The sequence below is a fragment of the Sphaerodactylus townsendi genome, linkage group LG01 (genome assembly GCF_021028975.2).
Source record: "Sphaerodactylus townsendi isolate TG3544 linkage group LG01, MPM_Stown_v2.3, whole genome shotgun sequence".
Lineage (NCBI taxonomy): Eukaryota > Metazoa > Chordata > Lepidosauria > Squamata > Sphaerodactylidae > Sphaerodactylus > Sphaerodactylus townsendi.
The window spans coordinates 155,620,098-155,764,276 of record NC_059425.1 but is presented as its reverse complement, the minus strand read 5'-3'; the positions used below and the strand labels follow the sequence as shown (position 1 = coordinate 155,764,276).

The following is a 144,179-nucleotide window of genomic DNA, read 5'->3' as shown; positions in this document are numbered from 1 at the left end:
AATAAGTGGGGTTTGGTTTGCAATTTGGGCACTCGGTCTCAAAAAGGTTCGCCACCACTGCCATAAATGAATGGTAGGCCTGCCAGCTCCAGGTGGGAAAGTTCCTGGAGATTTCCGGTGGGGCCTGGGGAGGGTGTGGTTTATGGAGGGAAGGACCCTAGCAGGATATAGTATCGTCAAATTGTTCACTGGGGATGCTCTCTGTGCATTCATTCAATACAAGGATGGTTTTTGTGTACAGTAAGGTGACCAGATGGTCACCTTTGTAAACCGGGACAGGGGGTAGGCAGCCTCCCGCGCGCGCGGCCGCAGGAGCGCACTGCCTTCTGGGGCTTGCCGTTTCCCGCCCTGTCACAGGGTGGGAAACGGCAAGCCCCAGAAGACCGTGCTCCTGCAGCCGCGCGCGCGGGAGGCTGCTGCTCTGCCTTGCGCCCCAGAAGGCAGTGCGGCAGCCTCCCAAAAATCAGGACAATTGAGATAACCTGCGGGATGCGGGACAAATTGTTTGAAGGCAGGACTGTCCCGCCAAAAGCGGGACATCTGGTCAGCCTGGTGTACAGGTCTTCTGTCCACTACATTATGCTGCCCCTGCCACATAGAAAAGGAAAACTAGACCTCTGTGTGTGTGTGTGTGTGTGTGTGTGTGTGTGTGTGTGTGTGTGTGTGTGTGTGAAATGCTCATATTGCACAACTGCTCCCACAATTAGTGATCTGATTTTTCACTATTTCATGTTAGACTGAGCAGTTCTTCCTTCATAATAAGTTACAAAATGGAATATAAAGTCCAATTTTAGTTTGACTGTATGAGAATGTTATTGATGTTTTTCATTTCCCAAAAGATGGTTGTTTGAGTTCATTGCTTTAAAACAGTGCCCCCAAGGACACAGTTTGGATGAAGGGAATAAACAGTGATGTAAAAAGTAAGGGAGTCCAAAAATACAGTGTATTATTCCCACCATTTGATGTGTGATCTTTAATCACAACAGTCTGCTGGCTCAGAGTTTTCTTTGACCTTTTCTGCTTTGCTGTGGAACACTGCTCCTGTACTGCTATGATAATTGGGTAGAATTGCCAGATGGTTTGTATATTAACTGACTTCCTGTTTGGGCAATTCTTGTGTCTGTGAGGAGAATGTCCTTTATGTTACCAATAGATTGCTGTGTTTACTAAGAGATGAGACTACTGGAAAGTCTAGTTGTTGCGACATGGAATGGTGTCAGGTTCTGTGGATTTTGTCAGATGGTTAGAAGGTAGGAGCTGAATGAACAAAATGAAGTGGATATGTATGCCAGCAGACATTGGCTAGCTCATATTTCATGCCCTTCAAAGGGAAAGTCCTTGCTTTGCTCATCTGTATATTGAGTATAAGATTAGTTACATGGAGATACAACAAAGCATGATTCAGATGTCACTTTAAGTTAACATTAAGCCAATTCATGCATGAACTTCGGTTGTTGTTATATCTCGGTTGTTGTTATATCTATGCACAAGCCTCCCTTCTCTCACACTTCCTGTGTAGAGAATCCCACTTAGACACTAACAGCTGAACTACATGTTATTTTTTTAATGAGTTGGGTCTTCATTTTCCCACAATCACACAGTCCTCAGGAGCTAGGTTGCCAACCTCCAGGCCTAGAAATTTCCCAGAATTACAAATTATGTCTGTATGACTGAGATCAGTTTCCCTGGAGAGACTTGCTGCTTTGGAGGGTAGAGGCTATGGCATTACACTTGGCTGAAATTTCTCCCCTTCCCAAACCCCGCTCTCCCAAGACTCCTCCCACAAATCTTGACCCTTAGTTGGCTACCGTAGGAGTCCAAATGGGTTTAGGATGATGGTGTAGGGTCTAGTGTAGGCTCCTGCCACCCCCTGTTTTCCAAGCCAAAGTAACAAGAGGAAGTAACTTGCCTACCCCCTGGCCATTTTGGCTTAGGGGTGGGGTAGGGAGGCAGGAGTCACTTGTTCCCTATGTTATTGTCCCAAGGATCTTGTCTTGGGATTTTTAGAATTGCCTTTCCTGATAGCTGCAGTGTGACTGCTGTGCTGCTGCTGTGTGATGATGGGGAAAGTAAGTTTGGCTCAGGATATCCTGGACCCAACTAGTCAAAACCTTTTGGGTAATTTGGGGCTAACGCTGGGAGATGTGGTTTTCTGAGAAGGGAAGAGCAAGTGAGACACAATGGGTGACACTTTGCACTGCAAGGCTTGCATAACAATGCATAACAACCCTCCTGGGAGAGCAAAGTTTACAGTCCCTGTGTTGCCGAGTCCTTCCTCTGAATGTACTTTGTAGGCTGTGTTACCCAGCAGCTGGGACAGGTGAGACACCACCCCTATGGGCAAGCTCTCTTTCCACCCTCGCCTAGCTCCATCTGGTATTCAGCCAAAATGGTGCGGGTACAGCAGGAGAAGCAAGTGGTTGTCCCCATACATCAACAAGACTGACAAGGGCCCAGGAGGGGAGGGGACCGAGGGGGCTGGGTTGTGTGTGAGGGAGGCAAAGGAGGTTTGTCCAGCCAGCCTGTATGGGAAGGGCATGAAGCCGGAGGCTCAGGACATGCTTGGGCCACCCATGTCAGGGCTTGGTATCATCCTTGCTTGGAGGACCTACTCTCAGGAGATGGGGCCTGGGACCAGTACAGTTGACATCTGATCAGTTGTGGAAATCTTGGTACCATCCCAAATGGCAAAATTTGCAATTGGTGCATTGGGCTGGTACCCCATGACCTATACAATGATGACCCAGAATACTCTTGTAGGAAGCAGGAGTTTGAAACTCAGAAAGCGCTGCTGACCCCTCCCCTTTATTGGGGAACCCCTTCATATCACTCTGTGCTGCCCTGGCATGGACACCCCCACACCAACTTGGAGGCAGGGTGGGCAGAAGAAGCCAGTCAGCAATGCAGGTGATGAGGGGGGCTGCCTATGGGCAACTGGCAGGCCCTTTCCCTGGGACCTTGTTCCCCTTTCTGGGTCCATTGATTGGTGGTGTAGTGCTTAGGAGTGGTGGACTGTAATCTGAAGGATTCCCTACTCGACCACATGAGTAGCAGGTTCTTATCTGGTGAACTGAATTTCTCTCCCTGCTCCTGTACATGAAACCTGCTGGGTGACCTTGGGCTAGTCACAGTTCTCGTAGCCCCATCTACCTCACAAGGTATCTTTTTAGGGAGAGGAAGGGAAGGAGTTTGTAAGTCACCTTGAGTCTCCTTATAGGAAAGGTGGGATATAAATCAAAACTCTTCTACTCTTCTTCAAGTCCCCCTCTGGGGAAGGTTAGCCCATGTCTGGCATATACTTTCCCCTTTTGAGGTGTGGACTGTCCCCTGGTCTTCTCATCCGTTTCAGGGAATGTGGTTCACACATTGGCTGGGAGCTAATCTGCCTTCTCCTGCCCCTGGACCAGTTTCGTCAGCTCTCTCCTTCCAAGTTCCTTAGCTCCCCTAATAGATGGCAGCCATCCTGTCCATCAGGGCCCCTGTCCCAACCCCTTCACACTGGTGCAGCTGTGTTTCAGTACTGCTGTTCCAGATTTGTGGACTGGCTTTGTGCTCTGTTGTCCATGAACTGGCCACAGTACACCAGACCGCTTAGATTCTAGGTGCTATGCCATCCCCAGCCACTAAGCAACTGCCCCTTTCTGGATTGGGCTGCCCATATCTTGACTTGTATTACCCACTATTTCCATATCACTCCTGCAGAATTGAAATTACTTCCCAGATGTAAAATAAAAATGCCTAGACAGCACAATGCAGAAAACTGATTTTTTTAGGACTTTGGTAAAAATTTTCTGTGTATCAGGGGTGTAACGTTTTCTAAAGTAGACTTTAGGGGCACATTAAAAAAATGCTTAATGGTTTCTCCTGACTTGGAACAAATAGTTCAGATCTCTTCTTTGCATAACCAGTGAATGATCTGAAGATTTTCTCTCCAAACTCTGTTGTGAGTTTGAAGTAAGGTAAAGGGTGTGTACTAGTAGAACATCTTCTGTACACTACAAAGGGCTATGGAGAGGCAAAAGTACTTGTCTAACATTTCACTGAGCCACTGGTGAGCTTCCTTCTACTTAATATGTCACAAGTCAGGCTTATTCTAGAAAAAAAAACCCAGCCTCCAGGTATAGATAACCAAGAGGAATTTTGCTGCCTGAAATCTCTGCACAATACAAGAAAGGGGGAAGATATAGTGAGAACTTTTATGAGCTCATTTAAAGAACGAGAAGTTAACATCAAAATATTTTTTGCTATTGGTTGAAAAATTCTGTAAAGTTTCTTGAAGACAGAATTGACTGTCTAAGGCTGTTTCCGCACGGCCAAAAACCAGCACCTTAGGGACGGAAAAAACACCGTTCCCTGGGGTGCTGTTCGCACAGGAGGTGCTGCTGCATTGTAGCTGCGCCGTCCTCAGCCCCCCCAAGCGGCACAAAGACGGCGCTTTTAAACCTCGCTCGCTGCGAACGGCAGTGGGTGGAAACTGGCGTATTCCCTGTGCCGCTCCCAAACAGCTTTTTCCCTTCTCCTGGCTTCCGTCACTCTGAGGAGGCCAGGGGACACATCTCCTGGCCTCCGTCACTGCAGTCATTGCTCTGGCTGTGGGGCTGTTCATGCGAACGGCCCCAGGGCTTGCATCAGAATGAATCATGCCAATGCAGCCCCGCAAATCTGGCTGTGCGGAAACAGCCTCTCAGACAAATCCTACTTCACAATCTATCACTAAAATTCCTAATTCAGAGCTCAGCAAGGTGATGCAGTGGTGCAAACTGTGAATTTCCTTGTTGCTTGATCTACTTACAAACAGCTTCAGGCTTTCAATAATGTCTATAATGGCATTCTTCTTTCATAGCAACGTGTGGTAGTAAAGTCATGGGAATGTTTTGGTGCACTTTGTGAATTGTTTTATTGTTATCAAAGCCTTTCTATTGTTAAGAAGAACAAAAACTACCCTGAACTGAACTATGATTAATGGATGAACAAACTCATCTTTCTAAGTGACACCATCTCTCCCCTGAACCAACTGAACCTCCATTTCCAGGGAGCAGGTTTTGGGATCTTAATGAAGCCTGAAGAGTGAGATTTTTTCTTGGGATATATGAAACTCAACTTTCTGCTACTTCCGACGTAATAAATAACTATAATCATATTCCACTGTTAGTGTTGATGAGCCTGGAATATACATTTAATAACTGGAACCAGAATTCTCTGATAGATTTTGAAAACTTCCAGTGTTACCCAGAGTAAGCTGTCTCCACTTGTAGTTGGGGAAATTAGCTTTGGAGTCAGGTCTGTGAAAGGAGGTAACCGAGATCTATAACCTGTGTTTATGGGAATGGTCCTGGTAGAATCTGTTAAATAAGGAGCCCATGGTAAAAAGGAAGAAGTTCATCAACGAAAAAATGAAAAACAAGCTATGAACAAAACACAAGGCATAGAAGAGCTAACTAAGAGAGAGAAAAGGAGAAAGTGGGATAGGTTTTCAGATATGGGTGATATTCACCAGTTCAGCAGAGGAGGGGTCAACAAAAGCATAAGCATAAGCATTTTATTGTCATTGTGCACGCACAACGAAATTTACAGCAGCATTCCTCGATGCACACAATTTCAGACTCATACCCCATCCTCACTTTCCCCTTCCTTCACCCATCCCTACACAGCCCCAAACCCATCAACATAAAGCTGCAGAGTTTAGCATAGCCACAGCTCTAGAGTAGAAGCTGTCTCTAAGCCTCTTTGTCCTAGTTTTGATAGAGCTGTATCGTCTGCCGGATGGTAACAGTTCAAAAAGAGAGTGTGCTGGATGAGACGGGTCTCTCAGAATATTTTAGGCTTTCTTTAGGCTTCGGCAATTATAGAGTTCTTCCAAGGAGGGGAGAGGGCAGCCGATAGTCCTCTGTGCAGTAGTGATCACCCTTTGGAGCGCCTTCCTATCTGCCACTGTGCAACTGGAGAATCATACACAGTAGCTAAAAGAGAAAAGGATCCCCCTCCAAATGTGTGTGTGTGTGCATGGATCCTACACACATGCCTATGAACAGCCACAGGGCTAATATTTATAGTCAGAAATGGGTCCTGAGGAACTATGAGGCAAATGGGCAGAATGGCCAAAAAACTGATTGCTTTTCCAGGGTTCCAACAATAAATAGGAGAGGTTTGATGAGCCATCAGGACCCAAGAGCATGCCTGAACTGTTCTCCTGAATACTGAATAATGGCTGTTATGGGTCAGGATGAGTGCTGCAATGGGTGCAACTTTTTTACCTAAATAGTGAGTAATCTCTGTAATAGAATAAATAATGGTTGGCTTGGAGGGCTGATTAACTCACCTTCAGACTGGTGTATCTTGGGCCGTGGGAATAGTACAGCTTCCAACCTCTACCTTCCTCCCCCATCCTTTGACACATAAGACGGAGACCCCAAATCTCTGGGAAAACTGTATTTTGTGTGGAGCAATGTTTTGTTCCCTATGCTACTTATGGCACCCTATAGCAGGGGTGGGGTCTGGGAACTTACACCAGCAGTTTGGCTCAATGTTTTCAGTGATGATTACATCTCAAAATTCCAACAATTGTGACTGGAATTTGTTGGCATTTTGGTGGATGGCTCTTATTTTTGAAGATCACTGAGTTTAAAAGTTCTGGGTTGAGCTACGTTTGCAGTAATCACCAACCAAAAAAGCTACATCCCTGGTGCTGTATCTGTATCTCAGAGAAGTCTTCTGCTTACCCATTACTCTGGCAGTGGTTGTTTTAAGGTGGGAACCAAGGGAAGCAACTGCCAACCTTAAGCCCTAGTGGAGGGTTAGAGCCTTGCCCACTTTCCTGAAATGCAAGGCAGATGCCACATTGAGGAATGAGGGTCAGAAAAGCCACAGCTTTCATGTTCCGAAGCCACTGAGCATCACTGCCCTGGAAGATAATGTGTGCCTGACAGCCATGGAGTTGACTGGACTAAGAATATAGTCATATACTTTCAGGAATCTTAATCTCATGATCTTAAAACTCTGGAAAGATTTTGCCTGGGAAATTTTTGTGGAATTTCTCGTGGTTTTGTGTGTCACATGCTTGTATGTAGGAAGGAAGCAATGTGTGCATGCAGTGAGTCACTCCTCATCCCCTACCCTGGTGTACAAGCAGTGTCAGCTTGATTCCTTAGACTCCTCAAAGGAGATACAGGTATTTTAGGCTAACAGCGAAAGGTTTTAGTTATGGTATGAAACCCTAGGCATAACATAGTGGAGCTAATAGTTTCTGAGCTCTCTCTCTCTCTCTCTCTCTCTCTGTGTGTGTGTGTGTGTGTGTGTGTGTGTGTGTGTACCTTTAAGAGAGCCTTCAATGACTCTTCAAAACCTCTGTGGGAGGGGCCTCACCATTGCATGTGGAGAACATGGTATCTTCCAATGTAGCAGAAGTAGCACCAAGGCTCCCTCCACACATGCAGAATAATGCACTTTCAATCCACTTTCAATGCACTTTGAAGCTGGATTTTACTGTGTAGAATAGCAAAATCCACTTTCAAATAATTGTGAAAGTGGATTGAATGTGCATTATTCTGCATGTGCGGAAGGAGTCTATGTTACTCTTGCCAGGAAGCCATGACATCCCATCCAAAACATTTTGGTTGGTAAAAAAAATCATGGGTGCAACTGTTGTTACATAAATGTTGCAAATTATTTAATCATAATTTATTCCTTAGCAGAGAAAATATATAACTGGAAAGAGGGCGCATGAAGATTCTTGAGGGAAAAATGAGGAATTTTAAATAAGTTTTTGGTTTTCCTTAAAACTTTCCGAGTACTTGTGTGCTGTGTTCATTTCAAATGCTATGTCATGTTCTAAAACATTTGATTACAGTTGTAGATTCCACATGACTTGAGCGTGATGTGGTAATGTCTTTTTGAACCTGTTTTTAGATTTATAGTTGCTAGCCACTTTTCTAATGAAGAAAAATCCTTTTGTTCCAAACAAATGAGTCTCCTAGAAGGAATTGCTTTCTCATTTCTCTGCTCCATGTATTTCCTTCTGTGAAGAAAAAAAGGATGAACTTGCTGTAGGAAGGGCAGTCTGTCTATTAATAACAAACGGCTGCCATTTTAGCCACAAAGGTGGCAGATAATGGTATATTGAGTACAAACTATATTGGCCCATACAGGTAAACCAAATGTTTGTACATGTAGTTTCTGCTTGCATGTTAAAAAATCATGTTTGGAAAGGTGTAAGAAGGCCTTTTGGCAGTCCCTCAGAAGATGGTTAGAAAATGTGACTTATGCAGTTAATAATGTCATGTGTTAAACCTTCTTCACTTCTCTCTCTCTGAAAAAAAATAGACCAGTGTTTAATTTCTGTGCTCAAGACAAATTTCCTGACAAGCAATGCTTTTCTTTGCTAATGTGTTAATAAATTTTCCCTCCCACTTGCTGGCTTTGGCAGCCAGCTAAAATATGAATTTCTCCTGGAGAGTTGCTTCCACATTCCTGCAAATAGCTTGGGAAATATGTACTTCGTTGAGTCCTATGATTTGAAAAGTCAACAACATTTACTTATTCTCTATCCCCCCCCCCCATCATTCCCATTTTCTCCTCAACCCCTCACTTTCTCACAGTGGGGAATAGGGACTACACACTGGTTGCAATGTATCATGAACTATTTCATTGTCTGTGGATAAAGGCAATGCCTATCAAACCAAGTGAAATGCATAAATTCTCAAGAATCTCACCCATATGACTTTTAAAACCTCTTAGGAACGTTTTTATTTTGCATCCAGGGATAAAGAAGCAAAGACTTTTTCATTCTTTGGCCTGAAAGCAGAAAAATTCATGTGTGCTTTTTCCCCCCAAGAAGAATCAAATGGCCTATTTATATGAGGGAGATTAAAAGGGGAGTACAAGCTTGCCCCACTGCTAGCAACTAAGACAACGAGAGCCAAGGAAGTTAAGCCAAGGAAAACACAGTTTACAAAGAGATTTGGCAAATAAGTTGTTCAAGCAGAATTTGTTTCTTGAAGAGCTTCATGGAATCCCTAGGTCAAAACCAGATAAAACTGGGCTGGGCTCTGAGCCCCATTCAAATATATCCATAGCACTATAGAAACCATTGTTTTAAAGCAGAGTGACTCCATGTTGCTGAAGTTATGCTTGTAAATTATGGTAATCTGATGGTTAAATTGCTGGTTTACATATGATCTTGCTGCAACTGGTGATGAAATAAATGGCTGAAAATGAATAAAGTACCTGAGGGTTTGTTTGTAAAGACATTTAAAGACATTCATAAGATTTTGAGCATCACTTTACTCACGTGATAACATTGTTATCTGTATGAATAATTGATTTCTTTTTTTCAGCTCGTACAATAAAACTGTATTCCAGTTGTTTAGGACACAATGCTTTCTTGATAGTTTTTTTAAAAGACAAAGCAAAACATAAACAGACAAAAAAAAAGAGAGTAACATTACCTCCTTGTGGCCAGGATTATATATTATGCGGAGGAAGGCAAGGGCAAATCACCTGTTAGCCACATGCCTTGAAAGGGCAAATCACCTGTTAGCCACTTTGCCCACTTACACAAACACAAACAATTTTTTTTCACAAAAACTTCAGTTTTTTTCTCCAATAAAATTGACAATGATCATAAAGACTCAAAGCATTAAATAATGTTATTAATTATGATGAAGGTGGGAAGAGGCGATGATACAACATGATGGGTTTGATGGTATGAATAATGAGATCAAAGGAATATGTAACAAGAACACTACAAATCCTGTAACAGTGTCTTACGCTGCCAGTATCTATGATACATCAACTGAACTGAACAATATAAAGATGGGAACAATTCACTGAAGAACTATACAGAACAGATGAAAGGATGACAGGTATTGTCAAAGAATCATATGAAGATTCCTTCAAACAGTCTTATGAAGAAGAACTGGCAGTTTTAGAAAGTGAAGTGAAAATTGTACTGAGAGTAGTTGGAGGAAACAAATCATCAAGAGTAGATGGGATATCAATAGAACTATTTCAAGCCACAGAAACTGTCTGGGTTGCTATGAGGGGCAGGTAGTGGCAAACCACCTTTCTTTGTCTTTTGCCTTGAAAACCCTTCTGAGTTGTCATAGGATGGCTGTGACCTGATGGCACTTTCCACCATGAAAGGAGCAATGGGGATCCAGACTTCCAAAGACCTTGACTCCATCTATGACGGTTGCCAACCTCTAGGTGGAGCCTGGAGATCTGGAATCCCTAGGCAACTCATCTCCAGATAAAAATGGCCAGTTTGAATGGAGGCACCTGAGGGCCCTCTCTTTTAGAAACCTTGTCATTCCCAGGTTCCACTCCTGAATATCCAGGATCAACTTCCCGGATCAGACAACAAAACCACTTGATAGTTTTCAAGGATTTTATAGACAGATAAGAGGGAACAAGGGAAAGACGGTTCTGGCAAAAAGGCAACAAGCAGTTGATAATATAGTTTGCACCCTCCCCACCCCCACATGAGAACAGAGAAACAGAAAGATTCAAACTTGAGGCCCATCCCAGCAGTAGATTCCCAAAGCCAGACAGTTAGATAGCACAGCCACTGCTAAAGTGAAAGCAACTCACTACTAATGCCCTGCTCCCCCCCAGCAAAGCAGGCCTGACACAACCATAATCTTTGTTATAGATATGAATGTCTCTGGGCAGGAAAGAAAACCCTGCTTTGACAACATGATAGTAGGAGGGAGCAGCAGTTACTGAAGACCCAAAACCCGACTGCTTGAACAATGTTTACTATGTAATTGACATCACGTCTATTTATATGGAGGCAGGAGTAGTTCTAACTTCTAATTTCAGACTTCTTATGGGCTTTATCTAAGTCTAAAAAGATGTATTTTGAAACCGCAAATGTTAATTGTAGTCCCAATCAAACTAGAATATTGTTTGTTTTGCTATAAACTGGAACTAAGGCATTCATTATTCCACATTTATAACCATGAAAGCATATTAATACATATCACAATGCATGTAAATTATGTGTGGGGTGGGTGGGAGGGATCAGCCTTTCACTACTTTCATTGATTCTTTGGAAACACTAACTTGACATCTCCCTCCCCTTTCTGTTCCTAACATGAGCAGAGGTTTTCTGTTCAACTTTTTAGCATGTTTTAACTCCCCAACCGGGATAAGTATAATGAGACTGCAAAATGGGAGGCGGGGTGGTGGTGGAAGAATTGGCAGGTGAATGCGGTAAAGGATGAAAGCATGCCAGCTTTGTTGAAGGACTTGGCAACATCCTGTGTTTGCCTCAGCCTCCCTGTACTTTGCAGCCATGGAGAGCTTTCCTGGAAAATCACTGCTGGAATGGTAGCAAACAGCAAAACCAAGTCAGTGTCTTCTATTTGCTCTGTTCTGCCTTGTCTGTCCCCCTAGTGGGTACAGTGCTGATGGGCACCAAAAGTAAAATGAACTGAAATGCGTTATCTGAGTATAGGATGATTCTGGTTTCATGGAGCCTCAAACTGACATGTACCCTGGGAACTTTGTACCCCCAGTCCCCCTCTGCCAGCAACTCTGGGGCTGTAGCAACAAACCTCAAAACTGTGGGTTACAAGGGGTCCTTTAATGCTTGATAATTGCTGCCTTTTGTGCCAGTGGCAGGAACAAAGTTTTCTCAGTACTTGAGTTATTTTGAGGGAAATGTTAATCAGGCAGGAGATCGAGTTGGCCTGTTGATTAAGAACATAATTGATTACCAGGCTAGTCTGTTTTGTAAAGGTCACTTGCTGAGTAGATAAAGAATGCCGAGTTATTGTGCTACAACATCTGGTTGTTCATTTGGGCCTGACTATGGGGAAAGCCCCCAAAATCTTTCTTGATTAGGGATGAGGGACAGATTTCTCATGTCGACTAGCTTGTCTCATCATGAGATATTTATAGCATTTAATTCTTGTCATGGTTCTGTGGTTTGATCTAAAATGGAGTCTTTGTATATCTCTGGCTACGTGGTTTCTAGGAGTGCAGCTGGCTCTGGGGCTTAAAACGTTGTGTTTGTGATCAGCACTGTAAAATCAGCGTAGAAATATGAAGACTGTGCACATTGGCTGACACTAAGATGCTCAGGTGAAACGAGGTTTCAGTAAACATGATCCCGCTTTCCCCGTAAAGCATGTTGGCTGTACTCACTTAGATCATGTATGTACTGAACTTATGTGTATTTTTCTTGTTTGGTAATTCAACATATTGACATTATGCCTGTGAACTGAATGGGTGTCAGATGCTGTGATTGCCAGTATTATCATAAATGACCTGGAAGTAGGGGTGGGTAGTGTGGTGGCCAAGTTTGCAGATGATACCAAATTATGTAGGGTGGTAAGAACCACAAAGGATTGCGAAGAGCTCCAAGCGGACTTTGATAAATTAGGTGAGTGGGCTAAGAAATGGCAAATGCAGTTCAATGTAGCTAAATGTAAAGTGATGCACATAGGGGCAAAAAATCCAAACTTCACATACACGCTACAGGGGTCAGTGCTACCAGTCACAGACCAGGAAAGGGATTTGGGCGTCTTAGTTGATAGTTCCATGGGAATGTCAACTCAATGCATGGCAGCTGTGAAAAAGGCAAACTCTATGCTGGGGATAATTAGGAAAGGAGTTGATAATAAAACTGCAAGGATTGTCATGCCCTTATATAAAGCAGTGGTGCGACCGCACTTGGAGTACTGTGTTCAGTTCTGGTCGCCACATCTCAAAAAGGATATCGAAGAGATAGAAAAAGTGCAGAGAAGGGCAACAAGGATGATTGAAGGATTGGAGCACCTTCCTTATGAGGAGAGGCTGCAGCGTTTGGGACTCTTTAGTTTGGAGAGGAGACGTCTGAGGGGGGATATGATTGAAGTCTATAAAATTATGCATGGGGTAGAAAATGTTGACAGAGAGAACTTTTTCTCTCTTTCTCACAATACTAGAACCAGGGGGCATTCATTGAAAATGCTGGGGGGAAGAATGAGGACTAATAAAAGGAAACACTTCTTCACGCAACGTGTGATTGGTGTTTGGAATATGCTGCCACAGGAGGTGGTGATGGCCACTAACCTGGATAGCTTTAAAAGGGCTTGGACAGATTTATGGAGGAGAAGTCAATCTATGGCTACCAATCTTGATCCTCCTTGATCTCAGATAGCAAATGCCTTAGCAGACCAGGTGCTCAGGAGCAGCAGCAGCAGCAGAAGGCCATTGCTTTCACATCCTGCATGTGAGCTCCCAAAGGCACCTGGTGGGCCACTGCGAGTAGCAGAATGCTGGACTAGATGGACTATGGTCTGATCCAGCAGGCTAGTCTTATGTTCTTATGTTCTTATGAGGGAAATAGCATATCTGAAAGAACTTTGTACATTAACTGTTAAAGGTAAAGTTTCCCTTTCAGTCGTAGCCGACCCTGGGGTACCACTGCAAGCAGTGATTTTATAGGCAAGCCGTTTTGGTGGGGTAGTTTGCCATTGCTTTTCCCGGCTATTCTTTACCCCCTAGTTATGAGCTAGGTACTCATTTACCGACCAGGAAATGGATGGATGGCTGAGTTGACCATGAGCCAGCTGCCAGGAGAACATTAGCTGTTAATCTCTGATAAATAGTTACTTGAGAGTGAGTAATAAATGACATGATTAAGGAAAATCTGATTGTTAAACAATAGATCCACCAACTATGTATAGATTCTAAAAATTCTTGAAGGGGTTGGAATCAACCCTTAAAAGATGGACAGATAAGTGAGAAAAATTATTTTGAACAAACCCATCAAGTTTTGTGATAACCGACAGCTAGAAGGAATGAAAAATATTTATAAATAGTGTTGACGTATTTTTTGTGCAATGTTTTTATTTTTTCCTCGGTAACAGAAAGAAAAGAGAGAAACTATAAGAACAGTAGGAAAGAAAATAGATCTTTTCTTAAGTGTATAATTATACAAATAATATGCTATAAAATCAAATATAATCAACAGATTTTACAACCTTTTTTAAATAAGTAGATTCTAATAAGCAGAATATATTTATATTATGCTTTCTTAAGTATGCTTTCTTAAGTATTGCACAAGTATGAGCTCAGAAGTGCTGCTGATTCCCATTGAAGGAAGTTAAATACATTACAACATAATTTTGTGTTTCATTCTGAATGGGGCCATTAACATGATCTGATTTTAAGTGCTAAGATGAAATGGTTCAAACTTCATACCTAAATGCCGTAATTGACTTCTGGGAGCATTCTTGTATTTCTCAGTTTCCACAGAAGGTGGTACTGTCTGATAAAGAATACCTCTGAGCTACATATGATACAAAATTCTGTCTTGCCTGTTAAGATTAATATATCACAGTGAAAAACTATGTGACAATAAGGGTGCAAAAAGACACATATATTATTTCAAAATTCATTTTTGCTATGTCCCATGGAGTGCTGCGTAGTTTGCGCAGATGGTTTGACATGCCATAAACCTGGTTTTATATTGATTCAACTTGGGGTTGCCCAAAGGCAACTCCAAGGCATGCAAATTCAGTATATGTAGCAAGATGAACAATTCATTTCCCAGAAGTCGGAGTGAGTGTAGCAGATGGCTGTCAGTCATCAATTGCTCTGTTTTGAACTAAACAGTCACAAAATTAACTCCTCAAGAATCATTCTGTGAGGAGATTTGGACACCCAATTTCTGTTCTGCAACAGCACTGTGGCAGGGAGAAGGGTTCCCACTGTGTTTCCCCCCATTTTTATTTTGTGTTGCAATTTTATATTTTTTATTTATTTATTTATTTATTAAACTTTTATACCGCCCCATCCTCTATATCATATACACTTCACAACCATATCCCATGGGGAGTCCATGACCCAATGGTAGATCACCTGTCTTTCAGGATAAAGTCTCAGATTAAATCCCAAGCACCTCCAGTTAAAAGTATCAGGTCTTAGGTGTTGTGAAAAGCCTCTGACTGAGACCCTGGATAACTACTACCCGGATAATGCTGGCCTTGACATACCAATAGTCTGACTCAGGCCCAAACTATTGATTATGAGTTTTAATATGCAGGATCAGAATTTCCATCTAAGACTGACATCCTGATAGGAATGCAGGAACTTGTTTTTCAAGTATCTGAAACCCTGATTAGAATAGAATACTTTATTTACGGTCAATGACCAAATATATTACAAATCTCCAATTTAGCAAAACTATCTACAACACAACAAGACATGCAGGTCTCTCTCCAGTACTCCAGCACTACCCATCTATATATCATTAAACACTGTAAACATACCAAACAGCACAAAAATATTAAACAAAACAAAAGTAGCTAAGGGGGATGCCATATTCAGATCATTTTTCTTTTTCATAATGTATAAACATAATTTTGCTACCCGTTTAGTAATGTTCTCCTCCTTATCTTGTAAGTTTTTCACAACAAACTTTTTCAGAACAATATGTCATGTAACAGATGTGACAGGCATTTTCCCCTTGCCTCCTCATAAATGGGACATTTTAATAACATATGTTCTATAGTTTCTATAGAATTCAGAGAGCAAGAACATAACCTTGCAGCATAAGGTATCTTTTGATATTTCCCTTCTAAGACAGCAGAAGGTAAATGTGCACTTCTTGCAAGAGTAAAAGCTCTCCTTAGATCTTTGTTATCCAGGTAAGTTAAGTAAGGAACAGGGGCAGTGATATATTTCTGTGTAAAGTAGAACGGAAAATCTGAATATCTTGCCAGATCAGACTGTCATGATACATTTTTGATTCTTTGGGTAAGTTCACTTTTGAAATGATCCCAGTTTGTGATCATATGGATGTTATATGGAAGGCTGTATTTATTAAGACATCTCTTCATATCTTGAGCCCACCTAGATTTATAAGAATCTTTCGCTAGAAAAGGCCAGAGACAATTTGAATCAGTGTGTAACTTTATCCATTTATATGCCGTTGTTATTATTATCTTATCTTTCAGTCTCATTACTCCTGTTTCAAGCCTAATAAAAGCATTTGGAACTCCTGGAGGAAGTTGAAGGATTGCTCTTAAAAATTTGGACTGTAGCCTTTCTAGCTGTATCATACTCGATTGTGCAATCCCCAAGTGGACACCGTATAGAAGTTGTGTCAATATTTTGGCTTGATATAATTTTAGTGCTGCTGGTACATAGAAACCCCCTTTAGTACAGAAGAACTTCAGCACTGCATATATTGTCTTTTCTACACATTCAGTTATCATGTTACAATGAGTAACATGGCTCTCTGAAGCTTGAACCATGACACCTAGATACTTAAATTTGTCAACTTGTTCTAGTCTGTTTCCGTTTATTGACCATGATCTTTTGGGAGGGTACTTTCCACATGCCATTACTTTTGTTTTGTGTATGTTAATGGTCAGATCTTCTTTTTCACAGTAAGTTGAGAATGCAGCTAATGCCATCTGCATCCCAACCGGCTGATTCGGATGGGGACTTCTATCTGTCCTTCCTGTCTGCATCCTTTTTTTAAATCTAGGTTGTCCTTAGGGTGTTATTTGCCCTATTGGAAGCTGTACATGCAGTCCATTGATAGAATACAACTCCTGAAGGTGTTTTGAGTCAGAAGAATAATATGGGGAAGGATGAAGCCTTATTGGCCCATTCCATGGTCTTAATTTGAACTGGGACTCTGGCAGTTTGAAAAACAAGTTCCCCAGACCCTGATGTCTAACTGCCATAATCAAAACCAACTCTAAAGTATCATGTGTTCATGTGCCAGTCCAATATTCCATGATGTCTAGGTCCAGATACAGTGGAGGACACTATCTTTCCAGCTTGCAACTGCCAATAATGGGACCATCTGTAGGAAAATAAGCTTCCAGGTGAGATTTCCTTTGCAGAGTAATATTTTAATTGGTTTTGTTTGTCATTTACTGCTCTTAGTAGCCCATACTATGCTTAAAACTGTGATACCAACATAATGAACACACACACACACACACACACACACACACACACACACACACACACACATAGAGAGAGGGGGGCATTGACTATACAAAGACCACTTAAATAAAAATATCTGGAAAACAGCAGTTATATCTTGGGAGCCTTCGACAATACAGCAGTTATATCCTTTGGGGAAAATAATTAGAGACATGTTAGATTCTTTTTCTCTAAAATAATTAGAGACATGTTAGATTCTTTTTCTCTAAAATTAAATTATACCTCTGAGACTAGCATTTGCTGATAGCCAAATTCTGAAGTTATTTGTGGAAGTAATCGGGGGCAGAATACATAGGTGTCATTAGGGGGCCCTTGGGGGGGGGGGGAACCAAGCCCAGTGGTGGGATTCAGCAAGTTTGCACCACTTCGGCAGAACTGGATGTTAAAATGGTGCTTGTATACAACCAGTTGTTAAATTATTTGAATCCCACCACTGATCAAGCCCCAAGTGCAACTTGAAAAGATCACATGGGGGCACATTTGACTGCCTCTCCCTCCCTTCCCCAGGAGCAAGTGAGGAGCTGGAGCTGAAAATTCCACCTCCCACTTTCTCGAGCTGCTGCTTCTTTTATTGTGGCCACCAGCTGGCAGGCTTTGCTGCTGCCTGTCGCCCATGCCCTTGCCTCCCATGGTCTTCAGTCCCTCCTGCCAGGGGGTATCTGCCATGGGGACCTAGGGAGTCAAACATTTTGTCCCCGGGCACCACTTCCCCCCATATGCCTCTGCCTCCTGCACTGCCTTAAAGGGTAAACACCACCTCTGCTCGAACTTTCCAAGTAGCCCTGGGGTGCTTTTCATGCATTGGCGGTTGTGGCCTTCCTGATCTGTCTGTGTGGTGTTTCTCCTGCCACTGCCCTAGTGATGTGGAGGACCAGCACATCACTGGGGGGGGGTGGACAGTGCCACTTCAGGTGGTCTTGGCCATGGGGGCATGGAGTGGGTCATACTGGCAGGTAGCCACCATTGACTGCAAGGTGGGCCATGAGGGTGTTGGTGTGATTGCTGTCAGCGGCTCCCAATAAGAACATTTATATTCCTCATGGATCAAAGTGGCTTCCAATAATAGTTGAAAATATTCTTTGTGAAGGCCCAAACTAAAATAGACAAACCCTCATCTCTCCCCAGATTCCTGCCATTCAATCCATTTACTGCCATATTGTCCAGTGTTATAGACAAATCCGCTTTAGAATGCACAAGTGAATAAAAGAAATCCATTCATTTAATAATGAGATGATCACTATAAAACATATCATCCCAGTTCTTGTTACTGTAACTTGTTATAAAACCCAAAAGTTGTTTTGATAGCTGTAATCCAAGTAGCAAGCAAAAAAATCCAAATGTTTTTAAAAAACCCAAGCAGGCTTCATGCACAACTGGTAGATATCCTGAAAAATGTACCGTATATACTCATGTATAAGTCGAATTTTTCAGCACATTTTTAATGCTGAAAAAACTCCCCTCGACTTATATGCGGGTCATTAAATTTTTTGTGTGTTTTTTTACTTTGCCGGCCATCAAGGGGCGCAGTTTTTATGCTAGCGGCACCACAATTTCAGGGTACCCTCAGAAGACACTCCTGATGATACCAGCCAAGTTTGGTAAAGTTTGGTTCAGGGGGTCCAAAGTTATGGACCCCCAAATGAGGTGCCCCCATTCCCCATTGTTTTCAATGGGAGCTATTAGTAGATGGGGCTACCCTTTTGAGGGTCCATAACGTTGGACCCTCTGAACCAAACTTCACCAAACCTGGGTGGTCTCATCAGGAGAGTCTCTTTATGATACCAGCCAGGTTTGGTGAAGTTTGGGTCAGGGGATCCAAAGTTATTGACCCCCAAAGGGGATGTCCCATCCCCCATTGTTTACAATGGAAGCTAATAGATTTTCCATTTCTGATAATATCCCTCTTAAAATCTAAGTTGGGTTACATTTGGACATACAGATGATGATGAGCAATCCAGTTTTGGAGGATTTTAACTCTTGTGTTTTAGCTTGGTTGCTGGTTGAGCTAAGGTTTTTGTACTTTTAAAGTTATTGTTGATACCATATTGTTCTTGTTGACCCTCTTTTCCACTTACAGAGCCAGTTTACTGTTTTTCTTTGAAATAAATATTCAAAAACATTTAACCTACTGATGCCTCAATTGATGTAATTTTATTGCCATCTATTTTTATTTTTGAAATGTACCAGCAGCTGTTGCATTTCCCACCCTCGACTTATACGCGAGTCAATAAGTTTTCCCAGTTTTTTGTGGTAAAATTAGGTGCCTCGACTTATATGCGGGTCGACTTATATGAGAGTATATACGGTATATAGTTATTTTAACCTCTTTTAATTTAAATTGTTATTTCCCTCAGTATGTTTTGCAACTATGCAGCATTATACTTAGATTCACAAACGTGAGCATCATAGATATGCTGCATTATATCTGAAGATCAAAACAAAATTTTGCTGAGCTGACAGGGGTAATAAGTGTCGAATACCTTTGAAGTCTCAGACTTTCCACTATGAGAGCTGATGTTGCAATTCTGTGTACAGTTCCTAGGAAGCATATTCATTAAATGATACTGGACTTACTCCTGAGTAAACATACACAGGACCAGGGCGCACAACAAATCTATTTTCAGACGAGAAGCAATTTTGCTCTTTTTTGAGTGCGCAATAAATATTTTTAAGAGTAGATTTCCTTGTTTGTTCAAAGAGTCAAGAATAAATGTGGAGGTATTTCAGGAAAAGGGGGGGCATTGCTTTTATACAGTTATCTAAAAATGGGAATCTGAAGTTAGCAGTTAGATTATTGGGAGGGGGGTTTTTTTGGCAAGAACTTGGGAGAGGAGGCCTGCCAAATGCTTCTCAATGAGCAGTAGAATAGTCCTCCAAGTGGCTAAGGCCCCTTCCGCACATGCAAAATAATGCATTTTCAAACCACTTTCACAACTGTTTGCAAGTGGATTTTGCCATTCCGCACAGCTTCAAAGAGCACTGAAAGCAGTTTGAAAGTGCATTATTCTGCATGTGCGGAATGAGCCTCTGATTCTCATACGCGTGTCGGCATAGTTACGAATACAGCTCTTTATCATAAAAAAAGAGAAAAATTATATATTGCCAGACTCGGCAGGAAGAACTGAGTACAGTTATGTACTTTTTGGGAGCAGCAGTGGCATAGTGGCTAAGAGCAGGTGCACGCTGATCTGGAGGAACCGGGTTTGATTCTCCGCTCTGCCACTTAAGATGTGGAGGCTTATCTGGGGAATTCAGATTAGCCTGCGCACTTCCACACATGCCAACTGGGTGACCTTGGGCTAGTCACAGCTTCTCGGAGCTCTCTCAGCCCCACCCACCTCACAGGGTGTTTGTTGTGAGGGGGGAAGGGCAAGGAGATTGTCAGCCCCTTTGAGTCTCCTACAGGAGAGAAAGGGGGGATATCAATCCAAACTCTTCTTCTTCTTCTTCTTGAAAAGGTGCCCAGGACCGGAGCCTGCAGAGCATGCGTCCTGGGGCAACCTTCAGCAAATGGAGGCAGGGAGAATCCTTTCAGCAGCACACAAAATGTCAGGCACAAGTGGAGGGTGAAACTGCCCTGAGAGGTAAACTGTCAGATGGGGAAAGCCTCTTTCCTCCTCTGACGCCTGTGCTGACTGGACCACAAATGAGAGGTGGCTTTTTAAAAGATGTCTCCAGGATGTCTAATTTGGGGTGTGCAGAGTGAAATTAAGGTCACCTCTTTTTAAGATGTCACTCAGACAACTTTTTTGTGCTGTCCAAAATGGACCTCATTTTCTTGGAACTGAGCTGTATAGTTTGAAACGATCCCTTATAAAGCATAATTGCTAGAATAATGTTTGTTTGGAGCTTTGAATATGAAACATGCACACCTGTCAAAAATGCAGTATTAGGCACCTGTTCTAGTCGAGTGCTGGCACGTGCATCATCATCGCCATTATCCAGCCTTTCCATATGCCCATTTGTTTGCAAGACAAAAAGGAATATTTGGAAATGAATATTCAGGTTGTTAGAAAATTACATCTATTCTCCAATCAGATTGAAATTGGGATAGGCTTGTTCTGGCGATGATCGGCCATGCAAAACTTGGGCTGAGTTAAAGAAACTTCCATGTTGTCAGCAGACTGATACAAGGAGATAATTGGAGAATATCAAAATCAACAATAAGTTTGCCACATTTGTCATTCCTTTCTGGACTGCTAAAACACTCACACACAGAGGCATACTGCAGTAATTCCATATAAGCGGGAAAGTCATGGGCAATTTGAAGGGGCACAGTAGTTCTTGCCGCTGCTTCTTCAAGCTCACTTTGGCTCATTCCGCACATGCAGAATAATGCACTTTCAAACTGCTTTCAGTGCTCTTTGAAGCTGTGCGGAATAGCAAAATCCACTTGCAAACAGTTGTGAAAGTGGTTTGAAAACGCATTATTTTGTGTGTGCGGAAGGGGCCTTTGACTTGAGCAGTCACTGCAGCCTGTTCCTTCCCACTCCAAGAATAGGCTGGCTCTTTTGCTCATGATTGTGGCCAAGCTATTTTCAGAGTTTGCTGAGTATTTGGAGTTGCATTTGATCTATTTGGAATTGCATTTGATAGTCTTTTGTGCATCTGACTCCAGTTAATGGGACCTTGGGTTGATAGTCTGCTTACTTCCCTACCTGGCTAACCTACCTTAACCCATTTCTCTGTTAGACAGGCCAATTTCTTCCACATGCTCCTTAGCCTCAGCTGTTGAAAAAACCCCATAGCCAAGCATAGCCTGTAAATATAGATACAAATAGTAGAAACTGTGATATTACTAAAAGAGGCCAGTTGGCTGTTTAATCAAAATACTCAAACTGAAAAAGACCAAGCATCAAGAAACTTGGAAAGGAGAGGGAAAAGGGATACAAGTTGACTCCAATGGTAGAGGCCATGGATTGTTGTGCACCAGGAAGCAAGTGTAGATTTTGCATTAGTATCTAAATTTGAGGCAAAAATGAAATGAATACTTTCCCCCATCATCACTATTTATGAGGAAGAGAGAGAAGGCAGAAAGGCAACCCAAATGTAGCATCAAACTAGCAATAATATGCCTTCACATATGTGCACGGGGGGGGGGGGAAGTTACTCCGTGAAATAGGTAATGCATCAAAAGATGCTGAATGTTCCAGCATCACATCTAAAATGTACTCTGTTCCAGTGCTTTCAGACGTGATACCTTCATAAAATGGGCAACTTAAATTTATCTGAGATTAGCTCTGAGCTCTGCAAATTCATAAACCACCACCTCTGGGGGAATATGCTGTTAATTCCCTTCCTGTTGAAGGTGGTGGTTTATAAGATTGCTTGTCGTACATTCTTACATATATATTTTTGGGTAGGCTGTGATGGAAGAACGGTTCCATTTTTCTTCCTTACCCAAGGAGGCACATTTGATATTTCAAAGTGATTAACTGTGAGCACCAGAAGCGTTCATAAATTTGTACTGCCATGCAGTATGTTACCATTTTTATCTTGGAATCATAGAATAGAATCATAGAATCATAAAGCTGGAAGAGACCACAAGGATCATCAAGTTCATCTCCTGTGTCTGACAGTTGCCATCCTCCTCCTCAGAGAACTCCCCAGTGTTTTCTCCTCCCAGTACTCCTGCTCCACTCTTCCTAGGAAAAACCTCATTCTTCTTAATGGGCTGAAGAGTGGATACTTATGCCTCAAGCTGTTGGACCTTTTCTTACGAGAGCAGCCAACTTGCATTTATTGCAGGTATAGCTACCCACATCCTCTGGCAAAAAAACAGCAACATTCCACAGCTATTGCTGGTGACTGCAGCAACACCCTGACCATCCATACTAAGTAGTCTTAAATAGATATCTCTTTCAAAATATCTCCCACTAAACTCCTCCCACTAAGCTCCTGTTAGCCAAGTTCCATCTCACTGAAGTCCAGGGACTGAGACCTAGTGACTGAAGCCTCTATTCCCAAAAGTAACCAATTCACCTTCTACTCTATCCTGAAAGATTGGTCATAAATTATTTAAAGACACCTCCCCCCAAAAAACCCCTCCTCTTTTGCTCTCTCTTCTTCTGCTGCCTCTCAGAGATTATGGCGTGAATTATGGCCTCTCAGAAATTGCTCAAAGGAGCTGGATGGCAGTTAGAGCTGGTCTCTCACCAGAAGCCCTGCCTCTCAGAAGCCTGAGGCAAGCACATGGCCAAAAAAACCCACCTCCACACAAACAAAAGTTCTCCCAAGCCCTCAAACTCTCTCTCTCTCTCTCTCTCTCTCTCTCTCTCTCTCTCTCTCTCTCTCACACACACACACACACACACACACACACACACACACACACACACACACGAGTTAAAGACTTATATTTAAAGATTTGAGAACCCCCATAAGCAGAGCTCATCTTTTGCTCGCTGTTCAGCTGTCCTTTGCTCTCTTTTGCTGCCTCTCAGAGAATGTTCTGAAGATCCAGATGGCAGTTAAATACAGCTGGTGACTCACAAGAAGCCCCACCTCTCAGAAGCCCGAGGCAAACCCATGGCCAAAAACAAAGATTCCCCTCCACAAACAAAAGGCCTCCTGAGCTCTCAAAAAACAAACAAACAAACATATAGACCCTCAAAGGTACACACAATTAAAGATTTAGTTTTAGGGAACCCCCCCCCCCATAACAGAGCTCACCTTTTGCTCTCTGTTAAGCTGCCTTCTTACTACAGATAATAGCTGTGCCATTCTTCTTGAAAATAGATTGTGTTTGTGAACCAACAAGAGCAACTAAGATCACAAGTATTTATGTAGGGAAGAAAACCCCATTTTCCACCCCCCAGGCACACACCCGGTGCAACACCCCCCTGTCCCCTGGTTGCTCCGCCTCTGCAACAGCTTGTGTTACAAAAGCTATGCAATGTAGGTTTTGTTTTGCTTTGTTATAAATTTGTAATAATAACAGAAAGCAGGTTATCAAGTTTGAGTACAGCTAATTTACTCAAGCCACATGTAGAGTCTGGGAGTACTTCTGCCTTTCATTATCATTACAATTTAATCCAACCCAGTTTAGTTGTTAAAAAGAAACTAGGAATAGAGCTAGAGCTCTTTTAAAACAATATTCAATAAAGCAATATCTCCGCTTGTTACCAGTCAAAAATGCAAGAAGTGCATTTTCAAATGCTGGAGTTCTGTTTAGCTAATTGTAATGTTCAAAGACTTTGATGTGTGATTATTTGAAAAGTTTTTGATAAACCTCCCTGGTTTAACACTTCTAGGGCAAATAGATGGCTGATGTTCAGGGGAGGCTTCTGTAGAAGAAACAATGAAGGAGAGGAGTTAAAATATGTTTCTTTTAACTAGAAAGGGTTGTGCAGAGCTATTCCGAGGTGTAAAAATGCAAAACATTCCAGTAGAGTGAATGTCTTTCAACTGGGAATAGATTCTGATGTTCTAAGAAGATTTGGAACAACATGGTTCTATAGCCCTTGCTTCAGTAGTAGTATGCAGAGTGGAGAATTTCACCACTCTTAAGAATTGAATACTGAAACGTGATACTGAAACATGATTCTAATGTGAAAAATGCATAAAAACTAAGTGGAAGCCAGTCAGACAAATTTCTGTTTCCATAGTTGTTACTATACTATAGTAACTATATATAGTTACTATACCTGAAGCAGTTAAGTTTCCTAGTTCAAGTCTGCAGTCCATAAATTTAGTACATTCCTAGTGGTTTCATAAGCCTGATACAATCCCCCCTCCCTTAATGGTGCTAAATACTGCACTACTGAAATGCAGGAGAACAAAGACAAACAGCTCCATCCAAAGGGCTGAGGCAGCCAAGGATGGTGCTGCTGCCATGCCACTGCACCACCTCCAGAAGGCTTGCAGGCGGCTCAGGGAGGCAGCAAATGTCAAAAACTCCTTGGCCACCTGCAAACCCTCCATAGCTCAAAATGAACTTATGCCACCCAACAGGGTAAGTCCAAGAGCTAGGCTGGGACATTCCTGGCTCCAAAGGCTGGTGGAGTAATGCTCCCAGCTGTGCTAGCATTAACCTGCTCTGGGGGCCAGGCTGACTTCCAGGTTGGGTGTCCCTTATCTGCCTCTCAGTTTGCCCGCTCCAACAACTCATTCAAACCCCCCCCCCCATTGGATTGGGCTGTAAGACTTGGATTCTAAAATGTTTCTGCAGGGACAACTAAGTATAACTATCTGTTCAAATCACACTTTAAAATAGTATAATATGTGACTGATTTTTAAAATTAAAATACTCTGCACTTTAGGTCTCATTTGAATTGTTTCCAAGGATCTAGATTAATTATATTCACTCGTTATGAGACATTTACAAGAGCATAAGACTGAAATAGTAGTGTTCTAGTCTCACTGGTGGGAAGCAATGACAAATCACCTGTGCTCCTCAATTTCCAGGAGAGCCCTTTGCTGGCGTTACCAGAAATCAGTTGCGACTTGACAGCACTTATGTATATAGTCTCATTGGTACCAACACTTAATTCTAGGATTTAAAAGATACACTTATAGTTTTAAAATATTTTTTTTTCATATCCCAAATTATGGACATTTTGAATTATGCTATTTGTGCCCATAAACATTCAAGATTTCCAAGAACAAGATGCGGAAATGGAAATTACTAACAATTACCCTGCATTATTTGTGACCTGTCAAGTTGCCTGCAACCCATATGTTGATACCTACTACAGGTTTGATAAACATTATGATTTTGCTTTTTGCTTGGAATTTTAAAAATTACCAAGTCACAATATATACAACTATTCTCAGCTTGATGCATCACAAAATGTGCAGACCATGTTGTAGCAACCTACAGTCTTCCTGTTATGTATGTTTTGTGTATGTTAGCTCAGTCAGAACAGAGTGTGGGCCACCAAAAATATGTCTGCCTAATAAAGGAGAAATTGTTTAAAAATGTGTTATCAGGAACCTCAGATACAACATTTTCTAATGAAAAGGAGAGCAGGAAATTCGAATTTATGGTTATATAGTTGAGGGTTACAACATCACCACAACCACTCTGAAACTGAGGAAGCAGATAGCATAGTAATATTATCACTTGTTCCAACAATGGGAGTTAAATTGGATCTTTACAGTTACTACTTATAGACATCACACTCTATTAGACATCAACTCTATTAGATCTTATTTTAACAATCCACTAACCTTCAAAACCACTAATCATCAATTTATTTTTTCCCTTTTATCCGAATAATCTATCCAGGGTTTTCAATTGTCCAAAAATGTAACTACCATATATACTCGCATATAAGTCGAATTTTTCGACTTATACACGAATTTTTCGACTTATATGCGAGTCAGGTGCATTAAAAAAAAATATTTTAGGGTTTTTACTTTGTCTGTTGCCAGGGGGCGCAATTTTTAGGCTAGCGGCACCAAAATTTCAGGGATTTGTCAAGAGACTCTCCTGATAATACCACCCAAGTTTGGTAAAGTTTGGTTTGCGGGTCCAAAGTTATGGACCCCCAAAGGGACCCCCATCCCCCATTGTTTCCAATGGAAGCTAATAGTAGATGGGGCTACATTTTGAGGGTCCATAACTTTGGATCCCTTGAACCAAACTTTACCAAACCTGGCTGGTATTATCAGGATAATCTCTTGCTGATACCAGCCAGGTTTGGTGATGTTTGGTTTAGGGGGTCAAAAGTTATGGATCCCCAAAGGGGGTGCCCCCATCCCCCATTGTTTCCAATGGGAGCCAATAGTAGATGGGGCTACATTTTGAGGGTCCATAACTTTGGGACCCCTTTGAACCAAACTCTCACTAAACCTGGGTGGTATCATCAGGAGGGTCTCCTAAAGGTACTCTGAAATGTTGGTATTGTTAACATAAACATTCCTCCCCTGACCAAAAATCCAGTTTTGAAGGATTTTAACTCTTGTGTCTTAGCTTGGTTGCTGGTTGAGCTAAGGTTTTGGTACTTTTAAAGTTATTAAGTTGAGACCTTATATTGTTTTGTTGACCCTCTTTTCCACCTACAGAGCTAGTTTACTGTTTTTCTTTGAAATAAATATTCAAAAACATTTAACCTACTGATGCCTCAATTAATGTAATTTTATTGGTATCTATTTTTATTGTTGAAATTTACCAGTAGCTGCTGCATTTCCCACCCTCGACTTAAATGCGAGTCAATAAGTTTTCCCAGTTTTTTGTGGTGAAATTAGGTGCCTCGACTTATATGCGGGTCGACTTATACCCGAGTATATACGGGTAAATTATTTTCTTTAAGTAACAACATGAGTTTGGCCATCTCTGCCAAGTCTAATACCTTCAACCACCATTCTTCAATTGTAGCTGTAGCTGGAGTTTTGCAATTTTTTACATATAGTATTTTTGCTGCTGCTTTCATATATTAAAACAAAGTTCTGTGTTTTCTGTAATGGGCCCCAGTTTTGATGTGAGTGCATTCAGTAAGTTGGAAACCAAACTTCATTTCACCAAAAATTGTCAAAACAGTTCAGAATCCCATAAAATGATGGGTGATCTTTATGGAGAATCTGTTTGTGTGATTTTTAGCTTGAGTTCTGTAGTCTACAGAACATTCTTGGGTTGGAAGCAATACCTCCCAACCCCACTCCTTAATTTTTTTTTTTACAGTATGTTTGTAAGCAAATAAACTCAGAATCCTATTCAGGTTTACCCAATGGGACTTATTCTCAGGAATGAATTGCTATGATTATACTTGTTAGTGTCTGAAAAGGGCTCTGGTATCATAAATGACAACTTAAAAGAAATTTCTATACATTTGCTCTCAGGGGAACCCAAGTTACAGAGGGAAAAGGAATGAGAAAGAGAGATAAACACCTGTTACTAGAGTTATACTGATTAATTTGCTAATTGGAAAGGATTTATTCCCAAACTTTGAATTCATATTTTTTAAAAATTACTTAAGGCTACAGCTTATTGTACTGTTTATCTACTACTCTTTGGGGGGGTGGGGAAGAATCCACATAAGAACTTGCTAAAATTAGCTCTTAGGAATCTAGAGCATATCTTTGCTATAGACATAAACTGGTTTAGTATCATGTCATTTTCCTAAGGAACATTGGGAATTGTAGTTCTTCAAGAAACTAGGGAGCTCTAGTAACATCTCCAGTACACAGTTCTTATTGACTGACAGTGATTGGTCTCTGTGTCCCAGAAACACAGGAGCAAATTAGAGCAGTACTCTAAGACTGATTTTTCACAGCAAAATGCCCTGTGGCATATCCAGGGAGTGTACCTCCTGCAGGACTTCTCACCCTGCTTGTAGCTCCCCATGGCTGCCTGGCTCTCAAGTTAGGGCTGGTGCGGGAATCCACATCTGGTTCCCCACGAGCCCAGGGCTTTCCCATAAGCACCATGAGCTCTTCCGCAGCCTCTTCCACACATGTGCAGGCAGTCTCCATTTCTTGCACTCTGATTGGCTGAATCTCAACCCATTCCCCCCACTCAATTTCAGTATTTTATTTTAAGTTAAAATCAGAATGCAGGCAGGTGCCGAGAATCAGTGATCTCACCACCACCACCCCCTGGGTCTAAAATCCTCACGTGTAAGAGAGAATCACCGACTCTCCCCCTGCAAACTCCTTTCACGTGGGAGGTGGGATTCTTTTGTTTGGTAGGGTGGGCCAGAGCAGCAATGCGAGAAAAACGGCCTCAGTGGTGCTGCCGTGGAGTTCTGCATGGCAGAGAAGCCCCCAGAGCAACAGAGGGGCATTCCAAAAGAACCTCCATTTTGGTGGTTCTGGAAAGCTGCGGAGCAAAGCCAATACTCTGGGGCAGCACTGGGGCAACAGCGTGGCAGACACGCTGCAGCAATGGGGGCAGTGCAGAACTCCCGATTGCACTGGGGCATTCCCTGTGCCAACAGAGGGGCAATTTTGCCATGAAAAATCAGCCTAAATCAGCCAACAGGTGTTGTTTACTGGAGAAGTGAAGATCACGAGAAGGACACAAGGTCCCCTCCACACATGCAAAATAATTTGTTTTCAAACCACTTTCACAACTGTTTGCAAGTGGATTTTGCCATTCCGCACAGCTTCAAAGAGCACTGAAAGCAGTTTGAAAGTGCATTATTCTGCATGTGCGGAATGAGCCTTATAGATGCCAACCCGCTTGAGATTTCCTGGAATTACATCACAGCTCCAAACTGCAAAGTCCAGCTTTTGTGGAGAGAACAACTGCTTTGACGGGTGGAGTCTGTAGCACCAGATCTCACTGAGGATCTCCCCAGGTTCTGCCTCCAAATCTCCAGGAGTTGCCCCAATCCAGAGTTTGCAGCCTCGACTGTTATTCACAAGTTAGGTATTGAAGGCAGAACATTAGAGAAGAGTAAGTAATGATCTGAAGTGACAACACATAGTTGCTTAACTTTTCTTGTTTGGAGGACTTACAGCCCCAACTAAAGAAAGCTGGTGGATTGGGATGGCACTGCCCTGCGCACTCCGAAGGGAAGCCTGGAAAAGTTTTTTAAAAACCCATAGCAGAGACTCCCCCATAAGGGAGAATAGAGATACGCCATGAAAATTGTGGTATATCTCTGCCAGTGTCTGCACGAGCACATGGGGACTGGCTGGGCACTGGAGACTGACTAAGGTTGACCGCACTCTGCAGAATGCTCCTGGCCATGATGACACAGTGTTTTGTGCCGGTAAGCTTGGGTGACAGAGGGAGCTTCTGTTTGGGGTGCCATGGAGTCATGTGTACTCCAGGGTAAATACCCTCCATTTGCCCTTTGCACCAGTGGGATGGGCGCCCACACTGGTGCCAGGGCTGCCCGGATCCAGAGGGTTTGCCCAACCCCTCTGGATTGGGCTGCCCAGGATACAGAGGTATTTTAGTAGCCCAGCAGGGCTTCGCTTTGTCTGGTGTGTAACTTAGTTGCAGCAGGATGCTGTGCTTATATGTTGTAAAACTGCCTGAGAAAGTGTTTTTCTGACAAATGTGCTGTGTAAAATCTAACATCTCACAATTGCTTCTTAAGTATTAATGTTTACCTCAGTTGTGTATTTCTTCTGAATTAAACTTGGATCTTGTTCAATTTAAAAAGAATCATCTTGCACCAGTCAGTTTTACCCTTGAACCAGTAAGAGACTGGTTTGTGGGGGGGGGCAGGAGGCAGGGACATGGAGAAGGTGTCCATTGGTGACAGCATGACATAACTTCTGGGAAAAACCTGGAAGTGGTATCACATCTCTCTAGAATTTGCAGGAATCTTCATGGTTTATGAAGTCACATCTGGGGTTTTTCCAGAAGTGATATGCTGTCAACCCAACAGCCATTTTTTTCTCTTGCTGTAATGTCAGGAAAGAGGAATTGGGACATGCAACTCCCTCACAAGGGGACTGGCAGTTATCACTCCAGACTGGGTGTATCAGAGAATGCTCAGGATTAGATCCTGTGCCCTCAAAACTTTCCTTTTTGATTTGCTGCTGGGAACCCCATAGCAGTGAATTAGGTGGAAAAAGACAGTGGGGAAAAATCTTGTGGAGTACTATGAGCAAATTCATCATAATGAGAATCACAGGAATTTAGAGCATATCTACTCTATAGATTTACACTAATGTAACAGACCAGTCTCTTTCAAAAGTAATTTTGAGAACTGCAGTTCTACAAGAAAATAGAGATCTCTTCATAGAAATTTAATCAAACTATTTTATTATTATTTAAAATTATCTCTCCTGGATTTCTATTAAGATAAAAATTTGTACACTGCTTATACTTATTAACAGGAAAAGGATAAAGATAAACCTCTATAAAGATAAACAAAATGAAGTACAGAAGTACTGGAGGCCATAACAGTGAAAATAAGTGTATTGTTACAGCCTCTAATATTTTTATATTTTGCTTTGTCTCCTGTAAGGAGACTCAAAGGGGCTGACAAACTCCTTTCCCTTCCCCCCTCACAACAAACATCCTGTGAGGTAGGTGGGGCTGAGAGACCTCAGAAGAACTGTGACTAGTTCAAGGTCACCCAGCTGGCATGTGTTGGAGCGCACAGGCTAATCTGGATGTTCCCCAGATAAGCATCCACAGCTCAAGCGGCAGAGCAGGAAATCAAACCCGGTTCCTCCAGATTAGAGTACACCTGCTCTTAACCATTACGCCACTGCTGCGCCAAAAAACTGCAAAATAATATTTAAAACAGTAACACCAATAAAACAGCATACAGTGAAAAACGCTCTCCAATGTTAATCAACCAATAGCATATGATAATGAAAGATCTTGGAAGGTAACATTTGCCTAACATCTGAATTTTAGGGCAAACAGACAGATTATATGAGAGAAAGTGGTATTCTGTTACTGTTATTCTGTTACTGACCCATTTAAGCTTTTTGAGTCAAAAACACGTTTTATTAGTCTTGGAAACAAAGTAGCAGCTAGGAAAGATGCTTTGTTGGTGGCAGTATATGACTAGATCGGCAAGTCTCAGTTAGCAGTAGCATGTTGCTTTCACATCCTGCATGTGAGCTCCCAAAGGCACCTGGTGGGCCACTGCGAGTAGCAGAGTGCTGGACTAGATGGACTCTGGTCTGATCCAGCAGGCTCATTCTTACTTTCTTATTCTTAAATGACTGACGTTTCAAAATTGTTTTATAAGAAAGATGTGGCATCTCTTTGCATTAATGGCAAAATAATGACATTTTCAATCCATCTCTTCTAATGCACCTTCTTTGGCGGCTGTACGACTTTTACTGTGCAAAATAGCAAAATCCACTTGCAAACAATTGTGAAAGTGCATTATTCTGCATGTGCAAAAGTGCCCTCTAAGCAGCTATGCTAGAGTGATCTAACCTGGATGATACCAAGCATGGATAACTGTGGCAAGGTTTTCTTTTTCAGGGAACCAAAGGTGACGAGAGGTGCTACTCTCATAGGAACTACCGGGACATCTAAAATAAAGGCAGAACCAGTAGCAACCAAAAATCGCAAAACTGATCCACATGAAGGAATGCAACTAGTAACAAACAGACATGTTGAGAATTCTTATATATATTCTTATATTCTTTATATTGTATTATTATTTTTTTAAAATCTGAAGTAGATTATTCCCTAGTAAATTTGTGCACAGAAGAATGGCAAAAGGATTATAACTACTTTGCAAAGAGCTCTGCCGTGCTTTTTCTTCTTCATTCTCCTAGATCAGTGATGGCAAACCTTTTTGAGACCGAGTGCCCAAATTGCAACCCAAAACCCACTTATTTATTGCGAAGTGCCAACACGGCAATTTAACCTGAATACTGAGGTTTTAGTTTAGAAAAAATGGTTGGCTCCGAGGCATGTGTTACTCAGGAGTAAACTTTGTGTGTAGTAGTTGGTGGCTTTGCTTTGAAGCAACCGTGCAACTCTCTTCCAACGGGTGAATCACAACCCTAGGAGCGTTTACTCAGAACAAACCCCATTGCCAGCAACCAAGCTTACTCCCAAGTAAAGGATCACACTTTAGTTCTTCGCATGAAAATCAGTGGGGTTTAACAGCACTTAACAAGGTTACCTACACTGCTTCCCCAAAACTAGGTCTTAGGTTTAATGCTAATAATTGAGCCCAGCAGCCCAGACCAGCCTAGATGTGTGTGTGTGGGGGGGGACTCTGTTTGCGCGTGCCCACAGAGAGGGCTCTGAGTGCCACCTCTGGCACCCGTGCCATAGGTTCGCCACCACTGTCCTAGATTCTTCTAGGAAGGAAGACCTTCTGGCATTTTGGAGGTTGAAGATGAGATTTCTCAATCGAGGATGTACATGCAGATTGGCTTTATGACACTGACAGATTAAACCATAACATTATTGAACACAACTGGGCAGTTCTAAGCAAATGAATGATGATAGATTACGTAGTTAAGGATGCACTTCAATTAAGGGCAGATTAATCTGGCATAGATATATCATTGGATAATTTGTTCTCATTTAAATTCCCTCTGATTCTTAGTCCAAAGTGTTTACTGATGTTATCTTCTAAAATGTTTTGTCATAATTCACATTCAAAGTAGAACGCAGGGACTGTGATAATCCTGAAAGGAAGAAGAAAATAAAGAATTGCATTAATTTCTCATTTAAATTTGGCCCCTGCAAACAAAACCACCGAAAAGCATTTTGTTACTGTGCTAAGACCTTAATGACAATGTTGTTGCTTTTTGCAAACAAAGTGGCTGACTAATCACTCATTTTGCGCAGCCACAAACCAGCCTTTTCACTTTAGTTATTGGCCTGTGATAGTGGCATCTACTCATCCAAATTAGTTTGGGACTGAACATTAGCACAAATAAAATATTTTCCAAGCTGTAGTCTGTCTCATTTTTGAACTTTGTGATAGATCTTGTCTTATGGCCCAATCCAGAGGCTGTGGCAGCCAGGGGCAGCTCTGTTGCCATGCCACCGTGCTGCCTTCAAAGGACTTTTCAGGCTGTGTAAGGTGGCCATAAAAAGGAAAGAAAAACCTTGACTGTCTTTTGAGTGGCATAAATCCAAGGGCTAGGCTCAGGCAGTTCCTGGCCTGAAAGTCCAGTGGAAGCCAATTAATGTTGGTGCCACCCCCAGCTGCACTGGCAGCCAGGTGTAGGACGGCACAGGTCTTCAGTTGGGCAGGCATTCCCAGGTTGAGCGCTGGGAAGCTGTGTGGCACCCTCCTGCCTCCCAATTTGCCCATCCGACCTGCATATGTGCCACATATTCAGGGTGGACAAACATGCTGTTGTGGCCCTGTGCTAGCTACATATACCAGTTCACACCCCTCTTTTGGATTGGGCTGTATATTGTTCTTCCTTCCAAATAATGGCACAAATGCATCCTACAATTGTTTCAGTTAGGTACAGTTATTCACTTAGTATGGTTTTTGTTTGCACAGATACTTAAAAAAAATAATGTCAGGCCTGGTCTATATGATGCAGTTCACCCTGGGCTATTTTCTGTTTTCATGTAACAGTTCATGCATAGTGTTTACTGTGTGTTTTTATCATATTGAGGTGTTAGCTTGCCACCGTGTGAATCTTCCTGATTCATGGTTTTTTGATGTAAATGGGTTATTGTTCGATTGCATTGGGTTTTGAATTCTGTACATTTGCATCACTCTCATGGGAACAAGAATTTCAGTATCTGGTGGTCACTGAGTTCCAAACCATCTGAAGGAATGGAAACAATCAAGCTGCTTTAGGAGTCTGTGGGATATGGTACCTCCAGAGTCTAGTGTGGGGAATACTCTGCAATGGAATTTTTTTTAAATCCTACATGACACACTGTATATTATTGTTTGCATTATTTAGCACATGTGCTAAATACTCACACCAGACACCATATCACCAACCAGGAATGTGGCAAGTGGTGTCATTTAGATCAAGATATAGTCAGTTCACTTGAAAAGTTTTGTCCTGAATTGAACTAACAGTTTTGAATTATTATTATTATTTTATTATTATTTATTGGGTTTATAGACCGCCCTCCCCCGGAGGGCTCAGCGCGGTGAACAACACATAATAGAGCACAATAATAGATTAAAATCCAATAAATATGAGTTAAATATGGCTCTAATAAATAAACCCTATCTTATTAAAATACAACATTATTAAAATTAACATTAAACTAACATTAAAACAAGATGGCACCAGCTTCAATTCACCCAGAGCCCCAAAAGGGGGACAGGGCGGTGGATCCACTTGCTGTTATAGAATAAGGAGAGAGAGGGAAACGGAAAGTTTGTCCATGAAGAGTTCGAGCCTTTTTTCTCGTCAGTGTTCATGAATATGTCTAAGATGGTGTAAGGAAATGCCTGATCCCAGGATATTGGGGGCTGATCGGGATAACATCTCTGAAGATGAGAGGTATTAAGGCATCGGGACCTGCATAAAACACTGGTGTCATTCTCCAGTATTTGCTTTGGGTACTGACCTCAACCATGGGCAAGGGCAGGCACCTGGGCACTGACATTGGGGACACGGAGGCATAAGCAATCAGAGGACCAACAGATTTCCAACAGAGGTGGTCAGCTGGAACCATCAAAGCAAGCCTTCTTTTTAAAAATCCTTGAGCTGCTGAGCTTAAATACTTGTTCAGTTGATTCAGGGTGATTCCACACAGGCCAAATATAACATGTTTGGGAGGTGAAAAAAGTGTTATGGAGGAGAAGTTCCCTACGAACTCGCCCCAAAATGCCTCTAATCTGTTATATTTGCCTGAATCCGGGTTAAATTAAAGTAGCTAAATTAGTGACTTTCCCCCTTTAAACCCAGGTTTCAGATGCATCCTGCTTGTCTGTGCAAACTATGGCAAGCAGAAAATGTTCTATTCCCCACCCCCTTCTGTCCACCGTTATGGTGGATTCTCCAGGCGGCCACTTTTAGAGTGGATTCTCCAGGCGGCTGCCATTTTGTGCTGGTAAGTGTGTGTGTGGGATTCACTGGTGGGGGGGGGTATTCTCGGGTGGGAGGATTCTTAGATGCAAGGTTTGCAGGGAAACACAGTGTTTCCTGTGTGAACCATGCCACATCCTGATGCTGGGATCCCAGCAATCCCAGATAGCCCCTACACCCGTTGTGAAATCGGCGATACAGGCAACACAGTTTAGCCTGTTTATGTTGCCCATGCAAAACAGGCCTATGTGTTCCTCAGGATCAGTTTTGAAGATTTTAGGTGTGTGTATTTGTATTCCTAATTGTGAGTTTAAACTTTGACTTCTTGTGCTTTACTCTGATCATCCGCTAATGGGCTCAGAAGAGTTTTTATTTTTCATGAACATCAGTTAGCCTTTGAACTCTTGAGTATATTTTCACTTTCTAGATTACAACTGTTTTGTAACATGAAATATAAAACTGGTGGCATTCATTGCAGACAGTCTATACCTGCTAGGGGAAGAAAAAAAAGAATACATTGAGAATGAAACTTTCTTTATGGTCCTTTACGCTGAATTTTAATTGGATACATCAAAAGTTAATTAGATGTTTTGCTTTTCAAGATTTTTTAAAATAAACTCATGGAATAGTTTTAGCCCCATAAGTATGTCTGATTACACAGTTGTGTTATTCATCAGAAGTCTTTAAACATGTTCTGTGATATTTGAAAAACCAGTTCCCATTTGATCCCTCATTTTTCTAAAATTGTTCTAACATTAATCTTATCCATCCTTTCTTAGTTAGCTTGTCATTATATCTGACTGAACAATTTTCCATTTTTTTAAATTTTACTAAATTGTATTGAGTTACCAAGTTCTGCTATTATTACGGTATACTCCCTACTTTTTCCAGTGATCAGAAGTTGCTGGAGCAACATTACTGTAGAGATTAATGAAGCCACTGTAATATTTAATTAATATAGATGCAAATAGAATATAAGTGGAGGCAAAGTAGTTATCCAAAGAAGAATTCCAGAGAGAAAGAAACCTTCAAGGTACTTCATCTTTCAGCCAACTCACAGCTTACTTGCTTTCTTGCTTTTCCCACACATGCTCACATACCTGCCCCATTTCCTGTGTTGTGATGTCTTCAAACAAGTGCACTCTCTCTTCATAATTAGCTCCCATAAGGAACAATCCATGACAGAATAATACAATTATTTTGTCATGCACCTTAACCACCATTAACCAAAGTTTTAGCCCCAAACACCCATTTATACTAATCAGGCAATAAATTAGTAACATTATTATGTATATGTTCATTCCTATATTCTGAATGCATATTTTGCAGTTGCCTATAGGAAATGAAAAGGTTTGTGCTCATTTAGATGATATTCTACAACATTTTGAGACATGTCATACCTTATCAGCTGGTTTAACAGTTATGCTTGATTGTGATGCATTTGTTTCATGGCAGTTTTTCCAGTGTCCTTCAACAGATAGGTTTCTTCCATCTGGTATTATGCATAAATTAGTTGAACTCCTAGTGCAGTTTGTCCTACTAAAAACACAAATGGCCCTTATGTAAAGTCAAATTAATGGTCTCTCCAGCCCAGTATATCCTTCCTTGGGAGGTAGGGCGCTCCAGAGTCTCAGGCAGAAAACACTCTTTCCCAGCATGTGTTATGAAAACAGTGGACAAGCTGTGGACTGAATTGCATACAAAACTCAATAAACTATGAGTTCAAAAAATAGCAAAAAATGTAAAACAAATTCAAGTTGGAAGGTGTTTTTTTAAATTATATATTGCTCCTCTTCAGGTAAATATTTTAAAAATATTTGATATGAAGTCTTAGAACAGTAAGAAATTATGTGTTGTCTTTAAGGTATAAGATGTTGAAAAAGGAGGCTAGGATTTGGTACAATAAATAGTATGAAGGCTAACAAAGCATTGCCAATGCATTACCTATCTAGTCTTGCTGCGACAACTGTTCTATTGATCATGCTGCTCAGATAAGGAGGCTAAACATTTAAATTAGTTCAACATAGGTGTTACATTGTTTTTTTTCCTCTGAACCTGCGAGATGAAATAAGTTTTAGGCGATCCACAGGGCAATGAAAAGATTGAATCCCTGGAAAGGCTCACTTATCTTCATTACATATTATTTGACAGGTGGAATAATGTAATGAGCCTCAATCAGGCAGAGCGTGCTTAGCGGAAGACATTAAAGAGACACATTGAGTAGTGTGCCATGCAAAGTATTCAAATTAGATGGGATTGGAGCAGATGCAAGGTTAAAAATGCTCCCTCCTCTAGCCACACATTCACACAAAAAGTGCATCACAGTGTCCCAGAGACAGACTTTGAGCATGACAGCTGCTTTCACCTTTATGTATTAGCCATCTCAAGTGACTCAAGACATCAAAATCAATTTAGTACAACTGTATTTTCCAAATGCCCTTTTTCTCCTCCAAAGAATGTGCTGCTATATAAGCACAATTTGAGCAGATTTCCTCTTTTCAGTTTAGTTTTACTGAGCATCAGATTGAGGATTAACTGTAGAGCTGAAAGTCCTCTCCCTTTTTTAAAATTAATTAACAGCCCAGTCCTATGCATATTTACTTGGAAATTACCCAAGTCGGTGTGATTCTAATCTAAACCTTATAGTTATGAAAGTTTTATTTTCAAAATATTATCCCATCTTCCTCTAGAAATTTTGCAGTTTACAGAAAGCTCCGAGGTGGTTTCCCATCTGGGCAATACTTACACCTGGGCTCATTACACATGGAATGCTTACCTTGGGGTTCTTCAGTTCACACAGGGCTTGCAGAGGGGTCTCCTCACATTTTTCAGAGCTAACACCCTACAGCAGTTAGAGTCCCCTCCCCCTCTCTCTGCTGCTGCTGCAGCCACCAGAAAAATTGTTTTAAAGTACAGTCTTGATTGAAATAAAGGTCTAAAAAGCACTCCCAATGATCAGGGAGGGCAGAAGCAGAGCAGGGGAGGTGGGGTGGAGACAAAAAGAGACCCAGCTTCTGTTTTTCCTATCAATGTATTGATACAAGCATTTAGAGAGGCAGAGGGGGAAGGTATGCAAAGCACTGGGGCTAGAGTAAGGGGGTGAGACTAGGTCAGCTGGCTGTGGGTGGAGGGAAGAAGTCCAGAGCAAAGCTGGACCCACTGGCAACTCTGCCTGCAAAGTAAAATTAAATTCATGCTAGAAGTGGTCTCGCCACGGGAAGACTAGAAAGTGAAAGTGGGGCTTGAGGAAATATGTCCGTACAAGAAATCTTGTGGCAACGCACATCTGACTCCATGGCACAGCAGATGCCTTGTGCATAAATTGGTCCCAGGCTACTTTATGGTTGATAGTTCGTGTTCCTTCAGACCATTGTTTAATGTTTAGACTTTATGGTTGATCTCCAAAAGTACAGAAGTCAGTCCTAAGACCACAGGATCAGTTTGTGTGTGACAAAAGGGAGGCATGACTTTTTTTAAAAAGAAAGAGGGCATCAAAACCAATATTTTTTTATGCTTCCGAAATAGCAGACATTCTGGATCTTTATAGAACAAAAGTTGGTGCACTTGTGATTAGATAAAGATTTTAGCTGCCTTAAGTGACAGCTTTTACTGCAACATTTTCCCAAAGAAAGAATCTTCCCTAAAGGGATCAGAAGTGCCCTTTTTTCAGCTTTCCAGTTTCATATTGACATCAAAGCAGTTTGATCTCCTTGCCAGGCTCTTGTCATATCCGGATCACCTATCAAGACTTTCCCTTTCTCTTTTTCTGAACTTTTGCTATCTTATCACCTCCATGAAAAACACAGTGTTCTTTGCATGTGATTTAACCATGCCCCAATTTATGCATTGTTAATACCTTGAACACTTAACTTTGTGCTACTGGGCCTGCTAAAATGACATTAAAATATGTTCTCCCCTCTCAATACTTCTAGTACTGCTATTAGAATGTTTTGCTATGGATAAAAATGCTATCAGCCCCTCTCCCCCAGTAAATTTGAGGGATTTTTTTCCCACCTTGCAGTAGTGATCAGCAATACTTGAAATGCAGCCATAGGCACAAAGGACGACATCAGTAGGAAAGTTTACCAAGAATCACACTTTATTCAGCCCCAGTTGCCCACATGCAATTTAAGCCTCAAGATTTTATTTATTTATTTATAATAAGAACATAAGAACTAGCCTGCTGGATCAGACCAGAGTCCATCTAGTCCAGCACTCTTCTACTCACAGTGGCCCACCAAGTGCCTTTGGGAGCTCACGTGCAGGATGTGAAAGCAATGGCCTTCTGCTGCTGCTGCTCCTGAGCACCTGGTCTGCTAAGGCATTTGCAATCTGAGATCAAGGAGGATCAAGATTGGTAGCCATAGATCGACTTTTCCTCCATAAATCTGTCCAAGCCCCTTTTAAAGTTATCCAGGTTAGTGGCCATCACCACCTCCTGTGGCAGCATATTCCAAACACCAATCACACGTTGTGTGAAGAAGTGTTTCCTTTTATTAGTCCTAATTCTCCCCCCCCAGCATTTTCAATGAATGGCCCCTGGTTCAAGACTTATATACCGCCCTTCCCCTGAAGGGCTCTGGGAAGTCCACAACACAACACACACAAAAACAGATGGAGTATCAGACTAATACAGATCATAAAACAATATAAACTCCCAAAACATAAGTGCTAAAACCCCCATTAAAAGCAGCGTTCAGTGCAATACAATAAACAGTATAAAAAACAGCATTCTGCAAATAACCCATTTTTTAAAAACCCTGCTCGACAAAGAAAAAAGGGAGGAGTAAGGCGATGGGTCCCAGTGGTGGTAAAGGGACCCTAGATGTAAACACAGTTGGGAAGGAAAGATCCATTTTCAAGACAAATTTTTTGGTGTTTTGATGACATTTTCAGCGACTATATGAAGATTCTTTATACAATATTTGGAGGAGAATGAGGTCAGAAAGGTGATTACAAGCAGAAACAGGAGATGTTGATTTGGTTTTTGAAAAGGTAAACTTGTGGACCTGGCAGTTTTTGCTTATTACTCTGGCACTCTCTCTGCTGTAGGGTGTTAGCTCTGTGGTCCTGACCTTGGTCTTCCCTCATTATTAGAGAAACCTCATAAAACAGCTTCCTTATCATTGTGCAATTCTCAGTTCATCAAGTTAATGGCTACTCTGTGCTATAAGTTGTACTAAGAAAACACAGGTACTAGGCAAGTTTATTTTAGAGTAAGGCACACCTCCTTAGCTGCACTTTTATTTGGCGTAGATAGTTTTAAGTATGTAGAGGAATGAAAAGCTGACATCTTATGATGCTTCTCACTGTGTGGCTTGATGTTAGAAGCAAAATGGAGTGTTAGAAGCAAAATGCATGCCACCATCCTGTTTTCCTGTTTTTGATAGATCTGTGAGAGGAGGCAAATGCATATTACAGCTTTCTAAGAGACCTTATCAGAAGAAACAGGAGAAAGTTATTAAGATGTGAATACCCCAATCCTCTTTACTTGAGTGGAAGTCCCTACTCAGTTCAATGGGATCTCCTCCTTCAAAGATGGAGGATTTTCTGCAATATAGTCATAGCAAAAACAATCATACACACAAAGCCGTGCTCCTTAATGTCATGGTTGTCATCATCATTGTTGTTAATTCCATGCCCATTCTGGTAAATGAAAATGTTTGGATTGTATTACTCCCTTTCACAAAGTTTTCTTCCAACAGAGAAAGACTTCCTTCAACAAAGAAAGAATTTTCTTCATCAAATTCAGTATCAGAATAAGATTTTTTTTTTGGTGGTGTTTGAACCAAATGCTAGATTGTGTTGTGTTGGAACCAATGCGATCATGCTGGGGATGCTCATCACACCACCCATTTTGTTTAAGCATTTCCTTCCACACCCAGATCAGTGACAGTATGCAACAGGCGATGGGAATGGGATATCTCCTACTTCCAGAAAGAAGGTGATAATCCTATATAAGAATTGGACATGTTTTGAATACTGCTGTGGAAAATGTCCTTGTGTAGATTTAAGAGACCCTGACCTGCGTGGCCCAGGTTAGCCTGATCTCATCAGATCCCATACGCTAAACAGGGGCAGCCCTGGTGAATACTTGGAAGAGAGACCACCAAGGAAGTCCAGGGTTGCTATGCTCAGTCAGGCAATGGAAAATGGCCTGTGAGTGTAACCCCCATGCTCAGAATGGGTTGACCCAGTAAGGGGTGGAGACTCAAAGCAGCAAGAGGCTGCAGACCTCATGTAGTTTGGAGGAGACAAGGCTATCAGACTCGGACCTTGGGTTTCTTTTTGTGGTTGTAATGGGTGAGAGTCCTCCTGGAAACCTTCATCATGTTGAATCCTGTTCATCAAGCCCTTGGAGTCTTCAGGAGCCAACCCACTTGCAAAGAAGAATTGGACTTGGCAGTATCAGTAGACTGTAAATATAAGGACTTGAAAATGCAACCTGAACAGGACCTTGAAGTGCGATGTTAAATGTTGATGTTATATGTTAAGAAAGTAAACCATTTTGTTTTTAAAATTTGTTGTTGCAAACTCATTCCAAGTTCTGCCCCACAGAACCCACAGATAGAGGTTACATGAGCATCTCTTGCCTAGGAAACCCTCTGGAGACACCATAGCCCTTCTGTGATTTGACAGCACTTTCCATCACCACCAGATTTAAGAGAAATGGCAAAGGCATAAGGACAGCTTGATACAATCCAAGATTCGATAAGGGACATAAACTGTGAACAGTTCAGCGAATAAACAAAAATACATCAGCTTGCTATGACCACTCTTTTCCCGAGGGAATATTCAGAACATATTTTTCAAAACAGGAATCATGCCTGTGCATAACAGTGCAATCCTAAATCAAAGTTACATCCTTCTAAATCCCTTGACTTCAGTTGACTTGATAGTCTAATTCTGCTTAGAAGTACACTGTTCTGGAACATATAATTCAGCCCACACTGGTGACCCATGATAATTTTTGAAAAGTCTGATAAACTCAGTCAACCATTTATCCAATGCAGAAGCTTTCAGTAGCTGTGCACCAGCATGCATGCTTTTGGTCACAAAGAGCAATGTTCATCTTGTTTCCAGATTTTTCAAACTTTACGTAGCTCTTCTAAAAATTTGGTTTAAACTCCATTAAAATTTCCCAGGCTTCAATTCTACTTTGCCCAAAATGTACCTCTTATACATTTAATTAATCATATATATGAATTGATATAGTTTATTGAACTTCCGTTTCCCCTCGTATTTTATATTCCTAATAACCTAAAGCACATTAATAGTTCTACCAGCTATTCTCCATCATCCAGTGCAAAATACACAGTCACACAAATAACCTATATTGTTAGTTATGACTTCTTCAAATATATTGATTTTGTTCTTCAAAGTGACCCTCCAACAGCAAGCTCCTCCTTACCCAAAGGTGTTATTTTTTCCTATTGTTCTTGAAGAAGCTTAACAGATCTTGAAAAGCTACTTATTTTTGTAAGTGATTCTGAAAGGGGTTGATCTGTTGGTTGTTATGGATTTGTTATGGATTTGTACTGAAAAACTCATGGAAAGGTTTAGGCAAGTGTGGAAAGAAGACCCGAGAAAAGACTGTTCACTGTTCTTTATGCCAAGGGTAATTTCAAGAATGGATTGTTTATCTGTTTGGGATGGGAGCTGCAATGAATGCTTTGCAGGTATGTGTGAGAGATATCGTAACTTGGAAAAGAGTTGAGAGTTTTGCTGGAGTTAGCTAGATGTAGTTGCCACCTTATGTCAGCTTCAATGGTTGCTGTCTGGGGATCTTATGCAGCATCAATAGATCTCCCATCTGCTGAACAGGTGCCTCCTTGTTTCTGTTATGCTCTGTTTGCATATTTGCATATTTGTAAATAAAGAAAATAAAAGTCTTTGGTGCTCTGTAATGCAGGGGAAATGAAATCTTCTACTGCTACTTCCATGGTACCAAACTGCAGACTATGTAATACTTTTACTTTTTAAAATTGCTATTTTAAAAAAAATAATTATATAGGCCAATCCTTTTGATTACTTTCCTAGAGCAGGTTACTAAGGCCAGCTCACCTGTACAAATACCTGCAGTAGTGAAAGGGGGATACTCATGGGAAATGATTGTCAAAGAACTAAGTCCCTTAATGCAGTTTCTTGTTCTCTCATACATTGTTTGATGTTTTAGGCCTACAACAGAAAGTGGAAAGTGGAAAAAAATAACTGTGCTGTTGCTTGAGACCCAGAAAAGCTGTGACCTTTTGCAACTGAGATAAGAATCCAGGTGTTGGAAGGAAGTAGTTGCTGTCCTGCCTCCCTTCTAAGTCTCCAAGGTTGAGTCGAGCAAAGCCCCATTTAATTCAATTAGCTGATGAAATTGTGAGCTTGTCATCTGTGAGAAATGAGAGGGTTTAGCCTACAGATAAATCCTACCAATTTATCTCACTTTGACCCTCTGGGTCATCTGGATAGTAACAGGGTTATGTGATTAATTGACATTACCAGCCACAGATCCGACTGGTCAATGGGCCCTAGCCAACTCAGACTTCTAGTTTTGCATGCTCTTGGTGTCTTTGGTGCTCCTTGATCTGTCTTTGGATCTTGTGAATTCTTCTTTGCTGATGGGATAGAAATTCCGACTGCTGGAGGATTTCTGCTGGGAACTTGAACCAATACTATTATTGGTTGTGGTGGGTTTTCCAGGCTGTGTGGCCGTAGTCTGGTAGATCAATGGGCCCGGGCCAACTCAGAATTCTAGTTCTTAGATCTACCAGACCATGGCCACACAGCCCAGAAAACCTACCACTACAACCACCACAACCAGTTGAATCTGGCTGCGAAAGCTACTATTGTGTAATTAGACCTTTTGATATAGATTTTGTTATTTTAATCCTGACTGCCAACTGTTTTCTTAGAAATATTTTTGCACAATTTTAATAAATCACTTTAATTATATTTTGTGCTGTTTCGCTATAAATGGCTTCAATCTAATTCTAGTACCTAGGACTATGTGTGTCTACATCTACCAGGTTAATGGTTTTGTGAAACTCACTCTGCAAACGGCCTACTTTGCAGGAGTGACTTTCTTGACATTAATCCCAGGAAGGTTAGAAGCTTGCTCCTTGGCTTCTGGTGATTTTGGATAGTTAAAAGGGGCTGGTGGCAGCTATCATGGCTCTTGACTCAGACCTGATGGAAGCAGAACCTGACAAAAAGGTTGCTAATGCAACAAGGGCCTTTGGGTTGGATCCACTGGTGCTAAATCCTTCTGTCTGCAGAGTATGAATAATTGCCTACCCCTCTTGTTGCAGCCCCAAATGCTGGAGATGGCGGCTATAGAAGGAGGGGGAGGTTGTAATGTAATAGTTGCTTGATGTAATAAATGTAATAGTTGCTTAAAGCATCTGCGTCAAGATGCTTTTTGACTAATTGCTGAGAGTTCTAATAAAAACATTGGTTCAAGGAAGATCCATTTCTCTCTGGGTGTCATGCGCTGGCCACAAAGGAGGCACGAGGCAAAGTGTAGGGAACACTCACAGCTTTAGGGTTCAGGCAAGTTAGGCTTAGGGTTCAGGCAAGGGCAAGGGTTAAGGCAAAACCCCAAAACCTAAAACTAAAACTGACCACACAGCTATTCTCAGACTGCCCCCTAGAACACAACGTAACACTCAGGGAAGCCCGAGTCCCTGTTCTTGCCTTAACCCTAACTGACTATTTTTATTTAATTTTTTCAGTCATAAATTGTTCCCAAAAATGTAAGAAAAAATAAATCAAATGAAAATAAAAAGTTAGGGTTAGGGTTAAGGAAAAGGAAAAGGCAGGGGGTCAGGCTTGCCTTAGTGTTACGTAGAGTTCTAGGGCACAGTGCGAAAATAGGGCTATGGTCAGTTTTAGGTTTCGGGTTTTTGTTACAATTTTGGGAACAATGTATAACTGAATAAATTAAATAAAAATGACAGGTTAGGGTTAGGGTTAAGGAAATGGCAGGGGCTCAGGCTTGCCTTAGTATTACGTTGAGTTCCAGGGCTCAGTCCGAGCAAAGGGCTATCGTCAGTTTTAGGTTTCGGGTTTTTGTTAGAATTTTGGGAACAATTTATGACTGAATAAATCAATAAAAAATAAAAAGTTAGGGTTAGGGTTCAGGCAAGGACAAGGGTTAAGGCAAAACCCCAAAACCTAAAACTGACCATAGAGCTATTCTCGGACTGCCCCCAAGAACACAACGTAACACTCAGGGAAGCCCGAGTCCTTGCTCTTGCCTCAACCCTAACCCTAACTTATTATTTTTATTTAATTTTTTCAGTTGTAAATTTTCCCCAAAATTGTAAGAAAAAATAAATGAAATAAAAATGACAGGTTAGGGTCAAGGAAAGGGCAGGGGCTCAGGCTTGCCTTAGTGTTATGTTGAGTTCTAGGGCGCAGTGCGAGAATAGGGCTATGGTCAGTATTAGGTTTCGGGGTTTTGTTAGAATTTTGGGAACAATTTATGACTGAATAAAATAAATATAAATTTAAAAAGTTAGGGTTAGGGTTCAGGCTTGGGCTTGCCTTACTGTTATGTTGAGTTCTAGGGAGAAGTCCGAGAATAGCTGTATGGTCAGTTTTAGGTTTCGGGGTTTTCCCTTAACCCTTGCATTTGCCTGAACCCTAACCCTAACTTTTTATTCTTATTTAATTTATTCAGTCATAAATTGTTCCCAAAATTCTAACAAAAACCCAAAACCTAAAACTGACCATATCCCTATGCTCAGACTGAACCTTGGAACTCAACGTAATACTGTCACTAAAGAATCCACTGATCTCAATAGATTAAGCTTTTTTTGATTCTGAACAGCCAAAATTTTGGCCAAAAAGGTAGCCTGTATGAAGTTTTTCAGTGCTTCCAGAAGATGCTTAAAGATGAGAGAAATATCAGGAAACATGGATAAATAATTCCTTCTTTCTGTTTTACAAAATTCAGCAGTGATTTTCATTATCCACAAGCAATGACTTAATATATTGATTATTTTAAATTTAAAAATAGCACTCATGTATTAATATTTGCACTTAGGGAAAATATTAGGATGTACATATAATACTATACAATTAAAAAAAAACTTAATCTGATCCTTGTCAGAGAAGTCAAGCTTTTTTTTCAAGCTATAAACACTATATAACTTTTGGATCATAGCTTAACTTGAAGGCAGAGTATCAATCTGATTTTACATGTAAGAAATTATTCATGCCCATCAGACCTACAGCTGCTTTATGTCCCCTTGATTTCATCTGTAAAGTATTATCTGCCCTTCACCAAAACAAGAAGCTACTTTCAATAATGAAATCAGTTTCCAAATTAAAAATGTATCAAAATACTATAATTATCAGTGGCTAACCAAACCTAAGGAACCCTTAGATTAGAATTGTTTTATCCCAAAATGCTTTGAGAGGCTTGTATTTGCTTGGCCAAACCACAGCAGTGTCAGCTACAATTATTTTTCTCATCTTTGATCCTGATTGTTCATTAAGTTTATAAAAACAAATCGTAATGCACAATTAGATATCTTGCACTAAAAATCATGTTCCCTGTGCTCAGAATATAATTTTCAGTGACTCAATATGAAGGTCAGCATTGCAGTTCCTAATTTTCTCTGGCTCACATAGTCCATCTGAGCCAGAGAAGGACCTCCCTCTTATACTCACCCTCTTCTCTCAAAACTAAGGCTGTTTCTGCATGGGCCAAAAACGGTGCCCTAGGGACGATAAAAACACCGTCCTGGGGTGCTGTTTGCACAGCTGCCGCTGCCACAGCACAGCAGCGCTGTGCTCACCCTCCCAAATGGCGGGAAAATGCTGCTTTCAAAACTCGCTCAATGAGTCTTCCCACCACGCCATGCGAAGGAATATATCAGCCAGTTAACTGAACCACAAAATGTCCTGTCACAGAATCCTCACCAAGAGCAGGCTATATTGCTGTTTATTGCTACCCCAGATTTGCAGAACATCAATATACTTTATGGGATACTATAAGCTGAAGATCAACAAGTAACAGGAATAATATTTGTACTTAATATACGTATAGAAGGAAGAGAAACCTGCAGTGCCGAAAAGGTTAATCCAGACCTCCAAATTGTTGTGATAATTCAGAGTGACACTATATCCTATCCCCCACCCCCACCCCAAATGTTTGAAAAGGTGCCTTAATCACCTCGAAGAGTGGAAGAATTACACAATATATATCCACTAGGATAGGGGTACCCAATCTGCCTCCTTTTGACTTGCAAGTATACAATTTAAAATATTTTTCATATTTAAAGACCACTTCTTTTCTGCTACTTTCAACTAGACAGATAGAACTGAAGAAGGAATAGATAAGCCCTGCCTGTTTATATTTTAAAGAGAGAAAATCCATTTTTATTACAGCCATTTAAACCTAAGAAGAAGAATACAGCCATAGCTACCAATTATTGATGAGAAGTAGCTCAAAGGAAGCCATTTCCTCTTGCTTTCCACTCTGCCAATTTCAGCTGTGACTTCTTAGCACTAAGGGAAGGTATTAACAGGCCTGATTCAACTGTATAAATAAGGAAGAAAACTGCACATTTTGCCTTTCATCTCCAGATTAAGAAGGCCTACAGACTTGCTTGCAAGTTGGGAATTTGAGCCGGCTAATGGGATGAATGGCCTCAAATGACATGCCCACAAATTCCCAATAAAATCTGGCCAAGAAGGCAATATGGCAACCGCATGACTGGCACTAGCCAAAAGGGAAATGAATTTTGCTGCCTCGCTTTTCCACTGCCATCTCACTCCTGCAGCTTAGACACTGTTGGCAGTATGTAAAATGTGGCCTCTCAAATGTCAGGTATTTACTGTCAGTCACACGGGAGATTATGTTTCCAAGGGTGTACAATCTATGCTTCAGGTGTTGCTATATGAAATTTGGGGTGGGGAGATAAGAAGGCAGGGATGTTCTGCTCTCCTTCTGCCTTCTGCCTGGTTTGCTGCATTCACCATCACCTTCTACCAGGGCCAGAGTGAGGGGGAACTGCGCCCAGGGCACACGTATGCCCTGCGCCCCTGAACTGGCACATGCCTGATGCATCGCGCCCCCCCATTCCCTTGGTGCTACGCCACTGCCTTCTACCATCTTCACAGTAGTAGCAGTTAAACCGGATTGGGGAAATACATGGTAGAAGGATGAATTTTAGGAATCCCGACAACTCCCAGTAATCTTGTAGGAAGTGCTTTGGAATTCTGAGTAGCCATTTGAGTGCTAGGGACTAGGTGAGGAAAACCAAGTTGCTCAGCTTATCTGAGACCAATTCTCTAGGTGCAGTTCTTGTTATAAAAGATGGTAAAATGGAACTTTATCTAATTGTATTACTTGAATTGTATTACTTGAAAGGAACGAGAGGCATTTCAGATTATGTTCTCGAGGAGTTCCTGCAAGATTTGTATGAGTTGAGCCCCTCTTTAAAATTTGACTCTTCCAGCATTGCCAAGCTGTGTTTGTTTTGCCCATTTTCTAGATAATCTGTCTGACATACTGTTATCAAATCAAAAATTTGAACTGTCAGGAACAGTTCTTAAAAAATGAAGAAAAGAAATATGCATTACTAGCAAGTGCAGCAATACAAAGAAAAGATTGTGAATCTAGTGCTGACCAGTTATTTTAACAGTTGCTTAAATATTGAGATCTATAGCTCAGGTTTTATGTGCAATGGCTCCAGAATAGGAAACAGTCTTCTCCTCCACTTTTTTGCTCTATTTAACACATCTGGAAATCCATGAAAGGGAATAATCAGCAGCACAAATCTTGGGTTGATAGAAGCTTTGCTAAAGTTCAAGCATACTGATTGTAGAAATATATCTTACCTTGACATGCCTCTGAAGATGCCAACAATAGATGTGAGCAAAACATTAGGAGCTAAAACTTCTAGGCCATTGCCATACAGCCCAGATAGTCCACAACAGCCAGTATTTTTAAAGCCTCTGAATAGCAACAGCTGCCGTAAGTATACAAGCCATCCACAGACCCATCTGCATTTGTATATGCTTCTCCAGATGTTAACAGATTTCTCCAAAGCCCCTAACATGGCTTTTTTCTTTGTCGCTACTATTTATCACTGGGGGAACCACATAACAACGTACCGGTTACTTGCCACAGCCTTCTACAGTGGTATTACATAAGGAGCAAATTCCAGCTGCCTTCCATATCTTCAGGAAACTGGTAGACTACCTTTTCAAAAACACTTGCTCATATGCAACTTGCTAACTTTTTTATCCGGTGCACATCAAGGGCAGGATATCATGGTTGGAAATTTTAAAGGAAAGGCTTGGATCAAAAAGTCTTTACTCTCAACTGTTAATTAATGAGTACTATGCTGTATAGCCAGGGCTAAAGACAAGCGTCTGGGACAATTTCACTACATTAATGAAATGGAATAAAGAACATTATGATGAGAGAAGAAGTTGTGATTTTCTTTAGAAAATATGGTTGGAGGTGAAATTGAAAGATAGGAATTGTGCACCTGTTGTTGTATAGTTTCTAATGCTTTGTTGTGAGCCTGCAGTCCAATTGCTATGAATAGGCTTTCATTATAGTTTTGCCCAAACTGATGCAGTCCTAGTGGGAATTTGGGATTTGGCACAAAAGGGACGTGAAGTTTTTTAATTGATGTGGATGTTTCTGAAAGGCGAGCTCACGTCTGGGGGTAGCTTGGAGGCAAAACTCTTGGCACCTTATCTGTGAGAAATGGTAGTTTTTGAAGCTGGAACAAGCATAGAATGGAACAGTGAGTTGGCTGATGGTGAAGCACCTTCGGGATGCACGGATTCTCCTTACTCTCTGAGGATCTGAGCACAGCAAAGGATCTTCTATCTTGTTGGAGTGTTTGTTTGCCTTTACTTATCCTCGTATTCTTGTAATTAAAGCAAGTATTTCAAATCGACTCAAACCTCCAGTGTACTCTTTCGCTCTCTAGCACTGCCTCTGGACTTCTCACTCCTTGGTGAGTGAGGAATGCGTAAGCTCTGATATATAAAGCTTGGTTTCTTTTAGAATGGCTAATTGCCAGGATTAAAAGAGAGAGGGCTTGAACCTCACCTCCACTTTTAATATTCTTTTAAATCTTAGAAGGCAAGGGTCAGGTGACAGTCTTCTTCTGTATAGAACTGGGCATACCAAAACCCTTCAAAACCAATGGCTTGGATTCCTGCAACTTGGATTCCAGCAGACAAGGAAGCTGGTTTGACCACTGAAGGTGCTGGTCAAACCATTTGTTATGGTAAAACAGAAACTACAGTGCAGAGGGAAACTGGGGTGAGATTGAAAAGGTGGTAGGACCGAATCCAGTGGATTTAGGTTACCTACCACTGTATCGAGCTGAAGCTAATTATACAGTTCTGCTGTCTGTTATTGCAGATGAATTTTATTTCATGGACACAAATTTTCCTCCCTTCAGGGGAGAGCAGTAAATGCTATTGAGGCTACAGTGACTTGAGTTTTAGTTGTAGTGGAATACTGTTGCCAAGTTGCCAACTCAGTGGTGGGATTCAGAAGATTTGCACCATTTCGGCAGAACCGGTTGTTAAAATGGTGCTTGTAAACAATCAGTTGTTAAATTATTTGAATTCCCACCACCGGAACCGGTTGTTAAATTATTTGAATCCTACCACTGTGCCAACTGTTGTTGTAATGCAGTCCAAGGCACGCTCTCGTTCTTTAGATGGTAGGTGCTACAATTAAAGGATTGTTTTTGAGGGTCGCCATGAAAGCATTTAAAAAGTCAGAAGCCTGAAAGTGCTTCATGCTGCTTCCGCGCCCCCTGCAGCAAGACCACTCACTCAAAGCTGCACACTTGCCATTTCCTTGATAGCTGTGCCAGAAGTCAGGCTGTGTGGCCACTCCAGTTAACTGGGTCTCCAGCCTTGACGGGTCATTCAGTCAACACTTCATAATGGTGGCTGAGCACCTTGCAGCCTGCTGCGATATGTCAGTACTGTAGGTTATGCACTCCTCGCTGTGATCCCCTTGCTGTTCTCAGAGGGAATTTTTTTTCACCTAACAGCAACTTTTAAAGAAATGTATGATCAGCCTTTTAAGACCCTTTGACATAACATTAAAAACAACAGGGAGCAGTGATAATAGCATTTCCCCCCAGCCTGAGATATTGACGTGAACTGAAAAAAGTCCTGCTGAGCTAAAGGGAAGTATTTTCAGGTCTTTGAATAACATACGGGAAGTACGATAAAGCTGGATTGTCAAATAAGCACGCCACATGTTCTGAAGCAAGCCTTAAATTACTTCTATACTAAGCTTCAGTGCAACTTGTTGGTGGACTCTTCCAAAGGGAAGTGGTCTAGATTTAAAGCGGAATTTAAACCTGACTCCAAATTTACTGAAAACAATAGAACTAAAATGATTTTAATCCTAGCATTTTTGATACTTGCTAGATCAGACTGAGAGTTTGTAGTTAATCCATTCTGTTTGTACAATAAAGGGCTGACCCTTCACTTTGAAGTGCAAACAGTGTTGCCAAAGGCAGCGAGTAGTTTAAAGTCACTCCTGCAAATTGGAGAATTTATTGCTTTGTTCTGCTTTGCTCTGGACACTACAACATGGATGTGTTTTTCCCAAAGCACCCTTTCCAATCTATACAGATTGACAGAAGGTCAGCCTGTGCCTGAATTGTAATATCTTTTTCTCATATATAGTTGTTTGAGTTTCCATCATTCCAAATTCTGTTTTTGAACTTGCTTATAACAATTGTGGAGTCCAGTCACTGCTCTCCATAGTTGGATACATCTACCCAAAGAAAGCCTAATGCTTAATTTTATTACATTTTATCCCGTTTACTTAATCATGTATCACATTTTTATTCCTTCGAGCAATACGCATTTCTCTTTCATCTCCTTCTTACAATACAGAATACTGAGCAATACAGATACAACTACCCAGTGAGTAGGGGTTTAGCTTAATAAAATGGTATCTAGGACTTACCCTGGGCACCGTACTCACCCAGCTGTGCCCCAGCCCCTGGTGAGTTCAGGATAGGGTACAGTTGAGTGCCAGTAAGCAGGGCTCACCCCACCCCATTTCCACATGGAGATCAGAAGGGGGGCCAGCCAGCTTGCTGTGCCCCCCCTCTGAATGTGGAGGTCGGGAATGGGTCAAGCCAACTGACTCCACTCCTGACCTCACATGGAGATGGGGGGCAGGGCAATCGCCACATAGAGATTGTGGGTGAGGTGAGTGTACGGAACTGCTTGTTTGTTCATCCTCTTCTCATACATTCCCACCACTCCAAGAAACTCTGTCAGGGGGCACAGCAGTTCAGTTGCTGAAGATGAGCTGAAAAGTCTCTCCTACTCTAATCTTCTTCATTAAAGGGTTTGTCAACAGGGACTTTTGCAAACACAATAACAGCTCCACACGCTGTTGTCCAAACAAAGTTCAAAGATTTATTGGCAAACATTCCCACATTAAATCATCAGCTCCCCATGTAATATATCGAATCTTAAACGAGATAGCTAATACAAAATTAACGCTCCAAGTCACGGAAGCGTAGGGAGCAGAAAACAAACAACTCAACCAACTCTCAGTTAAAACACAGCCTCCCCGTCCTTACTTCCCAGCTGTCTTCAAAAACCAATTTCTCCGCTCAAGGACGAGCCGCCCCTTCCATCATTGAAGCCTGATAACCATTTTCAGGTGTGATTAGGCAAAGAGCAAGATTGAAGGAGACAGTTCATTGGGTAAAGTCAACCCTCATACAGTGAGCCCCACTCGCTGGTGTTCAACAGTGCCCCACCCTGAACTCCCTGGAGTTTCAGATGGGTGCAGTTGCAAGGGGGTGCTGCCCTGCTGTGAGGCCCTGGAAAGTGTCCCCCAAGGCTCCAGCCCCCCATGTCCCCTAGCTACACCACTGCCAGTGAGCTCCCTTCCTCTGCTTTATTTCCTCAAAAATAGAGCAGGAACAATCATTGGATAGGAATTTGGAACCATTGCCTCTTTAGCCTTACCAACACTGTCTACCAGCTCTACCTCCATAGCTGTAAACATTTTTTGCTTGTTTTACAGAGGCTGTGGGCCTTTTGTTTGTCAACATTGGATCAAGCAGCTTCTATTCTACTGAAATGAAGAAAAATGTGGTCATTTCTGGCACACATATTCAAAGGCTTAAATTGGGTTACTTGTCATTTGTTGCTTTAAAGCTGCTTTATCCTGCAATTTTCTCTCAGAAAACAGGTACTAAAGTAGTATTTGTGAAACCAGGAGATCTGAAAGTGACCTTGAGGCTAAATTCAACCCTTCCAAGTGTATGCCATCAAAGTGGATAACATAGCAGCTAGTATACAGAATCTGTTTTTGAAAGCTATTAATATTCACGTACACATTTGCCTTCTTTCTTTTAAGTCTTTTCTTCACTGACGATTTCTGTTTTCCTAAGATAGCAAGTATCCTACATTAATTTAAAATAACAAAGCCTAAGATAGGAGCCAATCTCCATCAATATTATTTAATGTACTTAAATGTAGGTTGCAACATAAATAAACACCACCCAGAGCCCTTCGGGGTGGGGGGTGGGGCAGCATATCAAATGTGATAAATAATAAAAAAACACAGGGTAGATGGTATTGGTGCTGCTGTCCAGTGGAAAAAAAATAAGGCCACAGATAAAGACCACAGATAAAAATGGCATCTGAAATATAGTCATGACACAGAAAGCAAAAGGCTTAAAGAAATCTTCCTTCCTGTGAAAGAATTAAATCTGCCATAGAATTTACATAAGGGCAAGGAACCACTGATACTTACCACTGGCAAATGATGAACCAGCTTGCCGCTGCCAAACAACAACACAAAATAATGCCTAAAATGATGGCAACTACAGAGCTTTTGGGAAGCCTTCCCGAATCTGAAACAGTGAAATGTTAGGATTTATTTAAGTAGCAAAAAAAATATCATCAGAATCCTTTTTGGTACTATTACATTCAGGATGAGACTTTGTAAACCAGCAGAGTCACCACAAAATCAGCCTTAAAAGTATTTCCTATGATCAGGATCACATTAGTATTCAGACAGTGCAAGAGCTAACTCTTTTGTATGGAGATTGTTCTGTCTGAAATGGTCTCTTTGCAGCCCGTACCTCTCCCAACTTGTATAGATCATATATAGAGGGTATTTTCAGCTTTGCACACCTCATTTCCCTTATTCTCATTCTCTAGTTGCCTCCCACTACCAACTCTAAATAAAAGAAGTGTTCTTATTCCACTTTCTGGAACACTTTATATATTGTGTCGAATCCAATCAGCTTTTCTGCTGATGAAAAAAGAGAATTGGTTCCATTTGATCACCCCGCAAAAAGCTCTGTTGAAGATTATGGAACTTGCATGTACTGAAGCCATGTGGGTTGAAGGACACAGTTAGAAGGGGCATTAGACAAGATTGAGTGAAAAAGATGATTGGATTCAACCCACTGTTACCATAGCAAGCCCTGCAACATTTTCCATCTTTTTTGGGGGGGCGGGGGGCCATCTCTTTTTTTGTAATGTTATCAAGGATGAGTCTATCGATGACATGTTCACAATCACAATAAAACCTAGATTATCCAGATGGCTTGAATGAGAGATTTAAACACAAGGTATTTATGACATTCCGCCCCCCGCCCCCCCCCACTCTTCTTACATGGAATTCAATATGGTGTACACAGATTCCTGGCCGTTCTTCCATCCAGGTACTGACTAATCCTAGACCTGCTTGGATTCAGCAAGGTTAACCTATCTTATGTCTCCCAACCATTCCCAGTGTGGGATGTAGGTTGAGTTTCATTTATTATAGATCTCTTACTGGAGACTCAAAGCCTGTTTCCACACATTCTAGGATATTGCCTTATCATTTTGTTACATCAGTCACTGGTTATTAAATATTTCTCTATGTGGACAGTCTAGCTGTGAATGATTACTATAGCACTGTAAGAGTGAAATATCTTAAATTGTATGAACACAGCAAAAATTCCCTCCAAAAGCTAAGGAAAGTTGATAATAGATTTGTAGATAACACAGATGCTGTTTCTATTTGCACAGCAGTTGTGAATAACCATTTGGACACAATGTATTAAATATGGGTGCCTTTAATATTCTAAGGGCAAAACAAGATTGCCTAGCACAGGGGTAGGGAACCTGCGGCTCTCCAGATGTTCAGAAACTACAATTCCCATCAGCCCCTACCAGCATGGCCAATTGGCCCTATAGGCCCTAGCATGTTAATGCCTCTGTTGGGAATGGTTAACATTTGACTCAGTCTCGTTCTTTATCCCCTCTAAGAGAGAACTAAATCAATGAATCTCTAGTGTACTGATACAAGAGCTATGAAAATTAGCAGGTTTTGAGTGCATCTCTTATACTCTCTTGTTTGGCATGGAATGAAAAAAGCATCAAAAATGGATAAGGAAATTATAAAGTCTTTATTCAGGCTAAATTGCCATAAATGCTTCCTTAAGGTGTCTTAAATATACTTGAAGGCATTCCCATCTTCTCTTATCTGGCATTAGTGTGAAGTGTGTTTCCATGTGTTTGGAACAGTTATTTCCTGGTTATTTCCTGGTCACAGTTATTTCCTGGGTCTTACACAGATACATAGGCCATCTTGGTCATGCAGGTGACGTCAAGGAATGACTTATGCACCTGCAACAGTAATGTATTAATTGATCTGTCCACATATTTTTAAAATACTCATTGAAATGAATAAGTAGTTGTAGAACAAATTCTGCATAAACGCATTCTTGTCAAAATATCTGTATACCTAGTTAATTTATGGGAGGTGGGTGGATCCCAAAATATAATTTGTTTTTAAAGAGGAGGGTTAATGCCAAGGCAGAGAGTCTGAGGAACAAAATTAACTTGCCATTATGGGTTGATTAATTTGTTAGGCACATTAGACAACTTCAAACGAAATGAGGAATAATTAAAAACAAGCCATCTTTAATGGAAAAGTCACTATGTTGCCTTAAATGAAGGGCAAAGGAAACAAAACATAAGGAATAGGTAACAACTGCATGCTATGCCTTGCTGAAAGAAATCCACATAATTCTTTTTGTGAGCAGACGTCTCTGTCCTGCTAATGTCTTCAAAAAGCTTTGCAAATTTGACTTCACTTTCAGTTTTTGGCTGTCAGACCTCTCATTTTGTTTGAATTGGGAAATAGAGTCCACAGAAAGGAGTATGGATTAAAGAATTCTCCCTAGACTGACAGGACCCAAACAAAATTAAACTGTATTCTTCAATCAGAAAGTTCAGGTAAAGTTTCTGAATGGTCAAAAAGTGTTTCTTAAGAGTAGGAGCCCCATACAAAGGGGGTGGGGGAAAGGGCTAGTGGCAGCGCTTCCTCACACTAGCACATTTGCCCTCCATGGAGCACTTTCCCCAACGGAGGGCCAGACATGCCAGCAGTCGGCTGCTCCACAGTACTGCCACCACAGCACCTGGAAGTTCAAGGGGGATAGGCCAGGACATTCCTTGGGCAGAGCAACTTTATTCGGCTCCCTACCGGGATTGAGGGCTGGTAGTGTGGCACAATGGCCCTCAGACTTATGCCTGCCTTTTGGCAGGGTACATCCATTTGACCCTATGAGGCTTTTCGGTGTTGGGGATGTCCAGAGCTTTTGGATGGGGCTGTTAGAAATGTAAGCACTGGGCTCTAACTGAGAAGACCTGGGCTCAAAACCTCCCTCAGCTTGCTATGCGGCCTTAGCCAAATCTTGTATCTTGTTTCTCTGTATCCTGTGCCTCCGTATCCTCTGTCTCTTGTATCCTGTGTCTCTGTGCAGCTAAGTCTGAAGCCTTCGTACAGCTTGAGAAGAATTCCTCCTATGAAGAGGGTTTTCCTCTGATGGAAAAACTTTTTGCAGTTGACAAAGGTGTCAAACTTGCTTGAGGAAAGTTTTTTAGGAAACAATCCAGTCTGGGGATATTTTTGTGAGAATATTATGGAAGGATCTCCTGTGAGATGCCCTGGGAGGAAGGGTGTAATACAAATGTGATAAATAATAATTTAAGATGACTTTAATGGCAAAGCCCAAGCATCAAGTGAATTGAGGTTATATAAATGCACAAAGCAGTTATCATCACTAGGTTCTCTCAGACGTTTTAAAAGCACTTTCAGTTGGAAGATTGAAGTCGGTGGAATAAAGAGATGCATGTTAATCATTTTTCAATTGCTCTCCAATGGGGCAACACCAACATTCTAATCATTTCTCAATTCTGAATGCTGCCTTCAGATAATAAGCAAATTGCAAGCAGCTCAAGAGACAAGCTGTAATTATCTGATCCAAATTTCCTTCAAACTTCTTCAATATGAAATTTTATGATACTGTATACCACCTGAGATTATACATTTACTTGAAACTAAAAGCTAACGCTCTTGAGTGTCCCTCTTTTTGGTACCAACCTGTACAACTAGAGACCTAGCAAGCCAAACACAGCCTACCCAACGTTTTGACAGCCCATTTGCACTCAATGAATTTCTGATCTTATTCTACCTCCCTGTCTGAAATTGAAGAAATGGGTGACGGAGAGTCAGGCCATAATAGACAGCAGGTGGGCTGTGTTCAGCTTGAACTATAGATTGTGCTGACATATTCCATTGGCCACCTTTTCTTTCTTTGTTTATGACGGCAATTTCTTTTCATGGGAAATAGCACCTATCTCATTTTGTTATGGTCAGAGTCTGCAGTATCACACACTACTTCACTGAGGGTTTAATGGGTCCTCTTGTACAGAGGGACACAGTCTGCCTTCCTTGCTAGGCAGGGTGGCAATATTTCTTGTTGGTGTCTTCAAATGAATGAACAAATAATTTATGACTTCAATAGTCAACAGGAACTTTGAGAACCCTTTTGCTAAGCCAAAGTGTACATATGTCTTAATTTTTTATGAATTGTTAAGTGTCATAGATGTGAGAATCAAATAAGAACAGCTATTTTAAACTTCGGGATCTTTCACCCACAAGCAGTGAAGTTCAGAAGTTCTACCCACTTATTTCCTAAAATAGGCAGGTTCCTTAAGTTATTCTGACTCCTCTTCAAGTGCACTACCAGCATTTCAATTGTAGTCTTTGATCTTGAGACTCCTGTCTGCTGTTGGATCCTGTGACTAGCTTCTACCAAGACTTCCTCTAATGAAGCCTTTCTCCATTGGAAAAAAAGTTCTTTCTTCTTTGGAGAGAAATCTTTCTTTGTCAAATGTAGACATAGAAGAAGGGGGTTGTAAGATTCTACCCTGTAAAGATGTCATAAGACCCAACTCATAGTAGCTAAAGGGGAATTTCATTCTGGATCACTTCAGCATGATAAGAATAATAGTTCTCTTCAGTAACTCACCAGGAAGCAGAAGAACACTTGGGCTGACGCAGGTAGGTAGATGGAGTTTGAAGGACTTTTTTACTGAGGGCATCAATAGTCACTGATTTCTACTTACAAAGCAGAAATGCTCCCAGAAATGTTTAATTCTTCAAGTGGAAGTTGTTTAATTGTAGACAAACAAGCTATGTATCATAAAAGTCTTAGACATGGTATGAATAAGTGCTCTATTGCTTTTACCTTGGCTGTGCCCTATTTGCATGGAACGAAATACACAGTGTTTTCAGAGGCTCCTTCTGCACATGCAGAATAATGCACATTCAATCCACTTTCACAATTGTTTGAAAATGGATTTTCCTATTCCGCACAGTAAAGTCCAGCTTCAAAGTGGACTGAAAGTGCACTATTCTGTGTGTGCAGAAGGGGCCACAGGAAGCAGCACCCACGGACACAGTTTTAACAGCAGCCTTATAGCAGGAATGGCAACTCTGCTGTGTTAATCACAGATACCCTTTTTTAAGTAGGTGGCTTAGAACTGTTGGGCCCTAAAAGAGTGGTATTTTTGAGTAAACAAGAATAAATTACTGTTGACTGATTGAAAGAAGTAAGACTGAGGCATTTAATCAAACAAAGACTGAATCAAACAAAGACTGAGGCATTTAATCAAACAAAGGAACACTCACGGCATGTAAAGGAATACAAATGAATCCCATATCCAGAATTTGGGAGATTTTATTAGCAGCCTAGACCTTTGCTTCCCACTTGCAACTTTATGATACCAAAAGCCTGACCATTAGGATTCCTGCATCTACTGTTCACCAAAGCATCCTGGAGCTGTACCTTACCTTCATTGCAATGTCTGGAGCACAAAATAATCCATCCAATAAGAAGTACTAGTAAGATGTTATAGATAGAGATGTTGGTACTGTATTGGGGAGATCTGCCTCCAAATCTCCTTTAAGTCACCAAACATATTTTGAAGCCTTTAAACAGTCATTGCCTGTTGCCCGAGCTTGGGTTGTTTTGTTCTCTATGGCTGTTTCAATCTTTAAAAAAAACAGTCATGGCCACTTTCTATTTATTATCACTATACAACATTTATCTTGGAAGACAATAGGGTAAGTTGCAAACATATGACTGCAGAAACGTTTGCGAATGATAGTTTAATATAGTGGTGGGATCCAAAAATGTTAATAACAGGTTCCCATGGTGGTGGGATTCAAACTGTGGCGTAGCGCCAATGGGGCTTGGCGGGGCATGATGGGGCATGGCCGGACATTCTGGGGCGGGGCATTTCTGGGCGGGGCTGTGGCAAGGACGCAGCCGCTCTGCCGGTCCTTGGGCGGGAAACGAATGCATGCAGGCGCAGGCTGCCACGCACGCCGGTGCACCTCCTGCTAGACTGCTTCAAGTTCTGCGCGCTACTGCTGAGGAGCGGAGGGGCGTAACTAAGGCAAAAATCACGTGGCAAAATCACCAATTAGTAACCCCCTCTCGGCACACACAAATAATTAGTAACCTACTCTCGGGAACCTGTGAGAACCTGCTGGATCCCACCTCTGGTTTAATATTATATGGTTTTAATTTACAATGCAATATAGTCATCTTACCAGTACATGCTAGTCCATCTTCAGTCAGTTCATAAGGATCTGTACAGAAACACTGGAAACTGCCTTTGGTGTTCACACATCTGGCAGAGGTGTGGCAAGGAGGATTGGTTTTGTTTTCACATTCATTGATATCTATATTAGGAAAGTTAGAAGTATATTCTTACAAGCCTGTGCTTAGATTACAAGCGTAATTGATAGTAGGGATCAAAATTTACACTTGCACCATGTCTCAAAGCATATTGGTGTGCAGGGTTTTGGCAACTAAGCTTGAGGTTGGGGTAAACCAGTGGTGGGATTCAGCAGGTTCGCACCACTTCGGAAGAACCGGTTGTTAAAATGGTGCTTGTAAACAACCAGTTGTTAAATTATCTGAATCCCACTACCGGAACCGGTTGTTAAATTATTTGAATCAAACCACTGGAATAAACCATGTAACAAATAGTCACTAAAAGTGGATGTTTAAACACAATTTTGAGACGAACCACTTCTGAAGATCACTAGTCCTCCAATGGTCACAGCCTATCCTCTAAACCTGTGGTGGCGAACCTACAGCACTACAGATGTTCATAGACTACAACTCCCATCAGCCCCTGCTAGCATGGCCAATTGGCCATGTTGGCAGGGGCTGATGGGAGTTGTAGTCTATGAACATCTGGAGTGCCGTAGGTTCGCCACCACTGCTCTAAACCTATATCATCAAACATATAGTACATTGGCAGTTTGTGGCAGATCGAGGTACTTTTTGACATCATAGACTGTGCTAAATAGCAAAGTGGCACAGAGTGATAAGCTGCAGTACTTCAATCAAAGCTCTGTTTATGATCTGAGTTGGTTTCAGATAGTTGGCTCAAAGTTCACTTAGTCTTCCATCTTTCTAAGGTTGAAAAAATGTGTACCCAGCTTGCTGGGGATAAAATGTACCAGTAGATGACTGGGGAAGACAAGGGCAAACAACCCATACACATCGTTTGCCTAGTAAACCTTGTCATGACCTAGTGCTTGCACAGGGAACTTCTTTTACCATTACCTTATCTTCTGCCATTATGTACTACCTCCCCACACCTCGACCCAGAATAATTGTTTTTCTCAGTGTAGGTATTAGAGTGGGTTTTTGTTCCTTTCTCTCTGCATTCAAAAGCATCTATGGCTAATTACAGGTTGTCTATTAGGGAAGGATAGGAGAAAGGAAGTACTTACTACACTTGGTGGACCCAGCATTAAAGGGAAGGGAAGGGGGCAGCAACCCTCTTCAACCCATACTGCACCCAGGAAGCACAGAGTCAGACAACCTTGTTGGAATAAAATTTGGTAACTTCTTTATTGATTACAGCAGTTCTAAGAGCCTTGGCCCAGCGGTGGAGCAAGGGGAAACTGCGCCTGGGGTACATGTGCGCCCAGTGCCCCTGCCGCAGCACTGGCCACATTGCCCTAGAATGGCCCCTCCATGCCCAGGCCATGCCTCCTCCATGGCTCTGGCCGGAGCGTCACACCACCCTGTCTGTTGGCATGATGCCACTGTATCTGACCTGGGGGTTCCATCTTCAGCACTATATCTTCTTTTCATTTTCAACTGTCTCATCATAAGGTTTTCAAGGTAAGGGTTGATCATAAGTGGTTTATTATTGCTTTCTTCTGCACAATACTAACCATGGTTAGCTGAAGTGCCACTGCCATAATCTATGAAATATCTTCCATCAATGTTACCTTCCACTACCGTTGCTGTGCAGTAGTTACCATTCATGATTGATCTGCCCCCATCAGATCTAGAATGCTATTGGGTTTTTTCTGCTGATTGGGTTTTTTCTGCTGATGTGGCCACTGATTTCTGAAGGGGGTGGATGCTTGGTGTGTAGTGGTTAAGAGCAGGTGGGTTCTAATCTGGAGAACCAGATTTGATTCCCTAATCCTTCACCTGAGTGGCAGAGGCTTATCTGGTGAACCAGAAGTGTTTCTGCCAGCGGTGTAGTGCCAAGGGGATGGGGGTACCCGACACACTGGGCGGGGCCATGGCAGGGGCGCAGGGCACACACGTACCCCAGGCACAGTTCCCCCTCGCTCCGCCCCTGGTTTCCATACTCCTACATTCCTGCTGGGTGTCCTTGGGCTAGTCACAGTCCTTCGGAACTCTCTCAGTCCCACCTACCTCACAAGGTGTCTGTCGTGGAAATAGGAAGGGAAAGGAGTTTGTAAGCCACCTTGAGTCTCCTTACAGGACAGAAAGGTGGTATATAAACAGTGGTGGGATTCAAATAATTTAACAACTGGTTCCGGTGGTGGGATTCAAACAATTTAACAACTGGTTGTTTACAAGCACCATTTTAACAACCGGTTCTTCCGAAGTGGTGCGAACTTGCTGAATCCCACTACTGGATATAAATCCAAACTCTTCTTCTCTTCTTCTTAGTCTGGTGTCTCAGCTTTGACCATTCCACTTTCAGTGGTCTGCCAGGGGTTTTGCATCTTGACTGAGTCTAGGTGCCTTACAGTATTGCTCTTGGTTTCACTGATGCACAGAACCAACCCAACCATGTGTGTGTCCAAGAGGGGGAAATATTTAGAGAATAATAATTATTGACTTTTCTGTAATTTGGCAGGTCCTTCTTCCAGACCCCAGACTGAGTTATAACTCTTTTTTTGGTCTCCCAGTTGTGAATGCGAGGTAGCCAAACAAAAAATCTATCTGGGGGGAAAAAATCTCTGGATAGAGATCTCTTCTCTCTATATATGTGTTTGTTTATATGAGTACATGAATATATATAAGAATGCAAGAATTGTTTTTAAAAAGTAGTGGCAGAAGGAGAATGCCTCCCCACTCCCCACCCCCAAGCACATACAAGAGGTATTCATACGATTGCACTTGTATATTCTTTCTCAAGTTCACAAGGCAAAGACCTGGTACTGTATTTGGGGATCTCGGCTGAGTCCTATTGAGGCCTGTGCTGATTAAATTCTGCCCACTTTTTGATTCCCCTGATGTCACACACAGATCTTCCAGGAGCTTAAGCTTCCTTCAGTGCTTCCCTTTGATCTATACTCTTCTTTTTAAAAGAACAAAAATGAGCTTTGCTAGGAAGGCTGCCCAAATTTTGCTATGCTTTAGTTGCATTCAGGGAGACTTCGTACATTCTCTTGATTTACTAATGGATATAGGGAATAAAGTACTAGTTTGTAGAGATGAACAAGGGACCAACTTTACCCCTAGCGCTACTATGGTCTCATATCTAATCTTTCATCAATTGTGTGGTAACTGTAAACTTGTAATGGGAAAAAAAGGAATTATGGAAGGGAGTATGAGCTGTGCAGTAGAGAAAAGTTTGTATGCTGTATACAAAAACTAAAATGCACTCTTCCTAGCTTTAAAGTAGACCTCCCTCAGAATTAAAAAATATATATTCTTCAATAGCTGGGCCATTTGTTCAGGGGGGAAAATAGCATTCTAGGGCCCCTTCCGCACACGCAAAATAATGCATTTTCAAACCACTTTCACAACTGTTTGCAAGTGGATTTAGCCATTCAGCTTCAAAGAGCACTGAAAACAGTTTGAAAGTGCATTATTCTGCATGTGCGGAATGAGCCTAGGTCTGAAAGTCTGAGAACCAGCATGGCACAGTGGTTAAGAACGGCAGACTCAAATAAGAGAACTAGATACATTTCTGCACTCGTCTGCATGAAGCCTGCTGGTTGACCTTAGGCTAGTCATGGTTCTCTCATAACTCTCTAAGCCTTGTTCCCAGCAATCTAGAAAGTGCAACAGTAAAAATGAATGTGGATTAAAAAAATAGAAGTGTCTGGGAACTTTAAAAATGTACAGCCCTCTATTCAGTGACGAAAAGTGAGTGACCCCAGATTTCAACTGTATCATGTAAATTTCTGCTATATACATGTTACAGGAAACAAAGGTTAGTTTTTACTTCCCCGACAAGAGAAAGAGGACATTAAGAAAAAAGTTATGCAAATAAAATTTAAAAGAATAATTTGTGAGGTGGAAATGAAATCAAGGCTCTCATTGTTCAGACCAGCTGGGATCCCTTTCATATTACAAAATCCCAAAGTATAAAAAGTCAAGCGGAACACAAAGAAGAATTAATAGACTGTGCCCAGATCATAGATCCATAAACGCAGCACCGGAACTGGAAATATCTATTCAGGATCTATACAATTTTCTTTTTAATGGCATCATAAAATTCCCAATTAATTCCAGTTTGGAGACGAATGGAATCGGAAGGTGAAACTAGATGAGACATTGGAGGTTTGTGATGAGTTCTCATAGACGTCTTTAATTTTCTTTTAAGGCATCTGTATGTATACATGTATTTGATTTGGATTTGGAGAGCAGCAGTAAGATAGGAGGATGCTTAAACCCATTCCACTGCAACAAATCAGGCCTTCCAGCTAATATTAGACCTGACAGGAGGAAAGGGACATACAAGCTGTTGTGTCATCCTACCAGGGGTTAATAACAGTCAGTGTTCGGAGGAGAAAGTCTGTCTGAGAAATGAGACAAAGGAGAAAGAGTTAATCCTCCCAACCCCCCCTCCTTTGCAGTGCTATGGTCCCAATCCAAATCCTACTGATTAATTTCAAGAAAAATAAAAGACGTATGGAGATCTGATTGAATGTTTCCCATGTGTTACTGCCCCCTTAGCAGAGGTGGGATCCAGCAGGTTCTCATCAGTTCCGAAGAGTGGGTTACTAATTATTTGTGTGTGCCAAGAGGGGGTTACTAATTGGGTCCGCTTTTCTGTCTCCACGCCCTCGCTTCCCCCTCTCTTCTTCTTTCTCATAGCCCGGACCTTGCTGGCTAGTAAGAGGAGGGACCCTTTAACTACTGTTGGGTCCAGGGGACTCTTTACTTGCTTGGTAGGCTATTTATTTTGGCACTCTGTCTTTTCATTTTATGATAAATTGTGACTTACCATGATGCTTGGCCACTTTAAAGCTCTGTATTCCTGTATGTGAGAATGTTATGCTAATCTGTGTCTCTAATCCTGGATTAATTAATGTGAAATATTTGCAGAATATACAGTATGGATTGTGAATTCTAGTTCACAATGGATGATGTTCTGGTTCATTTTTTACTTTAAACAGAAGAAGAAGAAGAGTTTGGGTTTATATCCCCCCTTTCTCTCCTGCAGGAGACTCAAAGGGGCTTACAATCTCCTTGCCCTACCCTCCTCACAACAAACACCCTGTGAGGTGGGTGGGGCTGAAATCTGTGACTAGCCCAAGGTCACCCAGGAATAAAAAGGGAGTGTTAATGACTGATTTTAGGTATTTATGGAGCAGCAGTGGCGTAGGAGGTTAAGAGCTCGTGTATCTAATCTGGAGGAACCGGGTTTGATTCCCAGCTCTGCCGCCTGAGCTGTGGAGGCTTATCTGGGGAATTCAGATTAGCCTGTGCACTCCCACACACACCAGCTGGGTGACCTTGGGCTAGTCACAGCTTCTCGGAGCTCTCTCAGCCCCACCCACCTCACAGGGTGTCTGTTGTGAGGGGGGAAGGGCAAAGAGATTGTCAGCCCCTTTGAGTCTCCTGCAGGAGAGAAAGGGGGGATATAAATCCAAACTCTTCTTCTTCTAAAGGATTACAAAGCATTTTGTATAAGTGAAAGGTTAAAGGTACTAACTACTAATGCTTACTCAATTTTTTAAAAAGTCATGACCTGTGTATCCTGGCAGTAGCCTTGATATCTAGCTCTTGAATATGCCTATGCAGTAGCAATGGTCCATCGGATCCATGTTTTAATGAATTTAATCTAAAGTGAAAATTATTTTGAGTATTGAATGTATTAGCCCTTCAGAATATAGTTAACAAACAGGGGTGATGGTGAATCTTCACTAAACTGTAGTGACCACTCATGATTTCACAGTTGGCATCAAGTCCTGTTGTTTCCTATGTGGCTGATTAGCAAAGGTAGAAAACGGGGATAATTCTCCCTGTTGGGCTGTTTTAAAAACATGTTTTAGAAATATGGTAAAGTTCCTTGTTTAAAGAAAGTATCCTTCTTTTGATTTCTAGAAACAAAATTAAGTATTTGAAAGTATTAAGTATTTGACAGGCAGTCAATTAGAGGAGAAGTAGTTGTTTCTGTTGGCAGTAGACGATAGGACTTGCTATAATGAATTTAAATTATGGACAGAAAGATACCAGCTGGAATTAGGAACTTTTTTTAACAGTAAGAGTTTTTTACAGTAACAGAGAAATTATTAATGCCCCACCCACGGAATGGCCGGCCATGCCCCCGTCATGCCCCATCCAGCCCCATTGGCGCTACGCCACTGTTTGAATCCCACCACCATGGGAACCTGTTACTAAAATTTTTGGATTTCACCACTGCCCCTGAGGCTAGATAACTGGAAGTAGAAAAAGGCCCACCTAAAACAATTTCTTATCAGTAGAATGAGCAGTGACCTCTTCAGAAACTGATGGGATTCAATCTTGACAGTCATATTGAATCCAAATTTACAGAACACTGAACAGGTGCCTAAAAGTGAATCATTTTATATGACAATGCTGTTCTTTCTCTCTTCCAAAATCAAACTTTAAGTACCTTGACAGACTGGTAGATCCATATTCCACCTCTTCTTTGTGCAAGATAATTGTGCTTCTCCTTGTAGTTTGTATCCTTGATAACATGAGTAGGTCACCTTGGATATTCCTGCCTCTGTGCAGTGTACAAATTCACCATTCTCTACTCTTTTTGGTAGACCACAAGTAAACTCTAGAAATTAAACAAGAATATAACTATATTCTTAAAGTAGTAACATTGAAAATGACTATTATACCTTGCACACCTTTACTAAGTGGTCTCTCTCTGTTGCAGGAATGGGTATTCTAATATGCAAATAATGTTATCTAATATGCAAAAGAATGTTATCATTCATTGTAAAGAGGGTTCAGTTCCATGCATAACTAGTAAATGGGGAACTTGTCAGATCTCAGAAGCTAAGCAGGATCAACCCTGACAAGTGTTTGGATGGGAGGCCTCCAAGGGGTACCAGAGTTGTGACGTGGAGGTAGGCAATGGCAAACCACCTCTGAACATCTCTAGTCTAGAAAACCCCACCATAGGCCACCATAAGTCAGCTGTGACTTGATGGCAAAAAAAAAAAAAGCTATTTGTGTCCATGAATAAAGAGCATCGAAGCAGGGCACATTATATACACACATACACAAATAGACTTCTTTGAGGTTAACTACACATCTTATTTATTCCAGCTCCAATATACATGCTTTTAACTATCTTGGATCCATGCTTTGGTTGAAACCAAATGCTTTCAAGGTTTCAAGAATGATGCTGCACTGTCAAAGGATTTTTCTACATCTGAAGATATTGGTTCTGATAAATTGTTCTATTTTGCATATTAGTTGTTTTACTAGCATCTTCCAAATAGCTGTAAATCAAAAAGTTTATACTTAGATAACCAAAACAGAAGTATTTTGTAGCTGGTAGTTAACACTGGAACTTATTTAATTTCACTATATTTCATTTTACCTTTAAAACAACTCAACTTTACTTAAATTTTCTGTTTAGCAGTGAAAACACCATCATGTTAAACTATTGAATTTATAATACTGACATAATATTGATAGTGAGCCTTGACTGTGCATGTTATGGCATACAGATTCTCAAGTGTCAGGCATAAACATCACCTATTCCATGTTGAATATAATACTCAGTCTCACTGATGTGAGTACATTTAGGGAGTACCTATATGATTCAAAGTATGGGTTTTACTACATCCAAGTGACCCACAATGCAAGTTTAAGCAGAGTTACACCCTCTAAAGTCAATGAGAAAGACCTATATCCAAAACCATGGATATATCCTATATATACATATCCAAACTATATCCAAAACCACTGTAAGTCAGAGTAGATACTGTCATCTATAGACAAAGGGTCTGATGCCATAGGGTAGCTTCATCATATGTTTAAAGGACGAGTCCCTGGTGAAAGAGCAAGGTAAATTTCAGTTTAGGATTATTATAATTAAGAATACGTGCTCGGTTTTAAGCTGCTCCTGTTTCATACATATCCATGGGACTAAATGCATTGGTTTGAACAGTTGACATAGAAATCCTTAGGACAGTGATGGCGAACCTATGGCACGGGTGCCAGAGGTGGCACTCAGAGTCCTCTCTGTGGGCACGTGCAAACAGAGTGCCCCCCCCCACATCTAGACTGGCCTGGGCCGCTGGGCTCAATTATTAGCATTAAACCTAAGCCCTAGTTTTGGGGAAGCAGTGTAGGTAACCCTGTTAAGCGCTGTTAAACTAAAGCGTGATCCCTTACCTGGAAGTAAGCTCGGTTGCTGGCAATGGGGCTTGCTTCTGAGTAAACCCTCCTAGGGTTGTGATTCACCCGTTGGAAGAGTTGCAAGGTTGCTTCAAAGCAAAGCCACCGACCACCACCAAGCTTACTCCTGAGTAACACACGCCTCGGAGCCAACCGTTTTTTCTAAACAAAAACCTCAGTATTCAGGTTAAATTACCGTGTTGGCACTTTGCGATAAATAAGTGGGTTTTGGGTTGCAATTTGGGCACTCGGTCTCGAAAAGGTTCGCCATCGCTGCCTTAGGAAGTGCTGAGATTGAAAAATGCTCTTTCAGCTCTGTTCATGTCCCTTTCATGTACTACAGGTAAATTTTAAAAAATCAAGCTCCTCCCACTCCCCAAACATTTCATCATGTTTCTAATTTCCAAATGATTAAAGAGGCAGTTAATCTTTCAGTTACCTGGCTGAAGGGTTTCCCGCCAAGCTCCTAAATCAATGTTGGGTATATTTTCACAACTCTTAAAATCTTCAGGAAACTTTCCAAGCATGAAAGCATCAAGGGGTAATGCAGTGAGATTTGTATTGCCACAGATCAGTCTGGATAAAGAATATTTGCTGAGTTCATTTCTTTGAGAAGCTGTAAAAACATTGCTGTTTTCCCACCAAAATCTGTAGAGAAGAAATAAAACTGTAAGATATTAGAAGACTGCTATACAACATAAGGTTGGGTATGCTGATGCTCATTGATCTTAGTGGATTTTACCAAACATAATTGTGTTGGACTCCAGCCACAAGTTGTGTGTAATAGATATGGCACACATTTCCCCCAAAATAGTTGGCTTTCTATGTGTGCTAAGAAATAGTCAAATAAGAATAGGGTTTTATACCCACTTTTCTCTACTGTAAGGAGTCTCAAAGTGCCTTACAACTCACCTTCCCCCATTGTGATGTAAGTGGGGCTGAATGAATTCTGAGAGAACTGTGACAAGCTCAGGGTCTCCCAGCAGGCTTTGTGTGAAGGAGTAGGGAAACAAACTGCTTCACCAGATTAGAGTCTGCTGCTCATGTGAAGGAGTATGGACTCTAACCTGGTTCTCTAAATCAGAGTCCACTGCTCTTAACCACTACACCATGCTGTCTCTCAATTGTAACTCTCCTTTAATCAGCAGTTCTTGGAAATATGTGCCTCATTATAAAATCTGCCACCAAACATGGAAGCCTTGTTCACAAGTTACAGTGAATGCATTTACATCCTGTGTGTACATCTGTTTGTAATAAAGAGCCAAAATGTGTTCACATTACAATTGAAACTGGTGACCAGTTCCTGATAAATGTGGGGTTTAAATCACACATTGAATTGAACATGCAACATGAGAATTAATCAATGCATGTGTTAGGAAAAATCAAGTATTCGTTGCATGTAGATAGTGTATTCCTTTACTGTCACTTGTATACAGGGCTATTGAAAAATATGAGCGACAATAAGGGGGAAAATTATGACTTTTTTATTAGAAAAAAAATCTGCTGTTGAACCACTATTTCTCTAATAGTGCAATTGATTGGGGGGTGGGGGGTGCAATGTAATTTAATCTTCTGCTTGAAGTAATTTACAGATTTGTTCTGAAAAAGAGGCACTGTTGAGAATGCCCAGTACTCTCAAATCAGTAGGAATTCAAGGACCTTGTATTTTCACAATGGAGCTAAGTACTTAGCAGGGGCTGATTTATTTTTATAGATTAACCTCTTCAAGGATCCATAGAATGTGATACAATGAGATCACTTTTGAACAATTTGAACACACAAAATTAAAATTATCGTAACAAAAGATATTTCTTGGCCATTTCTTGGTCATTTGAAGAAAAATAGTTAAGACTGGGTTGATAGAAGTTATTGAAAATAACTTGTGAAAACATTATTCCATCTAGATCATTCCTCACTCAGAGAAGTCAACATTTCACAACTGTTCCAACTACATAAGGTGAATTTGTATGAAGGACCAGATAAATATTGGATAGTAAACATGACAGCCAACCAAACAGAGGAAAATAAAACTACCTGTCCTTCCTTCCTTCCTTCCTTCCTTCCTTCCTTCCTTCCTTCCTTCCTTCCTTCCTTCCTTCCTTCCTTCCTTCCTTCCTTCCTTCCTTCCTTCCTTCCTTCCTTCCTTCCTTCCTTCCTATCCATGTATGTCCTCTCAGCATAGAATTCCCCAGAGTGTCTCTTGAAACAGGCAGGGATTATGGCTAATCTACTTTGCATGCAAAAAGTTCCCAGATTCCTTCCCAACATTCTAAAAATTAAAAGGATCAGGCAGTAGGTGATGAGAAAGACCTATATCCAAAACCATGGATATATCCTATATATACATATCCAAACTATATCCAAAACCACTGTAAGTCAGAGTAGATACTGTCATCTATAGACAAAGGGTCTGATGCCATAGGGTAGCTTCATCATATGTTTAAAGGAAGAGTCCCTGGTGAAAGAGCAAGGTAAAAGCTTGGCAGGATCAGTTGCAAGGACTGCATTCACATTAACTTCCCTGCACGCACAGTTCAAACATCCCCAACTAGAAGTTAAAACATTGGCTTTGTCTGCCTATCGCATATACCAACACCACCTATAAGAGTAAAAAGTTGAGATCCTACCAAAATCTACCCATGTTCATTTTCTGCTCCTGACCTGGTACCAGAATATTTGAAATCAAAGCAAGATGAAGAAAGAAACAACACAGATGTACTTACCGGTCACCCTCTCTTAGTGCTTTCATCTGTTTTCCAATGATACAAGCAAACAATGGGCCTGTTCTGGCACCTGGTAAAAGGTTTTCAACTATACCGCCTAGCCAGACATCAATGTTGTTGGGGTTGCCATATAATTCCATGATTGTTTTAGCAACGTTCTTGTTCTCTATTGCTATTGCCAGGTCAGTTTCTGTTGTTACTCTTGGCAAGTCACAGAATTCTCGCCATTCATTGTAACCTACAAATATTACATAGCAAAATTCAAACAGCTTTCGGTTAAAGGCTTTACTACGTGAGATGTGTTTTATTTTTAAAATGCTGGACCAAACCTGCTACAAGAGATAACCTTGGATCTTCTTAACTTTGAATATGTGGCCCTGACAGTGACGTAGCGCCCAGGGGGAGGGGGGGTACAACACCACAGGCGGAACTGTGGTGGAGGCATGGCCGGGCTGTGGAGGGGCAGGGGCGCCGCGGCAGGGGCACAGTGCATGTGCGTGCCCTGAGCACAGTTTTCCCTCGCTCCGCCTCTGGGCCCTGATGATTGTTGTTAGGGTTTGTTGTTCTGAATACTATTATACCAATACTAATATTGTATGTTGAGCCTGACATAATCAGAAAAGGGCAGGTTAAAAATAATTTTTTAAAAATCAAAATCAAACATTAAAATGTTGAGACATGACATGAAAGATACATTTATCATAGTGACTTCCTTCCTCTCCTCCGAAGAGCTCAGAACACTTATCTGTCAAATCAATAAGTGCTAGGCTTGCCATTTTCCTCCTGGTAATTGGTGTGTAGGGGGGCTTACCAAAAGATGGAGGAAGGGGTCTAGACTGGCATTGCAGTGATTTCTCTGGCGATGTGCCAACACCACTCTGGCACACATCAGAACTGGTGGCATTGCATCACCAGTGATGCAGAGATACTGTGATATCTGGGTAAAACCTGTATAATAGAAGCTGTTTATCATAAAGTATTTGACCACATACCACAGCAACTTGTGTCACCAGTGATGCAATGACATCACTTCCTATGAGGTGCTGGGAGCGACATTGCAGTGTTTCTGACAATGTTTCTGTGATTCTGACCTAGGTTTCTCCCACTGCTAAGTCCTCCTGCAGCCGTGATGACTGATGGCTGGGGATAGGGCCTGGGGTGCAGATTCCCCACTCCCAGCCCTAGTAAGTGCTACAGAATTCAGTGTCACTTATCTCCAGTTAAGCATTCTCTGGACTGCACAAACTTGTGATTCAGAACATACTTGCTTGGAAATAAGTCCCGTTGAATTGACTGGCACTTACTATTGCATAAACATGCACAAGTCACTTGTCTAGAATGAGATTCATGCTGAATGAACAAGGCATCCTGCAACCAAGGCATCCTGAAACCCTGCAACCTTATTCACATACCATATACTCAAGCGAAGTCTCTTACTGATAGATTCAACTAAGTGGAGAAAAGACTATGAGAAAGAAAAATGGTCTGAAAACATGTACAGAAAACATGTATCACAGTGACTAAATTTCTTTTAAAGTACAATTTTCACTGCCAGTTAATTAACTAATATTACATTCTGATATAACTTATAGTTGATATTACCTAAGAAATCTACAGCAAATTTTGGTTTCATCATCCACTTCATAGTACAGCTCTGGGCAGCAGTAAAAAAGCCAGTCTTTATGGTCAGAAACGCTCAGGCTCATTCCGCACATGCAGAATAATGCACTTTCAAACTACTTTCAGTGCGGAATGGCAAAATCCACTTGCAAACAGTTGTTAAAGTGGTTTGAGAACGCATTATTTTGCGTGTGCGGAAGGGGCCTCAGAAAATAGAATGGGATTTGGAGTGAAAGCTCCAGCTGAACATTATAGAAGTTCCCCCCTTTTTTGCACGAACAGAAGTGCCCTTCTGTTTGGACAGTACAGGTTTAAATACACTTACTTGCTCTGCATTCTAAGAAGTAATGGATCAGTTCACAGCACAGGACATTAAAAGGGCAATATACCTGGGAGCCCATGATCACGTCCCCGTTGTAAATCTAGTGATGCTAAATCGAGTGAACCATTATTAGACAATACAAAGAGCTTCCTAGTTAGTTCCTCATTCAGCAGTTGATCCTGTACCTGGAGCTTTGCGGCGGTTGCCAACATCCCCCTTAGCAAGGGGTCTAAACCTCCTGAAAAACAAAGACATAGTAATCGTAGCAGTAGTAGTGGGGCCAAGAAATCACCAGATTTGAGTTAACTCGTTCAGTATTTTAATGTAACCTCAACTTTAATTTATGCTCTAAAATGCTTTCATCAGCTTTGCATGTCCCAGCCCCTGTTTGACAGTCTGGATGTCTATGAAATGAAAATTTTCCTGATCTGACAGGAATTCAATTCGTAATATCTTTGCAATAATGTAAAAAGATGTAATTAAACTGCAAAAAGTACCTTCTTTAATGAGTCTCCAGGGTGCAAAAAAAACCTCATGCAAATTAAGGTTGGGAAGATTTGGGTCATTCTGATACTCTGTGTTGAGTCTCTTTATTACAGGATGAATTGCAGCGTGAGCAAAGCGAAAAGCTGCTGTAGAAAAGACATTGGCTACGGTGGGATCTGCTGTGTGACTGTAACCTTTATAAGGACCAATGTATTCATTAAAAGCGTCTGGACCAATAACTTTGGGGATGTAGTCTCTTATGGTAATAATCTGAAAAAAAGAAAAGAAAACCGAAATATTTACAGACAGGATTTGTAGCCTAGTAATACAGCACAGTGCAATCTTATATAAAATTAGTTCAGTCTAAACCCTTGAAATAAAGGCTGCAATAAATCTTCAACGAATTAAACTGCTCATTTGTATGAATAAGTCACTGAATAAGACTAGATGGTTCTTTTTGCCTGTATTCTTAAGACTGGGACATCTAGTAACAGCAAGACAAGGGGCCTTTCCCCACTTACCGTTTGTGGTGCGCTACCCGCAGCGCGAGTCATTTCTGGCGCGGGGTCGTGTTCCCCACTGCCCTGCGCTCTGCGCGGGGTCATGAAAGGTGGCGTTTTATCAGCGCCAGAAATGACTCATGCTGAGGGGGCGGGAGAGCGGCAGAGTCGGGGCGGCTGCGTTGTCGCCGCCTGGACTCGTGGGGAGCACCGCTGGACCCCGCGCTATTTGGGCAGAGTAGCGCGCAGCAAACAGTAAGTGGGGAAAGGGCCAAGGTGAGTTGGATGCAGACTAGCATTTTGGTAGGCACAAGGACTAGGAGTGTAATCAAAATATGATTATTGTTCTTGACTTTTTTGGATTTAAGTATATTAAACTGAAGAATTCTTAGCATTTCCAAAGAAAGCCAAATTGGTATGTTTTTAAGGCTTTTTTCAGCTATTCAAAAAAATTTTTACTCCAAATTGGGAAATTTTTATGGGTCTCTGAACCACATGTTTGTTTTCTGATAGAGGCACCAATTGGTAGCATAGCTGCTGGTGATTCTCCATAGAAGAAACCCTGAGTTTGATAAAGATTGGGTTAAGGGGTCCGATTTTATGGACCCCACAAAGAGGGTGTGCCATTTATCCTTCATTGTTTCCACTGTTTCTGGTGCAAATTGGACAGTGGCAGATTATGGGGAATTATTCCAGGATTCTGGCAGAGTGTGTATGTGTGCTATTTTTCAAGGTAGAGCCACCAAATATTCAGCATAACTCCAGGTGACTCTCTTGCCATGAAAACCCCAAGTTGGGTAATGATTGGGTGAGGGCGTCCAATTTTATTGACCCCTAAATGGAATGAAACGATTGCGGGGACCTGCAATATAACTCTAAGAATGCAGTCCTAAACCTACATACTTGGGATTTCCTTTAGCAAACATGCTTTGAAAAGTCTTGACATCTACTGGTCTTTTTAAAGCAACAACAACAATTTGACCTTTTCCTTTTTTCCTAGGAAACTAATGTGGAAATAGTGTGATTTTCAGCAATAGTTTCCTACTACTGGCCACAGTGATATAGTATTGTCGAAGGCTTTCACGGCCGGAATCACTTGAGTGCTGTGTGGTTTCCGGGCTGTATGGCTGTGTTCTAGCAGTGGAGCAAGTGGAGTTGCCTTCTTTGTTACTCACAGACAATGTTTCTTCACCCACTCTGGACACTCCAACAGATATATATACTCCACTTGCTTTCCCAACATCAGATCCTCTGAAGATGCCAGCCACAGATGCAGGCGAACCGTCAGGAGAGAATGCTCCTAGAACACGGCCATTCAGCCCGGAAACCACACAGCACCCAAGTGATATAGTAGTTTCTTAGCTTCAAGTTTTGTTGAATGCACATTCCAGGGGAGAGTGGGAGCTAGAGCTACAGCCAGCCTGAAATAGGCACTGGGTGGTCTCAAAATGCTCAGCACTGTTTAATTGCATTCTTTATCTTAAACATTCTGAGTCTTGTGTGAAAACAGTATTGTTATGGCCTGTGCTATTCCCTTGTTTCCAGCAAAGAAATAGCTTTCTTTCCCAAATGCTGAAAGTGAACAGAAAGTGTTCATTTAATAGACACCCAGGGTTCAAACTAGTCATTCCCTAAAGTTCATTGTGGAAAATGCTTGAATCTATCTGCAGGCTCGGGAACCAAGGGAACACTTGCTGCCAGCGGTAAGTCAATAAAATCAACGTTAAAAGCTATGAAGCATTCTTGTCAGGGCTGCATGAGGGGTGCTGCTTTTCATGGTACTGAGATAGAAGCAAAGTTGATTTTTATACCCTGCTTTTCTCTACCTTTCAGGAGTCTCAAAGCAGCTCACAATCACCTCCCCTTTCCCTCCCCACAACAAACACTCTTGTGAGACAGGTGGGGATGAGAGTTCTGAGTGACTAGCCCAAGGTTACCCAGCAGGCTTCATGTGGAGAAGAAAAAACAAACCTAGTTTACCAGGTTGGAGTCTGCTGCTCATTTCTCCAGATTAGAGTCTGTCACTCTTAACCACTTTGCCATGCTGGCTGTCCCAGCATAAAAAGTATCACCAAGCAAATTGAATCCTATTAAAAGCCTGGTAAAGGAGCAGGACATTTTTTTTCTCCATGTTGTTGGCAACTCTAGCTGTGAACTCTTTCTATCTACACAACCTACATACTTGTAAAGAAATACAGCAAACATACTACATGTCTTCATAGCATTTTGTACGTACAAAGACACTGGATCATGAGGGGTGACTCAGAATTTCTACTCACTCGGGCTAAATTGTTACTGGGAACCAATACATCATGACTACATGTTCCCCGTGTATCTAAGCAGTGAGAAACCCCAGAAAAATCCTATAGGACTGGGGGGGAGGGGTTAATGACAAAACATCAAAGTATTAATAGAATTCTATTTGTTCTATGAAGAAATATATGAGAGAGAGCTTTCTGGAAGCAAGCACACTCTTTTAAGGCACCAAAGCTACTGGTCCTATAATTTCCCCAAAGAAAACTCCCTGTGCTCATTGATATTTTGCTTTCTGCAAATTCACAGCTTTCCATCCTGTCCTGTATCTCCCCAATGAAATGTGGCAAACTGACTTCAGACTATTTCTAAAGGTGCCCCCTTAAAATTCTGATGGATGTTATATTTCAAAAACCATTGAGGTCTAGTGATTAGAGGGTCCAATCAGGGTATAGATTTGACTCAAGCAGCAACTTAGGCCCCTTCAGCACACGCAGAATAATGCGTTTTCAAACCACTTTCACAACTGTTTGCAAGTAGATTTTGCCATTCCGCACAGCTTCAAAGAGAACTGAAATTAGTTTGAAAGTGCATTATTCTGCATGTGCGGAATGAGCCTTAGAGACCAACAAGATTTGGGGGGGTATAAGCTTTTAAGACTCAAAGCTCCCCTTTTCAGATACAAGTAGAAATGGAGATCAGAGCCCTTTTATTCCAGTCAGAAGGTGGCAAGAATGTTATAAAGAAGGGAGTCAAGATAGAAAAGGTGCACTGAATAAGAATGTAGGAGGTTAAGAGCTCGTGTATCTAATCTGGAGGAACCAGGTTTGATTCCCAGCTCTGCCCCCTGAGCTGTGGAGGCTTATCTGGGGAATTCAGATTAGCCTGTGCACCCCCACACACGCCAGCTGGGTGACCTTGGGCTAGTCACAGCTTCTCGGAGCTCTCTCAGCCCCACCTACCTCACAGGGTGTTTGTTGTGAGGGGGGAAGGGCAAGGAGACTGTAAGCCCCTTTGAGTCTCCTGCAGGAAAGGGGGGATATAAATCCAAACTCTTCTTCTACAGATGCTAATTTTATACCCCTTGCTCTAATCAAGCTGATTACATTTTGCATTGCACCTTTGCATCCGAATCCCCTTCCCTGTGGTACCCTCCTCAGGTTTTGACTAGGATATATGGGCTCAGGAATCTCTGTAATTTGTATCTGATGAAGAGACCCTTGACTCTCTAAAACAAACATCTCTGAGATGCTGCTGGACTCACATCAAGTTCTTTTACTGTAGACAACATGGTTGTCCTCCTAAAACTGATCAGGATCTGGGACATCCAGGTCTGAATGCTCACTCAGCCATGAACATTTGTTGGGTCACCATGGGCTAGTCCAGTGATGGCAAACCTTTTTGAGACCGAGTGCCCAAATTGCAACCCAAAACTCACTTATTTATCGCAAAGTGCCAACATGGCAATTTAACCTGAATACTAAGGTTTTAGTTTAGAAAAAACAGTTGGCTCCGAGGCACATATTACTCGGGAGTAAGCTTGGTGAAGCAACCGTGCAACGCTTTGAATGGATGAATCACAGCCTTCGGAGGGTTTACTCAGAAGCAAGCCCCATTGCCAGCAACCGAGCTTACTCCCAGGTAAAGGATCATGCCCAGGCCAGCCTAGGGGTGTGTGTGTGTGGGTGGGGGGGTGATTTTCCGCCCCCCACATGATGAACTCTGTCCACGCGTGCCCAAAGAAAGGGCTCTGAGTGCCACCTCTGGCACCCGTGCCATAGGTTCGCCACCACTGGGCTAGTCACACACACTCAGCCTAACTTACTTTATATGGCTACTGTAAGGTTACAATGGTACAGGGGATGATGACATTAGCAACTTTGGGTTCACGCTGGGGACAAGGGTATAAATGATGTAAATAAAATAAAGGCTTTGACTGTTAAGGAATATTAACAATTTGTGTCAAAATCCCTGATTTCAGCCAAGTGATTTTTAAGGCAAAATCCATTTACCCTAAAGGTAGCCAAAATCCATAACTCCATTGTAAAAAATTGTTAAGCGGTCTCTTGTTCTGGATTCCATGATTGGCCCATCCCTTTGACAGGAAATGTCATTCCTGTATATAAGATGAGACAGATTTTAAGATATCTTGCTCACAAAATCCATTAGATAGAGCCATTTATACCTTTCCACAGTCAATTCATGGTCTCCTAAAATCATACAGTTTGTTATAGAAATGCTGAAAAGTGTTCTTTCGTGAATGCTTTTATAATGTAATGGGGCTTATTGAAGCATATAGAAAAAGCTTATAAGTAATACTGATCAAAAGAAAGGAAATGATATATTGCATTGTAGATTTAAGATTACATTGGACTTAGTAAAGCATAATGGGATGAATATGAAGTATAGAGAGCTAATAAAATACATGATGGGTTTGATATAATATGCAATAAACTGAACAGAAAAATACTGTATACACTTTGATATAGTGCATATTGGAAATTCTGGCAGGGATGAAATAGTTTCATCAGATAATGCACTTCATTATATGGGTGGGGGGAGGGGGTTACACTGAAAAGGCAAGTTCCTACAAAGTACAGAAGTTGTGGTCATCACCACACTGCTAGCAGAGGCCAGCTTGGCTCCTCTGGCTCATTACTTTTGGCTTTCTGTGATGCTTTTTGTAAATTAACCATGCTCACAGCAAAGCACCTATCTGAAACATGATAGATTATTAAGAAACTGAACATCTGATTGTAAGGGTCGGTTTTCTTACACAGTAGCCTGCCAAATCATTAGATTTGCTGGAAGTAGGATGCTATTTGAGCTCATTTTGCTGAAAGCAATCAAACACCTTGGCTCAGGTGATTGCTACCATTCACCTTGGCTTGTATGATTCTCTTGTTTTTGATGCATTCCCTGTGCATTCCGAGGGCCATAACTCAAACTTTCGATACCTAGTCCATCCAGTTGTTCTCAAAACCATCCCCAGGAATATAGATATATACAAATATTGTTTGGGAGAAAAATGAATGGTATCCCTGGATTGACCCTGTGGAAAATGATGCATAAATATCTGTATTAAAAATATGAATAGATCTTTAAGAGTTCTGCTGCCCTTGCAGTCCTATTTCAGCAAAAGAAAAAAACCCAAAGTTGTTAACTTCTTTGCCACATATTGGACTATCTTTGTTTTAGAATTCTCTGTTTGGGTCCTAGTGCCTACCTAGTTCTGTTAGGTAGGCACTAGAACCCAAACAGGGCATTCTAAAACAAAGGTGGTCCAACATGTGGTGAATGAAGTTACAATTTGGGTTTTTTTCTTTTGCTGAGACAAAGTATAGGCCAAAGTATAGAACACTTTGGGACCTCACTTCTACCTTCCCACCTTTAAAACTTGTCTGGTTAATATTTACATACTTGGACTTGACTTTAATAATAGACAAGGTATTGCTGATGACTTTGTGCCCATGGGCAGGTTATGCTTAGAACATGCTCTATTGCTGTATCCTAGTTATGCTCAACACTTGAATACTGGTGGGGGGACCCAAAAAGATACAGGTGGGTGAAGTGTCTGAAACTGGGTGGGTTAGAGCTTATACATTTCATTAACCCATATTATTGGTTATTGTGGCTATAGTTATATTGTCAGCAATGGAGCACTTTAACTACTATGTCCAGCAACATCCTTGAAATGACAGAAAAACTTGACCATGCCTGACATCCACTATCAATTGTGCTTATGCCCATGCCTTTTGGGTGGTGTAACTTCGAGGCCCAGGATGTGATGTTCCCAGCTCTAAAGGCCAGTTAACTCCACACCCTGGGAATGCTTCCAGCCTGCCCCCTTCCTGCACTGATGAGGCTGACTGTGACTTGGGAGCACTGATGCAGCACTCAGTGTCATTTTTGGGCACCCTGGAGCACTGTGGCGTTTTTGCCCCTTTGCCAGGGTAAGTGCCCCGGAGAGGCCAAATATGCACTGCTCCCAAGAGTCGATTTGCCCTCCCCCCGGATGGGGCCATTAATTGCTTAATCTCAATTAAAAGTGCTTTAATGGTAATAGTACATTGTACATAGTACATTTAATAGTACATTGTTACTTCTGCGCTTCATTTCCAAGGTTTCAAACCTTTGGTTTGCCTTTTTTATTCACAGATCTCACCTTTTAAATGCAAGTTAATGCCTTTCTGCCTTTCCTCAATTTTTATAATTCTTGTGTGTTTTCTTGTATACTTTTTTGGATTTCTGATAACCCTTTGGATATCTCCTGCCTCAAGCTTTGCACTTCCTTTCTTATCCCCTGTTGTGTGTTCTTTTCTGCTTGCCTAATTCATTTTTGTTTGTTCTTTTAAGCTTGTCTGATTTTTTTTGGAGTTCTTTCTTCTGATTGCTTAATTTGATTTGTCACTGTCTATATTTGCTGTATCAACATTTCTGAGAATTTTTTATCCACTCTGGAGTGTTACGTTTCTTATCTTCCTTTATCTTCTGAATGTTTTGTCATGGCTCTTTGCCATTACCTTTTGTATGTATTTCTTATATGCTCAATTATGTTATACAATCTGTCCATATACTATCACATAACTAAATAACACTATTCAGAAAAAATACACATTTCTTCATCTACTGTGCATATGATATATAATGATTTCAATTAGCCAGTTGATTCAGGCACTGCAGCCCATTACCTACTTTATAAAGCAGATAGTTCAGCTATTTCAGTCATAGAATCATAGGCTGCTTCAAGACGGCCAAAAGCATGGCAGCGTATGACGCTTTGCGCCAATTGGGCGCACGCATCCTAAAAGCGCGAAGCCATTATTGCAGACAGGCGGAGCGCGGGCGCCCGCAGCCCCGCAGAAATGTGACTGCTCACGCCTGAGCGCTTCGGCGGAAGCGGGCGTCTCAGCGACGTTAGCTTCTGGCAAGACTTTAACGGCCGCGGCAGGCCCGACGCCATTTATGTGACGCATAGCTCCGTGGCGGCTGTTCGCGACTGAAGCGGAAGCGCCGAGCGCGCTACATGGGGAAAAAAGAGTGGCTTTTAAAGCGCTTTTCTGAATACACGTCTTGGCCGTTTAGCGTTTGCGACGGGCGCTGACTTCGCGCGCTGCTGCTTGGCATAACGCCTACCGGCTTCTGACGCTTTCTTTTTCCGCTATGAACGACGTCATATTTTGCCCGTGCGGAAACGGCCATAGAGTTGGAAGAGACAACAAGGGCCATCAAGTTCACAATCCCCGGCGTGCAGGAATACACAATCAAAGAACTCCTGACAGATGGCCATCTAGCCTCTGTTTAAAAACCTCCAAAGAAGGAGACTCCACCAAGGCAGGTATATTCCACAATCAAACAGCACTTACTGTCAGGACATTCTTCCCACTGTCTAGATAGCTCTTTTCCTGTACCTTGACTCCATTATTCCTTGTCCTAGTCTCTGGAGCAGCAGAAAACAAGCTTGCTCCATCTTCAACATGATATCCTTTCAAATATTTAAACATGGCTTTCATGTCACCCCTTAACCTCCTCCTCTCTAGTTTAAGCATACCAATCTCCCCAAGACTCTCCTTGTAGGCCATGGATTCAAGATCTTTTAACATTTTTGTTGCCCTCCTCTGGACTCGTACCAGCTTATCAATATCCTTCTTGAATTGTGGTGCCCAGAACTGAACACAGTATTCCAGGTCAGGTTTGACCAATGCAGAATACAGTGGTACTATTACATCCCTCAAAATAGAACTATTACATTCCTCAAAATACTCTTATTGCTGCTTCCCAGAATTGCATTGGCTTTCTTGGCTGCCATATCACACTCATATTCAGATTGTGGTCTACTAAGACTCCCAGATCCTTTTCACATGTACTGTTATCAAGCCAGGTGTCACCCATCCTACATCTGTGCATTTATTTTTTTTCTGTTTAAGTATAATATATTTATCACTTTTGAAATTCGTTTTGTTAGTTTTGGCCCAACTCTCTAATATGTCCAGGTCATTTTAAATTCTGACACCATGGAGTGCCACAGCACCCAACCCAGAAGAGGATGCCTCCTCCAGAATCATGCCAGCATAACTGAGGATGTCAATGAAACTGGGGGTGGGCTTGGGACATAACCAGGGGAAACATTTGACCCAGGAATGCCCCGTCTCTGGCCAAAGACTTTATAAGTCCTTTTTCTAATTTTCCCTCCCAAGCAGCTGGGTTTTTTAATTTTGCACCTTCCCACTCCACCTGAAACCCTTTTGGAACTGGTATGTCTAGTGAAGCAGCACCAACCCTGGCCACCATGCCCTCTGGATTAAGCTACCCATCTCTTAGTGTTCTCAATTTATATAAATTCAAAATATTCAAAGTATTCAGAAAAAAATCCTCTATCATAATTTTCATCTATTCCATATATGATATACAATGATCCATATATGATATACAATACTAATCAGTTGACTCAACATTGCAGCTCATTAATTTACTTTATTCAGCAGATAGTTCAGACATTTCAGTCAATTCAGATAAACCACTTACTGATTATTGATTAAATCTGTTAGTCTTCTCAACTTATAAACTTTCAAAATGGTGTAAAATAACTGTAAACATTAAAAGAACACCAAAAGTTAGAAGGAAAGAAGAGAGAGGAGGAGAAATAACAGATAAAGGAACATTATTAAATCAAAAATAGATTAAACAGTAAAAACTGTAATAAAAATGAAAAAAGACTGAAATCAAGACATAGAGAAATTAAAAGAAAGCAAAAATAAAAAATACTGACATTAGTGAATATTGTGTTAATATTAACATATAAACAAATGTCAGTATTATAATATTAATTACATGTTTTTAAAATATAAGTCCAAAATATGAAATCATAATTTCTTCTCATGTTCACCAGATGGCACTGTAGTTTGTCATAATTCAATCTTTCCCAGAACACTTCTGTTGATACACCAGGTGACCCTAAAGTCTTTCTCATTCCTCCTCCATTCTCAAATCAGTATTTTATCTGTGCCATTTTTTTTCTTTTTAAGATTACATTCAATATGAATCAGGGAAAGTCTTATGTAGTCCTTTTGGATTCTTCTGGTTTGACTTTTTATTTATTACACATCCTGCATAAATATTTTATCAACCAGGGAAAAGATACAGAAGAAGAGAAAAACTTTACTTTTGTTGCCTGTTCATAAAAAACAGGAAAGGAAAATGGATGGAGAAGTCATCTCACAATTTGAGAGCTTATTAAATCCAACTATGCTTTAATGCATGCCCTGGTAATGGAAATAATTTCAATGTCCAAGCAGGCCCCAAAGGAACTGATGTGGAGTTAATGTCTTTTAAAAATGAAGTTTTGGAAAGACAACTCTTTCCCCTTCTGGTCTCCCCTCCCCAATATGTCGGTCACTGCCTTTTCTTTGTTATTTATCTCCTTTACATGACAAGGCTATATATCTTCTCAGAAGGCATTTAGCCTGGCAGTGAATTATAATTATAAAACACTGTCATAAATAAGGAAGCATTCCAGCTAGTCACAAAGCTTTTTATCTTGAATAAATAGTTCAACTCACTGGATGTTTCCGCACGGGTGGAAAACAGCACCCTAGGGACGGTAAAAACACCATCCCCGGGGCGCTGTTCGCACAGCTGGCACTGCTGCATCACAGCAGTGCCGTGCTCGCCCCCCTCAAGTGGTGTGAAGACGCCACTTTTAAAACTTGCTTGGGGAGCAAGTTTATCCAAAAGCAGTGTTTTCCCATGTGAGGGCGCCACTTTTGGCCCCTCCGGAATTCTGTTTACTCACCTCTCCGCCCTGCCCAGCTCTGGACAGCTGGAGGGACATGCCCCCACTGCCCTCCAACCCCCAGAAGTCAGAGGTCAGTGTGGGCATGTCCCTCCAGCCATCCAGAGCTGTGCATGGAGGAGAGGTGAGTAAACAGAACGAACCCAAGGTGGCTCCATGCAGAGCAGCCTCTGTGGTTTGTTGCAGCTTCGGGGTCGCCTGCACCGAGACCACCATGCAGAAACGGCCACTGTCTCAATATAGCTCGCAAACATACAAGAAATAGGAAATGTTTTTGTTGCAACCAAGTTGTAAATTGTCACAGAACAAAGTTTATATTAAGAGAAAAAAGAGAAAGGACAGAAATATTAATGGAGGAAGGAAGGACTTAAAGGCTTGCCGAAGCTTGTCTGTATTGCCTCAGTGTTCTTGCTGAAATCAGAAGCCCACGGCTTTGTTTTACTCAGGTCTGTAGGATTCACCTGTCTTATTCGGTTTTTACTCCTTTGGAGAGCTGAGAGGAAGATAAATTGTAATTCTCAACTGACTTTTTTTTCTTCAAAACATTCCATAATGAGATAAGCCTCAGAGCAATTAACAGGTTTGCATCTCAGCCTACATTTCCCCTCTAGAATCTGACAATTTAAACTTCAGCAGTAATCATACAAGTCTTGAGACAAGCAATCAGTACACAAAACCCCTTTTTATTATCTTTATGAGACTAAAAGGCTAATGGGAGGAGGTGGGGAAAAACATAACTCCACCAACACTTTCCAGTGGTGTTGCATAAAAACTGGTTCCATATATATGCACTGGTGACCACTGAAACAACACTATTTATTGGCAAGCAATCCATTTTTTTGAGGTTTTAAAAATATATATGCTGTTTTAATCCTGTCAGTATTTTTTTAGGCATGCTGTTACAATATTGCTGTTGACTTTTTTAAAAAATGCAGTAGGCCCTTTTCCAGAAAAGGCGAATGACCATTATTTCGGTTACATTTGTGTAGAGTAATAATTATCTATCTGTCAACTCCAGTCAAAAAATTAAATGGATTGGATCCAGCCAGCTTTTCCACTGTTAAAATATCTAGAGGGTCCCTCTGACCATGCAAGAAGGCTATGCTGGGCATCATGGAACTTACCTGGGCAAAAGCCATATGAGATAGAGACAATAGCAAGATGGAGAAATTGATAACCTTGAGCAAAAAGATTGGCTACATCCAACAATAAATCCTAGATATTTTAAACATAAGAGGGCTGCTAAGCTTGAGGGGAGGGCTAGATGTACAAAATTTCAGAGGGCGAGTTCATCCTCAAAGCCATGGAACCAGGTGCAAAACTCATTTTCCTATCATGCCTGGTTTGAGTATGGTTGGTGTAAAGGGAACCTCGAGCAAATGTTTGTCTGTGGTGCCCTCTTGGCCTGTGGTGCCTTCTTGGAAGCCCTCATTCCCAACAAAAGGTCTCTTTATAGTTTGGAATAAGGTCTCCTATTCCTGGAATCAACCAGCAAAATACCTGCCATTTGGCTGTAGTGGAGCAAAGGGACTGAGCAGGTGGATATACTGGAATAAAGTTGGGAACCAGTGTCTTAACATCCAGTTCCCAAGACTCCTTTTAGTACAGGACTATCCTCACTGGGCACCATTTAAGATTGTGCCTTAATACCAAAAAAGAAAGAAAAGTCCACATTCTTATTCAACTTGCCTTTGTTGCAAGCCATGGTATGTATTGTGCCTTGGAGACATTCTGTGCTGTTAAGGAAAACAACAAACAACCTTCACCTTTACAGTACAGCTGTGACCTGAATTAAGCAGGGCCAACTGAAAGGAAAGCAAACAAAATAGCTTGGAATAGAAACTGAATGTCTACCACCAGCACCACCCTTCAGTGTGACCATCTGCTCAGGTGCCTTGGAAATGAAAGGCTGTCAGACTGGGAAAGCAAACTAACCACTGTGTTGCACTTATCTTTTATGAATTAAATGAGAGGCAGAATGAAGTTAAGATTGTATCTTTAGTAGAAACTCTTCCTTCTGGAAATGTGTAAACAAACACTCATGCTCCCTGTAGCAAAAACAAAATGTCAGGGTCACTGTTTGTGTACAGTATGAAGCTAAAGAACTCACTGTGCATTAACACAGTCCACCAAGCACTGTTTCTGCACTTAATTTAGTGACAACTGTGCATCAGCCATACTGGGTGGATTGGATTCTCTTTTGTTTTGAAATGTAATGTCTAAGTTGGTCAAATGGTTTTTGAAGAATAGTCATTAAGAACTTGGGTGCTGTGTGGTTTCCGGGCTGTATGGCCGTGTTCTAGCAGCATTCTCTCCTGACGTTTCGCCTGCATCTGTGGCTGGCATCTTCAGAGGATCTGATGTTGAGAAAGCAGGTGGAGTATATATACCTGTTGGAGTGTCCAGGCTGAGTGAAGAAACATTGTCTGTGAGTAACAAAGAAGACAGCCAGGTCAATAGGTGAGGGCATCTGAATAGAAGTATGAGTAACAATGAAGTCTATAGCATGGGAGTAACAATGGAGATAGCAAGGTCAATAGGTGGGAGCATCTGAATCCTGGCCTTTGTTTCCTTTGTCTATAGTCATCCTATGTTTGTGTGGAGCTGTCTTGACTCTAGTATTTTTCAACACTGGCAGCCAAGTTCTGTTCATGTTCATGGTTTCTTCCTTTCTGCTGAAATTGTCCATGTGCTTGTGGATTTCAATGGCTTCTCTGTGTAGTCTGACGTAGTGGTTGTCAGAGTGGTCCAGAATTTCTGTGTTTTCAAATAATATTCTATGTCCAGGTTGGTTTATCACGTGTTTTGCTATTGCTGATTTTTCTGGCTGAAATAGTCTGCAGTGCCTTTCGTGTTCTTTGATACGTGTCTGAGCGCTGCGTTTGGTGGTTCCTATGTAGACTTGTCCACAGCTGCATAGTATGCGGTAGACTCCTGCAGTAGCTGGAGGATCCCTCTTATCATTTGCTGAATGTAGCATCTGTTGAATTTTCTTAGTGGGTCTGTAGATTGTTTGTAGGTTATGCTTCTTCATCAGTTTTCCTATGCGGTCAGTGGTTCCCTTGATGTATGGTAAGAACACTTTCCCTCTAGATGGCTCTTTATCTTTGTTCATGTGGCTTGTTCTTGGTCTTGCAGCCCTTCTGATGTCTGTATTAAAGTAACCATTAGCCTGTAGAGCCCTGTTTAGGTGATTCAATTCATCTTGAAGGAGGTGGGGTTCACAGATTCTGTTTGTGCGATCTACCAAAGTTTTTATGGTGTTCCTTTTTTGTCCTGGATGATGATTGGAGTTTTTGTGTAGATATCTATTCGTGTGCGTAGGTTTTCTGTATACTGTGTGGCCCAATTGCTGGTTTGGTTTGCAAATGACTAAAACATCTAAAAATGGCATTTTTCCTTCATTTTCTTTTTTCCATAGTAAATAGAATAGAAAGCTCTAGAGAAATGTCTGTGCATTTACCAATATTATTCACTGCTTTGTATAAAAAGTCTGGTCCCTAGGAGAGCCTCTGCCAGCTTGCCTGCTGGACTTCCCTTTATTCGAATAAAGACCTTTTTGACCTTCATCCTGAATGGCAGACTTCATTTGTCTAAGTCTAAGGCCCTTTCCGCACGGGCCAATAACAGCGCCCAAGGGACGGCAAAAACGCCGTCCCTAGGGAGCTGTTCGCATGGGGGGCACAGCTGCATTGCAGCCAGCCCGCCCTCGCTCCCCCCCAGCGGCGTGAAGCCGCTGTTTTGGGAAACAGCTATTTCCAAATGCTGCCGTGCGAACGGCAGCAGCTGGAAGGCGCCATTCCCCCCCTTTCCTAAACACCTTACCGTGTCCTCCAGTCTCTGGCACGTCGCACAGGCCAGGGGTCACGCCCCCCTGCCCTGCGACTTCTGAGCTGTCGTGCAGGGTAGGGGGTGTGTGTACCTTGGCCTGTGAGACGCACCGGAGGCCGGAGGACACGGTAAGGCATTTGGGCGACGGCGCAACCTGCGCGGAGGCTGCGCTGTCTTCCCCACTGCAACTGGGACCGTTCGTGCGAACGGTCCCAGGGGGGTTGGGTCGGCGTCATGTACGCCCACCCAACCCCCAGCGTGGTCGTGCGGAAACGGCCTAAGAGAATACCAGGAAAAGGCCCAGTTTGACTATCATATGCATGGCTTGGTGGTTTCTTTCTTTTCCTTTTCTGCAACCCTCTCAGTATTACAGCAACAAGTTAGTGCAGAGCTTGAGACTAGGGCTGATTCCGCATGGGCCAAAAACAGCAGTGTGAAAATGGTGTTAAAATGGTGTAAAAGGGTTTAAAACGGTGTAAAGGGGGTTATACTGTTTTCACACCGTTTTCACGCCGCTGTTTTTGGCCCATGCGAAATCAGCCTAAGAAAGCATAGCAGTTTGAAGCAGTTTTCTGGTTTGACTGAATCAGACATATCATGGAACATAAAGACTTCCAACAATTTTTTGCCAGAAACGACACCAAACCTTTATAACAGAGTCTTTTGCCTTTTAAACTGCATTCAGCAAGGACAACAAGCAGATCCTACCTAACTCCAAAATTCCTTGTTCAACCTTTAAACCCTTCTCCCACCCAAATCCAGAAACCCCAGTTCTGCCAGTTAGCCAACAATTAAACTGCCAAATTCCTTCCCCACTCCTTTTCATCATTCCAATCCACCATTTGAAAATGATTGGCTGAAGATTCTAGAGGGCAGAACTTGAAACTGTCTGCCATAAACTGAATTGGTGGAAATCTTTAAGCAGATATTTTTGATGGGATCCAAGCCTCTGAAGCCCTTGTTGTGAAATGATCATATTATCTCCATCCTTCACAAGAGAGAAGTAGCAAGAGGTGCATATAGAGATGGAATTTGTGTCCCTGAACTGACTTCATCCACTTCAACTCATTTCTAATATGCCATAGGCTGATCTCATTAATCTGTGGTACTCAGACAAATGATGAGCGGCCCAAAGTCATATACAGAAAATGCCTTTTGGAAACTGTTTTGTCTAAAGGGCATGAAGTGTCTGATTCCAAGCCACTAACATTTGAGTGCCCAGAAGCCTTGTGTGCATGCTTTTTTTCGGATTTGTTCTCTGCTAACTAGTGCCAAAATCCATTCTGAACCTTCTGAGGCAATTATTATAAAGCAAACAGCACATTTAAGACAGGGAAACCTGCGCGGTGGAGAAGCTATAAGGAAGATTAATGTGCAGGCGGGTTAGAAGATTTGTATTAAGATTAAATGATGTGTGCATTTTGTCTCTGTATCCCAGATAGGAATTTCAAATAAAAATATACACAGCTTCATAAAGGACAAAACCCACATCTTCTGGCATTGAACTGTCAATGATGGAAATAGGCTTTTCACTATAAATGTGATTTCTATTAATGGTCCTATTCCCCTTCACAAAGGTGACTACATGCCAGTGGCCAAAATATCTGCTTCTGGGAGAATGAAACTTGTCACACAAGCCTCACTTTGAAAGTCTGAAGGCTGCTCATGGAGAAGGAACATCAACCTGCTTTTTGCATGCCTTGACTAGATGAGATGGGGCATAGGTTGAAGTCTGATTCAATTTAGGATTTAGTCAATCCAAATTTTCCTGTTAAATTAGCCAGGAGGGGTGTGTGCTGAGAAATTTTTTTTTATAACTTCAGAACCAGGCATTTGGGGGGCATTTTTACAGTGATTGCCAATTTTCAGGTGGGGCACTACTAGCTTATGATTCAAATTTGTGTGGTTCTAAAGTTTGGAACTACTATTTTCAATTAAAAATGTATATAAGGATCTGGGATGGATATTTATAAATATATTGATATTTGCTCAAAGCATACGTCTTTCTCTAACCGAAAGACCCCTCAAGTAGTGACTGAGTGTCCCGTGCAGATTTATGGAGTGTTGACACCTTTGCATACTGCAGCAGATATAATTTGTCTACAAGAAACACATGCCAAAAAAGATTGAAAATATTTGTCCCTCAAATCTTTGGGTAGATTTATCTCAGCCAGTATTCAAAAGAAAACGGGGTGGTGTAATATATCAAATCTCATTTAGATCCAACATTGGTATTGACTGATAAACATGGTAGATATGTGGGGATGGAAGTCAATCTAATTGGGAATATATGCTCCAAATTAGGACAAAGGAATATTTTACACAGATCTAATTGATAAGTTTATAGACTTTTCCTATGAAAGTTAGTACCTGCTGGGAGATAGAAATGGAGTAATTTCTCCACAAGTTGACAGGTTTTCTGAGAATAATATTAAAAATACAAAAAAGTCCAAAAACGTTTTAAAAATTTGATGGACAGCTTAAGTTTGGTTGATATATGGAGACAGGACAAAATGGAAACTTAAAAAAATATATTTATTTTTCAGAAAGACAGAAATCTTTTTCAAAGATAAATATGATCTGGGTTTCTAGGGAGTTGGAGTCCAAGGTATCCAAAGTAGAAATCTTACCAAAGACCTTTTTAGATCATAATCCTGTAACTCTGGCTTGTAAGAGAAAACCCAATACATTTAGATGGAGACAGACAGTGCAAGCCTGAGGGGAATCATTGAACTGTGGCCATTGAACTAGCAGCACCACAGACACCAAACCCAAAGGGATACTATGTCACTCAATGGGCTGTGCCACTGACTTTGCCAGTGTAAATCTGTGCTGGCAAATGAGGGTGTTCTTGTGCTAAAAGGGGTCAGAAAGCCAACTAAAGTTGGCCCAATCCCCAGGAATGCCCCCTTCAGTACTGACGCAGGCTCATGCACTGGAGGGGTGCTGTGCCATAGTGGTGCTAGCACCTGGGGATTGTGATGCTGCACGGCTCCCCAAAACTGACATAAGTGCCTCTGCACCAGTATAAATGCCCCTTACACCAGCACAAGGGCATTTATGCAAGTGCAGTTTTGCTCCCCCCCCCCTTAGGATTGCATTGTAAACAAAACTTTACTTCAAAAGGCACAATTGTTCAGGACTGTAATAAAATATAAAGAATTTTTGAACTTTATTTAAACAAGGGAGCAAACTTGAGAGTGGTTTGGAAAGCAAGTAAAGCTTTTATGAGAAGCTATCTGATAACAATATAATTGTGAACTTAGGAAAAGAGATAGGAGAAAATGCAAAATGTTTTAGAGAAAATTAGAAAAAAGAGGAGAAATTTTAAAAACAAAATTTAAAAACAAAGACAATAATATTTTGCAGCAAATAAAATTTTTACAACAGCAGTTATCTCTCTTAACAGAGAAATGAAAATAACTGAAATATGCAAAGCAAAATAATTTTGAATTTACAAACGGAAAAATGGTTAGTATTCAAACTGAGAAAAGAGTGAGAAAATGATTTGAAGTTGCATGGAGACAGTATCCTAGCGAACAATATATCTTTTTTTAACTGTTATACAACATTATATAAAGGACAAGAGATTCCATTAGTAAAAACAGAAGATCATCTTAGAAAGCAAAAACCTACCTTTTTTTACAACCATTACAGAATGCAATGAACTCCATCTTGCAAAAAGGAAAGATGTCAGAAACATGGAAAGAGGCTAATACAACATTAATTCCTGAAGAAGGGCACAAGACAAGGTTGTCTACTATCTCCTCACTTGTTCACACAAGCTCTTGAAGTATTGAATAGAGCTATAAGAGTACTGGAGGTTTAAAAATTAAGAAACAGACATAAATTAAGAGCTTTTGCTGATGACTTGGTGTTGGTGTTAGAAAACATCGTAAAGGGAACTGAATTCTTAATTTTGAAAGAATTAATTTTGAGATAATTCGGTGCATAAATGTATTTTAAATTACTAAATAAAAAAGGAAAATTTTAACCAAAAAAGATCAATAGGAGCAGAGGATTAAAACAGATTTTAAGGTTGAAAAGGATGAAATATTTGGGTATTTCATTGACAAATATGAATTGTATGTTATTTCAAAATAACTACATCAAAATAACTACATCAAAAATAACTATATCAAAACTACATCAAAAAGTGGGGAAAAGATTTCAGTTAATTGTTGCTGAGGAGAATTGATGTGATTAATTGATATGATGTATTACCAATAATGTGACTTTTGTGTCAAACAATATTGGTATTGGCAACTAATATTCCATTTAAACAATGGCAAAAAGATATATCCATTTTTTTCTGGCAAGAGAAAAAGCCTTGGATTAAATATAAAATCTTGCAAGATGCAAGGGAAAATCCAGTGTTACTAGCTAATGGATTCACAATGACTTGGGGTTCTAACTGGCTGTACCCTTTTACACAGTATACATGCAGCCTTGACACTGCTAGCTACCCAAATCAAATAAAACTCCCTCCTGAGGCAACCACAGCAGAATAATAATATGCCACACTAGCATTCTACCTCTGTGTATAATTCCCATTCTAAGTACCTTAGGAATTCTTCTTCTACACCCATATATTCCCTTCCCTTTTATTAACAGTCACATGTGGAAAGTCTTACTACTGTTCCACCTTCAGTCTTGACCACTAAATAAAACTCCCAGTTTTCTTATCTGAGCATTTTCTGCTTTCAGCTACACACTGAAACTCAGTAAATGTCAAGTCAGATACACTCTCTGACTGAAATCCCCTCAGAATACATGTTTAACACATGTAATTAAGGGATTTGATGCTAACTCACAGGTATCTGAATCAAAAAGTTTGCAAAACTGTTCCTCTCAGAGAATCCTCCTCCCTCTCTGGCCCTTTCTGCACGGGCCATAAACGGCGCCTTGGGGATGGCAAAAACGCTGTCCCCAGGGAGCCGTTTGCACAGGCAGCGCTGCTAAAATGCAGCAGTGCCGACCTGGCTCCCCTCCACCACCCCCAGGGTGGCGTTAGGCCGCCTCCAAAAACCTCCCTCCTGGAAACTTAGCGTGTTCCCTTGGCATGGTCTGAACGGCACTGCCGAGGGTGCCACACTGTTTTCCAAATCCCCTCTCCCACTCACCTCGTCGCCTTCGTCGCTCTACTGGACTGCTGAGACCCTCCCTCGCTGTCCTCCGACCCCTGGAGGTCAGAGGGCAGCGTGGGCGGGTCTCAGCAGTCCAGTTGAGTGACGAAGGCGACGAGGTGAGTGGGAGAGGGATGGGGAAGAGGCGGCTCCGTGCGGAGCCGCCTCTCCCGCGCCGGCCTTTGCAGGGGCCGCTTGCACGCTCCCGTACGAACGGCCCCTACCCCTCCACCAGCAGAATTCCTGCCGGTGGAGGAGTGCCCTTTCCGCAGTGCGGAAAGGGCCTCTGAGTCAACTGGTTGCTCCACCAATCAGAGTGTAGGTCAGCTCACCCAATCAGGGTGCTTTCCTGTTCCTAGGAAGTTTTCCTCCACTTTGTTGTGATAGCACATTGTTCCACTAACTGATTTGCATTGTTAATCAGAGATGTAGCGCCAGCAGGGCAGGGTGGGGCATGACACCCCAGATGGAGCCACAGCGGAGGCGTGGCCAGGCTACGAAGGGGGCAGGGGTGCTGTGGCAGGGGTGCAGCATGTGCGTGTGCCCTGGGCGGAGTTTCTCCTCTCTCCACCTCTGCTATTAATCCTCTATTTTATTGTGCAGTTTGCCACAGTGCAATTTTGAGAATATGGGAGAAGTTTAAACCTACACTATGCCAACAAAACCTATTTTGTTCTCACCAGAGGAAGCCTTATTAAAATGAGAAATATTTGAAAATAGGTGGATAACATATTGTGATATTTTAGATTTCTTACATGGGGAATGTGAAATGAAATTTAGAGAATAATGTATGACAGAAGTGAATTGATTCTTTTATGCACAATTATTAGAAAGATTTAAAACAGATAAAAAAAGCCTGTGGTTTGAATATTCTAAGACTGAATTTTAGGTAAAATTATGTTCAAACAATTATTATGTTATTGTCAAAAAGCTTTTGTTGAGATTTGAAACAAAAGAAGAATGGGTGAAAGATTGTATGACAAAATGGGCTATTAATTTGGGGTACAATATATAAATAGAAGAAAGGGAAAATATATGGTTAAAGGGTCTCAAATTTACTTTAAGTACTAGTCTTAAAGAGAATTTTTATAAAATGTATTTTATCCCTGGTAGTATTTATCCCTGGTGAAAATGGCAAAAAATGTGTAAAAATTTCCTGAACATATGTTGGAAATTTGAACATTCTTCATCATAGAAGGTGGACTTTTAATAAAGCTAATTTTTTGGATACAAATACATTGAACAATTCAGAAGATTTTAAAGACTAGTATACAAATGAACCAGAATCTTTTCTTTTAGGTCTTATGGACAGATAGCTTGAAAAAAATGGAACTTTGTTTTTATATATGACATCAGCAACAAGAATATTATATATACAAAAATTGAAATCTTTATCTACAACAGAAGATTGGCTTGTGAAGTTGTTGGAATTGGTAGAAATGGCTAAGCTGACTTTGGCTAATTAAAAGAACTTATCTAAATTCATTAATAACTGGAAACCCTGACAGATTTTTTATGTTAGACAGAAAAAAAATGAATTGATGATTTGCATTGTGGAATGGAACAAGAAAATAGATTGCAATAGAGAAAAGTGTGAACCTTATTAGTAAAAATAATTAAGGATTACTTTTACAATTGTAATTACAGGGCAAGTACTAAACTTTTAATTGTGTTTATATTGGATGCAGACAAAACCAGGAGCCTTCTGTTTCCCTTTGTAATGGGATTTTTATGTACACGATGGGTACTTTGGTTTGTTTGTTTTTTGGTTTGTTTGACTTTTCTTCTTTCCTTATGTCTTCAAAGTCTTAATAAAAACTATTAAAGACCCCCCCCCCCCCGCCGCCCCAGGTTCAAGTGAATTGGATCGGTATGTGTGTTTCAATTTTAAGACCCCTGAAGTAGATGCCTGGCAGTGCATGCTCAATTTTCTCTCCACTGATCCTTAAAATCATTGTCAAGCAGCAGCCTAGCGGGAGCACTCTGGGTGACCCCATCATTAAGAAACAAAACTCTTACGGTGGCTGACTGACAATAAAAATGTCTTATCATTCCACTGAAAATTCTGCATTTGTAATGATTCCTTGTTGTGGCCTGCTTATTTTCTTTTGTTAAGTAAAAGTGGCTTCATTTGCAGACACTCTCTTTTCTTTTCTATCAGTCTGACATTATGGGAATTCTACTAAATTAAATGACAAGAATGTCTATTAGGAACAATGGAAGATGCCCCAAAGGCCCTTTGGATATCTTGGTAACTGGATATGCCAATTGACTTGCATGGATTCCACTGAAATGCATTACAGCACACAAAAATTGCAGTGAAAATGTGAAACAGATTATAAGAAACCCACCCTTGGCCTGAAATAACAACCTCCAGAGTGGAATGATATTCCCTGGAAGTGGAATGACTGTCCTAGAGCCCAGATGAAATGCTCAATTATTGGAATGACCATCCTCAGAGTAAAATGGCAGCCCCTGGATCTGCAAGTTATGCTCTGTGGGGGGTCATTCCAGGCCCAGAGCAGTTTTATATGGTCTCAGGAACCATAATTCCACTCCGGGTCCTGCCATTCCAATCTAAGAGCTGCTTATGTGGGCATAGGGTCTGTCATTCCATGCTGGGCCCAAAGTACTGATTCCATTCTTAGAGGCTGTCATTCCAGGCCCAAAGCATTTTATCTGGGCCCAGGAACTGTCATTCCAATCTAGAGGCTTTAATTCAAAGTCAGTTTACTATCTGATCCTTTCAATAGGAGATGCCAGTGGCCCTTTCCGCACGAGCCATTTACAGCTCTTAAATCTAAGATGCATTTCTGCATCTAGAAGGATACCAGATCTTTATCAGGGGGGCACACAAGGCTCTCTGCTTTTCAACAACTGTATGCCTTTTGTTGTTCTTCAGATATAACCTTTTCACCTCTCCCTGAAACCACCATGACACATTTACCACAGACTGGGTAAAAAGTAGCTTGAGGCTGAAAATGCACTAAAGCCTTAGAGGAAAACTGAAAATTTCATTGAGAACTGAGCTGTCTCTCACCAGATAGCAAAATTAAAGTACATGTGCTAAGATAGCATAGTGTGTATCAACTTGCAGTTTTGTTTCAATATCAGGTATGTTTGGAATTTTGCTTGTACAAAATTAATGCATTTGTAACTTTTAGATCCTATAAATACGTCAGTTTTATAAGCTAAGTATGTTACAAAGGATGCATTTTATGCTGTTAAAGCACTAAAATTAGTTAGGTTTGACAGGACAATAAGTATTGCATATATTTCAATGTTTTCCAAAATTTCAGGTTATTTTTTCACTCCCCCTCAAATCCCAACATCACCATCCCTGACCTTTAAATTTCCAGAAATATTACATTTCTATTCTTCATTAGGGCCTGGGGTGCATGGGACTTTCATTAGGATGGGAGGGCAGGGTGTTCCCTCACAGCATGAGAAAAGTGTTCCTTTCATATATACAAAAGAGCGGCTGCGACTTACCGTGGCCGCCATTGCTGTTGGGGAAGGGACAGCCTCCTTGGTGGCTGCTGCCTTCCCCTGTTGCCTTGCGAGCTCCCAATTGCTCGTGAGGTTTCTGTTCAAGGGCGCTGAGCCGTGACACTGGGCGGCCTGACGTCAGAGGGGAGGTGGGACTTCCTTATGAGGTTTGGAGTGGAGCAAGCCAAGGAGTAACGCCCAGACGTGGGTTTCTATGGCTTGCGCCCCTGGCAGCAAAGAGTCTTCAGGAAGAGGCAACCGCCCATCTGGAATCTCACAGCTGCTCCTGTGTGTGATAATTTTTCATCAGCAGGCGTGCTGTAGAAAAATTTAGGTGTCTGGGAGACAGTACTCGGGCTGCCCAACACACAGATCAGACCCCCCATGCTGTGCCTTACGCTTTGTTTACCTTGAACCAATTTTTGTTAATAAAATGGCTATGGCCAACTTTTCTCCACACAAAAAGCATGTTGTTTTTTCACATTTATCCCTGAAATGGCTAGGAGGGCTTTTACTTCCCTCAAGCAGCAAAAGACTAACATCACAGTAAGAAGGGCAGGGACAGAAAGGCTGTGCTTGTTCCAGTTTCAAAAAGAACAGAGAAGAGGAAGGAAAGTTCAGGTGGACCATGATTCATGCACGAACAGAAGGTGAGGTTGTGTGAAAAACCAGGAAAAAAGCAACCCTGGATTCTTCTCTGATCATTTAAGTGTGAAAATGGTCCCTGTGGAAACACTTCAGAAGGACTGACAAGTGGGGCAGTGAAGTAGATTAGCAGAGTTGCAAAAAAGAATGCAATGTCAGTTATTAGAAAAAAAAACTTTACTCAGTATAAAGGGAGAAAAAGGTTGCTTTGGGAGGAAAAACAAGAAACTGCTTTCTATCTGTGCTAATGGTGAGCTAGCTTACTCTAATCTCACATTACTCTAACAACTGCAGTTATCACTACTGCTACTGCTATATACTGCTCCTACTGCGAGCTCAAGACAAAATTAGGTTAACTCTTTTTATTTCTAGCTACGTGACTATCTGCATGTATACAATGCTGGGTCAGCTCTCTGATAGCTAGTTGATAGACTGGTTACAAACATTCTGACCTCACTAACTAATTAGCATGAACATTTAACTCTTTCATATCTGAACTGTGTGGCAGACACTCGCCAAATGCAAACAGGCAGAGATAAGAATATCATGATAACCGAGATGTAAGGTGCGTTGAAGCTCACTGAGAGTTCCTGGGACTCTGAAGTTAATTCCACATGGTCCAAATATCCCGGGTTGAGCAAGGGAAATATCCAGGTTTGGCCAAGAAGTTTGCATGGTTTCTGATCCTAAAGCCGGTTTGTTCTGCAATATTTCCCTCATCCTGGGTTTTTCAAAAACTGCTAAAATCACTACCTTTCCCAGTTTCTGTGTGAATGCCACAGGAGCAAAACTGATCCCCCCCCCCACACTGCCTGATCATCCTGCCTTACATCATGTCAATTTCATTTCTGCTGAGCTAACAGGAGATGGGGGCTGCCCCTTTGAGGGCCCATAACTGCAGGCTGAAACATGAAAAAACACCAAAAAATATCCTCCAAAAATCAGACGGACCCACATTTTTCTGGTACACTCGAATAGTCAGGTATATGCGAATATGTTACTTGTTTTATTCATGCAAACAGATAATTTTATGCCCGAATAAATCCAAATCCAAATTTTATCGAATTTCTAGGGTATTGACCAAGTCTAGGTATGATCAACATTTTCTATTGTCTTGTGCTTTAGCTTAATAACCTTTAGTTAACAGAACAATCCCCTGCGGGCTATGTTTCAAATTCCTCTCCTTACAGCTGACTTTTGCACATGCTCTCATGCATTCACACACGCTTAGGGGAAGGACTGAAGTAATTGGCAAACTCTGCCTTTTGTATATGCTGAGAGATAACAAGTGTTTCCCAAAACACTGTGGGAGGCTGGGTACAGTTTTGGGTGAAATTAGAACATGCTTACATTCATATAAATCCAAGGTGCGTTTATGAAAAAGATGTCTTCTTGGCTTTGTTTAGTTTAGACTGTCATTTTGAGGGTGAGGGTTTATACAGGTGTTATAATCCTATGCACACACACACTTGGGAATGGCCCTAATCTACATATATAAAAATGGAACCATGCGTTTATTGCTTCGAGAATAACCCTGCACCTGCTGGCCCAAACGCACTGAAAATTTCACAGACACTTACTCATTCCCCCAACTATGTTCTTACATACCTCCCGCTGTCAGACAACACACCTGAGCCAGGTAAAACATCTTTTTCCTGGTGCACCAGGCCATGAAGCTGACTGTGTAGCACAATCACTCCTTAGAATGTTCCTCGTTGGACCTTTAGGAATGTTCACTCACCTAGATGCCCACATACTCGAGGCAGTGAGAAAGCAATTACATAGGCAATAACTCAAATGGACATGAAACACATACACACGTTGCCGTGTGAGACGTCAGGTGGGAGTTCCCCCCTCACACGCGAGGTACCTTTCACACTCTCTCTGTGCCTCACCCACTGCTACCACACAACACAGCTACTCTCATACACATTCAGCGGAGGGAGAGGGAAGGGATGGAGGGGGAGGCATGCAAGGGAAGAGAAGTGAGGGAGGGGACAGAGAGTGAGGGGTGGCATGCAAGGGAGGGGAGAGAGGGGGCACAGCATCTGGATATGACCCACCCACTCTAGCAAAGGGAAAGGGGAGGGAGGTAGGGGTACCATGCAAGGGAAGAGAAGTGAGGGAGGATGCGGTCACACACATCAATGAAATCACACACTATCAGTCTGCGCGTTTCCATGAGCACATACTGCTGGCCTCTGCAATTGATTTGCTGCTACTGTTCCTTTCCCGTTTCACCACAATAAGCCACAGCAACGCGTGGCCGGGCCCCACTAGTTCTGAATAAATATGCATAAGGTTGCACCCTGCATAGACAGTTGGGCAGGATGAAACAAGTTTGCTGAATATCTGTCCTAAGCTACTCATTTGAAGGATGTTATCATCTAAAGGGGAACAGGGACCTGTATTTTCAAAGTCTAAACATACCAGACTGCATAACTGATTAGAGGCCATTTATGAGGATCCTTCAACACTCAGTATCTTTGTAGGGGATTGTAGAAGCTGAGATGGGAAGCATATATTTGGAAAGTGCCATTGCTCAAGCTGAATTCCTTCTACAGAATTCAAGCTAGTAACTAACATTGGAATGAGGAGAATATTCTAAGACAAAATTAGTATAAGATATTTTATTGGTGGTATATTACTCCCAAGGATATCAAGAATACAGGCATACACTAAAAAGGGAAATGCTGGAAATGTTAAAATGTGGACAACACTTTTTATTATATGTAGGGGATGTGTCAAAAGACAAAAATTTTTGGAAAGATACATGCTGAAATTCAGAAAATTTTGAAAATTAAGTTTACTACGGAAGCCAAGATTATGCTATTGGGCTTCTTGCCAAGGAATATTCCCAAAAAATCATAAGAATTGTTTAGATGTATAATATAATACCTCTCTGCAGGAGATATTAAGGGCTGAGATGAGAAGCATAAAATTGGAAAGCTCCATTGCTCAAGCGAGTAACTAAAGGCTGGAATGAGGAGAATAGATATGAAGCAACTTCAGAGTATTGAATCTTGTAGCAAAAAAGTTCAAAGTGGGGAAAAAAGAGTACGTCAGTTGAAAGAAGCAATAAAGTTCACAAGCCTTGCAAACACTTCAAAATGTTCTTCTGATTTTGTTTCAAAGGTAAAGATTTAATAAGCAAGGATTTTAAAGTCACACAGCCTACCTGATGTAGAGCCCCAACAATTTTGCGAGCTTCTTGATAGATAGTTTCAGAACTCCACTGGGGGTTCAGCTTCTTCAGAGCTTTTGCCGAAAGGAGTGGGATTGTGCTGCTCGCAACCATGAAGGTGCTTATTGCAGACTTCACCCAATGCAGGAATAGCAAATCTCTGGCCGGGAGTCTGCTGTCTCCAGCCATAAAACATTCAATTCTTTCTGCTTCATCTGCTTTGAAATTTTGAGCACACGGCGAGGGGACTCTGTCGACAAAAGGCAGGTATTCACGGCCATTGTCAAAGTATTGCAAGTTTATTCTCAAGAGGCCTTCTTTGCTTGTCATATTCCTCAGTTTTCTTTCTATGGCTGGTGTGCTACCATAAACGGTCGAAGCATCTATGAAGGAGGTTAGACCATTAATCTGTTGCCTTGGATTTAGAGTTGATAGGTTTCCTAGGAGAACTCCTTGATGACCAGTGGCACAGGCAGGGGATGAACGGTAAAAAGGCATGCAGTTCATGTTAATGGAGAACGTATCATTTGAAAAAACCTGTGAATTAAACATTTTTCATTAGTGAACCTACAGCACATACAGTAGGAGCCTAAGTATAACCTTGTTATTAATAAAGTATAAACTAGTAAAGTATGAACGTCCCTTCATCCATACCCATCCCTCTGTATTGGTCCTCTTCCAGTACATGCTTCTGGCAATCTTCTGTTGTAAGTGCAGTTGAAGTGAATTCTTAAGTCTGCAGCTGAATTCTCAAGTCTGCAGCATTTTGTGCAGATAACTGCATACAAGACATAAGGACCCAAGTACATGTACATAGATCACAACTTTCCCCTTGATACAAAACACAGAAAACATGTATTTCCATTTTATTACTTGTAATTCCAGAAACTTACACATTTCCTGATATGCTACATTAAGTTTTCTGAATATTAAAATTACCATATCTTTGTTTATAAGAATTCACACACTATTTGTTTTGTTACTGAATATTAGTGAAATATCCATCATTATGAAGGATGTAATGGCAGAGGTATATGCCAATATGCTGCAGAGACAAAATGGAGAATATAATGTGCTTATGCACTCTTCCCTTTTAGCTTTAAAAGAGGCTTGGACAGATTTATGGAGGAGAAGTCGATCTATGGCTACCAATCTTGATCCTCCTTGATCTGAGATTGCAAATGGCTTAGCAGACCAGGTGCTCGGGAGCAGCAGCAGGAGGTGGCAATTGCTTTCACATCCTGCATGTGAGCTCCCAAAGGTATCTGGTGGGCCACTGCAAGTAGCAGAATGCTGGACTAGATGGAATTCTGGTCTGATCCAGCAGATTCTTTCTTATGTTCTTATGTTCCCTCATGAGATCATAAAACAAGTGCTCCACAACGCAGTAATCAATCAATCAATCAATCAATCAATCAATCAATCAATCAATCTATCTATCTATCTATCTATCTATCTATCTATCTATCTATCTATCTATCTATCTATCTATCTATCTATCTATCTATCTATCTATCTATCTATCTATCTATCTATCTATCTATCTATCTATCAACTAGTCTTGCTCTAATAAATGTTCTAAATGAGTTGAAATAATATAATCTCATAGAAAAATTAACATTACAAATTAACAATATAACAATAGAAGGATACAATTGCCAGTTCTCTCAAAAGATAATCCCAGAAATATTGTTCTATAATTGTGAATGTTAGCCAGTAATCAGCTAAAATGTTAGTCTAAGGGACATTTTTGGTTAGAGGAAACCTGAACCTGCATCTTATGTTCTCAGAGTCCCATGAGGGAGAGGCTTCTCTTCTCCAAGTTCTTCTCATTTACTTTGCCCTTTAGATTTCAATGAAAACTATCTGACAGTGGAGCCCAACTCCATCTTCATAGTCATACTATTTTATTTGCATATTTCCACTCTGGGTTTTGTTCATTGTATCTCTTCTTGAAGTATTTTAAAGATGTAGAAGCTGCTATACCATGCTAGCTTCCTGCACCATTCTTGTGGTGTCAGCAGTCAAAGGTTATAGATAAAAGCTAATGATGTGGCTGCTTTTCACATCACTGTTGTCTCTTTTAGTTACAGCAATGTGGGTTATGAAACTGATACATTGTGGACTCCTGCCATATGATGCTGGAGCTTCCAATAGACTGGAGAAATATGGGAACGAAGAGTATTGTAGCTCCCATAGGAATAAAATAATGTACTATTTTAAACTAACACAAATCGATAGTTGGAAATGGTATATGGCTTAGACTGTTCCCTAAAATTATTCTGTTGGCACATCGGTTAGTGTCTTTGGAATGACATAGCACACAATCCATGAGGACCTCCAAAGACATAGTGTTGCTGAAAAATCTGAAGGACACTTCTTGATATTTTGGCAACTCCCAATGGGGTGTCAATTAATACACTAAGGAATAGTGTATTAATTGGCACTCAATTGGGAGCTGCCAAAATTTCAACTTAACTGTTACATATTTTTCTCGTGTGAATGAAGGAGGTTTGATGTGAAATGGGTTCAATATTTTTGAGATAAAATATTGTGTTTCTTCCTAAGATATAACAAAAATGCAAAAGATTTGGCTAAAGACAAATACTGAAAAACTCTTAGAATGTAGATGCTGCAAGTATACCTAATGCACATTTATGAATGTGATTGATTTGTCACAAAAATTTAAAAAAATTAAGATGTTTTTGAACCAGGTTTGAAAATGATGGAACAATAATATTTGAATTTTAATGCATCGGCTCACTCCAGGTGGAGCAGATGTGTTTTAGTATTTGGGAGAGACCTGTGGTTTTGGGATGGAAGAGTACTGGGAGGGAGAGTGTCCTTGTCTCTAGCCAGGGGAAAAAAAACTTCTACGTAGAGAACTAATCAGTCTTCTGGACAGAGTGGGTAGAACTGTGGGATTTGCCAGGGGAAAAGATTGTATCAGATGGGGACCATTTACTTGTCAGAAAGAGGAAATTACACTGCATATATGATAGACATTTCCCATTCCTAGTTCTGTAGCAGGACTTGCTTTAAATGCTGTGAAGCAATCCTAAAGTTTGAAGATCTGAAGGGGAAAGTGAGTTAGGAACTACTCCTTTCCATGTAGTTAACAAGGCACCAGAGTTACCACAGGAATCTCCAGGTGCTTGTTTGAATATATTCTGTGAAACACTGTGACAAACGGACATCTTTTTAAAAAGCCAACTACTATCTGTGCTGAACTTTGAAAAGACCTTAATATTTGTAAATAAAACCTGCCCTTTTCTATGCTGACAGTTCCTAAAATAATCCCCTGAAGTTGTTAATAAAATTGTATAATTTCTTTGTTAAAAGTTGAAAAGGCTTCTTGTGTGGTTATCTGAGGTAAAACAGAGAGAGAGAGTGTGTGTGTAAAGGGAACAGGGAGCACATCAGTTTCCTAAGCTGGTTGTTAAATCAGCCATTCTCAACCAGGGTACCGTGGTACCCTGGGGTGCCGTGAGCATGTCCCAGGGGTACCGCAGCAACACTACCGCCCCCCCTCATTTTTGTGGTGTCTCCCACCAGTGCCAGCAAGGAGCTGGCCCATGGGGCAGGGCCTGCCACAAGGTCAGCAGCCACCACCACCCCCAGTGCTTCCCTTCACCCTGGGAGGGGAAGGTGGGGGGGTGTGGCAAGCAGGGGCAATGGGAGGGGAAGGTGGAGGGTGGCGGCAGGGGTACTGTGAGATATGAAGAGTGAGGTCAAGGGTACCCTGACCTCGAAAAGGTTGGGAAACACTGAGTTAAATGCTTATTTTGAGATGGGACAGCTGAAGAAAAACCTCATAAAGGGTGTATATATGTGTGTGTATACACACAAAAGCTGACCAGCAGTGAAAAAAAGTAAAAAGAATAAAAAGATCTTAGGAGATTTAGGGAATATTGATTGGGTATTGGGACAATTTTCCTCTTTGAGATCCCCTGCCTTTGCAAGGGTGAAAATGCAAAAAAAGATTTTTTTTTCCTGGATCAATTTTTTCAACTCCCTTTTATTGTCACCATTTTCCTGGTTTGGGTTAACTGAACCTCTACCCCTACCTGAAACTTGCAAACAACCCCAGCATAGGAATGATCGATTTCCACTCATGGTCCACCACTCTGGACTTGCATTGGATTCTTTAGGGTTAGTGGGATTTCTAGTGCTGTGAGTACTCTAGTTTTATTAATAGTATTCAGAGCTGGTCTAAGAAGTCATAAATATTGTTCTATAATTGTGAATGACAAGATAAAGATAATTTTGGTTGGGAAGGCTGAGGTTTTGAAGGACACTGTGCTCTCCTCTTCCAATGGGGTCCAGATTTCACTCCCTGGCTCAGTTGAAACCAGAGGTTATGCTGAATCCAGCAACAATACTGGAGAAGCAAGTCAATGCAAATGCTAAAAAAGTGTTCTATCTACTTCACTTACTTCACTTAGCCTGCACTCGGTCTCCTATTTTGACCTGGACAATTTCATCCATTCCATGATTACCTCAAGACTAGAGTATTATTATGCACTGTACATTGATCTTTCCTTAAATTCAGCCCAGAAAGTCCACTTGGTGCAAAATGTGGCAACTCTATTACTAGAAAGTGAAAGGCAGAACATGCATCTCTCTCTTGCACACACACCCTGCAGTTGGTCCACTGGCTACTGATCAAATATCAGGCTCAATTCAAGGTGCTGGCTGTCACCTACAAAGTCCTTCATAGCCTAGATCTCACACTCTATGGGACTGCCTGTTTTGTGCCACAGCAGCTTCGGTCTGAGCAGAACCTTCAGAAGGTTTCTGCATTTAAATTGGTAAGACTGGAAACTATCCATTCACATACATTCTTTGTGGTAGCTTCCACCTTGCGCAAGGACTTGCCTGAGGAAGGAAGGAAGCTCCCGTAATGCTATTATTCTGCAAAATATGCAAAACAGAAATGTTTCGGAGGGCATTTCTGCAATAGAATTGATCTCTAACGGATCAGAATAGTCCAGAAAGACACCTTCACATAGGATGGGGAATGCAAACTGCAGTGTCTTGTACCTTTTTATTCTACACTTTGCATTGTTTACACTATGCCAGACTTTCAGTTTGATTTTCACCTCATCTCTTAATTTTGTACTCCTAGTCCTAGTGTCTTGGCATTAGCATTTAATTTTGTATTCCTAGTTGTATTGCACTATTAATTTGCATTGTTCATTGTATATCTTATATTGTATGTTCACATAGTCATTCATTTTTAAACTCCTAGTCTTATTGCATTGCTCATTCGAGTGTATGATAACATATATTTTCTCTTCCTATACTCGGCAATCCACCTCATGTCTCTCACTGACAAAAGCAGGCTATAAATAAACTAACTAAATAAATCTCTAATGACATCTACGAGAAGCTGTTTTTTCCCCTTCCTTCACTCTCTAAGGCCCCTTCCGCAACCCACTTTCAATGCATTTTGCAGCTGTGCGGAATAGCAAAGTCCACTTGCAAACAATTGTGAAAGTGGATTGAAAGTGCACTATCCTGCATGTGCGGAAGGGGCCTAAGTGATTTTTCAACATCTCATGATATAATGGACTACAACAAGGCATAACTAAAATGTTCAGAACTCAGCATGCTCATAACTCAGCATACTCGGAACTGAAATGTTCAAGACTCAGTAGCCTTACAGAACAAGTCCCAATGAACTCTCCTTGTAAACACAACCATTGTGAGTCAGAAAGAATATTCAATACTTTGAAGAGGGGACAACGTTTGTATATTTTGGATTTTTAAAATTGTGAAATAGTGATACCCACTGCTCAGACCCCCAAGGGAACTCTCTGCAGTGTTTGAAGAAGAAGAATGCTTCCACTTTGCAGAGAGTGCTGACCTGCTCCATCTTTTCTTCTGCTTGCTGTTCAGAGTGCGCTCTTTTTAATTCACACACACACAGTTATCTTGCAGCTACCATTCACTATGATATAGTTGTCCATCAGATACTGGTCTTATTTAGGGTAAGTTTAGAAATAAAAAAAGATTTATCAATGTATGTTAATGCAAGTATTTAAAAAAAACTGGAGGAACTCTGAAATGCAAGAATTGTCAGATGTGCAAAAAAAGACTTGAGACTTAAATGAGGTGATGAGGGCTGAATAGATACTTATAATGGAGTTTTAAAATCTGTTCCTTAATAGCATTATTTTCTGCACTATTCAATAGACCACCTATTTAAAAAATACCACAGAAAACTCATTACTGTGGGGAATGCTATCAAGTAGGCTATTATGTTACATATACTTGCTTATCTCCTAAGCTGATTAAAACTTGTTTGATTAATAAATGCTCCCACTTCTTTGCTCATTAGTTCAGTGGAAACAGTTCCAAAGAATGATCCTTTATTTTGACAATGAATATTTCATTGGTTAATCGTGCACTTTATTACCTCCGTTGTGTAATCAAGAGTTTTCTTTGGTTAAGGTTCCCTGTTGAAGTGTGTGTCTCCTTTATTAATTTGGTCATCTGGTTGGGTATTATATTCCTGTTCAATTGAAATGGAGGACACAATTAGAACTCTTTTTCCATCTTACCCCCAAACAAATAAAGCCTACATGTCTTACCAGTATTAAAAGAGCTACCTCAGCTACTGGTTCCATGCTTGGGATCGTTTTGAATGCTGGTGGTGGGTATGATTGTATAAAGTTAACATGCTTTCCAAAGTTTTTTTGTAGATTTTTTTTGTTCTCCCTCTTTTCACTCTTATAGCTTATTCCAAATTTATATTCCCTGATGTAAAGTTGCTGCTTAGCCTTGGAAGGTTTTCGTCTGACCAGGTTGGCGGGACGCCCAGATTGGGGAGTGTTTCTAGTATCTGTAGTTTTTAGTATCTGTATCTCCTGTTTCTTTTGCCTGCCTGTGTGAAACTGTTTCAATGTGGTTTTCGGGTGGGAACTACAGGTGTTTATCTTACTTTGGCGGGAACTGGTGGGGTGCCTGTAAAAGAGGCTGTTCGAACGTTGGGAGGTCAGTTCCCGCATTGCTTGTGATTGACTTCGAATGCCAGCTCAATAAAGAACTTGAAAAGTTACTTTTGGCCTGGACTTTACTGGTTCCTTACACCTGAACACTCTTTTGGATGGCTCAACAAGATATATATATATATATTCCCGCTCTTGTTATATTAGCTGTTGATACTGTAATGTTTGGAAGCAACCCCCTAAATGCAAAATGTTCAGAGTATAAATGATTTAATTAGATAGTGAATTACCTCTTACATTTCCTTTCAGAATCCTCCCTCCCTCCCTCCCTCCCTTCTGTCATCCCTCTTCCATGTTGCCTAAAGTTTTCTAGGTAGGAATCTGCAAATTTGTTGAGGCAGGGACTTTATTTTCTTGGTTGTTAAGTCTGTAAAGTATTGTGTACTTAAATGGCATAATAAATAATAATTCCTGACATAACTTTCTATAAAACCAAAATCTTTACAGTGTTGTCATCTATATTTGATTGCCTTTCCCTTTTCAACACTCATTTCAAGAGACCAAGCCTGGAATAATTCACTCAATATTTATGTACTTAATAGGGTGGTAAGTGGAAAAGCTACCATCACACAGCAGCATCTTGGGATTTTGCATGGTGTATATTCTGTGGCTAACTGCATCTGCAGTTTCAGCCCACATCATTCCATATGCCTGGTGAGGAAGCAGCAATAATGAACCTTAAGGGACTGGAGGAACGGCATAATGAAGTCCCTCCATCTTATTTATTTATTTTTTGTGAGATGAAGAACGTAGCCAACAGCTGAACAGGAAAATGAGGATTTCCTTATGTTTCCTTTTATGTAACATCAAATATCAGTGGGGTGATGGTGATCTTCTCTCCTTCTCCCCTGGCAACGCCTAACATTTTACTCTAGAGCTAATGAAGAATCTTCACATGAGGTTGTTCCTTTGTACACTATATGCTAGAGGAACAGCTCAGCTTGCTTATGGCATCTTTCCTGAAACTAGGAGGCTGCTCATAGAATGCTATTTATAACAAACTGGAAAATATAATGGAAACTGCTTGTAAAAATTCCTTGATTGGGCAGAAAAAGAAAAGGTGCTAATTGGCCGAATTGGATCAAAGGATTAATAATGAAGAGAACTCATGCAGATTGTCTAATTATTTCCTTATCTGCCTCTCCCAGCATAATGCAGGAATGTTTCTTTCTCTCTCATTACACTCCAAGCAAAGCATTTTGCCATTGTACTCATGAGCTCATTGTACATGAGTAGTGCCAGCTGAGTTTCCTTCAGCCCTGTGGTGAATGTAAAGTGGACGTAGTTTAGTGAGGAGAACTGGTAGGTAAGTAGCAAAAATGGTAATTCCAATCTTCTTTTTCAGACTCCTCAAGAAGGACAATAATGGTGTGGAATGAAAGATAATTTTACCCCCGCTTCAGCTGAAAAGCTACTTGAGTGGCCTTGGGCAAGACATAACAGTTTCAGCCTCACCCACCTCACAGGGTGTTTAGAAAGCTAAACAGCTCTAAAATCAAGGGAAAATTCTGCATGTATTTTTCTGAGGGCACCTAACATACTCATTGTGAATGTCAAGTACCCTGGAAACTGCGTCCCTGAGTCTCAGGAAGACAGGAAAAGAGCTGCCAGATAAATTAATGGAAATTAAGTAAATTAATGAGTGAATGCGGTGAATGGGCTGGAGCCATTTTTTCCTTTTTGAGTACAGTCTGAGCCTAAAACTCTCTAGTCACAATGTAAGTAAAATGCAAGCTGCTCTATTCAGCCAGTCAATTAATAGTCTGTTTCTAAGTTCTGCTCCTTTTGCCTCTGCCTTCATGTGAGTCAGGTGATGGCCAGAGACAGGACATTTTCAGTGGTAGCCCCTTTCCTTTGTTATGCCTTCCCCTTTGAGACTCACCTGCCAACTGCCTTTCTATCTTTGAGTGCCAGAACAAAATATTTCTTTTCCCCAGGCTTTTATTGATGGAGGTTCCACATTTTTACTCAATTTTATTTCTAGCTTTAGGACTGTTTTATGGTCCTGAATATTGTTATTCCTATGTTGTGCTTTTATGACTATTAATTCTTCCACTGCTGTTTGTATGATTTAATACTATTGTTTCTACACAGTGGGCTACCTCAAGCAAGCTAGGATATGCATTTGCTAAATAAATAAATACCACTGTGAAGTAATTCCAGAGTGGAATATTTGATTTAGTAAAATTGATCTACCCGATGACAAAATTTCACTGCATGTTTCTCCTAGAGTTAAAGATGCTCTATTTAAAATGAGAGACAGCCTGTTCACATGATGTTTCGTACTTAATTACTGGGAGAAAATATTCCCAGCTATTTAATTATATTTATCACCAAGGCTATTTTAAATAAAATATAATTATAATGCTGACTTTTTAAAATTAATTACTGCAGAGGCCATCAAATAGCTACCAGCTATTAAAATCAGTCTCTGAATAGTAATTATCATGCTCAAGAGGGTTCTTCTGCTTTGAGAAAAAAAATCTATTGCTCTGAGAGACTTCTTATTCTTAAGATGAAAGAAACTGACATAAGGAAACGAAGGCTGAAAATACAACACGAGTTGTTCACATAACTACACTATTCCCAGATCTCTTTCTTCTTTTCTCCTTCAAGGGGCTTGGCAGCATGTTAAATCTATCTCATATTTGTGTGGATCCCCCTGTATCTGATTCTTTCTCATGTGTGTCCAGGAAACACAATTCTAACTCTTGCAGTGCAATCCAGAATGGGTGTGGGGCAAAGGGGCTGTGGAGTCAGTGTGACTCTGTTGCCCGTGTCATTGCCATTCCATGCAGCATAATTGTCATTTATACAAGTGAAGAAGAGGAAGAAGAAGAGTTTGGATTCATATCCCCCCTTTCTCTCCTGCAGGAGACTCAAAGGGGCTTACAATCTCCTTGCCCTTCCCCCCTCACAACAAACACCCTGTAGAAACAGATTTGGGTGCAGGAGCTGAGAGAGAAACTCCAAGAAGCTGTAATTCTTCAAGGTCCCACCCAGCTGAGAGAGGCGTGTGTGGGAGTGTACAGGCTAATCTGAATTCCCCAGATAAGCCTCCACAGCTCAGGCGGCAGAGGTGGGAATCAAACCTGGTTCCTCCAGATTAGATACACGAGCTCTTAACCTCCTGCACCACTGCTGGGAGAAGCATGGCTCAATGTCACCCAAGTCTCATTGCAGCTACTGTGCTGGTGCTCCTCTGCTGCAGGAGCCTGTGCCAGCACCAATGGCGGCATTCTCAGGGGCAGAACTGACTTTAGTTGGCTTCCTTAGGGCTGGCGTGGACTTATGGTATGGTAAAGTCCATTAGACTGCATAAGAGAATTTCAGGGCATCTGGGGATATTTCTATCTTTTCTTGCAGCACATGCTGCCAGGAATCTCTGGAGGTTGCGGGACTGCACCAGCCTCAGTCTCTGAGAAACTACTTATCCCTTTCCCATGGGAATTGGGCTATCTCTTTAAAAAAATGTGATGGACCAGAATACAGGCTCTTCCTTGTGAGACAATGAGACTGAAGACTCAGATTAGGAGGGGGCTGAGCACCTGACCACAGCACCTGAAGGAAGTAGTTGAGACAACTCTAGGAACTCCCTTTCATGTGCAAGAGAAGTCCCAGGAGGCTGAGTCAACCTTCTCATCCTGGGATACAGCTTTGCCCTCTGACTCAGACTGCAACCCAGAGCCCACTGAAGCACCTGAGATCTCTCACCAACTGCTTACCCCAAGCCTCATAAAGCCAAGAAACACCCACAACAGAGCAAATACAAATGTGGAACCTTTAAGAAATACTACCCTATTCCTGGAAAGTGACTGGCTTGCATCTCTATTGCACTGCAGCAATATCTTAAGGACTCATGTCATTCTCAGTCTCTGCTGGAACAACATCTGAGCTGCTGAACTTTTGAGGCCTGCTCCCCAGTCTTGAGTCAAACAAACCTGTGGTTAGTTAATACCCTGCCAATCAGTGAGCCACAACACAAGTTAGGCAAATGAATCAAACTGGCATTCGATAAGAAAGAGGTGTTAGACCAGCTTTCACACTCAAAGAAGAAATTCCACCACATCTATATATTATTGGCAATTGTGCTACTGTGCTGTCCCTGTGGGGCCAACACAGCAGTTACAGATGATGGCTTTGACAAGTCAATAGTGCAATATCCAGTGTTGCCTGAATTCAGCCTGCTTGCTAAGTTCACTCTTTCTGCCATTTTTAAATGTCTAATCTTGCTTCTCCAGCAATTCCAGGCTGCCATGAACATCCCTGACTCTTACCTTGTGTTTCATGTAAACAGAATGATTAAATTAGCTCCCCTCTTTAAAACATCCTTCCTTCTACCTGCCCTGTGCATGGCACTTTCTTCAGTATGGTTCTGGGAACATCAATGCTTAGTTTTCAGATAGTCAGCATGGACTGCTGGAGAACAGGAAAGATGAGGAAAATCCACCTCTGCAGAATCTTTGCAGTTGCTGGGATCAGCCTCATGCACTTAACATTTGATGGTAACATTTTAATAATGCAGTTGCAGCTGATGGATAGCATATCATGCTGAGCACTGAACAGGGGACATTATACTCGCATAGCCATTACAGGACTCTCAGTAAAGACTGCTATGCTTTTAATGGCCTTGTAAAACCTTTGTCATATTTTGTCTGCATTTTTGCCCTAACCCCCGTCCGCAACTGGCCCATCCTCAATTTTGCTGCCCGCTGCTTCCTCTTAATTTGTGGTATGCTGTTCAGACTGTGTTATCTTAAACAGACATACTGAGGTCTGGGTGCCCATCCTTTGGCACAGGTTATTTCTACCACAACCCCTATTTTCAGATGTGGACACTTGTTACTGCCTTTGTCTACGAAGGATTAAAGAAGCCCCCTCCAAAAAAGAAGTACAAGAAAAACAAATCCTTCCTGATATTCCCTGTGGGCAGGTGGCAACACAGTTTGAGATTCTTCTTGAGAACACTGAACTACCTGTTGAGTTACGTTTTCTTGGTTTCAGTGGGAGGGGAAAACAAGCTGTAGCAGCATTTGACATTTCATTCTCAAGCCAATTTGTATGAGGGCCAGATTGTGTTTTGTAGTTTTAAAGGAAAAAGTTCATTGGCTTCAGCAGAATGTTTTTCTTATTCTTGGGGGATATTTTGTTCATTCACTTTTCCCTTCTTTCAGAAATATGCTCTTGTTTGCCATGATGAGATAATTGTATGTTTTCTGGTTTACTCAGAAAGAAGTTAAAAGCAAAGTTCTTGTGTTATACATTATGCCGTACAGAAGACCAAGCCCATCACCCTTCAGCTGGTCCTCCTAAATGCTGACATTGGTTCTTTTGATTTTATTTACTTCCTTTTAGCCTACCTTACTGACTAACATTCAAGGCTAAACACAGAAAATAGCTGACATAAAACCACATCCAAGGACTTCTTGCTGGTCCACTTCATTAGCTTGCTGGACCACTAATTTGGCTTGGATCTGTGTTTCTGGGGGTTATAACTATCACAACATGATTTTCTTACTCTGCTCCCATGCTATTTCCAGGAATAGAAGAATTTGGGAATTTCACACTTCAGGAAAAAAGTCATTCTCTCCACCCTCAGAAATGTCGCACTGTATCCAATCGACCATTGCAATGTATGGGGCCATTTTCATGCATGAAAGCTTGTGTAAGTATTTATTCCCCAGATGTGCTGGAAAAGTAGTTTACAGTATTAAATGATGGATTAAATTTTAACTCTTGCAAATGATGTACCATGTCATCATAAATAGTTACACTCTTCAAAGTTCCTTGAAGTCAGTGGGCTTAGAAGAATGTAACTTTGATTAGGATGGCTGTCAATCATACATTATAATATTTAAAAATTTGATATTATCCTCATATCTGTTCTGCAGAGGCATATGGGGTCCAAACGACACCCAGAGACAAAGTCTCCTCTGGGCGCCCCCCCCCCCATTGGGGTGCCCAGAATGCCCCAGCCCCACCCAACTGCAGAGCATGCAGAGTTGAAGGCCTCCCTCAGCCTTGCCTCACCTGCCTGGAGATCAGGAACATGGCCTCATCCTCTTGCTTTTTGCAAGCCCAGTCCTGCCTGCCTTGAACTATCTTTTCAAGTTACTGTGAGCATATGGTGAGGAATAACTTGAAAAGATAATCCAAGGCAGGGGGACTAAAAGCAGGGGGACTCAGCCATGTTCCTGATCTCCAAAATCAGTGCCTTGGACTATGTTTTCAAGTTATAGTGAGCATTTCAACAACATACCCATAAGCCTTTGCTAAACATGCAAATTACTAATTTGCATATACTGACCTTGGAGATGTGGCCCCACCCCCCTGCTTTTAGCAGGTCCAGTCCTGCCTTGGACTATCTTTTCAAGTTATTGTTGAAATACTCACCATAACTTTGCTTGTATATTGCTATGTCCAAAGAGACTACATTTTGTGTTTTGGAAGAGCTTATAAGAAATTTTGTTTTCTGTTTCTCACGTTTTTTATGTAGCATCACCAAGGTCAGATTCCTTATTAAGGCCTTGGAGTCATCTTTTCAGCTGGATTTAACCCATCAGCAAAAGCAGTAATTGATAGTTTCAAAAGGAGGATAGTTTTCAAAATGGGACTTGCTCATCTTCCAGAGTTCTCACCAGCTTGTTATTTGATTGGTTAACTGGCAATTCTTTGGTGTGGCCAGTTTCTGCCATAAATTAATCTTATCTGTGTTAGCAGCCATATTTTCTTTTGCCTTTAGTCTTTTTTATCTCTACCTTGCCTGAAGAACTCTATCTACGCACTGAAGATTTCCACTGTATCTTCTAGCCAGTATTTCTTTTTAGTAAGTGTTGTTTTATTTAGTGTCCATATATGCACCTTATGATTTTATATTTGCTTATTTCTTCCAGCTGTTATTTTACAACCTTTCCTATAAAAATATAAAAAACATTTGCTTTGTGTCTCTTGAGTACTGGTTCAGAACCCAGGGCTTGGCATTGCTACCACCCCAAAGGCCTCGACAGGCCTTTGACAGTGGTCCACTGTAAAATTCCTCCTAAAGGGCCTAAGTACAAAGTCTAGGGGTTGCTGGGTACTGTAGCAGTTAACTAAGAATGTAGAAGGATCTCTGGCACTTTTGACACTTATAGATTTTCACATCTTTAGTGCAAAGACAATTGTTAAGAAAAGCACAACCTATCCTATATTTAACCATCTCCATCATATGTGTTAGATAAGTGTGTGCATGTATGCAAAAATGAAACCAAAATGTGCATTAACATTGGGAACTGAATGTGCAAAACAAAAAGTGAGTGCTATGTGAGTCCCCCCAAATGTGTAACCAGTTCCAGTGAGGGCAATCTCAGTATTTCTTAGCCAAGGAGGCAAACATTATTCATGCATTTAAAAAACAACATTTGTCTTGTACCTGTATTGGAAAGCATGAGTTTTGGTTTTCACATGTCTTCTCACAGTCCACTTCTCCCGGTAAGGAACGCTGATTTGTACTCTGAGGTGTAAAAGCAAGGTCATGATCTATGTATTGCCCCCATACAATGAAAATATCAGTATGTAGCTCATCTTCTGTAACAGCCTCATTAGAAGCCTCAATAATTTTTCTTGTTACTTCATGCACCTGAGGAACAAAGAATAAGTTTTATTGCTATGAATCACACAGTTCACCTCAGGATGATCAGGCAATGCGGGTATAATCTCCCCCTTCCCCCCTATAATTTTCCATGGATCAGTGAAAGTCCTCTGTTAGGGAGCATCCACTTTATCCATGTCTTGGTGGATAGTGAGGAATGCGCTGTCTACTTCAGGATGCTACATTTCTCTTGCTTGTTGACTCCTCCTTCCTACATAGTAACATACATTTACCCCCTATTATTCACAACAACTCTGTAAGTTAGGCTAGGCTGAGAGATAGTATGGTCGATCCAACCATCCTCCAAGAAGTCTTTTTCCAGCCTAAGAAGACTACCTCCAACTTAAATGTCTTTTCCTCCATTTAAATTGGAGGAATGCTCTTCAGACTGAAGGAAGGCTTCATACTTTACTAATTGAAGTAGGAGGGTAGGGTACTAGGAGGGTAGAGGTAGAATCCGCCTGAGTTAGTAGCCCACCATCACAAACTTTTATTCATAGATGAGTTGTGATTTGTACCAGTCTGCTCACTCTTAACTACTACATCAGATCTGGAATTTCATGCTCTCTGCTGCCAAATGGAGTGGATCACCCAGTTTCAGTACCACTAAATTTGAACAAATTTGTAAACAGTTCCAAATATTCTAACCGATGGCAATGGAAATCCATTGTGCAAAAAATCTGAATTCCATCCTTTGGGTTGACTTAGTCCATCTTCATAAACTGGAGGAAGCCATCTAGCCAGTGCTATGTTGGAAGCTCCCCATCGAGGATGTTCCCTTATAAATAATTAAAAAAATAGTTTATTAATTACAACAGATCAGTGAGCAACTATTTACAACTTATACCTCCAGATTCATTCAATGTCAGATATATGAAAAATAAGAACATGGAACTTCTCAAATGTTTAGTAGGGTTTGAAAAGAAAATAATATATTTATTGGGAAACCCGATTATCGAAATTGATTCCCACCTCAAAGTACTTTTTGGACTATGTCAGAACCATGTGTGTTCAATCAAGAAAATTGTAGTCATCCCACTTGAAGAGTCATTACAGCCGTAAGAGGAAAGAGGCAGAGAGGCTTGGAGGTTTCATCAGTGGAGAGCGCCATGTGGCAAAAGCGGGAGCATAGCCAGAATTGTCCGTGTTCCTAAGCGACTCTGCCAGCGATGCTGGTTCCTGGCACCTTTATTATTATTCTGGCCGAGTGTAGAAGAGGCCAGGCAGAAATCCGGGGGGAGAATCCCGGGGAGGCGGAAGAGCGGGAGACTGAGAGATCATCATGTGATGCATGATCTCACCTGTAGCACCTGCTACGTCGCTTGAGGAGAGGACGCATCAGCGTCTGGGCCTAATCACCCTCACCCTGGGGGGCAGAGACCATTGTCCCTTGTCTGGGAGCGCCCGGTGGTTTGTGAGACCAGGTGGTTTCACTTTGACCCGTGAAACTCATCCGGGAGGGGTGAGGTAGAATGGGGAGGCGGTGCGACCAGAAGACCGTAGGAAGCGCCCGGTGTGCCAGCCAGCTCTACTTACGGCGCTGCTGGGTCAGCAGCTCATCCCACCACCATCTCCTCCTTTTTTACATTTTTTTTTTTTTTTTTTTTTTTAGAAGGGAGGCCGAGAATACAGATTTAGAAGCTGACTGATTTAAAGGGGCAGCTCACCTCCCTCCGCCCGTTGCTGGCCAAGAGCTAGCCCGGAAGCTGCTTGTGCAACATTAGGGCACTTGGATTGCGATGTGAGGGAAAGTCAGAAAGGAGTTTCTTGCACCGCGTTACAGGCCAAGAAGTAGATATGTCACATCCGAGGCAAGGCAAACTCAATAATAAAGCATACAATCAAACCAATGCAGGAGATTGAACAGTAGTACAGTATCTGGCAACTCATGCACTTTCATATGAATCAACAATGACAAACAATCAATGGCGGCACTTTTGATTATCCTAAGGTTAAACTTGGCTGAAGCTCCTGTTGCTTTCGAGGAGACCAGAGCATCAAAGGCAGTTGAGGTAGAATTGGTGGACTTAAGGGCACAGGCCAAGAGCGGCCCGATAGTTTTGAGTGTTACAGGAAATAAGTCAGGGGATTCCCACAAGGGAAGTCAGCAGAGCGAAACCTACTCCGCCTTGGCTAGACGCCGCAGCGTCGCCCCGGCAAAAAGGGGGGCCGGAAGGGAAGGGGGAGCGACGGTGGCGATGGGCTTCGGGGAGTGGAGCAGCCACAAGAGGCAGAGACGATGGTGAGGTGGCAGCAGAGAGTTCCAGCAGACCAGGATGCAACAACAACAAATGCCTTATAACTTCTAAAATTAAAGCCATGCAATAACTTCCATGATCAGCTTTAGGTTTACAGTACTCAATATGAATTCCTTTGGAGGTCGGCTCCAAAGGGCATCATGTAGATGGTCGAACAATAAAACATAGCTAAACAATACAAAGGCCCCAGGTGATTAAGAGAAAGGAAAAAGGGGGGCAGCCCATGGCTGCAACACGCGGTGTCAATGCTGCGGCTCTTGCTGTTTGGCTGGAAGAGCCTTTAGAAGCTGATGGGTAGGTAGGAGTCCATGGATTTCTCAGAGCGTAGAGAGAGAGCTACTGATAGTCTTTAGCATTGCAAGTTCGAGTGACTCTGCACGAGGCAAGGCTGCTTGAGAGAGAGGCATGTTCCGATAACAAAATCAGGTGGCTGGAAACAGCGGAGAGTTCCAAAGGTGTAACCTATCAGGAATGTTCCTGGCTGCAACTTCAAACTCCAGCCAGGGGGCGGCAGAGGGAGAGAGAGAATAGGCGGCTGTAAGATGAGGAGCAGGCTGACACACAGCGTCAACCCCTCCTGAGTCATAGCTGGCCCCAGGCAGAAGGAAGGGCTGAAGAGCGTTGGCGGCGGCCAGCGAATTGCTCCCAAGATGTTGGTTTGGTCAAAGCTCATCCAGGGGGGGTGGCCGACTGCCACCGGCAGGGAGGCTAATAAGAGCAAGGAAAGACAGAAAGGGAATAGAGTGACTGCATGGAGGAGGTTGGCGGTGGTAGTCGCAAAGATGGCAGCACAGGAGACTCCTCGAGGTGTCTCGGGATAGCCTTGCTAAGCGCAGCAGCTCTCGAGCTTGGCTGGTGGGTTGCCTTGGCATCCCCACAGGTCATCCGGGTCTTTGGACCCGTCGAGGCGTCCCAGCGTCGGCGTCTCCGTTAGGGCCTTGAGGCGGGATCCTCAGAAGAAGATCTGTTCCATCTCCGGGATGGGGTTGGACGGTTTCCTCACTGGCATGCCATTCCATGGGCCTGGCCGGTCATGGCGAGTTGGAATCCCACAAGGGGACCTGTAGGAAGAGAAGGACTGAAACACACCCCTTCCCAGGTTGCTTGGGAGGGGCGGGTCCCGCCAGGCCTCAGTTCTAGAGCCCGGTCATGGCCCGGGAAGGTCAAGATCCGAGGGATTTTGTTTGAGTTAGAAGTTTAATATAAGAAGGCTTATTTTGCAGCCTGCGTGAAGGTTAGCACTGTAATGCTACAATCTACTGGGGGCCGCCTACTCCCTCTTTTCTTTAAATTGTTTGACAGGAAGGGGCAGATCCCTGATGGAAGCTGGCTTCAGAAGCGTCATCAGAGGTGTATCCAAAGCGAGTCGAGCCTCAAAGGGAGGAGGGGGCTAGCGGACCCTAGAGGGAATTGTGGGTTAATGCATGCTTAATTTGCAACACAAAGAGGGCTTGGATCGCTTTTGGGTGATGGATGCATCCTAGGGGAGACAAAGCAATTAGAAGCGATTAGGGTAAATTTCACACACAAAGGGGGAGGGTCTTTTCTTTGCAGGGAAAGATGTACTTACCGCATTGACCTTGGTGAAGTTACTTGAGAGAGGCTGGAATGAATTGCTGAGATTTGTAATCAGATTATTATCTTGGGGAGGAGACCCAGTCAGCCATGATTGGCCCTCCCTTGCCTTACTGGTTGAAAAAAATAGAAGGAAAGGAAGGAGGGAGGGAACAGCTCCTGAAGGCGGAATTTAGGGAGTGAATTCAGGAGACAATACAAAGAGAGTACGCATGAAAGAAAGAGAAAGGGGGGGGGGAGGTTTTGGAACTTTACCTTCCCTCTCCTGTAAAGGAGACAGCAGGAGGTTTGAACTCGCTTCCCTACTGCTTCAACCAGCGGAGGCTGTGTAAGGTAGGTGTGAATAAGAAGGAAAACCCCAGGCATTGTGACTAGCCAGGTGTTCCCAGCGAGGAAAATGTGTGGGAGCCACGGAAATAATTCTGGCTCCATATATAAACTTGTGCTACACAGCCAATGGTGGTAATGTGGAGGCTCCAGACAGCCAAAGAAAAGGGTTCTCAAAGGGAATGGGTGAAAGCCTTTCAGGGCACTGGCACACATAATCAAAAGGAGAAAAACTTTAATTGAGGTACAAGAGCATGGCTTAGAAGCAATGGAAAAATCCCCTCTTATGAGGGGAAAACTTTCAGGAAGTCTCTGAGAAGGGGGCAAGACATACAGAACATATATAGGCATACAGAGCACATATAAAGTAATGAGGGAGGATTGCATCTCTGATTTGAGGAGTCTTGCTTTCCGGATCTTGCAGGGGCCCGATTCCTTTGCAGGCTGTGATCCTACTTTCCCTGAGAGTACTGGCGATTTTGCTGCCACTGGGAGCTTTGAGCTTAGGGCTTTCCACAGGCTCAGGAGGCTATGAGATCTGGTTTTGAACCTTACAGCTGGAGAGGGCCAAGAGACTTCTTCTTCACTTGAGAAAGGACTTTGGGCTTAAGAGCCATTGTCGCACGAGCATCTTCCCCTTTCCATACCCTCATTGTCCACCTGTAAAAGATTGGCTATGGAGGCATTCTGAGGGAGAGGGATTCAAAGCTGCAGTCCCTCTTGGGACTTAATAGGAAGGCGGGACTGGGCATGAGTGCCAGAATGTTGGCGTTGTCCTCTTCCGTCAGCATTTCTTTCTATTTACCCCCAGGAATTCCAGTGACTGTGGACTCTGCAGAGATTTGGAAAAATCTTCTGCAGCGCTTCACTCCTGGGAGCACTAGGCGGAATTTGGAGCATGAAGCTGACTTTGGAAGTAGAAGGGGGCTAGACAGAGGCAGGAAGTATAGAGCGTGGGGGGGGGAGCAAAACGAGATTTAGATTAAGCTGAACTTAAGATCAGGACTCGAGTGAGAAGCATAGAGGCAGGATGATTGGATGGAACTTAGCAGTTCCTGCGGGATGTTTGTATCCCACACCTGGATGTGGATGAAGCTCCCTGGTGGCTGGAGTCGATGACCCCTGGATGATAGACAGGTGAGAATCCCCTGTCCAGCGGCAAGGAAGCTTTTGGCAAGACCAGCCCAATGAGATGCTCCGTGGGGATGGGATCCACTACACTGAGCTGGAGCAAGCCCGAAGATCTCATGGGGAGGGGAGCTCAGGGGGAAGAGGTTTGAGAGTCACAGGACCTTGGTTCGGGCTGGGGAAGATGCCCGAGGTCGCGGGCCTCCCAGCGGGCATTGGGAGCACCTGGTCTTAGAGCCTCCCTGGGGGTCTTAAGCCCTCTGGGGAGACCCTTCCGTCCTGAGCTGTAGGCCCCCCCACGGGCAGCCACCTACAATCCTTACGGAAGTGTCACAACATGTTGCAATTGAAACACTTTCGTCTAAAGGGGGGCTGTCTCATGGCGGAGAGCTGGCCATTGCTTGGCTAGAAAGGCTGGCTTGATGGGTGAAAGACCCGATATCCTGGCAGAGCCTTGCAAGCATGTCCCCGGCCAGTTCGGGGTTCCTACCCTAGACCTGTGACTGCTGCGGCACTCCAGCCCGGAGAAGCGTTCTCTACTTTGGCAAAGGCGGCTTAAGGAGTTCGCCCTGGGCCTCCCTCGGTTGTCCAACCCTGCCTTTTGAGGGCCTCCTGGAGCCTGTTCCGCGAGGAGGTCCGGCATAGGGCTCCTGAAGGAGCTTCTGAGGATGCTAGAAAAGCTTTGGGCTGGCCGTCCGGTGCTGGGGACTTTCAAAAACGCCTTGTAAGAGAGCATTCAGAGGCGACCGTAGGGTGGCCCTCCGGCCCAGTTGATGAATTTGTGCGTTGGGGTTGAGTAGAAAGCAGCCATAAATTTCTGCTTGGCCAGATTGTAGGCGCCGCCAGAGGCTGCTCCTCTGCTTATGCACTGCTGGCCGGTACTTGCTTTCCCAAGATCACATACTGTGCTTGGGGGGTTTAAAAGCATCACCGAAAGGTGGTTTTCCAGTCCTCCGGAACCATTAGAGTGGTTCCTGGCGACTGCTTCCAACATGCACCTCTCACATAGGGGCTACGAGTGATTCCCCTACGTCCCACTTGTTGCCTTGCGGAGACTCAGTGAGAATGGCCCATAAGCCTAGGAATGCGCTTTTCGACAACTCGCTTGAGATGAGTGCCACATCCTCCCCTCGTTATCTGTGTAGTGGAATGGGGCACATGGCAAGGATAATGAAATAGGTCTTCCGTCAGGGTTTTACTTTTTTTCCCGCGAGGAGTCGAGTGGCTAATACGTTCTGGCGTAGGGTTTTGAAACCAGCTGCCATTATGTGAAGCTTCTTTGACCGGAGGAATGCTATGGGCTTCAGAGAAATGAAGAAGCGGAAGACAAGGGGTAGGCGGCGGACGTGCACATGGAGGAAAATTTGGAAGGGAGGCGGGAGAGCAAGGGGCAGAAGGAGGGACAGGTGTCCAGATCTCTAGAGGGATAGAGAAAATTCAGGGGAATTGAGAACTGAAGCTGAAGGGGTCGAAAGGAGGGGCTGATCTACAGCAAGGGAGAGCCATACAGACCACCTGCAAGGCCTGATGGCGACATAACATTGCCTCCACGTCAGTAGCAGTGACATCGGCGCGCCACGAGGCTCTGGGTAGGAAAGAATGCGCCCGGATGTTTTCTCCTTAATCCTTAAAGATTCCAATGTCCCCCTTTCTGGAGTACCCACTTGGACATTGAGCTTCAATCTCCTCCAGCCAATTTGCGCAGCTCCCCTCTCTTTATGCGGAGACCCTGTCAGCGATTTCGCTCAAGCGCTTTCAGTTCGCTAACGCGTTAACGTCATAAGCCCTGCTTTTGCAAGCTCCCCATACTCTACCCGTTGGTCTCGTCCAGACGAGAGAGAGTGTCCTAGAACTCGAGTCCCTGGATGCGCCGATCCAGCCAGTGGACTGACGTCCACCGAGGGAAGGTGGAGTCCCTGGATGCGCCTTGATCCAGCGGACGTCGGGTACCGCGGCCCTTTCCCAAGCGGCAATGACGTAAGCAGGGTGGAGGTTTGAGAGATTCCCGGGTTTAGAAGCACCAGCTTGTAGTCATCTCCCCGCTTAAGGGATGCGTCGCCAGAGTGGTTCATGACCCGTGGACTCATCGGGGGGTGAGGGAGTACAGGGGCTGAGCGCTGGGAGCCTCCAGAAGACCGCAGGGCGCCGGTGTGCCAGGCGCCGCTGAAATGCCACGAGGCGCTGCTGGGTCAGCAGCTCATCCCTACAAAAATAATCTATTCAAAACTAATACTTCAAGCAAAGAAACCAAGCTCTTTCTTTCTGCACTGCCAATTCTGAGGAGCTTTTACTTAGAATGGAAGGTAAATTAAATTCTCTATGCCCCCAACTTGCATGAAATTAGTCAGCTAGAACAAGGCCACTGCTATCGCAGAGCTCTCCAGTATGGTTTTGATCCATCCCCTCCTCAGACAGGAGACGCCTATAGACTGATCAAGCTGATATTTCCTCACAACAAGGGGACAGTTTCGGGGCTTACACTGGGAACTGTTCCTGTTCTAGCAGTTCTGTGTGTATGGTTGAGATCACAGGATCCTCTTAGGAAGTTTGCCTTATCACTGAATGCAAAGAGTAAGGAGAAAGAGCAGAATGTCGGTAAATGAACTTTAGACCTAATCATTCTGAATTGAAGATTACTGGAAGCACCTCAGCATTTCTAAAAGAAAGCAGGGTCTAAATACAATTGTAATTGCCACTTGAGGGTTGGGACTGGCACTGCTCAGAGTTCCTAACCAAAATAACGACACAACACAACACTCTTGTCTGTGGGTTAAAATTTTGGCCATAGCCAAACTGTTTTATTGACAAAGGATGAAAAGAAGCATGAGGCGCAGCATGGGATCTGATCTGAACACTGGGCAGCCCAAATACTGTCCCCCAGTGAAAACTTTCCTCCAACCCACCTGTTGGAGGAAACTTAACTTTGTGCAGCAACTGTGGAACCCAGCTGGGTGGAGGCCACTTTCTGGGGATCCATTTTGCGCAGCACAGGGATAGTGGAACTCAGGTGGGCGCCCAGCCCGTCTGAAGATCCATTTTACCGCGAAGGGGCATAAGCCTCAGTAGCCCCTGGTAAATGAACGTAAATTAGGAACGTTAGGGCGTCCTAACCCACAGCTTGCTCCACCCCAAAACCTCTTAAGGAGGTTCCGCCACAGCTCCCCATACCATCAGATCCGTCCCCATGCGCCACCACCGGCTTGGCTATGACAGCATACACATGCATTAACATTGTCCAAAGGGGAGAGGTGGATGGGAAACTCGGCACCACTGTGCTCCAGGGTGGGGCCAAGGGCCGGGTCGAAGCCTCATATAGGCTCCCGGCTGCCCCACCTGCTGACGCCCTTCTAAGGTGAGGCATGCCGGGGCCTCTTTGCAGTGCCCATCCCGGGCAGCAATAGCAGACCCCGCTGATTCAGGGCCGCTAATAGTAGTAGTAGTCCCAAATATTACTGGAAGACAGAAAATATAAAAAGGCCTGATGGTAGTCTATTATATTCCTCTGTGTCAGTTCCTGAAATGTGTACATGTTCAGAGAGAAAGTGGACCTGAATAGTATTAGGCAAACATTTGAATTTCTGTGGGGACACTAAACCGAGAACACTTATTTTATTAATACCTCATTGGTCTTCAGAATACCGAAGGGCTTAATTTGAAAAGCAATGTGGGACAGTAATATAGTTAATTAACGGCAATAATTCACACTTGAAGATTGACGTACATCTTAATAAAGCATTCAAATTAGTTGCAGTTGATTTGTCTTTATTGAAATAGCATAAAATAATGCACATAATGCTATTTCATTCAATTAAAAGTAATGAGATGTTAATTTAACAGCTCAACCAGTGATTTTCCTCCTGATTGCTTTAACATTTTAACAGATCATTGGAATGTGGGGAGAAGACACTTGCACTGGTTTTTTTTTCCAAAAGGAAATTTGCTATGGACAAAGAAAGTTCGCTGTATCATAAACCATAGTTCCTTGAGTCAAGATTTCTGATGCTTATGTGAAGCTTTCCTAAACGCAATGGTTTTGTCATTAACGTAAATGGGATAAGCAGAACTCTGATCACATTTTTACATCTTAAACATAGGCCTCCTTTGAAACAAATGGGTGACTCACATTGCACTGCAGTCTCTCAACTGGGATTTATGCCAGAGATGCCTTTGTGCGTAAACAGAAGTGCTTTATTGTATTCTGTGTGTGCTTGCTTAATCTAATATTAATACCAACTTCTGTAAGAATCTTACTGGGAATCTCTCAAACTCACAGTTGCACACTGAGCAGATGTACAGAAAAACAGGCTTAGAGGCAAACTTGGTCCCATGGTTTACAGAAAGCCAAATATTTCTCTTTAATAACAAATAACTGCCACAGCTCTAGCTTCACTTTCTTTACATGACCCTGTATACAGTACAAGTGAACTCAAATTTCAGTGTGAAACAAAGATAAAGTGAGGAAACAAAGACCAGGGGTTGCAGAATTCCCAGAACAAAATTCCCTCTTGCGTTAGACTCTAGCACAGGCAGAAATAAAAACAAAAAAGACCACAATATCTGCTTGTGCTAAGTGTAATTTATTGCATTTCCATATTCCCACTTACATTTCTTCTGACAAAAGATCTTGTGCACTATTGGCCCAATCCAGATGGGGGGGGGGGTAGAATGGGAGCTTGGAGCCCAAACCTGAAAGAGCCTGCCGCTTGGAGGCTGCTCCAGCATCCGGAAGCACACTGGAGCAGTGGGGGACAGGCTGGGGGATTCCCTGTGGGGTAGATGTCCCAGTGCAGCCCCATGCCGCAAAAATGCATGGTGTAAGTCATTTCTTCCAATGGAGCTTTTCTGGGCATCAGTGGGTTTTTTTCTCCCTGAAGCTTACTACACCAACTGGAGCTCCATTGGAGGTGGTGCAGCGCCACCTTCCCCACACCATCCTCAGCCGCCATGAAGTCCCCTCCCTATATGGATTGGGCTGTAAAATATATAGAAAGGAAAGGACTTGATGTTGCACAAAATCTTGCACAAGTGGAACTGTGCTAAGTCCATTTATGGTTCTGCTTATCCATTCACTGAATCTAAGCCAAACTGAAGAAATCAAATTTTACAGTAGAAAGAGGTCTGTTCTGAAATCAGGTGCCTCCCACTCAAATTGGCAGGATTGTATTATGTTATGTTATATTTATAAGACCCACCTGTTGTTGCAAATACCAGTGATATGTCTATATTTACTGGTCACACAGTTTCGGGGGCATTTTGGAGGCAGTGTATGTGGTAGGCATCCGGATATACTGGCTATCTTACTGAGAACATCACTGGATAACAGATCTGGAAATTAAAACATACATTTACTCTTACCAATATTTTCTAACTATTTGACCAGTACTGAATTGTATCAGAGAAACTGTAGCTTGGTATGCCTTATGCCACTTTTCTAGAATGTAAGTGGCTTGTAGCTTTTACATGTTAAACTAAATTTGGATTTAAATTTATTCTAACGTTAGTTTTTTTTCTATCCTTTTTATCCTAAACTGCTGGGATGTCCTGGGACACAAATTGTTGAATTGCTGATGGTGCAATATTAGATGTTTATAAGTTATTAATGTTTTAATTGAATTAGGATGGGTTTGCTTGCTAGATTGAAATTTTACTGCATTATTATTATTTTGTTGTATGATATTATTGTTCTCCGCCCTGGACCTGGTGTTGTCAGGGTAGGGTGGGATAGAAATCTAAAAAATAAAAAGTGTCTTTGCAAGTGCTTCATCATCCAGGCTCCCAGAGCTAATGGGGAAGTATACATCAGTGGCACTTGGAAGCCACAGCAGCACTAACAGTTGTGTGAACTGGCCAGTGCTACCATAGAAGGGGAATGAATAGGCAATTAAAAATACAGCTCCAGGACCATGTGACTATATTTATCCATGGATGGTGCCAGTGTATTCCATGACCCCCATACTGCCTAGAAATCTATCTAGATAGTGAGTGATATATGCACGCAGGTCACAGTAGGGTGTAGCAAGTCACATATCACAGAATCCTCTCTTAATATAATAAAATCTTCCACTACATTCCCGCAATGGTGGGAATTACCCCATACCAACTCTTTTCTCATGTGACATATTTGCTTTTTAAAGTTCTCCAATATTATATATTGCTGCATATTTGGAGAAATAAATAATAAAATCTATAATAAAATAGATACTGAACAAAACAGTACTTAAAATATTGATGCAAGGAACTGAACTCCATGATTGTCTTGTAGCCAAAGATCCTATTCAGAAAGAATCTCTCTTCCCGAAGCACAAATAGGGGTTTCTAAGATCTTTTTAAACAGCTCCCAACATGTAATGTGACCCTGAGGTCTAGATATCAATTTAACTCCTACCTAAAGCAAAAAAAATCCCAATAACATAAAGTCAATAATAATTTAATCCAAGAGGCTTGGCCTGCAAGCATCTACAGGGAATCCTTGAGAATATCTGATTGTATATTTACCACTTGGAAACAATGATCGTTTATGCTTCTGGTGAAGTTTTTCTTTTAAAACTTGTATTGAAGCTTCCATTTTCTCAGCTGCTCGAGAGACAGCTTGAGTCTCTTGTTCTGGGTATTTGAAGAAAGCCAGAAACTGTGCAGGAGTCATTGTTCTGCTCCTTTGAAGATTTCTACAAAAGAGACAGAAATAGTTTTGATTGAACATATTTAACATTTTTAATGCTGATATCAGTGTTGGCATCTCTTCAATAATATTGGTTAGATTCAGGCAGCTTTTTCACTCAGACTTGTCCTATTACTCTCCCTACTAAAGGTTCCATCCCATAACTTCCAGCAGAGTATTTTTTTGTAATCAGTGGGGATCCTCTTCCTGTCTCGTTTTCCACCAAAAGAGATGATTTTTTGGGTGCCATTCTCTATGTTTTACACATTTTCCTTGTTTAGGCTCCTAACAGTTTGTCCCCTTTACCATGCAATATTTAGAAATCCAAGAGCATAAAAAGTTACTTTTATTTTGAACCAATTTTAAACCAATTTTGAGCACAATTCTACTAAATAAGGTCAATGCCAAAGGTACACTGGGACATACAAGTTTCCCTGTTAGTGACAAATGAAGTAGCTGGGGAGCAAAAGGACATCACTCGCAAGTTTTCTCTCCCATGAGCAGTCTCCTATGCTTCAAGACACAGCCAAGAGAACTAATTAAAACCTCTGATAGTTGCTTGCATAGGTGGTTGATATTGTAGCATACCAAAATTTCAGTTGATGAACTGACACTGGCTATGAGACTTTGCTCTAAATTCATAGTCAATATTCAAATTTGAAGTCTTATTCTGTGCCTGTAACCTACAATATTCAGTCATTCCTACTTCATCTGGTACAAGTGAAATGAGAGACATAGCAAATTTGTGGAGCCTTTGAACATCAATGCAGCAAAGAGTGCCAGTAGTAGTAGTAGTAGTAGTAGTAGTAGTAGTAGTAGTAGTAGTAGTAGTAGTAGTAGTAGTAGTGGAGGAGGAGGAGGAGGAGGAGGAGTTTGGATTTATATCCCCCCTTTCTCTCCTGCAAAGGGGCTTACAATCTCCTTGCCTTTCCCCCCTCACAACAAACACCGTGAGGTAGGTGGTGCTGAGAGAGCTCCGAGAAGCTGTGACTAGCCCAAGGTCACCCAGCTGGCGTGTGTGGGAGTGTATAGGCTAATCTGAATTCCCCAGATAAGCCTCCACAGCTCAAGCGGCAGAGCTGGGAATCAAACCCGGTTCCTCCAGATTAAATACACGAGTTCTTAACCTCCTACACCACTGCTGCTCCTATCTCATTCTTCTAGCATGAGATACTTTTCAGAATTAGTTGGTGGCAGCAGGTGATGCCCAGAGAGAAGGTAAATAAATCCCCTGTGAGTTAGAGATGAAGGAAAGTCAGTGCGCCGTCAGGCAGAGATCTAAGATGCCTGCAGAACTGAGTTCTCAGAGAAATGTATAACCCAGTTTGCACAGCTGCTCAAAATTAGGTTGTCTCTACAATCCATAATTTTGAACATCATATTACTATATGAACTTTCATTTCCAGAATGAAACCTTCAGGTGAGTACTAATCTTGGAACAGTAGAATGGTATTGGATATGTCAGAAGCAGAATAGTCTGTAAGATGGTCCATTGATCACCATGATCATTTTTACAGAACATGCCTACAAGTTCCTGTCATGTACATATATCTGAGTTTGGTTATGCTCCTGAAAGACATACTGGAGCAAAACTGTTAACATACTATTAAACAAAGCTGATGCATTTCATTAATTTCTTCTAGTCTCGATGGCCATAGAGTGATAGCAATGTTTACTGACATTCTAAAATAGCAGTTTCTTCTTTGGGGCATATAAATCGATTTTATGCTTCTTTGAATACCATATGGTCCCCTTTGTATTCTCACCAGGACACAAATAGGTACCAGCATTAGACTGGGTGAGGGAATCTGAAGCGAGAGCATCTGGAAGGGGTTTGCAGAATTAGTCAACCTTTGTGGAGGTTGTACTGGTATTTCATAGGTACACTATTGTGTTATGAGAAGGGGGGAAACCTAATATGCCATTCATAAAATTCTAAAATGAGAAAAACTGTATAGATTACAAATACAGACTTCAATCCAACTAAAGTTATTTATGACTATTCCACCAAAAACAATGGGACTATCTTTGTGATGACCAATTGTTTCATTGGTTGCAGTGGCAGCAATTACTGATGACTTATCTACAGATTACAAATTACTATCCAATCTTCTTACAATCTATCTCATTTACAAAAATTACGATCAAAATCTTTCTTCATCTATGTTGGAGATCCTCATTGAGGTCTTCTAAACCTTGGCAGCGTAAATTGATTTATGTATCACATTTTGTTCTCCACCTTCTTCTAAAGAGCTTCCCACAATTATTCCATTTGCAGTCTGACCTGATACTTGTTTATTTGGAATTTAAATCCCACGGAGTTCAATCAACCTCACTTCCAAGTAAGAACAACTTCAACACTGCAAAGTTTTGATGAGTTTTCACTTTTCAAAAGTTTGCTACGTTAACAAGGAGATGATTAGGATAAGACTGTTGAATAGGTGTCAAAAGTACTATGAAAATTCTACTGCAAGATAATAATTTGCATATTTAGCAAAGGCTCATGGGCATGTTGTTGAAATGCTCACCATAACTTGAAAACATAGTTCAAGGCAGGACTAGGCCTGTTAAAAGCAGCCAGAGGGGGCCATGTCCCTGATTTTCGGGGAGGCCAGAGTGTGTGACTGAGGGATGCTCAAGTTTGCCCGCTCTGTAGATGGACACTCCTTCATTGGCCACCTGCAGCAGGGATGGGCGGGGCTCCTGGGGAGGCGCCTGGAAGAGGCTTTGTCTCTGTGCGCCATTTGGACCCCATATGCCTTTGCACGCCACTATCAAACTTTTGGGAGCAGGATATTTTGAGGATTGTTGTCTCCCATATATGCCTGTTCCCAAATTTAGATAATTTACCAAGGCCTTTCTTTCACTCCACCATAAGATGGGTAGTCCTTTGAGAAAGAGTCCTTTCTGCAGCAGTTCTTGATTGACATAGTCCCGATAACTACCCACCTGTTTTCTGATGATATTTTCAGGTGTCAAGTTGTTTTTTTAAACACATATACATCCAGGCCTTTGCATGAGTGACTGCATCCTCAAATTTTGGAGTAGTACATTTTCATTCTGTTTACTGGCTTTAGTTACTCTGTTCATGTTCTGTTAGGTGATGTGCAGCCCAGTCCTAAGCACCATCACTCTGGTGTATCGCTGATTGCTAGACACTATTTTTTGCTCTCTCTCTCAGCAGATAAAAGAAATGTCAAATAAGACCACACTCAAGGACAATGACCCATTAGACTCTATGGGGAAATCTTTGTAGACCTCTCAGGGCCAGTTTTTCAAGGTAGAGGCACCACATTTGTGGCACTTTTCAGAAGGACTCCCAAGTTTGGTGAAGTGTGGTTCAGGGATCTAATTTTATGGGTCCCATGTTCCATTGGAAACCAGTAAAACTTTAATGGATAGAAGGAGATCCATAAAATTGGACTCACTGACCTAAATCTCACCAAATGTGGTGGTTCTTCTAAAGGAGAAAAAGCCACAAATCCCCATTTACCGAAACGAGTATTTGGGGCTTTTTATTTTCCAAAATTTTTCAGATCTGATAAACCTGAATCTGAAAAAATACAAAAAAAATGGTGCACACCCCTAGTGTCTATCATATTCCTGGAATATATGCTGAGCAGATTTGAACCTTTTCCTACAAGCCCTTACCTCTGACAGGCAGATGCATAAAGAAGGACAGATGGCCACCTGAATCATATTAGCCAGATAGCTCAGCGAGTAGAGGAAAACTCCAAATAAAAGCCACAACCTCTTCCAAGGAAGAGAACATGTCCAAGTGACAGAAGAATCACTCAAGGATCAGTTTATTACAAGATGAGAGGGACACACAGGTTGTGGGGGTTAAGGTGCATTTTCAAGAGTCTTTACCCACAGGACACATTTAAATGTCACTGCAAATGAATTCAACCAAGTTACTTGCAAATGATCCTCATCCCCTCATACCAGAGAGGAGGACAAAACATATACCTAAACACACAAATCACTCCACACTGTACCATGGAGAGAAACACATTTTACTTTGATATGCCTCTGAAGCTGCCAATCACAGGTGCAGGTGAAAAGTTAGGAACTAAAAACTCCAGACCATGGCCACACAGCCCAGAAAACCTGCCACAACCAGTTGTTTCCAATCATGGAAGCCTTCAAAAATACATTAATCAGGATAATTTCTAAAATCAATTCCACAAATACAGCATGCACAATTGTCAAGAGAGAATCCCTTTTGTTTGCTAAAGGCCGAGTAAAATCTGTTTGCCTTTCTCATGAGTTAAGAAAGTTCAAAACTGCAGGTGTTGCTAATTGGAAGGCAAGCCTTCTGTCTCTTCAAGGTTACCATGCTTGTTAGAAGGATAATGTTATCCTCATTAATTTGAAGGGGCTGAGACAAGTTACTTTGGAGAATGTTTGAGAAGGTTTTGTTTTATGGGGAGGGATAAGTCCACTTGCAGCCCAGAATGTTCTGATCAGAGTGTGCCTGGATCAGTCAATCAATTATTACCTTGTCATGGTCAGCCTAAATCATAAATTAATTCAATCAGTGGTAGCAATTATAATCACTCTTTGTTTCTATGCTTCTTGCCCTCCACTTTGTTGAGATTCTACAGGAACTTTGCACATGTACTAACCCTAAGACAACTAGTAGTGCTTATCTGCTTGTGAATATTTCTTTATGATATGTAGATTCTAGCCTTTTGTTGTTGTTTTTTTTGTAATTGTGTTACATCTTGCTTTGTGTTTCACTTTGTTTTTAAATCTGTGTTTCACTACCTTTAATAAATTTTAAGAATATATTTTGGCTTTTGTGGAGTTTCTGGTTCAGACAGCTCAGTGCTGCTACCAACCTAAAGGCCGGGTCAGTTGACAACAGTTAACAGCTTTCAGTTCCTCAGGTTTAAGCCCTTTGCTATGTTATATTTCTAATATGCATGTTTGAACAAAAATAAGAAATCATGACAGCATGAGTGTAGAATGGCCATTGAAGTGTGTGGTACATTCTTCGCCCACCCCCCAGACACCCAACTTTCTTTTGGATTGTATCCCCAAACCAAGAAAACAATAACATATTGAAATTTGAAATCCATCAATCTTGGTCTGATGGTTCATGTAGCCCCCCTTTTCCCACCTCACTGCCTGATCTCCCTGCCTTACATCATGCTCACTCTGTTCTAACTTACTCTTACTAAATGCCACTTGCTACCCAAACTGCAACCAGCCCAGTCCTGCAGGTCTCAGCTCATGTTCCCAATGGGATCCTGGGAGGGGAGGGGTGGGGAAGAGCCTGTCTGGAAGGTTGCTCTCATTTTGTGACAGCCCCCCAAACCAGTCAAATGTTATTTGGTATATCAATTGGCGGGGGGGGGGGGGAGTGTCTTGTGCTGTGGTTTCATGCACCCCTTTAAATGTGGATGGAGTGCACTGCCCAGTATTGGTCAATTTTTTTTACTTTGTATAGCACAACATGCTTGCCATATTGCTCATTGCACCGGCTCTCTTTCAAAGCTAGAAAAAGGCGGGGTGTCCTGCTTGGTTTTCCGGCAGTTGCTGTGGATCCATCAATCAGAAGCATTGCCTTTGGGATGGGGGGAGAGCCAATCAGAATGCAGCACACTGGGGATGTTGGAGCATGCATGCTGCATCTACATGGTAAAAAAAAAAGGCTTGTGTGAAAGAAATTGGAGTATTTCCTCCCGGGCTTAACTTGACTCCCTCACAGAAACAGGCACCCATGCAAAGGGAGAAACCAGGATACAATAGACACGGATTGTAAGATACCGATTGTAGCCCGGTATAATTGTGCCGTGCGGGAACAGCCTCAGTATACTTATGTGCCTCTTTATTATAAGAGGGAATACATACAAATGAGCTGAAAAAAAAATCAAAGTTGTGGCAAACTGTCCATGCTCAGTGCTCTGCACAGAACCTCGAGATAATGAATGGAGCAATAAGGATTCTTACTGCATTGGTTCCATTATGAAAACATGATCAAATAATACAGAACTCAAGAGTGCAGAGAGAGTTTCAGATAAGGAGAATTTCAGACCTATTCCCAGCAGACTTTTTTTCCCTACACAATTTACTTTTTTCGGCACAGTTCCTCTCACAAATTACCACTAAAATGACTATAGACAGTGGAGTTCAGTACACCTGCAAAAGCTCACAGGACTCATCACTGCTTCTTTTTTACCTTTCTGGAATTTTATATGTTTCCTCATCTGTTACAGATGCTGCTTCAAGGATAGTTCTGGTAATGCCATGCTTTCTTGTTTTTCCTACACATAAGAATAAGAGAAACAGAAACAGAGCATAACTTGGCACAACTTCTAATAGCCTTAATGCTATCACAGCATGCAATGAATGTAGCTGATAGAAAGCTGCATATGCTGGCTATTAATTTGTGTTATGTAGCCCATAAGTTCACTTTTGAGAACTGCATCTGGAAATAATGACTCTATCTTTCTCTCCATTGTTAATTCCCAAACAGAATCACTACAATTCATCCCCCACCCCAAAAAGGCACACCAAAGGCCACTTTAATTCATGGGTTTAAATCAAACTACTATCCTTTACAGGACTGTATAGCCACAACATGAATTCACTGTGTTGGGCATGTTCACCATTTATACTGCATATCAACACTGCACTCAACTAATGAAATACCTAATTTTATGTGTGAAATCAAAGTCTGACAAGTGGTACTCAAAGGTTCTTTTATGTCAAGGGTCTGCAACCTGCGGCTCTCCAGATGTTCATGGACTACAATTCCCATCAGCCCCTGCCACCATGGCCAATTGGTGCCTCTAACAGCTGCATGGTGCCTTCGTGGTGCCTCTAACAGCTGCAAACTCTAACAGGAAAAATAACTGCAGCGTTCGATATGGTAGACCACGACCTTTTGGTCCACCGCCTCGCTGGTATCGGGGTTCGAGATTCAGCCTTAAATTGGCTGATCTCGTTCCTCCGAGATCGGGGACAGCAGGTGGCATCGGGGGGTGAGATCTCCAAGCGTCGCCCCATTATGTGTGGGGTGCCGCAAGGAGCGATACTCTCCCCGATGCTTTTTAATATCTACATGCACCCCCTGGCGAGTCTAGTTCGGAGTTTTGGGCTGCGGTGTCACCAATACGCTGATGACACCCAGCTCTTGTTCACAATGGAGGGCAGCCCGACCTCGGCCCCTGATGCTCTCCAGCGTTGTCTTGATGCTGTGGCTGGTTGGTTGAGTGCAAGTCGGCTGAAGTTGAATCCCACTAAGACGGAGGTCCTATGGCTGGGCCGGGGGGAGTGTCCGGTGGCCTTTGGCCTGCCTACCCTTCTTGGCGAGACGTTAAAATTAACTTCGTCCGCCAAGAGCCTGGGGGTGACTCTGGATCCATCTCTATCATTGGTGGTCCAGGTCACCCAGACAGCCCAGGCAGCTTTTTACCATCTGTGGCAGGCACGGCAACTGGCCCCGTATCTCTCCCGTTCTGATCTGGCCGCTGTGATCCATGCCACGGTCACCTCTAGATTAGACTACTGTAACTCGCTCTACGCGGGCTTACCTTTGGCCATGATCCGGAAACTGAAACTCGTACAGAATGCGGCAGCCAGACTCCTTTCTGGAGCAACAGCAAGGGACCGGATTACTCCGGTCCTATACCAATGCACTGGCTGCCGATCGAGTACCGGGTCATGTTTAAAGTTTTGGTTTTGACCTTTAAAGCCATTCGCGGCCTTGGCCCTGCATATCTAAGGGACCGTCTCTCCCTATATCGCCCTTCTAGGCCCCTCCGTTCATCGGAGGCGGACCTACTGGTGATCCCTGGCCCCAAGGCGACCCGGCTGGCCTCTACAAGGGCCAGGGCTTTTACGGCTCTGGCCCCTACCTGGTGGAACAGGCTTCCAGGTGAGATCAGGGCCCTGCGGGATTTACAAAGTTTCCGCAGGGCCTGTAAAACGGACCTGTTCCGCCAGGCGTTTGGCCCAGCCGGGATGATATCAACCGCAATAATAAGTAAACATCTGGCCTCCCGTGGGTTCATAAAAGGGGGAATAGAATAGCTGAAGCCATCTCTAGTTTAATATTTTATGTATTTTAATTAATTTATATATATGATGTTTTAAATTTTTATGTTGTTGGAAACCGCCCTGAGCCTTCGGGGAGGGCGGTATACAAATATAATAAATAAATAAATAAATAAATAAATAAATAAATAAATAAATAAATAAATAAATAAATAAATAAATAAATAAATAAATAAATGTGAAACACCAGCTTAGGGAAGATGTACATATAAGAAGGTTTTGGAGCAAGTTAGACTTGGGCTTTATTGCAGGAAAGCTGTCCTAATATCTGATCTCCCGATGTTTGCTTTATGAGCAGAAAGAAGATGTTTAGAAGATCCAGAGCTGTAATTGACAGTGGCATCCTAGGTCTGCAGCTTCCTCCTCCCCATCCAGTGAAACCCATGTGTCCTGAATTATTATAATATTGTGAGTTTCTCCCCTCCAATCAGTAGCATCCAAAAAATGGAGACAGATCTGGAAAACTAACAATACATGGCAGTTTCACTGTATAGAGTGTTATTGGCAACCAGTATGTGCAGAGCTGGTTGTAGTTATTGTCACATCAGTTCACAATTAGAATCTGTAGGTTTCTAAAAGCATGATACAATAAAGAACTACAACTTTCTGAGACTTAAAGTACTTAAAATACAATCACAAAAATGCTAAATTAAAACAAAATGCCTCTCTCAGATGAATTTATTTTAGACTGGAAAATTATGTTTCCTTCTTTGTAGCTATTGCATACTTCTATGTCACTGTTGCACACTTTGTGGCATTTTGCTCCCTGTGTTACTGAATATGTGGGATAAAGATGGTCTTATTTTTACTTACTGAATAAGTCATTTCTGCTCTTCTGAACAAAAGAAAGAAAAACAGCCATGCTGGCCATTGTTATTGAAATTATGAAGAAAATGAATACCCTCATCTGAAAAATAATGAAAACACGAGAGTGAATGAATGTTAGGATTACAATACATAAAAGTGGTGTACAATATGCTTCTAAGTTGTTTTTCCAGTTCTGTAAAATGTGATCTTCTTCCAGTCTCTTTAAATATAAAAAAAATCAGAAGATCCACACTCTCTTTTCTATTTCTGTAAAAAGTCAGATCAAATGAAGCTGAGATAAATAGAAATGTTTGCAGAGGGTTTCATTAATATGTGGGAGGGGGATTGGCATCCTATGAACTCATATAACAAAGGACTATGGACAGCCAAATATTAAATTCAGATACCTTCTGTTTTCAAACAACACTTCAAAGAACTTTAAATCGTTGCTTTCTCACATTTATTCCCTTTAAAGACACCAGGAAAATTTTTAAGGTTAAGAGTTTCACTACACATTTACATATTTATTGCGGATGAACTCCCTTATTATCAACAGGACTGTTCTGGACTGAGAAAATTGTGAACTAAAGCTGAAAAGAATATGTTCATGCTAACATATTCTGTAGATGAGCACCACTTACAAAACAGACATTAATCCTAAAAATATAGGCATGGATCCTTTTAATTCCTCCCACGATACGGTACCCTATCATTCCCTTCCGTCATGATTTCTGTTTCCCTCTAATAAAGAACAAGTTCCTTCAGCAAAGAAGCTTTTCTCCATCAGCAATTGTTATTCTTCACTGGAGAAGAATATCCCTTCACTGCTGAAGGAAGACAAAAGCCGTTTTTGTGAACACACATACAATACAGACCTGTTCATATGTTACAATACGTGCACATACATGCTGCTCGTGAGTGCATGCATTGATTTCTAAGAAAGAGACAACATGGATTCACTTCACATTTGAAGCTGGGGAACAATAGCTGGCTAAATGTGTGCTTTCAATTGCACGTTCATCTATACATGTGTTGAATGTAATGTGAGAATTACTCACTTGTATAAAGAAAAATCAAGTGTACACAGTGCATGGATTGTACTGCATTCACTGTACACATGTGAACCAACCATCCATATACAGTATATACTTAATGGTTCATTGTATGTGCACTGAGTAATTCTCATAGTCAACTCATGTACAGCTGAACATGTGATACAAACTTCACAATTGTCCAGGTACTAATCCCCAACTGGCTCTTTCTTGCAAATGAGTACGCACATACAGGCAAGATGTATGTGTATTCACTGTAACATGTGAACAGGACTTTAGGGGAAAACAGTCATAAAATGACATCCACATGCTTCTGAAACAAAGCTAAAGATTTTGTTTCATCATCTGTTGACTAGCATCCCAGAGTGAACTGCATGTGAGTGGCCATTACAACATTAGAGTGAGGTTTTCAAATTGCCTCAAATGCAATGTTTTTCAGCCCACATTTTCAGCTGTTTAGTCAGTGTCCATAGTAACCAGAATCCACATTTTCAACAAGCAATTATAAGCCAAATGTAAAAATTTGTATACGCTATTGAAATCTACTAACAAACAACTTTGAATGCTTAGTTAACTGGAAATTCAGAACTGTTAAATGACACAAAACTGTTTATTGTTACAAAATCCATAAACCATCTTTGAAACTGCCCAATGCATGAAAACTGTGGGAGATAACAATCCTTCTTGGTACATCTTAGAAGTAAAAATATAGGCTTTCTTTCAGAAACTGAAGACAAAATTTTATAATCTAACCTTTTTTTCTGTTGAGATTATCTCCCGAACTTCTGTTGTTCTGGCACTTCTCAAACCAGAGAAGTGCTTTCCAAGGCTCCAGTCTTCAGTATAAACTTGTTCTATGCATGAATACCTTCTCAAGATTAAAGGTGCAGAGTGAGCTGAAGCGTTGTTTTGCAACATGCCTCTTTTTATACATGCTATGTAGCATTTCAATATTAGTTGGTGATGTTCTGATACTATGGCTATATTTTCCCTTTGATACTGCATAGTGAACCTTGCTTCCATTCACTGTTCTACAGTGACCAAAAACCATGTGTTAAACCAAAAATATAGTACCTAAAGTCGTCTTACCCCCTACCACACAACATTTATAGAGATTATTGATTCTTGAGCAACAAGATGCTGTGACAACATGTCTGCTTTAGCTCCTCATTTGTATTTAAAATTAAAGAACTGATAGTGGTGTATTCATTTTCAAAAATATTTTTTTAATCTCAAAAGCACACTTGGTTCCTGGGAAAAAAATGCAGTCCCAACTTCATCTTGGCAATGCCAACAGAGCTTTACAGTAAACTAAAAGTATTTCAGCACCAGTTTACTGTAAGGAGACGGGTTTGTGAAACCTCTCAGCCGGAAGGTTTTCACTAAGATCACCCCCAAAAGTATGAGTTGGGATGACTGGTGCCTGTGATCCCTCAAAACCTCTTTTCTAAATATTCAGAGAGAGAAAATGGAGACAACAGGTATGGCAAACAAGCTGTCTTTCTGAATTAAATATCAAAAGAAAGACTATGTCCTGTTGTACGCTAAACCCAGACTAACTTTTACTGATGTAAACCATGCTACTTTCCTTAAACTGTATGACCAATTTAGGTTAAAAGGAGAGAATTCAAGCTACCAAATCATATCAGTTTCCCCCCCCCCCCCCCCCCCCCCAAAAAAAAAAAAACGACCTTTGCCACAAGTCCTTGGTCCTGGCAACAAGATTCAGATTAGGGGAAAATATGATTCATTTCTACTTAGCTAATCCCAAATGTCTTCCTTCCTGCATGAGTGACTTTCAATAGCTGCCCAGGTTATCCTCCTATTGCAAGTCCAAACAAGGTCTTGTTCTCCACAGAGTTTCCCTTCCATCTTCCTTTTTTGAATGAATTTTAATATACTTTTCTCTATTGGGCCAACCACATACCTGTAAAAAATAATAATAATTCCCCCAATTAAGCTGTGGGCCTCCCTCCCTTCTCCCATTGCAGGCTGGATCAACTGAGGAGGGTGAGGCTCTTGCAGTTGGTCACATGTAAGCAAGCTTATTCACTGCAGATGTGCATGGAGCTCTTGTCCCTTGTGCCCAAAACACAAATACTAGAAAGGCATTGGTTACATCAGCATACAGACAAGATCTGGGGATCCCCCAAAACAGTAAGGGCTGGATTCATGTGGGTATTTTTGCTTCTTGCAATGTGAACTAATCACTTAGACTGCATTGTAAAACTACCTCTTTTCTACCATTTGATCTATCTCTGAACTTCTGAAAGATCTCATAAAAGGGTTCAGTGTGTATTAGTAAATGCACATATACTTATACCATTAGAAACAGTTCTGTTTTTCCTTTATTCTCTTCTTTGGCTGAATAAAAACATGTTAGATAAAATATGGAGCATAGTATACTGGATCTTGTGGATTATAAATACCTATGGTTTTTTTTAATTGATTTGTGTTCAGGCAAACTACTAAAAATGTATTCATGTACAGTTCTTTTTAAAGCTCTTCTGAATTAATCTCTTTCATTTAACAAGGTTTTCTTAGGAAACTCTGCACCTATACAGACTTTTACTTTGCACATCTATTTATTCATTCAGATATTCATGTCCTGATTTTCTCCCCAATGGAACCCAAAGCTGCCTTCTCCATTTTATGCTCATAACAAAACCCACAGGAATTAGGTTAGAATGAGACAGAAAGATTGGCTCAAGGTCACGAAGACAGCTACCCTGGCACAGGGCGGATTCAAACTCAGGTACCCCAGATCCTTTTCAGATACTCTAATCACTGTACCACAGTGGCTCTCTACATTTGGTGGGGGAACAGGCTTGTGATGGCCCCACCTCCCAATATGCCTGGCATCAAGAGGCGAGGGTCAAAAGTATGCATATTTCAAATTGTTTTGTTCAGGTTGGGTAGTTTAGGTCTATATTCATTGGTTCATGTAATCTCCTATCTTAAAGTGCTGCTAACTAAGAGGATGGCAGGTGTAAGCAGGATCCTCCAAGGCAAACAGAAAACAAATGTCAGTACACAGCAGAAAAACCATATAAGTGTGTGAGCCAAAGAAAATGAAGCCATCTTTCAGAAAGCAATCCATTTCAATTGTTCATGCTTCTTGGTGAGACCCCAGATATTGTAGTTCAATAGACTGGCACACATGAAAAAGAGAAATGTACTACCTTTCATATGAATGAAATAATTAGGGAAATCAGTTGCATTTCAGCTAACTCGTTAAATAAGAGGCTTTAACCGCACATTTCTGAAATATGCACTGTGGAACACTTGACATTTTTATTTATTTATTTGGGGGTGGGAATGAAATATGTCAGGTATACTTTCCTTGTGCCCTCAAAGGCAATCTCCCCCCAACATCAAAGCATTCCCCATTAAGATAAAGGAGAATTTTCTCTGTGTCGAGATTTTTGTTTACTAAGAGCCTCAACCACTTCTTCACTGTTTGAGGCTCAAGTGTGTTTATCAGTTCAAACAGAATCCAGGAGGGGAAATTTGACACGACAGCCGTGTGCACCTGTTTTTAACTAATTTTGAGAAACAGCGGGCCTTCTGCATTTTGTTTTGTCTCAAAGTCAGACTTAGGTCTGAACACAGATGAAGGCTACTTTGTAAATGGAAAGGACATCTGTAAGAGGAAACAAAAAGTGAACTTGATCCAAGTTGCTCACTTAAAGTTGTTAGTGAGACAAAACTGAGAAATGCGTTTCGTTGGGGGGGGGGGAATTATCTTCCTCCAAAATGTACCCTTTGCCTTATTCAGATGATGAATTCTGAGGTCCTGTGAAATGGAGCAAAACTGTGTTCCATTCAGGGTGAGGCCAGGAAGTAATGCAGCTTTCTGTCTGACTTTTGAAACTGATCTCTGGTTAATTTTGACTACTGATCCCTTCATTTTTGGTGTGGACAGTTTCACTCTCAATGATATTCCCTAAACCATGTAATAGCCAATAAAATATCTAAAGGCCAAAGCTTGCTGGAGGAAAGCAAAGTTCTTTCCAGCTCAGCTCCTTTGCAGTCTAAACAGTCTGCCACACAACTGAGTTCCAAAGTAAACACTCTGAAATACAGTAAGCAGACAATGTGCTGCAGTGAAAATAATGTTTACATGTTTGCTTGTAGCATATATTTAGGAATATGATCTGCATTTAATGTATACGCCAAAGTTCTTGGTGTTTTTATTAGTTTGACTTACAAAATGTTCATCAGAATAATTTTGGGAAGAATAGAGGAAGGGCTCATATGTTGGAAGGAAGAGCCCACCCCTGCACACGGTCACATTTTGTGTGTGTGTGTGTAAAGTGCCGTCAAGTTGCAGCTGAATTATGGCAACCCCAACAAGGGGCTTTCAAAGCAAGAGAGAAACAGAGCTGGTTTGCCGTTGCCTTCCTCGGTGGTCTCTCTTCCAAATATTGACCCTTCTGAAATCTGATGAGATCAGGCTACACCAGAGGTGGGATCCAGCAGGTTCTCACCAGTTCCCAAGAGTGGGTTACTAATTATTTGTGTGTGCCGAGAGGGGGTTACTAATTGGGTCCGCTTTTCCATCTCCACGCCCTTGCCTCCCCTAGAGGCATACTGCCTTTGAACGTGAAGGTTCCATATAGCAATTGCGACTAATAATGTAACTCCCTGAACTGGGTTAATCCCTTTCAGGTACTACAATTCATTGATTCTCAGCCGTTCGTACCTTTTATCTCACCAGTCTCTATCAAAGAACCTGTGTGTTTCACCATTGCTGTGTTCAGATTTGTGAGTTGGGGCATTTTCTATAATGTGATGATGATTTAGAAATGACCTGGTGCAAAAAAAATTGGGGGGGATTGTGGTGGGGTGGCTGCCCATGGGGGGGGCATCCAACTCAGGTTTTGCCCAGGGCTCAGGTTTGCCTAGGTTCGCCTCTGCCCCCTTTGCTGAGGGCGGGGGGGGGGGGCTGGTGAGGGAACCTGTTACTAAACTTTTTGGATCCCACCACTGGGCTACACCATGATACTTAACCTCCCTGGTCACATCATACCCCCTGCAGAATTCCTGTCAGCATTTTCTGGAGCACCCAGTGTCAGGGATGAACAGTTCAATCCTGAGAACTTTCCTTGGAATAAGCCCCACTGAATTAACCTGAGTGGGATTCCATGCCAAGCTGCTTTCATAGGAGTTTTCTCACAGGAATAAACTCTATGCCAAACTGGGTAAGATGGCTTTCATAGGAGCTTTCTCACAGGAGTAAGTGGCCACCATTCATTTTCATGGGAGAAAGTGAATGGGTGTGAACAGAGTGCAGCTTACACTATTTTCTTCCACTGCTACTGTAGCCATGGGGAGGGGCCCGGCATCTGGGGAGGGGCCCGGCTTCCACTGCTACTGTAGCCAGTCAGCTGACCCTGTGCAGAATAGTATGATGGAATGTAACTGACTGGCTTTCATACAAAGGATTGCCATGACTGGTTTTATATTAGGGAGGCAATAGGAAATGCAAAGGCAACAGAAGGAGCCTAAATCTGTTTCTTGGATGTTTTAAAAGTAGCCAGGTATCAGTGCAATGCTGTTTTCATATATATTTAATTCTTTTTCTTAAAAATTTTGCTTGGCTATGCATTATTTTTTCTTGTCAGGCCTTCTATGGCAGGATCAGAAATCACATTTTTGCAAATTGTCTGATTTATAGCTGTGTCTCCCCCACTGGGTTTGCATTACAGACTCTGGGGGAGGGGGAAGGAGTCTTCTCAGTACATAATTGTTAAAGCATCCAGAACTGTAGGGTTTCTTTAGCAATGAGATTTTTCCTATGTAGGTTAAGTAATTTCTTTTTCTTTGCTAATGAATCAATTTAGTTTGGAGCCTTTTGGTTTTTTTTTCTTTTTAACAGCCTCAGTTTTCTTCTGCCCTTCCTGCTTTAATTGAAAGGCATTGATTCATAAAGCACAAACTCCTGCTGTCCTTAGTCAATGCAGTTATAGTGGTGGATGAGGGGGGGACTTATGCAAAACAATACAGCATTTATATAGAGACTGCCTTTAATATATGGACCTGCTTTATCCTTCAGTCTGAGATTTCAGAATAGTGGATTGGATCCAGTGCTGCTGAGATTGGCGCAAGAGTAAGTCCAGAAGCACCTTAAAAACCCCTGACAGCTGGTTATTATACCCCACTTTTCTCTATCTTTTAGAAGTCTCAAAACAACTTATAATTGAGATTTAAAACATGTGCTCCTCCATGAAGTATGGGCCTTCAGTGAGGGAGGGGAGTGAGGGAGGGGTGGCATGCAAGGGAGGGGAAGGGGGCCCAGCATCTGGACTTGGCCCACCCACCCTAAAGGAGGGAGGGGGAGGGGTGGCATGCATGCCCTCCCTCCCTCCCCTTGCATGTCACCCCTCCCTCCCTTCCTTTCCTCTCCCTCCGCTAGGGTGGGTGGGCCATGTCCAGATGCCGGGCCCCTCCCCCTCCTTTGCATGCCACCCCTCCCTCCCCTCCCTTGCATGCCACCCCTTAAAAACCAACATCATTTCCAAGGTAAAAGCTTTCGAAAGTCAAAACCTTCCTGCAGTCTTGAGAAAGTCTCTGCCAAGCATTGGTGTTCTGGGATTCAGGTTGCCAACATTCAGGTTGGCACCTGGAGATCATTTGCTGTTACAATTGATCTCCAGGAGACCAACATCACTTTCCCCGGAGGAAATTGTACTTTTGGAGGGTGGATTCTATGGCATTATACCCTGCTGAGGTTCCTCACCTCCTCAGGCTCCGCCCCCAAAATCTCCAGGTATTTCCCAACCCAGAGGTGTCAACTCTAACTTGGTACATCAAGAAGTGCAATTCCATATGTCAGCTTCCTATGTCTTGCAACAAAAGAATGGCTGCATCTTGATAATATCATAAATTGAACATCAGAAGTGTTGGTCTATGTATCAGTACTTAACACGGTGGCTCTGTTCAGAGGCAATACTGGTATGATAAGGAAGTATGATGTGGGCTTGTCCCATGTGGCCCAGAACTTCTATTGTTCCATTTGTGGTGTGTGCTGAAAAGGAGTTACTTAGTGTGTGAAGAACAAAAAAACGCTCTTGAAATATGCTTTCACTTGGGGGAAATACCTTTACAGCTAATAAGAGAATAGTAACTTAAAAATCCAAATGTCAAATTGGGAAGT

At 41.8% G+C, this 144,179-nt stretch overlaps 1 protein-coding gene across 4 annotated transcripts; it reads right to left on the bottom strand.

Annotated features, from left to right (window-relative positions):
• Window positions 1–32,510: 32,510 nt before the first annotated feature.
• TPO (thyroid peroxidase) lies at window positions 32,511–137,838 on the bottom strand. 4 transcript variants are annotated; one of them, XM_048508657.1, is made up of 17 exons: window positions 137,774–137,838; window positions 135,975–136,068; window positions 133,282–133,366; window positions 126,932–127,101; window positions 125,629–125,761; window positions 115,797–115,926; window positions 114,930–115,136; window positions 100,500–101,042; window positions 73,697–73,955; window positions 73,267–73,437; window positions 71,258–71,495; window positions 68,974–69,182; window positions 66,787–66,957; window positions 60,236–60,367; window positions 54,086–54,185; window positions 36,702–36,840; window positions 32,511–32,970 (listed from the first exon to the last, which is right to left on the bottom strand). In XM_048508657.1, exons 2-17 carry the CDS (start codon window positions 136,066–136,068, stop codon window positions 32,941–32,943), a joined length of 2,811 nt encoding a protein of 936 aa, XP_048364614.1. In that variant the 5' UTR covers window positions 137,774–137,838; the 3' UTR covers window positions 32,511–32,940. The 4 variants fall into 4 exon arrangements, with proteins under 4 accessions (XP_048364614.1, XP_048364599.1, XP_048364607.1 ...); XM_048508642.1 differs by having other exon boundaries at window positions 36,702–36,837; XM_048508650.1 differs by lacking the exon at window positions 60,236–60,367.
• Window positions 137,839–144,179: the final 6,341 nt, after the last annotated feature.

Bases quoted from the DNA above. Each gene is read 5' to 3' on its own strand.
- TPO (XM_048508657.1), bottom strand. From the start codon at position 136,068: ATGAGGGTATTCATTTTCTTCATAATTTCAATAACAATGGCCAGCATG. The intron at 125,762-126,931 runs GTAAATATACAA...TTTAATTTCCAG, and splicing joins ACGATCATTGTTTCCAAGTG to ATCTGTTATCCAGTGATGTT. The intron at 115,927-125,628 runs GTGGGTCTTATA...ATTATTTATAAG, and splicing joins ACTGGTATTTGCAACAACAG to GGAACATCCTCGATGGGGAG.